Below are 137,357 nucleotides of genomic sequence, written 5' to 3'. Positions count from 1 at the left end.
GGCTGCTTGTGATTCTGCTTCTGCTGCTGCTGAGATTTTCGCTAATTTTGTAGTGATCAGAACACTTGTTCCCAAAGTGGTAAATTTACTTGCAAGCCCTGCTGAGACTGTGTAGTTCAAAACAGTATCTTTAGCTTTCAAAGCCACTTCTTCAACTATAAAAACAAAGGACAACTGAAGAAAAACCAATGCATCCTTTATTACTGTTGAGAAAGCTGCACAAATATTTGCAAAAATAAGGCACCAGGGCTGTGGCTTAGCAGTGGGCTTGCCCATGCTGGATTTATAGTTGGACTTAATAAAGGTCTCTTCCAATCTTATTAATTCTATGAGGTTGAAACTAGATGATTTTTATGGTCCTTTCAAAGCAAACTATTCTATGATTATTAGAAAAAAAATTCGAAAATTTCAATAACATGAGAAATAATTGATTAAAAAACCCCTTTTTCTTCTTAACATATTTTTCAAAAATAGTCCTCAAAATGGGGTAAGAATTCATAACACAGTGTTAAAGAAAGTAAATTTATTTCTGACATTTTCAGATGATCACAGCACAAGTGGATACAATCTACATGAGCCTGAGAACCCCTCAGGCCACCCACTACACACTATTCTGTGGAAATTGTGAGTGACTACTACATTTTGGATGAACTTCTTTATTTGGATGGATTTCTTTATTCACTGTTTATACTCCTCTGAGTAAAGTCTTTCTCTGAAGCCTGGAAAGCAGTCATGGATATGAAGCCAGTTAAGCTGATATCAGTAAAAGATACTGCTGAAAATGTTTATTGATAAAGGAAGATCCTGATGATTAAACAAGTGAGCCAGAAAACAAGGGCTGCTCTTAGGTACAGGACAGGGAAACACACTATAAACTGCAAGTTAAATGTTAAAACAGAAGTAAAATCTCTTTGGATTACTTCATGAATGACTATATAAAACACAAATCCTTTCATGAATTCACGTAGAGTCAAGTGATACTGATGCACTTGCACAAATTTTGCTTTTCCTTGGCACATAAATAGCTCTTCGTTACTTATTCAGCTTTTGTTCCCTGCCCTCAATACCATTTGATTTCAAGAAGAGATTCTACATCAAGAACAAAGAGGGTCTCTACCAGCCTTTGAAATGGAAATGTAGAAGTCTCAGTGTGAAATCGTAAAAGTCCTTGATATGCGATCTGCTTGACCCGCAGACTACATCTGAGAAGTGCTCATGTGAGGAACCCTGGTGCTATATACACTGCCATAAAACAGCTCACTTCTACCGCTGGTCTCTGCTGTAACAACTCACTATGTGTTTTAAAATAAGTGTTTTGCTCTGATGGGGTAGATATGTGTAAATTTATTATAAAACAGCCATCTGGGAATCGAGTATTTATTGTGTGTAATTATTCTGAATATTCATGAAATCTAGGTAAATACATTAAAGCAATAATATGCACTTAAAAATCTGTGAAACATCTTTTGGCTCCTTTATGAACTCCCGAGAGCAAGACTGATAGGAAAAAGCCTATTACGTCTCTTCTTCCTATAAATTTTCCTGAGGAAGGTTTATTCCCATAAAACTATGAGTGCTTGCCAGTGTTTTCAACCTAGGGATGAAAGAAAAGCAAATAAATATGAACAAAAATTATAACATTGCCTTTTTTTTTTTTTTTTCCTTGAAGATACTAAAGATATTCAGGAAAGAACATAGCAAGGATCTTAATGGATCAAATACATATAAGGGATCCTTACACCACAGGACTGATCAGTGTGGCCACACTGATGACCACCACAAACAAAACCTATTCAAAATCCTGTTTTAGCTCAGAAAGATGCTTTCCCTACACAGACTGAGCCATCAAGCAGCTTCATGCTCTCAAGACCAGATTGCCCCCCAGCAGTCACAGCAGGAAGCAATTAATGACTTCTCAGAAAATGAGGTGCCTCCAGACGTGGCAGTTGCTGACTTGGAGCTTCCAGGCTATTAGAGCAGGAGAGAAAGGCCTAAAACATAATTCAGCACCAGAAAACATTGTGTGTCTTTAAACCAAAAATCTTTGACTTAATTCCAAATGCTACGCTGAGACGTAATCTTTCTTTCTGTCCCTGTTAATTACTGGTTTTACGACGAGCTCACATTTCTAAGTAGCTCTGCAGACCAAGGTTGCAGAGAGATATTAGACACAATTTTCACATTGTGCCAAGAAGAATAACTGCTGCTGGGCAAGAAGCCCGAAGGGCTGTTTTGACATCCCAATCCTAACCAGGGTGTGAAGTTTCGGTGGCTAGATGGAAGTATAAGCTAACAACATAGCAAATTAGCCTCGAACACATTGCAGGACATAACATGTAAATTTTTACATTGCCCCTGCTCACATTTGCCCTACATCTAAATATAAAAGAAGCGATATACTTAAGAAAAAAAAGATAGACATAAACCCACAACAAAACGACAAAATAAAGTTTTTTTCTTTTTAATTTAAAAAGTTTTCTTATTTTTTAAAATATTGTGATGCTGAATAATTTAAAGTTAGAAAATCTACTTCACGCGAGACTGATGTTTTGAGCAAGGAGGGAGGCAGGAGCTCGGCCAGGGGAGCCCGGGGCCCGGCGGGACGGCCGCGCTTCCAGCAGCTCCCGCCAGGGGGCGGTGCGAGACAGGGCTGGCTCGGGGAGGGGGCACCAAGGAGGGTTGGGGGCAAAGGAAGGCCGTAGAGCGGTGGTGGTGGGGTTTTGTGTTGTTTTTGTTATTGTTTTGTTTTGTTCAAGACTGCAAGAATTGACTAAAAATTTTAAAACAAAAGTTTCTCTCAGATATCAGGAGTCTTGGTTCATCATAACCTTCTTAGCTCAGGAATGAATATCTTCTATCTGAGACCTAGAAACTAGTGGGTTCTGAGGATTTTACATCTGAAAGTAATTGTTCTTGAAATACATTTCAAAGTCTTTTATATTATGGTCTATAATATAAATTTGCCGTAACATTTTCAGCCTTTGACAGACTGATCAGCAATATTTTGTTTGGTTGTGTTTTTCCTCTAAAAGCTAAGATAGGTTGATAGAATGCTTGTTTGTCTGTCTTTCAGCATGGAATATCTGCAAAATCTGCAAAATCTGCTTTCAACCAAGAGAGTACATCTCAGAAAGTTACTCCTTGTTTTTAACTCGTGTATTAGGATTTCTGCATGTCAGAGAATCATAGAATCATAGAATCATAGAATCATAGAATCATAGAATCAGCTGTGCTGGAAGGGACCCTCAAGTCCAACTCCCAAACCTGCATAGGATACCCCAAGAGTCACACCATGTGCCTGAGAACATTGTCCAAACACTTCCTGAACTCTTTCAGGCTTGGTGCTGTGACCATGTCCCTGGGGAGCCTGTTCCAGTGCCCAACATTCGTAAAGAATATATGGGTAAAGAATAGTTTTCTAATACCCAACCTAAACCTTCCCTGACACAACTTGAATCTATTCTCCTTGCTCCTGTCACTGTCACCACAGAGATCAGTGCCTGCCCTTCCTCTTTCCCACATGAGGAAGTTGTAACTGCAGTGAGGTCTCCCCTCAGCCTACTCTTCAGCAGGCAGAGCAGACCAAGTGACCTCAGCTGCTCCTCATACAGCTACCCTCAAGGACGTTATTGAATAATTTAATCTCTTTTTTATTTTGTGGCACCCAAAACTGCTCACAGGGTTCAAGGTGAGGCCGCCTCAGTGCAGAGCAGAGCAGGACAATCCCATCCCTTGCCCAGCTGGTGATGCTGTGCCTGATGCACCCCAGGACACATTTGCCATTTACATGGTGCAATGATTTGGCTAGTACCCCAGGGTTTTCAATGTCTATTAGTAGAACTAATTAATTGTCATTAATTGTTTTCTTGGTTCTTTTCTGTCATTCATATCACTCTATTGAAATGTTCTGGTTCTTCTGGGAAAAACATGTTGCATTCTTTTGTCAATAAACATACAACACAGACATTTTTCATTAAAAGTGTAAGTCACTTGGACAGAAAGTGAGTGATTACTTGTAATTGATTTGGTCAATTCCTTCTGGGAAATATGATAGAGAAATTGTTTTAACAGCAATTTTAATTTCAGAGACTGTATGTCAAGTCTTTGTGTTTTTCTTTGGAGATTATTTTTACCTGCAGAAAAAAAGAGTACTTAGATCACTTGAGATCTAATTATCTCTAGAAGCTTTGAAATTCCTTTACAGTAAGTTAATAGAAAAAAAATCAACTGGTAATGATACTTGAAGACATATTCCAATCTGATGTCACTTCTAGAAAGGGCACTGAATGCATTTGGGAGAAAAATAAACAAAACAAGCTCTAAGTGAAATAACCTTAGGTAATATGTGGAGTCACCGGTGGATGTAAGCAGCAGGAGTTAAAACACGTCCTTATTGCTCTTTATAGGATAATCAAGGCACAGGAGGCACTCCACTTGTACAGTAGATACAAGTTAATGTTGCAGTAAATAAATTAACAAAAAGTCAAGAATTCCATAAAAAAGTTAAGACTTCCATTAGTCTTAAGTTGTTGTAGCAGTCATGTAATAATAAATTATAACCATAGTAATTAGAATATCTAATTAATTTAGACAATTCATTTGGATATTTACATTATATGTCCAGGCACAGTTTGATAATTACAAAAGTATCCATTGCTCAACACTATCCTTCTAAATATTTACATTAATGTATTTTAGGAATGTCTTGGGAATGCTCCTGTAACATGTAATTCCAGCTCTTCATTTCCAGCATGAGTTATTTGTAAACTACAGTTTGTGATAGCTATATTGATGGACCTCTTAAACCCACAAAGGACCTTCCAGAACCCGTGTTCTGCTTGCTCACCTCTAAAAAAAAAGAAATGCATACACCCATATTAATTTGTTTCTAATGTTTGATTTTCAGAAAAAAAATCACTGATAATAAGAATTATCCTGTATAACTGTCCTGAGGGAAGTGTAGAATACAGCATAAGATAGTAGACAAAACAGTGCAATCTAAACTCCAAAACAGTAATATAAATAGAAAAAAAGGATAGTAGTAAAGTTTGGGATTTTCTTGTTTGCCTGATTATTTGGTTTTGTGCAGAGAAGGTGAGAAAATACAGTAAGTGAAAACAAAAGATAGAAAAATGCTCTTGAATGAAGGAAAATATTTTCCAACTGCCAGGGAATGGAAACTTCCTTTTGTTCTCAGTCTTTGTATGGCCTGAGTTGTTCATAGCTAACTTGGACACAAAGTCTGAAAAGACAACAAGTTTGAAACAGCAAAACCATAGGTGAGAGGACATAATGAAAGCTACTTCCAGCTCCAAATCTTCTGATTTTGCATTTCAACAATTGGAGTCTTCTCCTTCATTGTACTGGGAAGACCTGACACATAGTTGTAGGAAAATGAAAGATGTCCTCTCCTTATGTCCTCTTTGAAGGCTTTGAAGATCAGTCTCAATGAAGTGATCAGTACAAAGAGATACCACGAAAGGCAGCAGTGATTTTTAAACATCAAATCACAGAAGATGGATCTATCCGGGAAAGAAACATAGCACACAGAGCTGAAAACTCCTTACTGAAAGCCATGCACTGCATGATGGATATGCACAAACTTATTCAATATTGCTACAGACATTTCTAATAAACTGCTATCTCTAGAAAATATATTTCAGAATTTCCAGTAACTGGAAGGAACTCTCAGCATGGAGTTGCTCTCAACAGTGGTGCACCCTTCAGAAGTGTAAGGGGTTTTTATGGAAGAAAAATGCATTCAGGTCTGTACAAAATATTAATGGTACAAAAGAGAAAGTGATGTGATTAATGCTTCAATATGGGTTATACTTCTATAACTGTAATCTGATTTGTTCTTGAAACAACCATATTGAGTCATTTGTTTTATTGTGACCATTACGCTGACATAGATTTTCAGTTTGCCTTTTCAGTTTGGGTTTTTGTTTGTTTGTCTTTTTACCTGGTTTTCTATTTGCTCTCATATTAAGCAGTGTACCCTGCTCAGTATTAATTTTTTTTTCTGTTAAAAGAATTCTCAAAATCAGATTTAGTACTGAAATAACCTGGACTTTAAATCGTGGCTCAGGGTGGAGCAAAGAATGGATAAATGTAGGAAGTGGAAATTATCTCAGGTTAAGGGCTTTATTTGAAAGATGATTTCTAAAAGTATCTTATTTATGTCAGACTTATTGTTTGGATACATTCAATAAGAAGTGTACCTCTATTATAAATTTTATGCAATGTTAAGAACTGCACATATGAAGTACTGCAACATTAGTGGTTTGCTACATCTTACTTTAACCCATTTGGTTGCCTTTTTTCACCAGATTTTGGAAACTATTCTCTTTTTATCAAGCAGGGTTATTGACACATAACACTTCTGGCAATGTATTAAAGGAAGACATCTATAAAAGAGGCTGAACTAAAAAACAGATTCAACTTTTATCAATGTAAAACTCCTGGGGTACTCATTGTATCTACCATATCTGGGATGGATAGCTAGCCTTAAAACGCAAAATTAGAAAAATCAAAATAATTTACATCTTTTAAGCAGATGCAAATTTTTATTTGGAGTTGAAAGGTGAATAAAATAACCATTTGGAGACTGTGATTACTAAATAGGGAATGATATTCCAGTCTGCAAGTCTCAGTGCCTCCTCCCAAAGCTGAAGGTCCACAAGTCCTCCAATTATCCTTGATCTAATTTCTTCTGAAGGTTAGCCCTTCCCATGCTCCAGGTTTTGAATCAGTAATTGCTTCCAAGGCTGAGCTTTTGCACAGGTGACTGCACTAGTGTGATTTGGGAAACAATCAACAGGTTCATATCTTATTCCCATATCTTAGTTCAAATTTTTTGAACCAACAGTTCAAATTTTTTCCCACTTTCTGAGATCAAAATTCCCATTTTGAGTTTTGAGCAGAGACAGGGTTTTTGCTAGCAGTGATTCTCTATGTGGTTCTAGGATCTGGTTGCCTTACCCTCAACTTTTGCTTCAGTTGTAAACACAAACACAGGCATATGAATTCCTGTCATGTGGTTTTCAAAATATCTTGGCTATTGAAGGATTAGCATTAATATCTGTTACATAATGTTCTTCCATCCAAAGCATAATTTGCCAAAAGACTTGAATTTTCCTTCTGTCTTGAACTGGCTGGTTTATGCATGTTTTCAATTTTGGGGTTTAATTACTAAAATTCTCAATATTTGAATTTGCTGAATTATTAAATAATGCTGCAGGGCAAAGTAGTTTTTTCATGATCTGTCCATTTAAAAACATGATGGCAATTTTATCAATGTTTTAAATAATTCATACTGACACCCAAATAGCTAGCTATTAATGTTAACAATTCTGTCACACTGAAGCAAGGATATTGATTGCTGTGTATTTGTCAGAATGCAGAACAAAATTATATGAAGCCATTTTTATACAAGGCACTTTCCCCTTCAGCAGGATTTTAGCTGCAGTTTTCTTCTAGTATTTATTTGAACAATGTAATAATCTGTTGCAGTGCAATTAAGAAGACAGATTGGATTGAACCCATATTTGGAAGGATAGGATATATCACTTTCTGATGCTGTAAAAATTCTGTTTAATGAGCACTGAAACTTGCAGCACTTACCTTTATACCTAAATTACTGTAACCAACTAAAATGCAATGTTTCCATACCTGTAGAATGTTCAGTATAATCAGAACATAACAAGTTGTGCTTTAGGATTTTCAGATTCCTACTGGTGTAGCTAAATGCACTCACAAATAAAAGCTTTACCTGTATCAAAGTAGCGGATTATGGAACTGGCAATAGTTTCAGATTTGTTAAAAGACAACACAGCTATTCAATAATTAAGAGTTGAGTCGATTACTCTCTTATTCTGAAAACAAATCTGTTATTTTAGTGTTCATTGTGCTCAGTAGAGGCAGGCTGTGGTCTGTGTGTGTGTACATAAGAGAAAGCAAGAGGAAGACTCGCTAAGCACAGAAATATTAAGGCCCACATGTTTTCAAAAGAGAGAAAACAGCACAAGATGGAAAATTGTCAGAAGCTGGGCAATATCAGTCTAGCAATGTCACCTGCCTGAGAGCCCAGGGTGCATGGTTTTAATGTTATAGTCAAAATGCTGCATACACTGCTGTCTCAATGATTGTTGTGGAGATGCAGCCAGTTCCATAAGCACCCTTCACCTTACAAATGATTTCAGTGAAATGAATAAGAACTTTCTGCCTAGGAACTCTCACAGAGTTACAATGGGATGACTTCCAAGACAAGAGACTGCTTTGCTGAGAAAGGCTGGCATCTCTGGGATGGAGAATGAATTGAGAGCAAAAAAGTGGGAAAAGCTGAGGGATAAGATAATATTTCTTTGCAAAAAATGGTTTCTTTATCTTTTTGATAATTTGTCATCATCAAGAGTATAAATTTCTATCTGGACACCAGGAATTTTAGTAAGGGGGAGCTGCACTGAAGGGGTCTGCCACTGAAGTACTATGGTTTTGTATCAGAGATATGCATCTGCTTGTCTGACACTTCCAGCCGCCATTAACCCTTCCTGCTGATCCACCACTTCTGGCAGATGCAGGACATGGATTTATTCGTATGGAATACCTCTTGTGGACCATCCTTGACACAGCTAAGGGACCTCAATGGAAGCATTACTGTGCCCAATTATCATGTACAAGTAGCTCATTGGTCCACAGTAACAATCAAATTTACCTCACTAAAACAGGGAATGAAATCTGTTTCTAACTTGTCACTACAATATTATAAAATTGTTTCTATTGACATATTCTAAAGCTCTGGCTCCATTTGTCTTTGAGAGGCTTGGAATTAAGTTCTATATTCCTCCTACGAAACTCACACCTTTTTGATGGGCTGTGAACTGGAGCTCTTCCTGGGGATGGGTACAGAATTCTTCAAGGTCACTTGAACTGTGCAGCTTTGAAATATGTTTTTGTAGTAGGAACCCAACAAGTATCACATTCTACCTTGTGCATTTTTATCTTAAAATATAACCACAGTCAGATGCTAATATGCCAAATATCCACACCTCTTTGTCCTGTCACGTATGAAAAAGTATTTTCCTGACATAGAAAACTAACTTTTTTTTTTTTCCTTTCTTTCTTTTTTTTTCTCCTTTCCTGGAAAACAAAAACTATGAGTTTTTTAACTTGAGTTTACCTGGGAAATTCAAAATTGTTAAGAATAGCTGATTCTAACAGAGATGTAACTTGGAGGAAAAAACTTGTATGACAGCAGAGGTCTTTGAAAAGCATGCTAAAATAGGAGACTGCTGGGGCTAAATTGATCCTCCCATCAGAAATCACAAGCCACTGTATTTTATTTGTAAAATAAAGATAAGGAATTGATTGTCTTTCATTTTCATTTGTTTAATTTCTGTGTTGACCACTCGGATCCCATACACATTAAGTGCCTAGGAGTTAAGGGGGATGAGTGTATTAGTGAAAAGCAAATAGACTGAACTAATACGGTAAACTTCAGTAACAGGTATGATTTCATACACAGGATGTAGAAGCCTGAACAGAAATTAGGTAGATGTTAAGGATAAAATCTAGTTGCATGAATTACACATGGTGAGACTGCCTATATTTACAGGTGACTAGGGCCATTTGGTGCACTTAGGATATTCATGGGACCGTGAGAAAGACAGAACAGAAATACAGGAGGTGCTCAGCCCTATGACAAGACTTTGCTTTAAGTTCAACTAAAGTCATTCCTACGTTAGTTGGCTTAAACCCAGCTTCAGTTTAAACTCACCTGAAAGTGTGCTTAAACTGAAGGATTGATTCAGCAGACTCAAACAAAAAACCTAGTGTCATTTGGGATGCCTTAGGGTATTTCAGATATGTGCATGTGTATGGCAGATGTGACGCAGGACAAACAAGGTGCATTCACTGTTCTGGAGCATCTGGATATCACACACACTGGGCCCAAGAACATCTCAAACTAATTGCAATTTATAGATAACTGAACTTGATGCTTATTGTCCCACAAAAGCTTTCAAAACAATTACCCACAATAATGTATTGTAATATAGCAAAAGGAAGCCACACTTAACCCAAGAATTTTCATACGAATTGCTCTACAATAATAACTGGATTTTGCTAACAGATGGATTATTTTCCCATTTTTTTTTTTTTACATTGCTCCAAATCATGTTCCCTTCAATTGCAGGGTACTTTACAATCCTCATTGGCAATGAAAACTCACAAATATCAAGTTAGATGGTTTTGCACTGCCCAGTTCTGCACATCAGGGTGCTTCACATATTCAACAGATCAACACTTGCCCGCACACCACTGCTATTCCACCAGATAGGGATGGAAACAACTTTATGAGATTCCTTTGAGTTCACAAAACTGTTTGTACTTCCATTCTCAGCACTGATGACGTAGAAATTAATGACCCATACACAGATAGAGCTGAAGCAAAGGCTGGCAGTTGCTGCAAGAGCCCCTCAACACTGGAGCACTTCTGTCACTTGCAGTCTGTCAGGGAAAAAGGGTAAGTGGTTACATTCCAAAGGAGGCCAGGCGGAAAAGAACTTTAGCATGAAGTCTTATGACTCCATGTCTTAACACAGACCTCACCTTAGCTAATTCAGTTTGTGTTTCCTTTGGGCTCCTGTTTATGTGGTTGGTAGTTATGGAGATTTTGAATGTCGTCTTAGCCAGATTTCCCATTATTTAGACTGTTATAAATGGAGCATGACTTACAATGGACTAACTTGGTGGTGTAAAATAAGCACAAACAGGGAGAGAAATCAAATAATTTTAGATTGCCTGCATGCCTTCTATCCATTTACCATTATGCCATTAAATCCCTCCTGATTTTGTTTTGTTTATTCATCTAGTTAGCAGCCTTGCAGTTAAAGAATTCATTTTTGCCTTGTTTGTTATCCTTAGGCTCTTGGAATAACCTAAAATAACTGACTTCAGTATTGTATAAACTAACTGGTTTATAATCCAGTTCCACTGAATAATTTTCCTTAATGTAAATACTTTAAACAAATTAAGTGTTCTTCCCTTATATGGTTTGAGATACACAGCTTTAAATTACTTCAGATTTATGCAGCAAGATACTTAACAGTAATGATACAAGAAGAATGCAAATCAGTGAGTTTTCAGAGTTAAAATAGGTAAATTAAAGAACTTTGAAGGCTGAGGAAAGTAATGGGAAAATATTAAATTGAAAAACATCAATACTAACAGTGTGACACGTTTGAGGAGAGATGCTAAGTGTATGCAAACATTTATAGGATAGAATATCTAATATGGAGAAAACTTTATGGCAGTGCCAAGCTGTAAAGCACAGGACAAAGTTTGTGAGTGTATGGAGACAAAGAATTCCTCACTTAAGGAATACAGTTACGGTGAAAGAAAAAAAAATCAGAAAGTTAAAAATTATAATCTCATTTTTTAGGAAACACAGCAAAACCTTAAATAGAAAAGATTCCATGTTTCATCTAAGAACCATACTGTTTTGTACTAACAAATATTAATCCATGCCACTCCCAACCTGTATTGCAGGAATCTCAAGGAAATAAATCAGTAAACCAAATCAAAAGAATCTCAGAATTTAAAAACCACACAGACTGAAAAAGAAAGATACCAAAAAAAAAAAAATGACAATGCTAAGGACTCTGTATTCCTTCAGGAACTTCTTTGTTGTTACTTCTTTGTTGTTTTTAGCTGAAAGATGACCAGATGCGATAATGAATTGGAGTATGAAACTATACTGAGAGTTATTTTCAAAATAGTAGCAGTGGGACTGGCTAAACAAAATGCAAATCTGATTATCTGAACTCTCACAAAGGTTGCTGTTTTAGCCACATCAAAAAGAAAACAAAAACAACACAAGCATGCACTAAAAAACTCTCTGGGAATATCTCATAGGGGAAAATTCCTTGACAGACTTTAGGACTGAGGTTCTGACCTTAAGAGTCAGCTTTCAAAGGGCTTTCAGCTTTGGCTGTAAATTGAGTAGGTTGCCTGCAGGCACAAACAGGATCTATGCTTGCAGATAAGATTTTGCAATGTTCTCAGATCACTGCTGGGTCAGTCACTTGCAGTAGATCTGCAGGAGAACATTAAGGATGCTTGTAGAGTTGCTATGACAAGTAATTTCCTTCTCTAATTCAAGCATTTCTGCAACAGACCATGCTAATCTATGCACAGTTTATCACATTAACATATTCAGGAATGTTCCACCCTCTGCATCCAGCAAGACACTGTTTCCATCAGCAAGAGCAGATGGCATTAAGCACCGAGTTTGTTCCATCAACAGGCTCACAGCTTTACACCACTGGGAAAGTAATATCATTATATATTTCTAATGCCAACTTTAATTTCATTGTGACTCTGTCTTCAACTTACCTCTTTCACTGTAGTTTCCCCAAACCTTTTTCTCTTTTTCTCTTGGTCTTTCATGCTGGTCCTTCTCTCTCTTTCTGCAAAAATCCTAGCTCCTACTCCAGACAAAAGTATCTACTCTGAGTCTGCAAGACTGTGCTTTCTGTCATCCTTATCCCAAGGGTTTATTTTCAAAAGTAGTTGAACTGGAAGAATGCAAACTCTTTATTCAGCTTTCTTAAACAGAATTTTCAAATTTCAATTTTCTGCTGTTATGGACAAGCACTACAAGATTAACTGGCACACTCACAGAACAGATGCCATTAGCTGGAGAGGAAGGGTGCACAAACAGAAGTTGGAATGCTTTATTCACAGAGGATATTCCTTCTTGTGATGCCAAAGTGGCTCTTTTAATTAGTTTTGGGAGGTTTCTCCCATCACCTAGCACTGATGCAAGAAGGTAGCCCGAGATTTTCTGCAATGGCTGGCAGTGATGTGTGCAAAGGAGACACAGGAGCTGTGTGGAACATGTATACACAGCATTTCCTGAAAAGCATGCCCCACCAAAGTTTCCTGAAATATGCTTAAACACCCAAAAATCAACTATCTTCTCTGAAAACCCTCATCTCCACCTTTCAACATCCTCACAGAGTGTCACTCTGAATAAGCACTTGGAAGGAGCTCTGAATGGCCATCCCCTTTCTCCTTCTAGTGGAACCTTCTTCCACACCCACTGGTTAGTCATGTCACTTACACAGTGATCAAAATTAACATAAGAACCCCAGTGTGTTTTGTTGCATTAAAGGAGCTGCCACTATCACTTTAAATCACCAAATTCAGGTGGTGTTTTGTTTCAAGCCTCCAGCAACCACTGCCAAATCCATGTGGCAGAAATAGTCTCTCAATCTAGCACGTATCTAGCCTTCCCTGCCCTTGATACAACTACTTCTTTCCTGCCACTCAACACAGATATTCTGTTTTCTTTGTATCCAGTCTTGTATTAAAATGCATCGAGAAATCACTGTGTAGGTATTAATTTTTTGTTCTCTTGTCCTCAAAAGACATGCTCAGGGTGCAGTGAGGGCTGAGTGCTCCTCAGTGTTATAACTGCACTAAACAATGCCAAAACTTCAGAATCAATAGGAAATCTTAGCTAGAAGCACAATGCAAAAATGTAGTGTAGAAAAGTGTAGAAAAGATCATCAAGTATTTCTGTTGGAGCAGACCAAATCATAACTACAGTATATGTACTTTTTTTTTTTTTTTATAACAAAGAAAAAGAATTTTTCATGTGTCATTTTATTAAACATAACATATCGAAATAAGCTAGTGTATGCTAGTGGTTTTTAAAGCAAACACACAACCCCATCAATTTTTCATGGTGGGTTTTTTCTTTTTTTTTTTTCTTTTTTTTTGGTTTAATTAGAATGGAAGCTGCAGTATGGGACAGAAATGTATCATCAGTAGACAGAGGGGAGGAAGAGGCTGCTGTGACTTTCACTAAATCTCAAAGACACAGCACACATAGATAGAACTGCTTTTGCTCTTGCTGGTAATCTCCTACTCAGTACATGCATAATCAGCATGGGTCTAATGACTTCCATTTGTAGCTAGATCAGTGGTCACAGGCACTGGCATACAGACTGTATGATGTTTCCTGTACTCTGCACTTTGTTAGGCAGAGCTCCTTACCAAAGGAGAAACACTCCAGCCCAGCTGGGCAGGCAGGGATCCTGTTCTGGTTTCCTGGGACCAGCTTCCTATTGCAGGCACCTTGCACCTAGACAGCACACAGGACTTAGGTTGTGAATTGCTTCATTTATCCTTGGAGTAAATAATAAAGTTCCACAGTTTAAAACTCGCATTGCTGACTCTGGGTTTTTCTCTGTGAAAAAATTAGCAAGGAAAGGATTCACTGTGCTCAGACGCATTGACTAAACTGAAATGCAGCTCAGCTAACACTACAGCACCATTTCCTCAGGTCCATCAGGCTTGCTAAGTGCTATCTGAAGGGCTGCTCAGGAGCACTGAGAGAAGAAGCCTTTACAACTACCTGGTCCCACTGAAAACAGTTGAAAAAGATTTTGTAATTAGGGAAAAGAAGGTAGGGATATGAATGAAATTAACTCTGACTTGTCCAGTAGTAACTTAGTAATTCTAAAGAATAAGAATTTCTCTCAGAATTATTCTCTACTCTCCCCTGCAACTCTGACTCAAACATTCATTAGCTAAATAACTGCTTTAGATTCAGTTTTTTGTCCTTAAGATCTAGGAAAATTAAGACTTTGTGGTTTTTTTGGCACATCCAACTTTGTACAGCCTAATTTAGTCTAATAATCTTCAAAGCACTTTGACTCTTAATTGACCACACAGTAAGCTATAATTTCATGAAAAATTGGTTTGATTTTCCTGACTGTTAAACCATTTTAAACCATTTTAAACCATTTTAAGAAACCTTCAGTAATGTAGTGAAAACAGGTCTATTGATTGACTTCCTGTAATACAAGTTATCAATTGTCACACATGGGGAGAGGGAAAAACAGAACAGGAAAGAAAAATACCTGATCAGGAGAAATACATCTAAGATTCAACAAGCAGAGTATCACTTTTACAAAGAACATCCATTCTTCAAATGACTGTAAAGAATTAATAAACGTTTTTTACATGCAGTTTCAGCTTCTTAAGCAGTTAGTCAGTGAGGTACCTTGCCACTATGCTGCAACCCTCTTGCTGCTTGGTGCCTGCAGACACATTTTTCTGTCTGATTTCATGCTTTTTTCTTCTCCCTCACTGCAGTAGACCACCAGACCACAACCACAGGCTCAATAGGGAAATGTTCCTGTGATGTGGTTTCTGAAATTTGTCTCAATTTTTCTTTTCTTGGCAAAGGCTTATTTATTTCCATGCTCTGCGCCAATCCTGTTCCCAGTAAACGATAGCTGTGTGAATACACTTGAGTGCTGAATTTGGCTTTTTGTGTTCAGCTGGTTTCACAATGACTTTGTCTGACTCAGCCCTCATTCTGGCAAATAAATTCAAATTCTAGTAAGTAGCATTCCCACTTAGCAAATAATTTTTATTAATAAACAGATTTACTCCTACTACTTTGATTTTGTTTTCTTTTCCTGTGACGTTTAAAATCCTCATTTTTAAGAACCCTTTAGAGTCTACACTAGTTTAAATTTTCAGATGTAAGTAACACTGTTCAACCTCAACAGAGTTCAGTCGTGCCTGGTGCCTACTGTACGCAATTTAAATAGTTACTTACATGATAAGAACAGTCTTTCAAAAGAAAAAAAGACAGTATAATTTCTAAACATATCCTTTACAGAATGCAGACACTGACAGTTTTACAAAGGCTATATGACAAAAATGCATGGGAGGTCCTTGCTGCAGCCTGCTACAGAAGCCTCAGTGCTGGGATCGGATGAGGTGCTCCTGTGATGTCAAATAGAAAAGGTCCCAAGGCAGATGCACTGGTGGAACTCCATTGCCACCGGCCTCCAGATAAACACCATCCTCTAACTGCTCTCTGTGCTTGGAGCCCAACCATCTGACTGCTTTTTAACCAACTGTCTGTCCAGCCATTCACAGTGTAATGACTCAACTTAGTTCCAAGAATTTTGAAGGAGACTCTGCTGGAAGCCTTGCTAAAGTCAAGGTAAATGACACCCACTGCTGTCAATTTGTTAAGGCATGATTGATCACTCTCTTTGTTGCTAATCACGTCCTTCTTCACCTGCCCCAAAATGTCCTTCAAGAGGACTTGCTCCATGATTTTCCCTGGGATGAGTGTCCTGGAGACTCGAAGTAGTAGAAATTGTTCCAACTTCTATGTAATATTGATTATATTGCATGTTCTTCTCTACTACTAGATGCATTTGAGATCTTCAGAGTGGATCCCACATTTAATTAAGCACTGAACTTCATTTTCAGTTGGTGTTTTCAAGAGCCCCATTCATTAAATTCTACTTCTTTCAGAAGATCTTTTGTCCTTCACAGCACAGTTTAAGGCTTAGTTTATAAAATCCTATCTAAACTGCTGAAGTCTATGAACACAGGTGAAGGAAGCTTTTTTTTGCCCCCCAGGAGATAAGTGATGACTATAATTAATTCATTTGAATTCAGTATAAAACAATGCCTTTATTTTCATTTATTGTTAGAATGATACATTTATTTGCACACTCTTAACTGCCAGTTAAAGAAATGTGAGTTATGGTCTGAAAACTTAAACAAAAAAAAATTAGAAAATACATTGCTTTCTGTATATGCCTGATCCTAGTATATTACTAAGATGTTTGAAAGCTGGTTTTGCAAAAAAGTTCACTTGACATTTCCAGATTCTGACTCAGAAAATACATTTTTTTTAGCATATTGCTTCTTGCTTTCTCCTATTATTTTTATCCTGTGATTGTAAACTGACAGGAAATGTTTTTTGTGTGTTTAGACAGCACCTGGACACTGCAGCCCTGGTGAGTGACTGAGGCTCCTGGCAACAGTGAAAAGGAAGGGATCTGTTACTTATCTCTAGTTGCTAAGTTCTGAGACACTTCTAGGTTATGTGTCACTTCTCAAAACAATTTTGCCATAGCTTTATTTTATTCCTTCCCTCCTCTGTACACATGTAGTTTAATATGATGAAATGGGGATTATAATTGCCTGGTTTGTCTGGGAGACAATTAACAAGAACTCAGCTTTTCTTCTCCCTGCTCCCACTCTGTACTTCAGAGAAACACACAAATTTTGGGGATTCTGCAGCAGATTTGGAGATAGATATAATTCCAGTCTGTATACTTTGGAATTGCATATTGATGCATTATTGATGCAATTTCTTTCCATTAGAAAGAATAACTGTTTTTTGCCTTGGCTTCTGAATCAGCCTGGGCAGAGTTTCACAGTCTGTGAATATTTCAGCTTGCTATCATAGTCTCCTTCTTGTGGTCCATGTGTGAAAGCCAATGGCACTATGGGGCATTTATATCTCAGCTGAAGCTTACCAGAATTTAACAGGACACAGAAGAATATAGTTCATCAACTATAAGTACTCTTCCTCTCAAAATCTTCCTGCAAATTATACTTATATAAATGAGTCTTGTAACAAAATTTGCAAGTATGTTAATAATGAAAATTGTATAAAAGCCAAGATTTAGTTGAATTTCAAGATAGTAAAAGGAACGTAACTCAACTACATCTCTGAAGACTAGCTGCAGAGGTATTAGCCAACAAAAATGAGGATGTTCTTTAAGAACTGTGTCCATTTTTCAACTCCACAATTCAAAAAAAGACATGCACAGACTAGAGAGTGTCCAAATGAGGGCCACAAAGATGATTCAGTTGCGGGGGAACTGACTTACAAGGAAAAGTAAGTAACTGAAGGAATTAGGCCTTTTCTCTAATGAGAAGACTTATGCGACTTCATCAGAACTTTCCAGTACTTAAAGGGCAGTTAAAAAGCAGACAGAAGGTCACTTCACAAGGACACACATGGCGAGGACAAGGGACAATGGGCTGAAGCTCTGTAAGGACAGGTAAGACATAATTTTTTCACAGTGAGAACAATCAGCCATGGGAACAATCTCCCAGTTATGTGAGAGTCTCCATCATTGTAGGTTTTTAAGATACCACTGGACAGGGTGCTAGATAATGTTATTAGTGCTCCCTTTCACATGGAAATTTGAACCAGATGAACTTCCTATCTTTTGCAACTTAAGCTGTTCTATGATCCATCTACTACTTTTTGTTAACATTTGGACATGCATTATTAATCAGTTGACTTTTGCTGGGGGTTTTTTGTTTGGTTGTGGGGGGGAGTGTTTTTTGAGGTTTTTTGTTAAGGTTTTTTTTTTTTTTTAAATTCAGGAATTCCATCCAAGCCTGAAATTTAGAAGCAGATGGGACAATTTACCATTTGCTTGCCTGAACATCACAACATCAGACATGTCTCCAAAATGCCTTATTATCTCCTTTGTCTCATCCTCTTTATAATTCTCCTGGATCCTAAATCCAATTTGATAAATTATTTGAGGTTTTGGTTGTGACATGAACAACTGTCTTCTGCCGTGGCTCCAATTCATAGTCAGCACTGAACAAATGGCTTATCTGTCTCACACTACAATTCTTTGGCTGTTTAAAATAGCAAAATTATAAGTGTTGCAGTGACCTCTTTTTTTTCCATGATGAAGGATCATGCTGACGTTTTTTAGTAAACGAAATTACTTTGAACATCTAAGTTGGCAGGGATAAGAAATTAGAAAAAAAATCTACAGTTGAGAAATCACAGTAAAATGAGAGGAAAGGATTATAAATAGCAACCAACAAAATGTAATTTGTGGTTCAGCTTGCATAGATTTTGTACTGTCTTCATCTGACGTAACTTTAAAGCACAAATCCAACACATAAACCCCAAGGATTTTAAATCACGTGAAATTCTAGTTATCAGAAAAAAATAAAATACTCCAGAGAATATTCCAATTTATTCCTAAACGCTGGAAAAATTGCATTTGAGGACAGAAGTAACTGTCAAAAAAAAAAAAAATACAGAGGAAAGATCTTGTGTCACTTAAGCCAAGAACTCATGAATAGTCAGGTATGCTTAGTTAGCATGTATGTGCCAAGAAGAAAATTAAGAGTTCCAAGATATGTGAAGTAATTTCTTCAGCAGCTCATTAAATGTGTTTATACATCATGCCCACCTTGTTATACAAATTTACCAGTCAAATATTAAAATTTGAACAGGACAATTTGGCTAATTGGTCAAGAATTTTTAAACTACTTTCAAGAAGTAGAAAAACATTACTAAATTAAGAAATTCAGTGAAAAGTAACAGAAATGGTCTGAAAGTTGAGGCTAATTACAAGGTACAATTAAAAGTGTTGAATACCTCAAACTTAGCAAAGGGTTGACTAAAGGGCAATGTAACCAATCACAGATATTTCTTTAAAAATGTTAACCTCAATATGATATGAATAAAGTAAAACTGGAAACAACTGGAAACTGGGTAGGTATCAGTAAAAATTAAGAATAAGAATTTTCTGTTTTTCTTTAGGAAAAATAAAGGAAATTGCATACCATAGGAATATTTGGTACATGAATCATCATTGTAAAAGTACAGATGTACTCTATGAATCAGTTGCCCACTTTCTTATTAAAAAAAAAAGGTGGGTTTTTTTTTTTTTTTTGTTTGGGTTTTTTTTTTTTTGTTTTTTTTTTGGTTTTTTTGGGTTTTTTTGTGGAAATGGAGCAAAAAAATCATATTGTGATCACTGAAAAAAGTACTATTACAATAGCTCAAGAAACAACTCAGAAAGAGTTTCTCACCACTGCTGTAGTTACCACTGACTATAACAGTGAACAAGTGTTTTGGAGAATGGGGTGAGCCATGGCATTCCCCTGGATTCCTGGATAAGGTTGCTACAGAAAGGAATTGTGACCAACACAGCCGCGGTCTCACGGCCAGTACTGAAACCTCCCTGAAATTATTGGAGTCCTTCTATGGACTTAATAGACTCTGACATTCTGCTATAGTGAAATGAACTCATGGCTAGCACCCAAAGTTCAAGAAAGCCCAGAGGACAAGATCCTGACCTTTCTATGCCTAACAAGGGGAAAGAAAAAAAAAAAAAAGGAAAAAAAAAAGGAAAAAAAAAAGGAAAAAAAAAAAAAGGAAAAAAAAAACCAGTAAGAGGAGAGGACAGGCAGGAGAACAGTGGAGGCTTAAAGGAGAATAGCAACTCTAGGCTATGTACCTCTTGGAGAAACTGATAGGGAAGGGAAGACAGATGATCAAAGAAAGCTGGGTCAAGGAAGAGGGAGGAAGGAGAACCTGGCACAGCAGAGGGAAATGAATAACACAGTTGGCAGCTCTTTCATGGAGCTCTCATTGGAGCTGCAAGGATTCAATGTGCTCCAAGCACCTCTTCTACTTTCCTATTCTTATTGCAAATTCCAACAAAATTGAAAGCAAAAAGCAAAGAAGACAAAGAGGAAAGCTGTTGCATTGGTGGCAAGAAGTATGCTAATTATGAGAAAAAGGGAGAATGCAAATCACAGACCAATAAAATACAGTTTCTTGCTTTCATAAGTTAACACTGAAGAGAAGGTTTTAGCTCAGAAAAACACCTGGTATTTAAAGTGAAAGACACATAATTCAAACAGATGAACAGCTATGGGCAGGGTAAAAATGGTCCTCTATTACTCGCAAGCATGCATGAAGGAGAATGGGTGGCCTTAGAAAAGGATTATGAGAAGAGATGGGGAAAAACCAGAACACTTACATCAGAAAACTGATGAAATCCATAATAACAATAAGCTTGCACTAAAAATATTTTGACCTAAGACTGCACTAAGGTTGCCTTAATTTTTTTGTCCTGGGAGATGGTGAGCAGACCTGCTTTAACTATTGATGAAGACACCGTTCCTCACACAGGCATGGGTCATGATCCAGATGGCAGGTGCTTCTCAGAGCTTTCACCAGCAGTGACTTGAATGGAAGGGTTTTTGCCTCTCTTCCCTTGCCAGCCAGTCCAAGCACTAATATTTATTTAAATGGGATAAACAGTAGAAACAATTTTTGGAAGAAATAGAAATTCAGTTTATTAGGACTATAGAAACGCAATGCCAGATATTTAAAAGTATAATCAAGCCACTTAAGTCCAGCCATAACATTTAGATTCTGTTTAATCCTAATGTATTTTTGTGACTGATTTTTGATGAATCAGCCTTTTAAAAATTTTTACATAAACTGTTCTTTCGATTTGTATGCAAATACTATCCTTTGTAAACCGAAATGTTAGCATATATTCCTACCACAGTTTACAAGTAGCCTAACTATTTACCCTTCAGATTGTTCCTAGATTTTTTGATGGCAAATAGCATCTAAAGAAAGGAAAATGCTACCTTTTGGTATACCACTACAGTAAACCCTTACAGATCACAAAAATTCCCTCTGTTAACATTCTTGCAAGAAGGCTAATCTGAACCTGATGGGTTAGTTCAATTTTGTTACCACTGTTTGCTTAACATATGCATTAAGAACAGTTTGGGAAATTACCTACATTACACATGAGATACTTCAAAGACTGCTGGAGTTTGTCAAAAGTCATGTCATCTTGCAATGTTCCTAGTTGACCAAAATGGTATTCTTACCTCCAAGTGAAGTGAGACACCTGATTAGCACTAATTCAAAACAGGCCACAAAACAATCTCTTAAAGACTTGCTGATCTCCCGTACCAAGTCTGTTGTAGAAAAAGGGAAAGAACCTTTCATTTTCTTATGTGCCCTATCTGCTACAGCAATGTGTGCTTAAACTTCTCAAGACTCTGCTTCTACCAACTGCCACAGAAGCTTCCACAGTTACATGTTTGCCCTTGTGCTGCAGGTATTTTCATCCCTGTCCAGTAAACTGCAAGGGGTCAAAAAAGTCAGAGAGGCTACAGAAAAAAAAAAGGTTAGTCAGAGTTAACAGGACAAAGTTTTGAGAGAATTATTTGGCATAGCTAGCTTTAAATATAGTGAAGGGTCAAAAAAATGGCCTGTTAGAGTGAAACATCTCTAATCTCACCTTTTAAGAGGAGCAGAGATTCGAACTTCATCTTGCATCACCTCAGATTTCCAAGAGATCATACCACACTCTACATTGTGGGTGACAGTGAAAGCTGTAATTTCAGTGAAATGTCAATAATGTTCATTCTGCATTTTGGTGCAGTCTATAATTACAAGCTCCTACAGGGGCTTTCAGGTATACTTAACTTCATTTATGTATTTCTCATAGTAAAGAATCACAAAACACTCCCTCTGAATAAAATAACCTGCTTAATATAAAGAAATATATAAAAACCCTCCAACAACACATTGCTACATTAGGCACGCACTGCAGGTCTAACTTCATGTCACACAATTTTTAGCTAATACATTCTATATAAACACTGTCAAATATCACATTTGAAAGGCAAACATACAGGATAAGGCATAACGAATTAATGTAACATAAAGACAAAGCAATATTTTATTTTTCTCATCAGCCAATTAAATCTTGCTCAAATAGGCACTATACATAGTTAGGATTTAAGAAGTGGGACATTTTGAAGAGTTCAGACAAAACCCTATACAATACTAAAATTTAGATGACAAACATAACAAGATTTACCTGGGGACACTTTTAGCTCATTCCCACATATGTTCTTTAAATGTACTTTGTCCCTTGGTGGTGCAGAAGCAAATTAACAACATGGAAAATCCACTAAGGAAAACAGAAGGTGTACATTAATTTCACACCTAATTATTAACTAATTTGCTCAGGCTCTGCCAGAATAATCAGCACTTGAACAGCTTCACTTGTTCCCAATGAGCCTCTGCAGTGCCTGTGTTTAGAATTCCAGGGGGGCACAGCTGTGGCAGGATGAATAGTAATTCTTGCAGGGAGCCTGAGCCTGGGCCTGGCCACTCTTTCCATGGGTCCTGCACCACATTCTTTATAATACCAGGAATGACTAGGTACGAGGGCAGCTAGATGTAATTTATTTCTGATAGCTGTGCTACACTAGGATAAACCTAAGTGGAGGATGATGCAGGTGAAGTAGCTCCATTTGTTTCGTGTTGCTGTAAAATCCTAACAGTATTAAGACAAAGTCTGTGTTATTCACACTGGAAAAATTATTCAGGACGAATGAATCTGCATGATGCATTATGAACCAAGGTGTTGGTGCTCTGATACAAACAATAGGTAGTGTTGGGAGAGCACAGGTTAAACTAACATTAAATAAAACACAAATCATCTTTGACAGACAGATGACATGAAAGGCTGGGAGGAATTTTTCTACATGATGCCTCTTTTGTAGATAAAACATCCAGATAGTACATGTAATCAGTTCCTTGTATGTTTGATCCAGATTGCCTTTCACTTCCTTCTGTATCCCATGCAGGTTTTAATTTGCTGCAACATCTGTCTGATAAAAAGTCTTTCATTTAAACAAAATAAGTGAAAGTTTGAAAAAAATATATATATAAAGATACAAACGTTCTACATCCTATCCTTATTATGTTATCCTAGGTAACAGAAATTGATATATAACCTGCCATTGAACTAGAAAAAGAGACACGTGAAAAATGGAAGACATTTAGGACCAGATTCAGAAGGTCTGAAGTTGAAAATTATGGTGCAGCCTCCTGTTTAGCACTGAAGACCCCAAATGCCTACACAGCTCTTTACACTTCAGTCTCACAGCACCCACTGACAGTATCTAACTCAGCACTAGAAACTGAGAACTCAAAACAAACCTGCTCCTAGGAGAATTTTTTTAGTGGCTGAGAAGCAGGCTAGGCTGAGCAGGGCTTTCCTTTTCTGCTGAAGATTTGTGAAGGAGGTTGTGATTTGGCAGAGGGAAAGAAAGCCAACAAGTGAAAACTTGACTATGAGGAGACACTTGGGTAGGAGTGAGTTGTGGGGCTGTCTCTATTGTCAGGACTGATTGTCCATTTTCTATTTAACAGTGACTGGACTTAATAAAAAGAAAAGTACTAACACTCCCACATCAGTACTTAACCACAATGCTACAGCCAAGCCTCATCACTGTGTAGGATTTTAATTTTAATGATTGCAAGATTTGTAATTTCTTTAGGAAAAGAATGCTTTCCTTCCCTTCTCAGTGGAGCTCACAGTATGGAAAGCTGAGAGAGGAAGGTTTACCTAAAAAATGCATTTTCAACGGTTCCTTTTGGCACTTAGGTCCTATTCTGAAATTAAGTCAACAAAATGAGAGCCATGCAGTATATTTCTGCAGAGGTCAGCTCATCTCACTAAGCTTAGGATCATATCATAGAACAATAGAAAATTTATTTAGTCTCTAGATTTACTCTCTTAGCTAAGTGTTTAGTATTTGATGGATAGGAATTAAGGTGTTGTGGTTAACATGCAAAAAAAATCTGCATGGGGTAAATATCAGAAAGAATAAATGGTTCTGGTCTGCAAAGTGAGATTCTTGGCATCCATTGCCTTCAGAAACAATTGAGAATGTGCAATAACATTCAGGAATAATCTTCAAGTAACCTCTGAGGCAAAGCATTACAAATATAAACTAATTTTAAAAGACAAGTGTAAAAACCATAAAATTCTAGCAGAACTTATTTACTGTTTTATACCAAGATCTATGCTTCCATAAAATTTTGTGAATTGCACCTAATTTACCATGGGTTATTTCTTGAATAAAATCTAGGAAGAGAGGGAATAATAATTTCCCTATAATTTTATATTATTTTCATCACAGTAGGTAATCTACCTGTAATAAAAATCCAGCAACTCTGTTTTGTAATACTATGTTTATTGTATTGAGTTATATGCAATATAACACACATCAATACCATATGGTGCATAAGCAGTAAAATACAGAGTATGAAACACAATGGCATTATAATTATTTAGTGCTATAAACACTATAAAGCACCAGAGTAGCTAGCAAAATTATTCTAAAAACTAAGCAGGAATGTATTTTTAAAGTGTTCTGAGAGTTTTGCCAAGAACTACTCATCTGGGAGTATATCCTCCTTCCTCCTCACAACTGAGGTTGAATCTTCCACTCGTGTATGTTAATAGATCCATCAGCATAAATTAAGTTAATCAACCTACAACAGCCTAGAGTTTACATCCACATGGATTCTTCCCTCCAGCTACTGCATTATTCTCTGACGCAAGCCCAGGAACCTCAGTTAAGCAAAAAAGAGTGCATCAAAAGGGAATCAGACCTTAAAATAGTAATTATCACCTTCTTAGTATACTTTGCATACTACAGGAGTGCTCTGAGGATTCCAAGCAGAATAATCAGTCTGTCATCAAATCACAACAAGATCACAAACCCCATTTGACAGATGACAAAGGGATGAAGATTACACTCAGCCTTATCAAAACAGAATACTCTTTCATTTGCTTTGACTGTAAAGCCAGGTTATGAAGTTCCAGCTCCATCAAGAGTTACTTTTACTCCAGGATCAGAGCTCTTTCCTCATCAGCAGCACTGACTTGCACACTGTAGATCTGGTATAGTAAACAAGGCCATTCACATGTCCAGAAAAACGATATCTTCTGAATCAAGAGACCTGAGTCTCATCTTGTGAATTCAAATAAACTTCTAACACAGGAGAGCAAGGACTCAGTGTATGTTCTAGCAGTTGCCCCAGACAGCTGCATAAGCACAATTGCCTAGATGGAGAATGTCGTTCCCTGGAAAAAAGAGTTGAAAAGATGAATTTTCTGAACTGAAGAGGAGAAGAGGGATCTGGACAGTCTGGATTCATGGACCAAGGCCAGTTGTCTGAGGTTCAACAAGGCCAAATGTAAAGCTGAGCCCTTAGGTCACAACAACCCGGCACTACAGACTGTATGATAAAATATGCATTACAAAATTTGTAACAGTCAGTGAGTAGGTGTATCAAGATATAGAAGTATTTGTCTTATTCCCCAGTGAAAGGAGTTTTACTGACATAATCATCTCTCTTTTGGAATTTCATTCACATCATGAGGGCACTAAAAAATACCTTTGAAAATATTGAGTATTCTTCTCATTATTTAGAGATTATTTTCATGTCAGAGAAATGTATTTTCAGATTTACAGAATCAAATTAATCCTAAACACTAAAATTCATTGAAATTATATTGAGATGAGGGTGGCATATTGATTTAAATAATGCAAAACCATAACACTTTTTTTTCAAAGAAATTACATTCATTAAATTAAGGAATGTGTGTAACTAATAAGATTCCATTGCACAATAGATTCTGTTACAGAACAATCTTAAAATAAATTTTTATTAAAAGACCATATTTTGTGTATGAAGGCATTCAGGATTGGTGTCCTTCTTCATCTATCTTTCGTTATTTAAGACACTGCATTTGTTCAGAGAATCTCCAAAAACTTTTCTGATATGTAAAATTCTGTTAGGATCACAGACATTATCTAAGCAAAATAAAAGAAAAACCAAGTGTTTTCTGGAATTTAAATAAACAGTGTGGTTACCAAGCAATGCTTTTACTATTTCTTTAAAACACCACTTTGAGGAGGAGGTCACTGTTTGCTAGGACACAAAATATTTGAAAAACAAAGCACACAGTTCATGTTGCTGAAACTACACAAAGGAATAAAGCATGGCAAAGGATGGGCCAAATTCTGTCTTCCTGAGCCTGTCTTAAGAAGAATACAACTTCAAATGAGCAGCAAAGAACACGATTTGCTTACTTTTCAGGCATTTTACAACATTCCAAAAATGAACAGAACAAAGTTATCTGTGCGTCACATCTGGCTAGATTAATCTGTACTTGTAGAAGAGACTCTTACAAGAAGACCATAACTTATATTAACAAGAGAATATAAAACAACAGCTTACATAGCAAATGTCTCCAGTATTTGGCTCCCTGCAAATACTAAGATTACAGGCAGCATTTGGTTGATGACGCAGGAAGGAAACTGTATTGTGTTTGACTCTGGGATTCAGAACTATAGCAGGATAAGCCATTGGGTAAGGAGAACAGTTTATCTGGACAGGTACAGTTTCCAGCAGACAAACGGGAAACAGGACAGAGAAGGTGTGGTGGCTCAACACTTAAACCAGAAGTAACAAAATCACTTCTGCGGACTTTGTCGTAATAATGGTGTAATAAAGGAAGTAATAGCAATGACACATTTTAGGGAAATCTAAGAGGGAGCAGAAATGTAAAGCAGAATAGCAGTCAGTGTCAGCAAAAGAATACTACATCAGCAGTGGTGGTGTGAATGAATTCTGAAATGGCAATGTGACAAGTGCAGGAATTAATGCTGATCTTGAGAGGAAATCTGAAGGAAGTTACTTTAGCAATATTTTATTAAGGATGCACATAAATCAAGCAATTATAAAAACATTCAACTTCAGGATACGAAAGTACTGTTTTGAGAGGTAGCACAAACAGTCATTGGTAAGGACAATTGTAAAGATGGACAATTCTAAGGCACAGGAATATTCATATGCAACTACTAGCAAGTAGCAAGGCTGTATTACAGGTCAATAGGTTCAAAAGCCAGACATTCACGGAACTCCTGAATATTGCTGCCACCTTCAGGAAACACATGATAAAAAAGGACTAAATTATTAATTAGAAAAGAAATGGAAAATAAAGTCAAGATCTATAATGCCACTAGGTTATGTTGTACTACTGTGAGATTAATTTTTATAATGGCATATAAAGATAATTCTATTATTCTCAATTTCCAATAAAGATCTGAGTCTGATGCTAAGAGATCTGCCTAAGGCAAATCAGAGCTAGTAACATATGCCCTTGGCTCCTTGAAGTTTCAACAAAAGAAAGTTGTGGATTGGAAAATTGTTTTATTGGCATTTGGATATTTATATTGTCATTGAAGCTTATTTTGTCTTTGATTCTTTGAGGTAGTTACTTAGCATTGCATTATAGATTTTATCACCTCAGTTCCAGTAGTTATTTTTAGTACTGCAAGCAGAGCATCTATTAAAAACTGCATCATAATATACAGATGGAAAAATCAGTACCTATATATTCACTAAGTTACATTTTTAATCAATAACATTCCTGATTGGTATTGGGCAGGCTGGTTCAGAGTTGGTGTTTTGCAATGTTATGTGAGAGTTCTATCGATTTCCTGCCAGTTTCTCACTTTTCACAAAAAAGACATCAGGAACAGCAAAGTAAGATCTTCAGTCTTTTTGAAATGTCAGCATAACTGAAGTTTCATCACCAAATAAGCAAACTGATCCTTTTTTTTTTTTTTTTTTTTTTTTTAAATTCCTGTAATCCTTTACATGCATCTTATACCAGCTTAGCTCTCAACAGGAATGTATAAAATCATCTGATGTAACTTTAGACCTGTCAGGACACTTTACATTTTTCCTCTTATGGAACTGATATAGATTCTGCTCACATGTGTTTTTAACATAAGACTTCTAAGTGAAACTGATGGCATAAGTGCTTCAGCCTACAACCCTCGTGACCATTTACCCACCAGTTCTTCAGTGTTTGTTGTAACGGAAACATCTATCCAGGGGTTAGTATTTCCCCAGAGTGCTCAGGGAGGAAAGGACAGATGGTCTCCAAACTAGAAAATTTCCTTTGGAGGTTATTTAAAAAGATTTTCCCATTGGTAGTAATATTTTAAGCAGTTTCCTTTTTGATATTTATGATTAGATTATGATATATTAATGTCTTAAAATACATTCATTGTTCCTCCGAATCTGGGAAACTGCCACAAATGTGATGTGAGAGGGCAACAAATGCCATAGCATTCATACAAGGATTGGTGAAGTGTCCTCATCTTTGATTTGGAGGCTCAAGAACTTAAGCTTAAGGAATGTTAGCATGCAGAAAGGTGCTGAAGACTTCTTGTGCTACCTCCAGAACCAGAATTCACACTTATTTCTTCTTTCCTAATTTATTTCTTCCTTTTCATATCTCAGTCCCAGTTTGGTAAACTCTGAAGTGAGGACATCTTGGCTCCTTCTGATCTTGATTCAACTCTGAAATGGGAGTTTAGAAAGTTTCTTTGGTTTGGTTAGGTTTTTCTTAGTCAAGTGGAGTTTGCCTTCCCTTTTAGTTCTTTGGTGTATACGCCTTTGAAAACTGTATCAGCCAAGGAAATGCTGATAAGCTGGAATTTCAATACAAACTGGCTGTGCTAAATTTCTTAATCAAATACTAAACACCAATTCCTACAGTAAATCCTACATACAGAGTTGGTGAAATTCTTAGCTAAAGAGTCTTGGAGAAAGTAACAGCTGTGCATCCACTACATAAAATCAAAATTTTCCAGACCTTTGTGTGTCATCCAGAAAAAGAGTGGTCTTGTGGGCAGTTACAGTCAAGGAAAAGAGAAAAGTCAGAAAGAGCAGAAAGTGGGGAGAGAGGTTATGTCCCTATTGTAATGACATGGGCACCAAAACAAGCCATTTCCACTACTACCACCAGCTGTAAAGATTCCTCTATTTTCCACAGTTTCCTTTTTTCTGATCTGCCACATTGAAGGCACTGCAGAAACATTTTAAATTTACAGAAATTTGGCATAAACTGATAATTCAAATTCTGGGACATGTTCAAGGTACAGAGAGAAAACCACACCAATTAAATTAAACCTCTCTAGAATACTTAAATAATTCACATTCCTATAATATTTCACAGTTTGAAACTGCTTACCTTATATGCTGCACATGCTAATAATTTGTGTATTTGTTGTTTCCTTTAAGTTCCTAAAATTATAGAAGTCAGCACTGGGACTTTCTAACAATGCTGAGATCTTATGAAGAGTTATTTGTATCTCATGCCTTCCTGAACCGCGGTTAGGAGACAGGCTTTCCTGTTTGTACAACCGAGAGAAAACATCTGGAATATTTCTACCAAGGAGAAGGAATTCCTAGAGTAGGAGAGAGTGGAATTTCACCAGTGTGAAATCCACATGAACAATTTCACAGTGTTTGCAACCTCTCTCAAGTAACAGACCTCCATCCGTGTAAACATACCGTACTTCAGAATAGTGTTGTTCACTCTGGAGTATCACCCTCGGAGGGTGTCTGCCTGGATGCATCCTAATAATCACACCAATGGCATCTGACGTCTGCCAGCTTTGCTCACAAGAAAAGGCTCCAGGTGCCAGTGGCTACAAAATGTAGCTAAAGAAGCTGAATGCAATACAGAAGGTGGGAGAGGGTAGAAAGGAATGGAAAGATTCAAGGAACACTGCAGGCATCATGAAGACATCTTTCTCCAATGCCACTACAAGTGTAAATTTTCTTATAAGGTGTTTTATAAGATAGAGAAGGCTTGTTAAAGTGGAGGCTCTTTCAGTAAGGACTAGGAATGCTGAACACAATGAACATTGATGTTTTTTCTAATCCTTATCAGCTATGAAACTGAGATGCTGTCACTTGAATCAGCGCTTGTGCAGTGATGAAGGAATTAGAAGTGTTGCACCACTGCACCTCTCACTTGGTCTGAGGACAGAAAAGAAGCAAACCTTTCTGTTGCCTGTGAAGGAAGAGCCTGGCATGTGTGTGGAATAAGCTTATGTCACATGTAGCCCATTCCAAACAGTGCACTTAGAAGATGGAGTGTGTGGACAAGCTAACAGGACTCTGGTCAGTTTACTGGAGCCCCTCTGCAAGCAGTAGTCAGCAGACAATTTTTCCAATTTTATTCTGTAGGTACCTGAGGGCACTGGTACACCCAAGCACTGAAGAGGTCACCGCTAAAGATATCACAGAAACTTTGTTGCAACAGATCAAAATCTGGTTTCTGAGAACCGGCAGTAAGAGAGGTTTGTGTTGCTCCTGAACCATTGCTTTTCAATAGAAATATTGCCGTTTACAAGCTTAATTCTACTCTGCAAGTGGATCCCCACAATTAAGTACAGCTCTGTCGACTGAAGGGGCTACAGGTCCTGTTACAGGAGCAAGTCCTCATGGAAGATTCGCGTTACATGGAAGTTTAACATTTAAGGGACAAATCATCATGGAAAATTAGCATCACCCATGATCAGAATCATTAGAAAAATGTAGGGGGAAAGGAAACGAATGCAACACCTTGCATGCAAGGACTGACAAACAGCCTTATGAGTGTTTACAGTAACCAAATTCTGGTTTATTATAGCTGACCTAATAGAAATTATTTCATATTAAACTACTTTTGCTGTTTTTGCATTATGCATTTATTTTCTGGAGAGCAAGAATACTATTTGATATTTTTGTAACATTTCCTTCATCACAGGAGAGAACGGAGAGTTAAAACAGGACTGAAAAATTTCTTGCTTTTCATCACTTTATTTACTGAGAAAAATTGCTCCCCTGCTGATGTAAATTGGGAATAACAGCATGACTTTGATTTCGGTGGGAAACCTGAGGATCACTACCGCGGGTGAACAGAGGGGAGCCTGAAGCCAGGGAGCGCTGGGCGTTCCCGGGCCCCGCCGGCGCCGCCCGTATCGCCAACCACACCCGCCGCTCCCCGGAGCCCTCACGGCCCCTCGCGGCAGCGCCGTCCCGCGCGGGCGGGGCGCGGGCAGCCCACGCGGCCTCTCGCGATGTTTCCAAGGCCCGGCGAGACTCGGCGGCGGCGGCGGCGCGGTTGCCAAGGGCCGCGGCCGCCCAAGGTGAATGGCGGCGGGGCGGGAGGCGCGGGGTGCGGGCAGGGAGCCGGCCTGGGAATGCGGGGCTCCCGGGGCGAGGGGAGCGCGGGGCGAGCGCATCCGAGGTGCCCGGGCAGAGCTCGCCCGCGCGGTCAGCGATAGCTGAAGGAAACAGCTGGGCAAGCGAAGCCTGTCCCGACGCTTGGGAGGAGAGCGGCTGCTCTCCTTGTGCGTGGCTTGTCGCAGGAATCCTCGTGGCTGCCCAGCGCCGGTGCGCAGCCCAAGGAAGGGCGGCAAAGCGCCAGCAGGGGCAGGGATTCTCGCAATGCTCGCGTTCTGGAGCTGCTCTCCTCGCCTCCCTGCCCAGGCGAAGGCTGCGTAAGGATAAATGCTGGCAACAGGCCGCTCGTGAACCGTTGCCTGAGTTGTGGGGCAGGATTTGCGCTTGGGATAGTGCCGGGACCTTTAAAAGACTGCCCAAACTGGGCTTCGGGTAAAGTTGTAGTTTAGGGAGAAAACGACCCTTTAAATGTTGCCTGGAAACTGAATGGGGGGCATACCTGCTGGGAAATGACCCCCAAAGCAACAGCCACGAAAACCACAAGCACAACAAGCCACAAACCTTTACGAATGAAATGTAAGATAGTTACAATAGATAGATATCTTTGTCAATGATTACATAAGTCAGGTAAAGACCTTTCAAGGCAAACTGGAGATGAAGCTGCAATATTCTCATGATTTCTCTCTATGAATAAACTGAGCAGGGCTTTGCACTGGCTACCAACCAGTATCTGGATACCTTGCACTTCTAAAAAAAAATGCCTAGTTATACCAAAATACTTCCCACCCTGCCAGGGGATTAGGATATTGTCTGATGTTTACATAGACTTGAAAGTGCATTGACTTTGATTAAGTACCTTGAGATTCTATAAGAAAAAGAGGGCTGCAAATCCATGAGTTAAGATTATTGCAAGGGATTTGGGGTGTTTTGTTTGTTTACTCTGAGTTTAGTTTAATGAAATTTCTAGTGAGATGATTGAGTCAATATTAAATAATGATACATCAAAGTAAAATGTTCAGCAGTTGTGCTACTTATCACAGAAAAGTGGTACCTTGATGAACTGTTACCTTTCATAGAAGAGAACTCTTCCAGCTGGTAAAAAAAAGCTATGCGGCTTTTTTTTCCCCTTTTTTTTATTTTTGTCTTTTTTCCTGGTTGATACCCTTTGATACTAAAATAGTAATTTACTGTATTTTCTCTATGAAGTGTGTGCGTACTGTTTATTCACAGATGCTTAGAGAGTCTTTAATTTTTAATTCATAAAAGTCAAATATCTCTAATTTTTCCACAAATTGACTAGATATATGTTATACCTATATTTTATATGTAATATAACATATATTACATATATGGAGTGTATATATTTTATATTTCTAGCCTATATTTAATATATAACATATAAAACTGCCACTGAGGTTTAGAAGTATTCCATGGCATATAAAGATTTTTAAGGTGTTGATTAACCAAAATCAAAAATGAGCTTGTATTTTTTTTGCAGCTCTTGAAAATTTAACTGATCATCTTTCTTCTGGACTTAACAGATATTTCCAGTTTCTCAGTGCTTCTTCTCCTCCCAGTTTTTCCCAGCAGTTTCCATTTAATTTGACTGGACTCTGTCAGGTCACTGCTGTTGATTAGCACAGGGCAATTAAACTATTCTGATAATTCCACCTGACCCTTGCAAAAGCAGACAGCACTTTCAGTCATGGGCACAGCAATAGCTCTGAGTAGAGGGACTCCAAAGTCAGAACTGGGTACTAATAGTGGGTGAGAAGCAGGTGAGAGACTATTTATAATGTTTTATTATCAAGCTACAGTCATTACATCTGTAAAACCTTCCCTCCTTTTTATGTTTTTAGCTTACCATGTGGTCTTGTGCCTCTTTGATGGGCAAGTACAAATAGGAATATTCAAGCTTTTCTTAATGTAGTATCTCCTTTAAGAATATTATGCTGTAACATCAGGGTGAAACTGATTTGATTGTTTTCAGTTTGTCTGAAAATAAACTCTATCAAATATTTCCTGTCTGTGATTGTGTCTTTTGATAGAAAATCCTGTTGATAACAGTAAAAAAGTGGAGATTTAAAGGATTTGTGCTTTTCTTAGTATCTTGAAGCAAAACAAAACTGTGAGAGTTTCTTATTCTTCTAATTGTTCTCTACAGATGTCTCACTTTACAAGTGAAGATGAAGCTCTATTACAGTCCATGCTTAGACAGTTACTGCAGAGTGTGAAGGAAAAAATCACTGGAGCCCCATCAGTAGAATGTGCAGAAGAAATTCTCTTGCATTTGGAGGAAACTGATGAGAATTTCCACAAGTAAAAATATTTTTTGCTATTTTTAGTCTTTTGAAGAAGTTGGTTTGTGTTAAACTGTATTATTCCTGGAAAATGTCTACACTTTTTATTGCTTTGTAAATATGTGTATATTTATACATATATAGATATTCCTATCACTAATTAACTCTCAGATGATGCTAATTTAAAGAATAAAATTAATGGTGCCATTTTCTTGGTTTGCTTTTTTTCCCATCCACTTTTGCTAATATATTTTTACTGTAGTAGTAATTCATGAGCTGTTTGTGAGAGAGGAGTTTAGAGAACTCTGATGCGTGTGCACGTGTAATGTACTAAATGCACACATGAAAAGGAGCTAGAAGAATTTGTCACTGAAGACTCTCAATATATTTGACACTTGCTAGACAACATAGTAGAGTTCCTTTTTCAGAGGGCCATTTGGCTACCATATTTGATTGTTCTCTCTGGCCTGTATGTCTATCTAGTCCAATTATTCCTTTAATTTATATTGTAAGTATAACAGAAATGTATCCCCATCACACTTCTGTTAAATCAGATTTGACAGTGTGACCTCCCTTACATGCAATCTAGATTTCGAGATCCCACACTCCTCTTTCCTTTCCATGATGCTATAACTTGATTATTTTTTTATAACATGGGAGATTTTTAGTACACGTTTTATGACAAGCCAAGAGAACATCAGGCTGAAATGACCTGAAGACATTTTAATAAGAAACAGAGCTCTGTGACCTGACTTCTTCTGAGAAAGCTGGTTCCCTAACAGTTTTTTCAGAAGTGGCACCATTTACATTTTCTTAAATTTACCTAGGTATTAGCATTCTTTTGTCAGTGGCAGGAGTTGGGTAAAAGTAAATAAGTGAAATACAACTAGGGTTTATCTGAAATGTCACTTTAATTTTAAAATCTTGATGCTTGCATGTGTTCTGAAGATTCTTTAAAAGGTATTTTAGCTCAGTTTTAGTTTTTGTTACAAATTGTGTTGGATTACCCTGTTGCTTGTACTCATGTGAATTTTGAGTAGTATGTTGCTGGGTAACAAGCATGAGAGTGAAAGCATTTAGTTGTAAACATGTCAAAGTTGAAAGACATGCAATTCTGAAAGAAAAACATTATTTAGAGAGGATATATGCAATAAAGCTCAAACAAAAAAAAAGTGAAATTATTTCTGTCATTTTTTTTCTGAGAACCTTAGAGAATACCCAGGGTGCGAGAGTAAAGTCTGTAAGTGGTTGAAGCATTTCGTGTATAGCTTTTCCTTTTGCAACAGTGAAACCTTGACATCTACTCTTGACTCTTTCTTGTATGTTAGAAAATTGATGATCTTAAAGATACTTTCTTTTCATGAGAACAGTTTTAATTTATATTTAATGAAAAATCAAGCCATCTTTAAATTCAGAACATGAGGATTCCTATCTGGTGCTGCAGTATTTCTGGAGGTATTCTTGTCTTGTTTGTGACCCACAGCAGTACAGACTGGTTTTCACGGAAATCAGAGAGGTCATATGGTCATTTATAAGTGAGGCCATAAAGAAACTTTCTCCTTGTCCATCCAGATTGCAAGCTCCAAAAGTGTGTGCTTTTGGACTGTCCAGTGCTCTAGTTCAGCTCACTGTTTTGAGCAGTACTGTTTCTGCTTCATGCTTATTTTGATGTAGTAGTTTTACCAGATTTTGAGGCCTTACTTTACCCTTTGTTCCCACTTTAATGTAGAAAAGACAGAAATGCAGGATCCTCAAAAAGCTAATAAAAAGGAAAATTGAATCAAGTGCAAAACTTCTGTGCAGTAGTAGACATCAGGATTTTAAACTATATAAGTAGCATGTTCTCTGTTACATTAGAGCTATTTTTAACACCACCCCAAGTGTGATTCCTTTGTAAATCCTACCAGATCAGTCTGATTGATTCTGCTTATGAAGAAGTATTACTGTCATAATTAAAACACAATAATTGTTACAAAACATGTCTAAGGTGGAAAAGTAACGCAGAAGATGAAGACTAGAACGTCAGACATAAAAGTAGTGGTGTGAATAGTAATGTGGTTACTGTATATTTCAGAGTGAAGGAGTCACTGCAAAAACCTATACCCTGGAACTGTTACCCTTATAAAACAAAGGGGAGACAGTTTCATGAAAGCTTTCATGCAGTGGAGAGTTGTGTGCAATTTCACACATGAAAACAGAAATAAACATATTTTGCATCTTTCTTGAGACTTATTTCTGTTACTTTCACCAAGAGCAAGAGTGGAAAAGTTGGGGAAAAGAAAAATACTGATGGAACCTGAGGTAGGCAGTCCAGTGAGGAAGTATCTATCATGATACAATTTTGTGTGTTTCGTTGGTTTTTGGGTTTTTTTTTTCCAAGTTTACATGATGTAGTTGCACATCTACTTTTGATATAAGGAAAATAAAATTATCTACTAAAAGCATCTACTGTTACTATAGGATTACTTTCTTGTGTGTTTCTGTTTGCCTTTCCCTGTACACAAATCACAGAACTAGCCAAAAAGAAAAGTTGATTTATTCTGAGCAGTAGTCTTTAGCAATTTCTATAACTAATATTAAGTTGGAGGGCCCAGGGAGAGTCGTAGTTTGAGATCTCCCTCTGATTATTCTATTCTTTTAGCAAGTGTCTATGGATATCTGATCATAAGACTGCAAAGCGGTGACTTCCTGAATTTGGTATGTTTGTGTAATCACAGACAGTTGTTTTGTCAGTTTGACTGAGATCTGTGTATTGTCATGACAGAATCTCACAGGCCATAGGTGTTCTCCTATGCTCTAATTTATAAACTATGTTTTCTGTGTATCTTCTAATTTTGTATGTATAATGCATAAATAATGTTACCAGACAGTTTATACTCTTAAGACATGTTCAGAGTGCTACAAGGAATGTTTCTTTTGGAATTTGAAATTTCTTATGATACTTTCTGATTTTGTCTACAAAACTTTAACCTTTTGTCTGAGTGGATTTTTACTTTTAGAAGAAGCACAAAGTAAAATTGTTCTATTTGCTGAACTAACTCTTGGTTTTATTTCTTCTGTTTGGTATTGTTTCTTCCTACAATATGCTGATAATGATCATATTGAAGAAAATCAAACTGTTACGTGTTGTTTTACACTCCTGAAGTTTGTTTCTGTGCAAGTCATAAACTCTTACCCCAGAGTTACAGATCTGCTGGGAGAGAAGATAGTGGTTGTTGATATAATGTTGAAAATGTTTCATGGTGAATTCAAGGAGGTATTACATTTTAATTCTGCATATTTCTTGTAGCTATGAGTTTGTGAAATACCTTAGACAATACATAAAAAATACTGTGGGACCTGTGATTGAAGAAGAAACAGAAAAATGTACCTCTGCTCAAAATCAGGGTGAAATATCTGGCTATGACACACTTGTCCAACATCTTACTAAGAAGGCCCGTGAATCAAAAGAGTGAGTATATACCTGTAATTCACATCTCTATTTCTTCTTTGTCTTAGTCTTCCTTTCACTTTTCCATCTAAACCAAGAACAATTCTGAACCTGTAACCAAAATCAGTTCCAAGAAATTCAGATAAAGCCATCCTACATTGCAATTTGTCATGCTTTGTCTCACCTTGGAATTAAGGTTGCGAACAATTGCATAAAAAAGATAGGTAGCAAATATGTGACATTTTTGAGGTATTTAGGATTTTAACATCAGTGGTCATTTTTACATGTTGCAAAATAAGAAAACAGGAAAATAGATGTTAAGATGACCATTTTTCAGATTTTGCTGTTCGTATAATTTTGTTTCAAGGATCAGGACCTTAGGGTTTTGTGCTCATTGAAGTTGGTAGAAGAAACTCCAATGAACTAAATAGGTATCTTATATCTTTAATTTGACATGTAGGAGGATATTAAAGCAGAATATGATTATTTGTGTCTTTGATGACTATAAAATAAATAATTGTAGCATAACGGTAAAAATAATTTAAAATAAAACATGAACATTTTACAATAGGATGCTTTTCTGCAGCGTTTTTTATTTTTAATTGTTTCCCTGTGGATATTATTTTTCAATTTATGGAAATTAGAAAAACCTGATTTTGTTGAAAGAAAATTATTTTGTGTGCATGACTTGTACTCAAGATCTTGAATCAGGATGATGTGTTCACTTCTACTGGTTCTGATCAAGGTTAATTGCAAAAGAAAAATTGGATGTTGAACTGCAAGAAACAAACAGTAACAAGAATGAGAACTGACCTGTTTTCTCAGGGACAGATCCTACTTTTTGGTTGACTGGCGTTGTTCTTTCTTAAGAACATCCCAAAATAGAATTATGATAGTGGTGTTTCATTGAATAGTTCTGGAAGGGAAAAAAAAAGGAGTTTTATTGTAGTTTTAAAATATCATTACCTGAAACCTGCAAAGTATGTATATGTTTTCTTGCTCAGTTTGGATTTAGATTTGACATTCATTAATTTCTATAAATTCAGTGTGTTCAAGTCCAGTTAGCATTATGTCATACTCAGTGATTCATGGTGTAGCAATTTCTTTTTCATTTTTTTACATAGTGATTTTATGTTCTTATATATTAAAATCATCTTTACTTTGAAGATACAGAGAAATGATACATGCCTTGAAGAATGTCATGATGGTTGTGGTAGAATCTTTGATTAACAAGTTTGAAGAAGATCGGATGCATGATAAGGAGCTGGCTAGTAAAGCAAAGAAAGAACGTCAGAGTGGCTGTTACACAGACAACTGTTCTGACAGTGACTCCTCCTTCAACCAAGTACAATATGTTTTCTCTCTATGTTATGAAATAAGCATGATACTGCAAAATTGTTAAACTTCTGGCAGTGGAGTGGCCTTTGAGAAAGATTAATTATTCTCATCTTTGTTATATCTTAACCCCAAATTATTTGCTTTTCTTTCAGTTTTAAGTACTAAGCTTATACTAGCTACTTTAGACATCATATGCTAGATGAGATCGATATGATACTCATATGCTCCAAAGTACCCGTCCAAATGTGGTATAGAAAGATAAAGATAAAATCAGTACATCATCTAACTTTGGTGATTTTACTTTAGAAGCCAAATAACATGCAGTTCATTTCCAGACTACTGTACTATGCTACATTTCTTGCTGAATAAATCATTATAAGGATTTTTTTAAGATACAGAAAACTTTGAAGTAAAAGAAAGAAAGTATGTCATAGTAATTTCATTACCTTAACTTTGGGCAAACAGCAGAAAGCCTTTGGAATGTTGACTTTATAGTAAAATTAGTATAAATGTTGAAGTCCTAATTATTAAAAGTAAATTAGGTATCAGAAAGACTGATGATTTTCATCTTCTGCTGTTCAGTTTAATAAAATATACTAATGATCATTTTATAATGTGTATTTTACAGAGTTATGCATTCATGAGTCAAGAACAATTACAGCTGCTTGCAGAAAGGCTTGACCCTAGTCAGCCCAAGGAAGTAAGTTCAAAAGCAGAATTGAAATGTTGACACAAATGAATGTTTATGGCGTATTGGAGAGCAGCCTGTATGTACATAAGAGTTCCTATGTACCTAAGTGGAAACTTGTCTTTGTTGGTTCATCTATCTTACCTGCAGTGCAGAAACTACTCTGCACTGCAATATTTCATTGTTTGTAACCATCTGGTTCAAAAACTAGTGTTGCAATAAATATCTGGTTTTTTTAGAAATGTATGTGCTATAAATTGGCATTTTTAGGTAAAAAAAAAAAAAGTTGTTCCATGATAAATGAAGTTTCTGAACATTATTTGTCCTATATACATATCCCTTGGCCTTCTTGGTAGCTTCTGTATGACCCTTTGAGTTACCTTTGTCAGAAGAGAGAGATGCCTGCAGATTTGCCAACAATCTGTTGCCAAATGGAAAATATAAATCCAAGTTAGGTTTGCTGTCGTGTCTGTGACAGTACTAATTTGTGTCTCTCACCAATAATCGGCACCAGCTGCTGGCATTTTTGAAGCTTGGGGAAATACCAGTTTGAGTGTGCTGTCTTGATAAGACTTGTTGGAGTTTGTCTGGCAGTTGAAGAAGGCATGGTAGGTAGGAGCTGGTACATTGTGATGGAGTTTTATTAGAAAAACAGGTAAAAAATTGGATGCTATTAAATGTTGTTAAAATGTCCTACAATTTCTTTCAGTAAGATGAAATAAATTGCTATAGATTACAGTTGTCTATAAATTGAAAAAAAAAAAAAGTTAGTTGAAATTATTTAGAATGCTGATGAAAATTCAGCAGTATAACATGTCTAATAACTGTATCTGCTTCTCCTAGTTGAGAGCTTTAGAGAGCTGTATTCCCTAAAAGAAAAATATTTGATTACAGGCAGAAAGTAGAACATAAACCTTGCATCCAGTATTGAAAAACCATGTAAAATGGTTTTATTGCTTCTTCAAATACACGCATTTTCCCCACTCAGTGATGTAGTGTTTTGTCTAACTAGCCATAAAAAATATAGCAGGAGATAAGTATTCGTTATTCCTTATCTGTTCTGCAGCCAGGTTCTGTTCCTTCCTGTCTTCCCTACCTCCCTATGACTTGTAAATTACATATTTCAGAGCTTGCTGTGAATGGATTTTTGGTGTTTATCTTTTTGACTACTCCAGGTTCGCCAGGAAGCTTTGCAGACGCTGTGCTTGGCTCCTGTGTCTGATATCCTGAGCTCTGAGAGCTGGCCAAGTCTGCGTAAGCATCTGACAATCTCTCTGGCAGATCCTGATGCAACATTCAGTGTAAGAGAATGTTTTGTGTCTAGTGATCAGATTTGTATCCAAAGAAAGGACTACCAAAGAGGTGTAAGAAGTTACATACATATTATAAGTAGTCCAGCAAGTTTCAAGACATTTTATTATTTGTCTGTGAATCACATAAACTGTTTTTTGAAGTAACAGAAATATAGGATTCCAGTAAATTTTGGTTTAAAGGACTGCAACAGGCTTTCAATAGGATTTTTAGACACCAAAGTACTCATTTCCACTTCTTTTAATGGCAGTGAAGATATTTTGTCGCGGTGCCGCTACTAAGCCCCTTGGCTTCACCCCGAGCCAGCCCAGGCACCGGAGCAAGCGGAACCCGAGCTGCCCCTCAGCGGAACGAAGGGGTCAGCCCTGTGGGTTCTTGTCCCTGGGAGAGGCCGGAACGGCAGTAGGATAACTGAAGCGACGCGCTAAGAGCGAGAAAGGAGGATCCAGCCAGCCAGACAGAGGAACCACAACTTTAATCCAACATAGCACTGTCCAGACCGAAGTGGAACCAGGCTGAACTGGAACTGGATCCCGAACAAAGAAATGCACCAGCTTATATGCTTTCGGGGTAGGGGAGGAGAAATGGGAGTCCCTCTTTGCGGCAACCAATGGAACCTTGACACTTGGGAGATAAGGGGAAGGGTTGCAAGCCTTGAACCAATTAGGGGATAGGGGAGGGATAACACAGTGGCGGGAAGAGGGGAAAAGGTAACATGTGACCAAGGGGAACTTATGAATTTCAATTAAGGGGGGGGTGTACAGAACATACAACATTGTGCAGAACATACAATATAGGACCCATCAGCCTTTCATCTTTCCCACATATCTAAATCCTTCCTACTTGGTAAACCACCCATATATCTTTCAACTTCTCTCTGCCTCAAAACCCTCTTTCCTATATCCTTCCTTCAACACCCTCTCCTTCTTCCTTAAGTCTCTCTCTTTAAATCCTCTCCCTCGTCTGTCCTTCTTTTCCTTGTCACAGTCCTTCACAGCACCTGCTTGTTCCTGCTTACACTGTCCCAACTTTCTTTGTGGAGTCCAACTGAGGTTTAACATACTGAAATGGGGAAAGTCCAACCATCCACACCACCACATCTCCCCCTTTTCTTTTATTTTTGACCCTGTGAGTTCTATCTCAGATATCCGAATTGAGGGGGGTCCACCAGGTGTTCAGAACGTGGGTATGATTCTGCAAACCACTGCTGTTGAGTAGGCCATTGTTCTCGAGGAAAGCTGCGCACTTCCTCCACGATGATTTCAAGCTGTTCAGCCTGCTCGTCCTCATCAACGAAGCTTTCTTCCTCCTCCCTGAACACTTCTGGGCCTACTTCAACGGCTACTCGGTGGACTTCAGCTTTGAGTGGTGATGTGGAGGAAGAAATCAAATTCTGCAACATCTTTTTCATTAGTCCAAGGCTGGCAATAGCAACAAAAAGCACAAAAACAATTAACAGAACAGTTCTAAGAATCGATCCCGTCCAACCCGAGATCCCCCATCCCTTGAACAAATTACTGAGCCAGTCCCCGTATTCTTGCTTGATGTCTCCTATCATGTTTTCCATTTGTTTGAGTGCCTCGCGAGTCCCCTTGGCCCTAGATGTCAAATTAAAGCAGCAGAGCCCCTCAAACTCCTCACACGAGTGACCGTGGAGGAGCAGGAGGTAGTCGATGGCTGCACGATTCTGGAGGGTTGCCTGCCTCGTAATTTCCTCATCTTTCAGGAGGTTTGATAGGGCCCTAGAAGTCAAACGGGATTGCTTAGCTACCCAACATTCCAAATGGCCTAATTCTCCGAGGGTCTTAGCAATGGCGACCCACGGCGCAAATACTGTGATTGCGATGCCTTTAGATCTGCTCCAATGGATAATTTCCTCATCGCAATCGTCTGCCAATTTTTTGAGAGAGTAGTCTTCTCTCTTCTTTCTAGAGTGTGCCAATAGATGTGCACCATTTGTAGAATTTCGTGTAACCCAATCCAAAATTTGTGATTTGTTGGGTGAAAACAATCCGAGGGTCCCAAAGGTGCACGGGCCTCCGGAGAGGTGAGAGGGGATACCTGCCCACGCGTGGTCTCCGCAAATCAAGAATGTTCCCCTAGGAAGCTGGCGGGGATGGGCAAAGACTTGGGCTGATTTTTGGGGAGGGATTGGAGGATAACTAAAGGACACAGCGTTGCACCAATGAGTATTAAAATGGGCTTTGGAGGAGACAAAATGACGGTGGTGACGCTGGACGTGGTCGTTGCGGATATGAAAACAAGATTCGGCTCTGGCGGAACCTAGAAGCTCCAGCTCCTGAGGCTCGTTTTCTAACTTTGGAAGACTTTTAATATAATTGTACCACGCGACGATGTAATGGGCATGCTTTAGGTTATGCTCCATTTTAGCAGCTTCTTGTCTAAGTTTTTGAGCATAACCTAGAAGCATCTTGGGCATCTCACGATCTTTAAATGGGATCCCCACGAGGCAGGATGCCATGGGATTCGCGGCACTCGCTTGGTTGAGACATATGTGGTCTTGGCCCAGTGATTTGGCCAAGACAGTCCAGACGTTCTGTTGTGGCTGGGGGACGAGCCACGCCTGGGCGATGGTCAGGAGACTGGCGAAGAGGACGGCTGAACTGATGGCAATCTTGGCGCTCATGGTTGGACGGATCTAAACAGAAACTCAGAAAAACAAATCGTTACAAAGTGGGAAATCACAGAAAAAGGGGTCCTCCCAGCCTTCTGACTGCTCCTCCTCTTCCTCTGAGTCACTGGACTCACGCCTTCTGCGGCGGAGAGCCGCGGAGGCGACTTGAGGCTTTTCGTTTTCTCGGACTTTTGTTTTTCTTTCGATATAAGGCTTTACCCATCTGGAGGGTATCCACTTCGGCCCAGCATCAGTGGAGACGCAGGCGTACCCGCGCCCCCACGTCAAAAGCGTCAGTGGACCCTCCACTTTCCCTGTTTCGGGAAACCTTACGGTCACCGGCGGATGCTGCTCACTCAGGTCCCAGTCGCGGTTGCTATTGAAATGCCGCACAACGGGCGGATCTGGTTTTTCATAAGAACAATTTAGGAAATTTAACACATAAAGTGCCCTTGCCAATCTGATTGATGGAGTTTCAACCTTCAGGACTGGTCTTTGCTGTTGAAGGACCCGTTTGACGTTCTGATGGGTCCTTTCAACAATGGCCTGACCCGTGGGGGAGTGAGGGATGCCCGTTTTATGCTCAACTCCCCATTGCTGCAGGAAATCTGCAAGCTCCCTGGAAGTATACGCAGGGCCATTATCTGTTTTAATTTCCTTGGGGATGCCCATGAAAGAGAAGGCCTGAATGAGGTGTTGGATGACGTGGGAGGCCTTCTCCCCTGCGTGTGCGGAGGCATAGACTACACCCGAGAAGGTATCAACGGACACATGCACGTACCGGAGCCTCCCGAACGCCGCCACATGGGTGACGTCGGTCTGCCAGATTTCACAACTTCCCAGCCCTCTGGGATTGACTCCGGCGTGCATGGTCGGCACGGAGTGGGATTGACACGATGGGCACGAAGCCACAATCGCCCTGGCCTGTTGCCGGGTGATACGAAATCGGCGGACCAGGGCTGGTGCATTCTGATGGAACAAAGCATGGCTGAGCTGTGCCTGTTGAAATATGTCAGGCAGTGGGGTCTTTGTCACAGGAGCAGCGAGAGCATCTGCTCTCCTGTTGCCCTCTGCAACAAACCCTGGCAAATCGGTGTGCGACCTTGTGTGCATCACGTAGAAGGGGTGCTCTCGGTGGGACACAAGCTTTATAAGTTTCGAGAGCTGCGCATAAAGCGCGTCGTTGGAAACCTGCTGTAATACTGCCTGATCAGCTCTGGACACTACCCCTGTAACATAGGCAGAGTCGGTAACTATGTTTAGTGGTCCGGGAAATCTCTCCAATGCCCTGACGACTGCGGCCAACTCAGCGACTTGAGGCGAACCCTCAACGATTTCAACATCACTGTCCCACTGCTGAGTTTCGGGATCCTCCCAGGTCATCACTGACCTGTGAGAAGCCCCGGACGCGTCTGTAAAAACGGTCAAGGCCTGGAGTGGTTTTGCACTTCGGACACTCCTCAATGCCAATTCAAAATTTCCATCCAGATTGAACAATTTGTGGGCCGGCCGATGAATTGAAATTTGGCCCGTAAAAGAGTCCAGAGCGAATTGTAGAGCTTCATTATTTTGAAGCAGAGTTTCCAACATGGGTTTGGTGATCTGGCCCGAGGATAATTTGATGGGGAGATGGATGCACTCAAAGTCACAACCGGCCAACTCGCAAAGGCGCGTACGTGCCTTGCGGATCAGCTCAGCCATGATTTCTTGTGGCCTCGTAAGTCTCTTGGGCCGGTGGTGGCTAAGAAAGACCCACTCTATGATCAGCAGTGGATCTCTCCCACCGTGGCCCTTGGTGTCATGCTGTGTGGTGTTCGAATCCCACTGAAAAATGACCCCAAAAAGATGCGGGAGCTTACCCAGCACCACGAACCGAAAGGGTAAGCCGGGGTCACATCTGTGCGCCTGGCGTGATGACAACGCCTGTTGTACCTTCTCCAGTGCTTTCCTTGCCTCCGCGGTGAGCGCCCTGGGAGAGCTAAGCTCATCTCCCCCCTTCAATAAATCGAAGAGGGGTGCTAGGTCCTCCGTGGAGAGACCCAGCCAGGGCCTCACCCAATTCAACTCTCCGCAGAGTCGATGGACATCCGCAAGGGTCCGGACTGATGTCCGGATAGCCAATTTTTGGGGAACAATGGTCCGCCGTCCGATTTCCAGCCCCAGGTATTTCCAGGGTGGCATCCGCTGAATCTTCTCTGCTTGCAGCTCAAACCCTGCAGCAACTAACAAATCTGTTACGCGTGTGAGGACTCTATCCAGTTCGCTTGTTGTTGGGGCGCAAATGAGGATATCATCCATGTAATGGTGGATGATAACCTCCTCCGCGGCTGCGCGCACAGGACGCAGCAAGGAAGAGACGTACAGCTGGCACATCACCGGGGAGTTCTTCATACCTTGGGGAAGAGCCCTCCAGTGATACCTCTTCCTTGGGGCCGCTCGGTTGATGGTAGGCACCGAGAAGGCAAAACGCGGTGCGTCATCCGGATGTAGGGGAATTTGGAAGAAGCAATCCTTCAGATCAATAACTGCCAGATTCCAATTTCGGGGCAGCATGGCAGGGGATGGCATTCCTGGTTGGAGGGATCCCATGTCCTCTATAACGTTATTAATTTGTCGAAGGTCGTGAAGGAGGCGCCAGCGCCTTCCGTCACTCTTTCGAATGACGAAGACGGGCGAGTTCCAGGGGGAATTCGTTTCCACGATATTACCCTTCTGTAACTGCTCCTCCACGAGCTCCTCGAGCGCCTTTAATTTCTCCTTGGATAGCGGCCACTGGTCAACCCACACTGGATTATCCGTTTTCCAATTCAGTTTGAGGATTGGGCGCTCCTCAGTGACCGCTAGGCAAAAAACCTGAGGGGGGTCTGGGATACTAATTGTGACCCCCCATTGGGACATGAGCTCCCTACCAAGCAGGGGCCGTTCATATTTGCAAACGAAAGGGCGCGTATATGCCAATTGCCCTTTCGGCCCCGTGAATTTCACCATGCGCGCTGATCTCTTAGCCGATTGAAAACCCCCTACTCCGGAGATATTCGCCGGCGCGTCCTCCAAGGCCCAATGTGACGGCCACTCCCGGGTGGGAATGACCGTGACATCCGCTCCTGTGTCAAAAAGAAGACCTTTATTAACGGACTCATCCCCAATGGACATCGTACATTGTATTATAGGTTTTTCTTCTGTGATCCGATGCACTGCGTTGACTGAAAGTGGCCTTTCCTCAGGGTAAACCTGATACTGATCTGGCCTGGTGTGTGGAATTGCCTGGGCCACTATTTGTCCCTTTGGGTGGAAAGCTGGGGGATGAGTGGAACGCAGCCAGACATTGAGGAACCTGGGGTCACCCTTATAGGTCCCCGGGTATACCTCAATGTCTTGCGGAGTGTATTTACAGTCCCCAACAACAATGAACTTACCTTTCCTTTGAAACGGCCAGTCCAGAAGGTCTTCGCAATCCACGCGAACTGGGTACCAGCTGGTATCTCTGAGGTGCGCACTGTGAGTGAGCCTCAACCTGTAAGGTTTACAAAATGGTGTTAACGTCAAGTCCGGGAAAGTTCCCTCCTGGGAAGGGTAAAGGAAATGCCAGTCCGAGATAGTTGTCTTGGTCCAGTGACCCCCGAAGGCGTTGACTGCCTTCTCTTCTGCACTGCCCACCCTGTTGGGGTCATCATGCCGGGTGGGCCCGCACTCCCCCCCTAGTTTTTTGAATTGTGTTGGGAGTCCTCCTGCTGCGGCCGAGGCTTTGCCAGCAAGTTATGCGGGCATTGGCTCACAAAATGCCCTTTTTCATGGCAGAGGTAGCACTCGACCCGTGCTCTAGTTGGGTTCGACGCTGCCGGCTTGCGGGCCTGTGGGCGACGAAGAGTCGCATCTTCCGCAGCATGCACCTGCCGAGTTCCCTGCTTGCTTGCGGTGGTCATATGTTGAAGCAGGAAAGGGACCTTTTGCTGGCAAACTTGCAGCATCACCTGTAGAGTCCGTGGGGGTTCTGGAGGGAGACTTAAAATCGCTTGTTTGCACACATTATTAGCATTAGCAAAAACAATCTCCTCCAAAATTCTCTTACGGGCGAGCCCGTCCGTTACTTGTATTTCTAAAGCCCTAGTCATCTTGTCCACGAAATCTACAAATGATTCTGTGTCCCCTTGCCTAATCTGGGTGAACGGCGGCAGGGGTGCACGAGGCTGCATCGTGAAAAAGGCTTTGCAGGCCAGGTCTCGCACCCTAGGCAAAACTGCTGGTGGAATGAGCAGTGCCTGAATTTGAGGGGACTCGAAGGAACCTTCTCCTCCCAGCAATTCAACAGTAAGGGGATTACCTCCCTCATCAATTGCTGGGAGTGGCAGGTGCGGCAGCTCTTCCCGCAGGGCTTGCCTAAATGCAGCAAGCCATAATTCAAATTCAGCCGGTGTCATCAGGCAAGAAAATAATTGCTTTAAGTCTGCAGGAAGGGTTGTCGCAGCTGCTAGGTCTGCCTGAAGGAGGCCGCGGAAGTACGGGCTCTCTCTCCCAAATTCTTTGTGCGCCTTACATAAATCTCGAATTATAGTTTGTGAAAATGGCTGCCAATTCGGTTTAGGGTCGCCACCCCCGCGAGCCCTTCGGTAGGTGACAGGCGCAGCTGAGAGATGCACTTCCTGGTTTCCATCGCTGTTGTCTTCCGGTTCCCTACCGTGGGAACCGGAAGAGGCAGCGTGGGAACTACCATTCCAAGATGGCCTCCTTCCGGGGTGGGGAGAAGTGCCTGGCTCCGCCCCTAGGGCGGGCCAGGGGGCAGGAGTGGGAGGAGTGTCAGCGTGGGAAAAGGGAGGGACCGAAGGCGGGGTTTGGGCGGCCACAAAGGGAGGAGACATCGGGTATGTGGGAGGAGCCATGGGTGGAGCAAGGGAGGGAACAGAGGGGGCGGGTGTGGGAGGGACCAAGGGGTAAAATGGGTTGGGCAGATAAAAGGGGTTGGGCGGGTATGAAGGGGTTGGGTCAAGGAAGGGATTGGATTTCGGGGGAGGGGGACGCGGGGGAGGGGTAGGAGAACGGCGCGAACGGGCGCCATCTTGTGTGTCGCAGGCGCCATCTTGTGGCTCCTGTGACGCAGCAAGATTAAATCTAACTTTTGGTCGACAACTTGGGGAGACAGGGGAAGGGCTGCGTCCCCGGGCCGCTTGTCCAGGGCGACCCGAGGATTCCTCAGCAGTCCGGACAAGACTGCTGAGGCTGGGGGACCGGGAGTTCTGGCGAGAGCCTGGGCTGGCAGACCTAGGGTCTGCGGCTCTCCTCAGAATTCCCTTCCGAGGAACACGGGGATTGGGAGAAGGGGAACGGGAAACTGGGGCGGGCGGTCGCGTTGGCTTTTCATGCAGGGGAGAGCTGTTAGCGATCGTTTTAAATTTGACAATCAAAAACATAAAATCTTGGGGACATTTATCCGAATTGGCCGCCTTTTTTTCGATCGCCTCCCAGTAACGGGGGTTCCTTACAAGCTCCTCAGACGTGTTACTGAACTGCACGGAAAGCCACCGCACCAGCCTTTTTAACGAACCGCGGGAGAACTGAACCTTGTTCTCCTCCAAAACTCTAACAAGAACATAATAAACTCCTTTCTGGGTGGTCGAAAGCGAGGCACCCATCTCGCCGGTGTTGAAAAACCACCCTCACCCAAGACCGGACCAACTAAATCTCAAACAGAAAACCGTAACTGCCGCAACTTAAAAACCGGGCAACCCTGCACTCGCTAAAGCCACCGATCCTCCCGGCGCGCGGCACACGCAACGTCCCCAAAAACCCGACTCTCCCCCAGCTCCGAGCCTCCCTCGAGAGCTGGCAGGAGCACTCGAACGAAACAAACCCGAACGAAAAGAACTAAAAACCGCCTGGGCACGACCAAACCGGGAGCGAAAACGAAAGCGTTAACCCCCCGGTCCTGCGCAGACTTCTCCTCGGAGCCCTCCCCCGTGGCTTGGAGAGGGGGTCCTGATCGCGTGCCCCCGACGGAGGGTACTTACCTGCGGTCTTGGGGAACCCTCAGCGCACAGAAGACTTCGCCGGGAGTGCTGCCGACGAAGCTGCCTCCTGGATCTGCGAGGAGCGCTCCTCCGAAGAGGCTGCTCGACTCGCAGCGGTGGGACCGCCCTGGATCTGAAACTCTTCGGTGCTCGCGCCTGGTGCAAGCACCGCCAATCCTCACGGGGACCACAAAGAGGGAAGACAAGAGCCTCCACGGAAACTCAAGGCTTCTCCTCAGGGTCCCATCTGGGGTGCCAGCCACCTGTCGCGGTGCCGCTACTAAGCCCCTTGGCTTCACCCCGAGCCAGCCCAGGCACCGGAGCAAGCGGAACCCGAGCTGCCCCTCAGCGGAACGAAGGGGTCAGCCCTGTGGGTTCTTGTCCCTGGGAGAGGCCGGAACGGCAGTAGGATAACTGAAGCGACGCGCTAAGAGCGAGAAAGGAGGATCCAGCCAGCCAGACAGAGGAACCACAACTTTAATCCAACATAGCACTGTCCAGACCGAAGTGGAACCAGGCTGAACTGGAACTGGATCCCGAACAAAGAAATGCACCAGCTTATATGCTTTCGGGGTAGGGGAGGAGAAATGGGAGTCCCTCTTTGCGGCAACCAATGGAACCTTGACACTTGGGAGATAAGGGGAAGGGTTGCAAGCCTTGAACCAATTAGGGGATAGGGGAGGGATAACACAGTGGCGGGAAGAGGGGAAAAGGTAACATGTGACCAAGGGGAACTTATGAATTTCAATTAAGGGGGGGGTGTACAGAACATACAACATTGTGCAGAACATACAATATAGGACCCATCAGCCTTTCATCTTTCCCACATATCTAAATCCTTCCTACTTGGTAAACCACCCATATATCTTTCAACTTCTCTCTGCCTCAAAACCCTCTTTCCTATATCCTTCCTTCAACACCCTCTCCTTCTTCCTTAAGTCTCTCTCTTTAAATCCTCTCCCTCGTCTGTCCTTCTTTTCCTTGTCACAGTCCTTCACAGCACCTGCTTGTTCCTGCTTACACTGTCCCAACTTTCTTTGTGGAGTCCAACTGAGGTTTAACATACTGAAATGGGGAAAGTCCAACCATCCACACCACCACAATATTTGAATTTCTTTTAGCAAAAACACACATTAAAAAATGGACAAAATTGCTCAGTAAAATGTCATGTTAATATTTCTTGCTCAAGTCAGGTTTATGCTCCATGGTGATGAGAAAATGATACATAGTAATATTACACAGGCAGTGATGAGGAAAAGAAGTGACAGCTACTTAAATGGCTTTTAGATTATTTATTATGTCACTTAAACTTCTTTACTTCTTCAAACTTTAGAGTGATTAACAAATAAATAGGAAAATTTCTCCAGCTGCTATCATATATTTCTGTTTCACCTGAGTTCTAAAATTTCTTTTAAAACAGTGATAATTACAAGTCACCGATTCTAATTGGAAAAGTAATGTTCCTTGGTCTACTTTGTAACTCAGTGAGGCTTTTCATTGGTGTTTTAGTTCAAGTATTTGAATAAAATCTCCTTTGAACTGTATGTTTCTGTGACCAGAAACTATATCTTTTATAAAAATATGCTTAACATTTGCACGGATGTCTAGATGAATAATATGTAATATTAAGAATAATGATATATTGATTATTTTGCAATTACAATACACAGTTAATGACTATTTAATAAATTGCTTGCTTTTTTCACCTTTAGGAGAAAATTCTTAGGTTCTATGCAAAAACCTTTTCTTCTTCTCCATTTAATATGACAAAAGAAGTCTATACAAGTTTAGGTATGTGCATTTAATTACATTTCAAACTTCATGGGTCATGTACATTTGAAAAGTTAAATTTTATAATGAAGACTGTATAAGAAAGTCTGTTTTGTCATTGTTTTTATGGAGGTGAAGTGGGTTTTGTTATTGGGTTTCTCTTTTGTTTTTTAGCAAGACACTTGGAGTTGTACTTTCTTTCTGGAGAATATTCTCTTCGTATTTCAGCTGGTCTGGATGTGTCTAACTCAGATGTAAATCGTTTACTTAAGAAGGTATAAATGAACTCTCTGTACCTTTTCTATCAGTACTGAAACATTATACATTATTTACTTTTAATTTTTAATAATTATGTTTTCAGGTTCGTCTTTTAAATGAGTACCAAAAGGAAGCACCGTCTTCCTGGATTCGACATCCAGAAAAGTATGTCACCTTCAAAACTCTGTAACTGTTTCTTAATTTAATAGTTACTGACAAAAAATAAGATGCATGTAATTTCAGCAAAAGATTGATTATAGGATGCAAATTGGCTGGTCAGTGACAGCAGGGGAAATAAACATACAGTGTGGGAAAAGTAAAATGGGGAAGTTGCATAGGAGTAGTCATATGAAGCTGCTTACTTAGGTTTTGGAGTGTTCTAAATACTTTTGAACAAAAATTAATTTGGATGCAAGTGTAGCAGGTGTACTATTTAGCACTTAAAAGGTGTAATAACTTAGGAGAATATAGATGCATATTAGTTTTATTCGTGGTATTACAAAGAAATAATGCCCATACAAGGTCAAATTAAAGATAATGCTGTTGGTATTTATGATTTATCTGAACAAGGTTTTATGAGAAGTTTGTTCTTGGGTATGACTGGTGGAAGGACTTCAGTGATTTTTTTTGTTTTCTCTCCATTTTTTCCCATTTGTGTCCTAAGGTACATGGAAGAAGTAGTGGAGAGTACCTTGTCACTTTTGTCGTTAAAACACAAGTCTAATCATCCTGCCTCTCCAGATTTCTTGAGTCCAATGCACTTCTTGGCTCTGTTGGATATCAAAGCAGTGTGGTTTAAGAAGTGGACGGTAAGCAAATAACCTGGAGCTCAACAACACATAACTTGTTCATGTCAGACATTAATTTTGAAAAGTTACAGTTCTGACATCACAGACCTATTGTGTCCTATACCTGTACCTGTACTGAGAGCTGTAATTAAGAAAGTGCAGAGGTTTTTTAGACTTCTGCATGCAAAATTTCAATATTCTCAATATTAGTCTCCACATCAATATCTGTTCAGTTACTTGATTTCATGAAATTTCTGAGTATTTTCTGTGCTTTGTATCTTCACTCCCTTTGGTAGACTTGACTGACTGCCATCAAAAGATGCAAGTCTTTTTTTGGAAGAAATAATGAGCATGACAGAACAGTTATATGTATTACACACTACACACAACTTGCCAACTTCAGTGGACATTACAGCTTTTTCCAGCCTACCATATATAAACTTACAATTTAGGATTTATGGCTATTTCAAAATGCGTGGCTTAGCATTTCAGTGTACCTATTGGTTTTGTGTTTTAACTAAGGGTTGTACTACACTTTTTTCTAATGGTGTAGTTTGGTTAGTCATAAATGCACTGCAAACAAAAGTCTCAGTTAAGTATAATACTGGCTTACTTGAGCTGGAGTTCAATACGGTGGTCATGTACTGTTTATGGGATCCCTAGTAGAACAGAATCAGAGATATTTTCTACTTTTTAGTTAAAAATGAGAACATTTCTTTGCAGTTGACATTACATCTTCTTTGTTATTCAAGCATGCGTATTACAGCAGAAGAGTGGTATTTAGGCTTCTGGAAAGGAAATATAAATCCTTGGTAAGTACATCTATTAATAGGCTTTATTGATTATATATTCAATAGTAGTCTGTAAATAAAATTTATTGATAGAACACAGGGTAATGGCTTGAAACTGAAAGAGGGTAGATTTAGATTAGATATTAGGAGGAACTTCTTTTTCTGTGAGGGTAGTCAGATATAGGAAAAGATTGTCCAGAGAAGTTGTGGATGCTCCTTCCCTGGAAGTGTTCAAGGCCAAGCTGGATGGGGGTGCAAGGGGTCCCTGCCCATGGCATTGTTTGGAACTCAATGATCTTTAAGGTCCCTTTCAGCCCAGGCCATTCTACAATTCTATGAATTACTGCGGCAAGTTTACTTGCAACTTAGTCTTTTTAGCTCATGGATGTTTGGACAATGTTTTTTCCTCTTTTTTGGAGCCATTGCATGTTCTTCAGCTAGATAAGCCTTTTGGATTTTTAATTTTTTTTTTCAATTTTTCTTTGCTTAAATGGATCATTGATAAATGCGAAGAAGCATGTATGGCCAGCTCTGAGTAATGGGAATTTGGATATTTTATTGTAGGTGTTCATTTAGGAATATCATTTATTAATTTGTTGTGCTTCATTCATATTTAGTATTATTTCCAAAAAAGCATAAAATGACAAATGGTGCATGATAAATACCATAAATATACTCTGCTACGTTAGCATTTTTGAGGAAAAGAGGCTAAACAACTGCCATTGTATTCTCTGAAGCATTAAAGGTTCAAAGCCACCAAGATAAATCAAATTGGGAAAATGGGCAGATCTCTTTACTGGGGTGGAATTGTCATTATAAGACCACTGTAGATGTGAGATCCATTCATATAAACAGGACTCGGCTATGTTTTATAAAATCTTGTTGTATAAATGAAAACAAATGTAAAATATATGGGACTGATAAAACCTTAAGATGGAGAAGAGGACACAGACAACTATAAGAGACTTTGTCTTTTCTATCTGTGTGCATAGAACAGGGCATAGAATAAAGCATGATGCATGCAACAAAGAGTTTACTACAGGAAATCCATGAGCAGGGTGGTCTAATCTAATTTATAAGCACAGGGTAAACATCAGATTAAGGTTGGGATTTTTTATTGTGTATATCTGTATATTTACACTTGTGACTAACTCTTGGCGGCTCTGAGCTGTAATAAATTTATTTTTCTCAGATCATAGGAAAACAGAAAAAATTAACTCTATCCCAGCTGAAGCAAGGACAATGTGTTTTGTGTTTCCTTGCTACAACCATGCTTATAGTTTTTAAACTTTTGTATACCTTTATTAGATTATAGTGCTATGAAAATAATACATTACCAAGAACAATGAAACCACTGACACCACCTGTCAACCAAACCTACAGTTTAGTAAGTGTATTCCAGACAAAGTTTTTTACACGTGGAAATTTACAGTCTTCCACAGTAATGACAATAGAGCATTCATAGATTGCTGTTGACTTCTCAAAACACTTCTATGTTCTCTGTACTCTTTTTCATAGACTGTCTTTATGTGTACAGAGCTGGTTGTGTGATAATTTAATAGTAATGGTGATATATTTTAATAGCCCTGTAAAATTTTGCTTCCTCTTGGTTAATCCATCCAAAGCACTGAAAAATGAAGTAATTGAAGTGGATGTTTAAGTTCCTGTGTTAAAGGACAGTTCTTGGATACAAGAGACAATGATTTTGCTGTGACAGATCAGGTACTTTATTATTTTGTGCTTTATTCCACAGATTAATGCAGCGGTCCAGCAATGTCTTGATTATTTTGAATCTTGCAAGGCGGCAGTTAATAAAAATTCCAAAGTGACTGACTTTTCCCAGCAGCACTGTAGTGAGTATTTTTGCATGCCTCACATTATTTGCAAATTCATCCACATTCGTTAGGTTTTTGTGCATGCTACCTCAAGAGGAAGACATTCTAGCTATTCTATTTCTTCCACAAATGTTTTGTGATTGTCTTTTAAGAGAAAACTAATAGCAGTGGTTCATTACTTAAGCTGTCTTTATATACAAAATGATCTGTTTGTGTTGCAGGAAGTAGCCAGGTACTGTAAAGTAAATGAGAAGCTTAAAATTCTATGTTTTTTGGCTTTGTTGTTGCAGGTGATTTGCAGAATTTTTCTTACACTGGACCAGAATTGCAGTACATCTATTTTGTTCATTCACTGTGCCTCTTAGGAAGATTGTTGATCTATCAGCAAGGCCAGAATCTCTTTCCAGTGCAGCTGAAAAATAAAAAAGGCAGGTAGAGAGTTGAGGAAAATGGAATATGTTGAGAAAAACTGTATCCATTCTTGATACATATTTGTATATTTTCACTGGAATATTGTGGACATTGAAGAGCAATACTTTGTTTACCAATTATGGGCTTGGAAGCTTTCATAAAGGTGTGTGTGTATGTATATATCTATATATGAGCATCTACACACAGTTTTTTATTCTTTAATGGATGTGGTTGAATGGATCACTTACGGCCTTTACTTTTAATATATTAATATATTAATATATTAATTTCATGTTGAAGGACAGTTGGATCAGTGCATAAGTGATTCAGTTTTTCTAGATGTGAGTAATGGCTTCTGTCAAACCATTTGATGTAATTGGTTGGAGGAGAGATGTCCAGGGACCAAAACTTTTTCAGATGTGAAAGAAAAAACAGTATTTCAAGCTAATTGCAAATTGAAAACAAGTGCTCTGAGTTTAATCTGTTAATTAACATAAAATAAAGCTAGGAGAACCTGTGGAACAGTGGTGTTAATAGGGACACAAGATATGAGGTAGAAAAGCTCATGGACAGCCAGAGCAATCTACTTGGTTCAGGCAAACAGAAATGTGTGAGGGCAGTTGCAGCATTCCATTGCTTTAGTGTCTCTATTAATTCAATGCAGAATTCCAAACATTACTGGATACTAGGTCTATGACTTGTCTTTTGTCCCTCTGGTTAGAGGATCAAGACTTGATGGATGCAGTGTAGAGCAGTTGTGAGTAGGAAATGTCTATTAATAAAGTGCTTTTGTCATTTATGCATTACCTGTGTAACACCAGTCCACCAGAGATCCAGGGATGGTGGTTGCTTTTTCTTTTCTGTAAAAGTGTAACAATCTTGCCATTTCTCTTCTTAATAGTGCCCTTCTCAGCTTTATAGATGGCAACTCTTTCCTCACAAATTGGCTGATTTATTAACATAATTACATTAAACTTGGAGCAGTTGTTCCCATCTTGCATTTAGTTACATCTGTTATTTTTGTCTCAGCCTCTCTCTTTTCCAGTTGTTTCACTTAATCCAAAAGTAAGGTAATGCTTTTTTCCACACCTTATATATTCAGTATTTTTGAATCTTGGCTGCCATTTGTTGCAGTGAAAGACATTGTAAAATTTCAAATGGCTCAATTGAGAACAAGATCAAATCCTATAAGCTGGTCATGAAATACCTTAGACTCCCAGGGACATGTATGTCCTTTGCTTTATCACTTGTACATAATTTATTTCTTCTATACAGCAAAGCATTTTTTACATATATTTAGAAAATCCATTTTTTTATTTGGAAAATTAAACTTAGTCTTTAATTTACAAAGTACTTTTTTTTTTCTAATAGATAGTGTATCCATAACTGATGTATTGGTATTATTTGCTCAACTTATTTACTACTCTCCAAGTTACCCAAAGACAGCTTTGGCAGCACATACAGGTAAATGCTTTTTTTCCTTATATGCTAATATATTTAGTTATAATGAGGCATATGATAGCTTCTTTTGCAGTTTTTAATTTGTATCTGTAATTAGTGCAGTTTTTTTCTTCACTTCCACCCTTATCATTTCTTCTTCCCTCTATGTTGAATCAGCATTTAACAAAATTATTGATAATTCAGAAGCAACTACATAAATCATATAGAGATATTTGTAAGTTAAAATATAAATGACTATTTCTTGTGTTCACCAGACAATTATTCCCCAGAAAGTCTTGTTATGGAGATTCTGCAAGTTTTTTGTGATCAAACAGGATGTGCTGCTGAGTGTTTGTATACGGACACGGTGATAGATGCCCTGCTTCATCCTGTTCAAAGTTTGCTGAGTGGCACTGAGGTTTGTAATAATTTTCCAAATTATTTTTACATGTATAAAATATTATACTTCTTCCATATTTTCTATGTAGAAGGTTTATTTGCTCACATAGTATGGTAGCTTCTGTGGTATTTTTACATTAACTATCGTAGTGTGCATTGAGTAGTTTAGTCTTTTACTAGGATTGGTGTGACATGGAAGTCTTGTGACTAATAGCAAAAATTATGCTGTAGTAAGACTGTTTTCTTGAGAGAAAACACAGTGCTTAATTTTTAATTGGTTTTTCTGATGTAATTTGGATATTTCTTGGATGAATATTTTCTCTACCTTCTTTTTGAAAGGCAACCTATTTTTATTTTGAAATTCAGTTGGCAACTTGTAAGTTAGGTTTTTTCAATAACTAGTAGAAGTAAAATATATAATTCTTCATGGGAAGCTACTATTTTCTGCATTGTTAAAGGAAAAAGGGTTTTATTGTAGAATTTTTTTTGTTAGTTTGTTTTTTCATATAAAAAATTCTGTAAGGATTATAAAAATATTGGGAATTAGTGCCCTTTGTGATGAAGATCTGTGTGATGACATTTGAACATAGGCTGTTAATTTACTGTGTTTAAGACATTAAGAAATCATCAGAAAGGTGACCTTCATGTTCTGCATACCTAAGACAGACTTGAAAAAAGAGCTTTCACAAAAGCATTGAATTTAAAGCTTTTATTTTTCCTCTCTTCCAAATAGGTATATATAAACTGTATTGAAACCACCTTACTTGATGTAGCTGATATTTTGGCAAGGATTGCTGCTTCAGAAGATGGTCTTTCTCTTCTTCTTTATGGAGAAAATGAAAAAAAATCCAAAGACAGGTAAGAGTGCATTAATGGATGGTATTAATGAGCACTTCAGTGAATTACATTGTTCTTATGAGATTCATTTGCTCATCTTTCATTTGTCTATAATGTGATACATTTGGGGTTTTTTGAGTAAAATATCTGATTATAAAGTATGAAGTGTTTTAATAAAATGTATGTGGGAGATATTTATGTGTAGAACCAGATGAAATGACAACGTAAAGAATATTTTTCTTCCTCTAATTCATGTGAGAGCTTTCCTTTCTCTGAATATAGTTCCATTATATTTGTAGTGTTACTTTTTCAGACCAAAGGCCTCTCTTCTTCAATTTTCTTTGTTTTTAGAATAAGTATTAAAACCAACCAAATTTATTGAAAGACTAAACTTAATGTAGCATTCACATTTCAATACATCTAGTAGAGATTGATCTTGTATAGGAAGCAGCCATGTGTAACACTGTACCTAACGTAGGATCACTGTGTTCCTGTGGGTGGAATATAGTTAGCTGATGCTAACACTTGTAACAGCAGTAAATCTGAGATGAGCCTTTGAAAATAGCTAAGCTGCAGGTCATGAAAGTATTTAGAATGTATGTCTAAGTGAAGAAATCTCAGAATTGTCTTTACAACTGGACTCCTATAAAACATAGAGTCTGTGTAGTTCCTGGTCCTGTGGGCTGTGTGGAAGGCAATGGATATATCTTTGCACTACATAGAACTATTTGACAAAGTGACATCACTTGCTGTATGTTTCTTTTCTTCTGACTGGTGTTACAAGTTAGAATATAGTTTGTCCCTCCATTGTGGGTCATAGTCTCTCTCCATTGTTGCTTTTCCCCTAACAAATTTAAATAAGTTTAGTCAGAGGATTTGTTTCAAAGCTTACTACAAAGCAAAATTTTAAATGTATTATTTTATTTCTAGTCCTCCAGCTGCTCATGTACTCGTTCAGTTCACAAAGAAACTTCTTCATGATGACATTCCTCTTTTATCTGAATCTGAGCTTATGCCAGTTGTTAAAGGAGCTTTCATTTTTGTATGTCGTCAAATGTACAGAACTTCTGAAGGCCTACAGATGCTAATTCCTTATGGCTTGCATGAAACTATTGCAGAGGCCTGGAGAAAGGTAAATCTTACTTTTGGACTGGGAAGAATCTTACTGTGAGAGGTTCAGCTTGTGTAATAGTTGTTCTTATAGGTTAATTATTTTTAAGCAGTTAAGTAGTACTTGAAAATGTTGTAAAATTGAAGTTCTACTTGCAGCTTTTTCTTCTGAATGTGAGCCTAGCAAAAGTTTAATTTGGGATTTCTCTGCCTAAGATTAAAACAGGAACTCTTGATTCATTGATCGACTTGTCATTCATTGCCCTTGATGGTAGAAGTCACTTGATGACCACTGACCACCACAGGTCTTGCCTTCACTCTTGGTTTGGGATATTTTGAAAGAAAGTACTCCTGAGATGTGCTGTTAATAATTTTTAGTTAAACTGGTTTGTGTCAAGTGGGAGATATGGAGAAAAAAAGCAGATTGCAATTATTTGTTAAATTCTGAGGTGATACTGAAGTATTCCCAAGAGACCATAGTAAGAAGTGCCAGGCAGGAGTTTTTGTCTTACCTGTGTACATGGATTTGTTAGGAAGTTTAGACTCTGTACTTCAACTTCAGTTGTGCGTTGTAAAAAATTACTTAAGATGGAGAAATGATGGCAGGTCTTGCAAATGCAGTTTTCAGAAAGTTCACAGGGAAGAAAATTCCAACATTTGCATCATTAAAATAACATTGGCAGAATTTAGATAAAGGTAGCAAACAAATCTTCAAGTCTGGCTTCCAGCTTAACTAAAAGCATGTTTTAACTGTAGGTATTAAGACTCATAGTTGAAAACCAAAGTCTAGCTGTCTTATTCACTTTACACTGAGAAATGGGACTGTCTTTCTATAATCTTAGAAAGGGATTAGATCAAGCTGGAACAAAGAATGGACTAAAAGATTAAATCTGTTTTTTATGGAGGCAAGGAAGTGGGAGGGAAAATGAATGCAAGAGAAAAAGAATGAAACAGGTATTCTTCCTCCTTCTTGTATGCCTCTACTGTATGCTTTTATTATGATGAGGTATTTTAAAAAAACTCTCACAATGTAAACTGAGGCAGGAAATACCAGAAGGGTAGAACATGAATAGAAGACTCTTAAATCACCAGTTTGTGGATGTTTCTCACTGTTGCATACATTAATATTGCCATGAAGGCATACATTGTCTTGAAAATAAAATATATTATTACTTAAAATTGTAATTATATCACAGTGAATTCTGTTTCTCATCAAGGAATGTTGGTTTTGAAACTTACGTTCTTCCTTGCATTGAAAACTTGATGATTTTTATTTAATTAAGGAGCTTAGTTTACTTGATTCATGCTCTAATTTATGTAACTCAGCGATCTTCTTTCTGATGCTTTCCTATTGTGTAACTCTTCAGTCTTTCTCAGGCTAGCCTGTTGCTCTATTTAATGTTTAGCACAGGTATTTTGATGGGCATTTCCAGTTATTTCCTCTGAAAAACCACGGCATTTACTGTACGAAGGACTTCTTTCCACATTACAATCCCTTATTGTGGTATGGAACATAATTTAGACAAACTGTCTTGACACGTACAAGATAAGTAGACTGAATGTGTTGAATAAAAACAAAGTTTACCCTACAAAATGCTATTTTTTCACTTCACTTTGGTAGTCAAATATAAACTGAAGCAGAATTGAAATATTCTTGACTTCAAGAATCAAAAAGTTATTACGGGAAGGTCAACTCCATCATTTTACTACTTTTAAAAATATTTTCTGTAATTTTTCAATTTTAAAACCCCTGAAGTTTATAAAATATCTTGCCGTTTATAGTGTAGTGAAAACAGTGGACTATGGTGGATTCTCTCCAAGCAGTAGTGTCAGTTTTTTAATGGCTGGACTGGTAATTTGTTTCCTTTTCTTTTACGTGTCTCCTGGATCTTTAAGATTGATGGAGAAAGAAATTCTTTTTCTTCTTGCAGATTCTGATGAAATTCTGAGACAGAGTTTATAAATGATAATAAAAGGGAACAACAGATTCAGTACTATTGACTAGTTTATTAGAACTAGTTATTATTTTGTTGATTTTTGTACATCACATTTATAAGGCAGTAAATTAGTAACTGCTCACGTCTGTTTCAATGATGCAATTTTCTTTTTATCCCAGAAACATAAAAATTATTAATTATTAATAAATAATTAATTTTAAATGTGCAGTCTTTCATGCCAGTTATTTTCAAATAGAATTTAAATGATCAAATATAAATATATATATTTATACTCTATAGCTCTACATATTAGAGTCTCTAACTCTAATGACATTCATACCAATATAGATAAATTGATATGATTTATAAATAAAATTAAAAGTGACAGAATTAAGTTTCCAGAGGCTGTTTTTCCATTTTTTGTGACAGAAATGGAGTAAAGAGTTGTGTTACAATTTTTCCTTGTTTTCCTTTTTTTCTTTTAAATGTCAGTTTTTTAGTTTGGGAGTCTCCAGTTGGAAAACCAAGAAGTTTCTTTAAGAATTCAAATAAAAAAAATAAAATGTACTAGCTTTAAAATTGTTTATACCCAAGGAAGAAGTAAAAAATAAGCTTTTTTGGGCTAAAAACAATGTAGTGGAATAGTGTATTCTGTGCCAAAGACTAGATTACAACTTGATCAGTGTGTTTTTTTTCTTTTGTATATAACAAGAATGAACAAGATCTGGAGTTTAAAAGTGGTGTAAATAAAGATTAAGGAGGTGTTTATTTATTTTCATTTTACAGACAAGTTTGCTGTCAGAAAGAGTACCTACTCCTGTAACTGATGCAGACTCCACTTCATCAATAGGTCAAGAACCAAAAACCAGGTAACTTGGTACTTAATTTATGCACGTGTATAAATGTGAACACACACTGCTGCTTTAACCACAACTGAAACATCTTGTAACCCCATGTCTTTTTGTAGTTTGATTCCAGCTGGCAACTAAGTACTGCACAGCCATTTGCATCCCAATGGCATGGAGTGGAGAATCAGGAAAAAAAAATATGGGTTGAGACACAAACAGATTGAAACAAAGCAAAATATAGTAAAACTAATAATAGTAATAATATCATTATTAGTAATGAAAAGGAGACAGAGAAGTAACACACAAGAGAAACAAGTGACACACAACTTAATTGCTCATCACTCTTTGACCGATGCCCAGCTCATCCTGTAACAGTGATTTTTGGCCAACTTTCAGGCCAACTCCCTGCAGTTTATATAATAAGCATGACTTCTCTTGCTGTGGAATATCCCCTTGGCCAGTTTGGCTCAGCTCTCCTGGCTGTGCTCTCTCATGGTTTCTTGTGTACCTGCTCACTTGCATAGCATGGAAAACTGGAAAGTTCTTGTCTTTCATAAGCACTATTTGGCAACAACTGAAATATCAGTGTGTTACCAACATTATTCTCATCCTAAATCTAGAAAACATCACTTTACTGGCTACTTAGAAGAAAATGCACTTTATCCCAGCCAAACCTAGGACAGTCTTTTTGCCAAAAGGACAGTGGTAGATAAAGAAACTATCCTAGCATAGGTCTCAGTAGAGCTATAAAACTCTTCCTGACCTTTGGGAACTGTCTTGGCTTAGACAGTGGTGTCTGATTTATGTAAAATTGACTTATAGTTGATTCTCTCTGACTAAAGAATTTTGTTCAAGGAAAATGTGAATTAGCAAGCACAGAACAAAACAACTGTCTGTTTATCTTATGCATTTGATGTGGTGCTAATTTAAAATGCTGTTCTGCTGAATCATATTTACATTTTCAAAATATTATGTAGCAAGATTGGCAGCATTTTAGCTGAAAACCTAATACCAAGTGAAAGGTGTACTTCATTTTATACTGAAACTTAATTTCCATTTATAGAAGTTTGTATTCATTAAGATGAGAAATACACAAGTATTTGGGAGCCTGAAGATTCAAGGCGATGTTGCTTTTTCATCTACTGCTCTTAGTATGTGAAGCTATTGTGTAAATATAGAACCTTTCTTCATAATTCTGTACCAATTTCTTGCAGGAGCCTTTAGCTCCTCAAATGTGAGTTCCTCACAGTGTTTTTATATTGTTGAGAAATTCTGTGCCTGTTTTGCCAACACGTAACTGCCATGTTAATATCTTAAGACTGTACAGAGTCAGACTGTAAGTCATACATATGTTTAAGGGTAGCATAGGTCTTTTGGGTTCCCTTTTACATCATCTCTCTCTTCTATGTTTCTACCCAACCTTCGTTTTTGCCATGCTGAATTTGAATGCAGTCTAGTATATTATTTTTTTCCCAAATGTTTTTTTTAATCTAATATAAACTTATAAATTAGGCATAGAGACCAGTGAGTAGAGTACTGTTGTTTTCCAAAGTTAGGAATTGCACTTTTTCTTTTTTCCCATCATTTTTTTACATGTCGTTTTTAATTACTATTTTGTTACTCTTGCAGTTTGTTATGGGAAGAGACTTTGTTAGATGCCTTGCTAAATTTTTCTACCACACCCAAAGGACTATTTCTGCTTCACAGTACAGGTGCCATGAATGACTGTGTGAACTTTATGTTTAACCGTTTATCAAAAAAAATCCAGGTAAACATTGCAGAGTCTATAGTTTACTTTTTACTGTGAATTTTGAAATGCTAGAAAAAATATTTTTTTTCTACTAAGTGCACATTTTTAGACAATGTTGGTAGGTCATATTAAAATCCAAATATGCTAGACAAAGCTTGACATATAAACAGAAAATCAGATAATATGCATTTTTAGGACAAAAAAATAACAAAGGCATCCTACTGAATGTGTACAAAACATTATAGTAATAATGGTTTTGTTTGCTCATATTGCATGTCTCAACCGCAGTATTTTGTGTTTAAATTTTTATGAGATACTTGATAAAGGTGTTTGGTTAGGAATCTGACCCTGATAAGTCTGTAGAGAATAATATCTATGAACTGTTCAAGTCTAAACATAAAGTAGATTAAATTCTGTAAACAAGTGTAAGAAAGTTCAGTATTTAAGAGATCATATGAGAGCTGCATCCTTCTGAATAACTAACACTACACTTTTATATATCTTATCAACAGGTAAATGAATATGAAGACTTTGGTAATAGAATCATGGTTACCCAAATGGCAACAACACCAAGGGCTGCAGTAGCTCTGCAGAGTTCAGGTAAATTGAAGAATGATGTCATTATGAATAATTACATGCTGTTGTCTTGCATTTTGGAAAAAGACAGTGAGAAAGATGTTAAAAAAAGATCAACTGTGTAAAGTAATTACACAGTATTAACAAAAACTCCTAAATGTTTGTTAATTTCTTCTTGATGGAAATTAATTCTCTTCAGCTTCCAAGTAATTCATTAACTCTGATGCAGCATTTTAGAGTGTTTTTTTAATTTCCTTCTGATATTGTACAAAATCTTTACTTCACTAGTTTGGATTTCCAGAAATTTCCTGCATGTGTGTGAAGACATTTGTACTGTTTAAAAATGTTTGCAGGTGCTTCTTATTGATCTGCAGATCAGAATTAATAACTGTTGATGTCTGTGATTTGTATGTACATTTCCATGGTTAATGAGTGCTCAAAGGGTGAGGAACTGCAAGGGCCCAAATGTCAGTGGTGCAGTTACACATTAGTGAGATCTAAATAAGATTGTGCTACAAGAAGAATTTGTCAATTCAAACGGAGTCCCTTCAGTGTCAATCTCACTGTTACCATATCATCAACAGTCCAGGTCACCATTACATTAAAACTAGAATATCATCAATAAAACAAAGGTAATGTCTCTAAGTTGCTAAGAATTTCCATGAGGTACAAAAGTTGCAAATCATCTCTCTGAGTATCTAGAAGTGGCTGGTGTTGACTGAAAGACTGTCAGAAAGGCAGGCAAATTCTGCCAGTCAAGGAAACTGATTAGTTTCTTAGTTACTATTTATGCCTCTGGGATATTTCACAAAGCAGGGAGCAGATATACTGAGGAGTTGCCCATCTGTCCTGTTGTAAGGTTTTCAGCCAAATTGCTTCTTATGGCCATTTTATGCCCTTTGGCATCAGAGACAAATGATACACCAAAAATAAGCAGCATTGATTTTCAACCCTTACATTTCAAGATTTCAGAGTTAGATGGCTCTTTCCTCTTTTATTTAAATATTTAAAATTTTAAATTTTAACAATTTAAATTCAGCTAGTAGTGCTTCTCTTAAAGTTGGGAGATTTTTTAGTCCTTTTCACTGTGGTATATTTTAATTTATTTATTAGTTATAGTGAATCTGTATTTTTAGAACCTCAGAGACAATTGCAGTTAACTTTTAAAAAAAGGTCAGAAGCTCATTTACATAGAAGATATATAAATGTAATTCTACTCTAGTGCAATAGTCCCTGGAAACTATTTCTGCAGATTGTAGACAGAACATAAGCAGACTGCTCCAGAAAGGTAGTTTAGATTAAAGTATTGAGAATAGCAGGGATAGTAACCCTAAGGCAATCTGTGTTGTGAAATTTGGGCCTTGAGTATAGAGAATTTTGGGAATCTTGGTTAGAATTGTGGTGTAAAATATTTCTAATATGAAACTCATGATTAGAACAAAAATTTGTTTCAGGCTTTATAAAGGCACTCGTAACTGAATTATGGGCTCTTTTGGAGTGTGGAAAAGATGATTTGAGAATAACCCAACCCAAATCTACTCCAATTGACCCTATTGACCAAAGTTGTCAGAAGGTGAGAAATTATTTAATCTTATGTTTTTGCATGGAAAGAAACAGTGCTGTGGTTCAAATAGGATGACACATACCTTTCTGTAAATTTTTATTACAACTATACCTGCTTCTTTGCACATGTGTCAAAATTGGTGTAATAAATGACTAAATGACAACTGATAAAGGATTCTTGTGTTGCATGGCAGTTTACAATGCAATATGAATAATTAACAATGAAATAATAACAATCATGACAAAACTAAGTCTTAAATGCTGGCCATCAGTTTATGTCCAGATTACTGTAACAAAATCAGGCAGAGTGATGTGCTTTAGCATATTCTTTGTCTCTAGATTTTAGAATTATGTGGTAATGAAATACTGTAATTTTCAAAATTGCTTGTACAATTTGATAGATAATAGCTATTTCATGCCCTTTTAGATTAGATGCATGCCTACCAGGGTATGCAGTCTTATTTTGGGAAGGTCTATTTATGTTAAGTTCAACTTCTAAAGGATAAGAAAAAAGTTAATGTAAATGGCAAATAATTGCTAACACTTACTTGGTTGCACTTAACTGATTAGTATTCCCTGTTGTCCCTCCTTTCTTTCTCTAGTCTTTTTTGGTTCTGGTAAACGTGCTCACTTACCCAGCAGTTTTTGAGCTCTTGAGTAAACGAGATATACCAAATAAACCCATGTACTCATTCCGTGAAGTACCCACAGATATAATCGTAAGTATTTTAAAAAGAAAAATAATTCTGTGAAGACATTTTTTCCTGAGCAAATGTTATTGTTATAAAAGCAGAAGGTTTTTTCTTATTGAAAGACTTTGAATTTTTCTGCATTTTGTATTATATACAGCATGAGGGCAGTATATGCACATATCACTTTATATTAACCTAAATTTTCATTTTGAAATCTTAAGGGTTACTTTAATTTGTTTTAGAATTGTGATTTTCCACAGAAAAAAAGTAACATAAATATGCACTTTTGAATGTGCATACAGTTACATATAGGAAAATGTTGGAAAATATGTATACTTGTATTTTATACAGCATTGCTTTATCACACTATTTGTGGATTTAAAAAGAATAAAAGGAAAAAAACTAAAACAAAATGAAGACACAAAAGTCCCATACCTCAGGCTATTTTTTTAATTGGACACATGATTCTCACAAAGGAAAAAATCAGTAATTGGAAAGCTACTGATTAAGACAAACTTCAGAAAAATAGCTTCACCATTTCTGTATTTAGTATTATTTTATGTTCAATCATTCTACTGCAGTCAGTTACAGCTTTTTTCTCATCTACAAAGCACAGACAAATAATTTGTAATCTTGTGTGGAAGTTAAAATCAGATTTTTTTTTCTAATGAGTTAGCACTTTATATTGCTGTTATGTTGAAGTGTTTGTTTAGCACAGGCTCTGGATTGGTGATATTTTAAGTTGTTTAGACAGAGTTTATCATAATAGTGTATGTTATGTTTGGAAGGGATTTTGAGTCCTTTTTTATACAACACTGTTTTGATGATTTCAGAGGAAATTGCATGATAATTTTCATTTTTCCAGTCTACTCAATGACAGTGTGTTCATTGATGAATAGCTTTGTTCAGCTATCAAGTTTTTTAAGGAACTGGGAGTGAGGAAGATAGATGTATGCTGAAGATGATAAGTATTGGAGAGCATTCAAATTGTGGTAGATATCAAGAATGACTTTTGTACCTTTTGAAAGCCAGTGTTATTTTAGCTTTTGAGGCACTTGAGTAATTTTATGAAATTTTCTAGGTTTCAAGAAATGCCAATACTGATATAATTGTTCAAAGTTCCCTGAGGAGATAAAGATGTTTTGGCTGAGGCTTGTCTCGCTTAACTGCTGTGCAGCAGTGTGTTTTGTAAGCCTAGTCATCCAAGATACAGCTGGCTATGTAAAATAGGCCTCCAAGATTATGTAGGTAACAGAAAGGAAACAGATCCTCTAATGTTAACTTAGTGTATAATGGCTGAATCTAAGTACTCAGAAAACTTCTGAAGTTAAGAAGAGATATAGGTTTGTTTTAACCATGGTTTTGGGCAGTGATTGCAGGAAGCAAAAGAGAAAAGATTTTGACCAGATATAACTACAGGAAGCAAAGTAAAAGCAACTTCTGTGCTACTAGAAGATTTGATTGTAAGACCTAACTACTATGTGTGCCTTACTTTTTCTCTATATTTGAGTTCTGTCACATTGACACGGAATGTGACTTGCTTATTATGCTAAACTATATTTGCTAATACACAGAACTTAATTTTTTTTGTTTATCCTTTATTTGTTGAATACCCAGGATTTAAACATTACCTCCTTTGTATTTTTATCTGACTAGATGTATCATTGACTGAACAGATTATCAGTTGAGCTTTTACGACTTTTAACTGTAGACTAATTAGGTTTTTATTTGTGCCCTTAGGAAATTTTTTCTTAATACATGCAAGATTTCTCTTGCATGTAAAATTATTTTGGAAAATGGAAAACATAACTGAGGGTTCTTCTGCCTGCCTCCATCTTTGAGGTTTCTGCTTTATATATGTTCAGGGGAATCTAGTTTGGAAGGTACCCTCTAGACCTGTAGCTTTGAAAAACATTAGAACAGGTGATTTTATTCAGTGATTCTGGAGAATCTTAGATGCTTTGTCTTAGTTATTTAAAGTAGATGGCATCTGACCTGTAATATTGAAGCTATGCTCTATAGCTGAGCAGTGCAGATCTATCCACATATTTTTTAGATGTAATCCTGTGTTAGACCTTGTTCATTATCTTCCTTTCTAAAATCCCAAATCAGAGCTTAGTCTCCTTTCTCAGTAGTCCTCTCACTGTGCCTGCTCTTTGTACTCTTTTGCAGCTCCAAGCTTTGATTTATAAATGAGAAGAGGTTGATGCCAGAGAAATATCCCTTAGCATTTAACTCTTTGTATGTACAAATATCTAAAAGATCTTAAATCTCTAAAAAATCAATTGCTTGCATTATCAATTTTATAAACAGCCTTGAGGTCCAAGCTGAGTTTTTTAATTGATAATTTTATTGTAAATATACTATGTGGAAAAAGCTGTCTCCCCCACCTCCCCAGAAATCTAATAGGAAAAATATGCTTTCGCTGTATTTTAAGTAAGAATACATTCTGTGAAGACAGTGTACTTTGAAAAGTTCTAGACTTTTTTTTCTGCTATTGTGAGTTTTACTCATGATTTTTACTTCTCTCTGTTGAAAACCAGAGCTTTTGTTGATTTCATTAAAGTATGGGTCTTAACTTTCCTTTCATATCTTATTGAAAGGACTCATTGATCTAATTAGGTGAATAATAACTCCCCCTTCTGTCTCTGAAATTGTACTTCTATAATGTGTAGAAAATAAAAATTTGTATTTAATCAAGATTAAATAAAGCTCATAAGGATATTGTAATCTTTTTCTTCTGACCATTGCACAGTAGTCTGTCTCTGACACATAACATCTCTGAATGTTTTTGTTCATTACGTGTTTTTTTAATGAAATACTTTCTTCAGAAGCAGTTTGCATATGCAGTAAGCCAGAGGGGAAAATAATTAGCTTGGCTTTGGGGAAGAAGTAGGAAGCAGCCACAAGTCATTGTCTGTTACATGAGATGCTCCAAGATGCAAGTTGTAAGCCTCAACATCTGAGCCAAGCCTTCCTAAGCTGAGACTAAATGGTTGTGTCTTGAAGCATGTAGTACTAACCAGAGTAAGAAAGGGTTATTATACTAAAGGAGTTGTTGTTCTCTTCATTAAAAGACATGTACACACTTCAAACATACAAAAAACATTTTAACTTTTTTTTGTGGTTTAATACTAAAGGAGAACTAGGAGAGTTGATACGCAAGGATCTTTTTGTATGTTTATATTTTTTATTAATTTTTTTCCTAACCTTCTGCCACTTTTGCCTTCATTTTTGCCATTGACTTTTGTGTTGGAAAACACCTCCTGTTACAGAAATAAATTCAGTGTGTGTTTTAATAATAGCTTTCATTCGATAATAAATATCCCAATGAAACTACAATGTGCATAAATTATAAAAGCATACATGATTTTTTTACATTTCACTTCCTTTGACAGGATATCATTGACAGGCTTATAATTTTGAACTCAGAAGCTAAAATTCATTCTTTATTCAATTATGAACAATCCCATATATTTGGTCTGAGGTAAGATGCATGTTTTTTATTCTCTGGTCACATTAACTAAAAAGGATATAATATGCTTGGATGTGTTATTTCTGACAAGATAACATTGTTTGGGTTTTATTATGTATGAAGGTGAAATTCCCCCCTTTTTTACATAAGAAGATTAAATGAAAAATGGCCTACAAAATGAGAACAGTAATGAATCTAATCTTATTATCTGTAAAAGGATATATTGTAATATGAGAAGCAGTGATAGAAATTGCATGTTATTTTGCCTTCTTGACTGTAAAAAACAAGTTGAACATCCACTGTACACCAAAATAAATTATTTTTAGGGTGTTTATGTCAGTTTGGCTTATGTAGTCTCCCTGTACTTAAAATTGTTTTTTAAGTATTTGTTTAATTATCACCTATTTCACAAAAACTTAGTTTGAGTAGTGTAGCATTTGATTCCAAATATTTCTAGAACCTGAAGCTTCTTAAAAGATGCTCACACTGTTATGCTCATGTATTGTAATACTCAGTGTTTTATAATTCTAACATGGAAGATAGTTTCTGCATTTTATTTTTTTTTCCAACGATGAATATATAAATCCTTGAATTCATATTTTTGTTAGGAACTTATTTTAGACAGTTGAAATAAAAATCTATTGGACTGTACTTCATAATATGGAAAACTTTGATAGCCTTGCTTGAGCAAGATATAGCCCAACTGATTAAATCCTGAAACATTAGCTTTTTGCAGCCATATTTGTACTTTAATATCACAGTAAAATTATTTCATACTGTATATGAATAACCATAAGATACAGTGTAATTTGTTGATAAGGATGAGCATAAAGGAGATGAACAGTGACAGAGTTTGGAGTTGGGAGATAAATTATTCTGACATACAAATCAGAAGTTGTAAATCCCACTTAGGAGAAAATCACTAGTTTATATAGGAATGAGAAGTCTTAAGATGAAATTTGTAAAATAAAATATTGTTCTTCATTTAGAATTAGACTGAATCCATAGAAAACTTGACAGAACTTCCATTGATTTAATTAGGATCAAGAGAAAATTAAATGTTTTACAGTTTAAAATAAAGTGTGATTGGGCACTGGAACAGGCTCCCCAGGGAAGTGATCAAAGCACCAAGCCTGACAAGAGTTCAAAAAAGCTTTTGGACAACACTCTCAGGCACATAGATCCTGATGGGTCCCTTCTAAGTCAGGATTTACAGTATTAAGACTTATTTAGAGTATTAAGACTTGCAAGTGACTGTGGCTATATTACCTAACATGAGAGGTACACAGTTCATTTTAAAGTTCCATGACCTTTCCTGTCAGTGCTACTGACAGCAGACATCCATGTTCTGTAAAATAGACCTTGCCTTGTGTAGTTGTTTTGCTCCTTGACCAAATTCCATCACGAGTTTTAAGTTCAGCAGGAGTTGGATCAAATAACATCAGATGCTTAACAGATCTGAAAATGTGGAAATTAGAGCAAAAGATCTACATTTCTCTTTGCTGTCATGTAGAAATTAAATATTTAGGTGTTTGTGGTAATTGCAGCATTGACAAACAGTATGATTTTGTGAAGCTTTTTTCTAGAAACATTTCTGCTAGACTTAATACCAGTAGTCCAGCCAAACCCACATTCTTTTAATTGTTCACAGATCTGTGCAGCCATACATTATATTTATAACTGCAGCCCACTCAGAGCTGAGTGCTGAACTTCAGATCTGTTTAACTTACAGGTTATGGTGTAAGGTCCTGCTTTTGTTGTTCAAAACAGTTACACATTTACTTAGTTAATTGTTAAACAACTTCTGCTGTTTAGAACTACACTTCCTTTGTGTGTATACTGAGCTTTAGTGTCTTAAATTATTTTGCTTATTAGCTGTGTAATTGCATATAAAACATAAAATACGCAAGTATTTCCACAGTCTGTTTAATCCAAAATGCACAGGTGTATATATTTATGTTTGCAGTGTTATTATTGCATTCGCTGGTGGAGCGTTTTCTTCATTGTGAATAAGTATGAATTCTGAGTTATAATTTTGAAGGACAGTCTGGTAGGGGCTCTGCTCTCAGCTTCCCTTTTCAAGCTTATTGGCTCTGTAAAGTGGTGTGCATGCAGTAGAAATCCAGGGGAAAACATAGAGAAGCTAGATATGGTGCATAGGCAATGTGTCTTAGTCTTTAAAGAATACTCCCTATGGTGCATTCATATAATTTAGGGTTTGTGTGGTCAAGGGTCAAATACTCAGTTCCACCGCAGGCTGTAGCTAATTTCAAATCTGTGGTACCTTTGGTTTTCTGGTTGTTATTATTTGGTTTTGTTAGGGGATTTTGTTTGTTTAGAGTTTTTGTTTGGTTTGATTTTTGTTTGGTTGGTTTTTGTTTTAAGTTTTTGGAAGTTTCTTGGCCTAGGATGGTTCTTCAGTAGTTTCAGAGACAGTAATCTGGTATTCCAGTAATTGCATCTATTGTGTGTTTCTGTGACAAGATTTATTCACTTGAAGGAGGTCCTTTTAAGCTAACTGGGTAAAAAAAATGTTATTATCATTATTACTATTATTTATTAAAGGGAAATCTTAAGAAAGAAGTTGGAGATAGGAATAGAAACATCTAAGTATATAAACAGTTCCTAATTTGTGTATAGAATGATTTTCAAACTGTCAGTTCAGCTTTCAGCTTCAAAGCAGATTCAAAGCACTTATTTAGAATTAAGGAGTCTCCCAGTTGGCCAAAATTGGTTGATAAAAGAACACTGAAGGCTGTCTAAGGCACTCTTTTGTACAGGCTGAAAATCTGGATGCACAGGAACTAATACAGAAATTCTCAGTGGTCTTTCTGTTGTAGAAGGTTGTGAACTTGCCATCAGAGCACAAATCCTACAGACAGGAAATTCAGAGCAGTAATTAAAGCAATATTTTTTTAATGTACTGAACACAGAGTATTTTCATAACTTAATGATCAGCTTTATTTCTCTGATACAAGTGTACCCATCAATCTAATTTTAAAAGATATTGCATATGAGAAATAAGTTTTCTTCAAATGTGGCACTGGAAGTCTTCATCACCTCCCTTTTAAGGCCAAGCTCTTGAATCTCTAACTTATGTTAATATAGGAATCTTTCAGAATTATGATTTTATGTATTATCAACACAATTTGTATAATATTTCAGTACAGTAAATGCATTCATGGGTTTTGAGTTTTTACAGCCTGCCAAGAAAATATATGCATAATATATATATGTTCAAAGTCTTTGCCTGAAGCATTATTCGGGCATTTACATGTTGCTGTTCTTTCTATTCAGAAAGTAAGTTTTCTGTGAATGTTAGTGACACGGTTTTGTTAGCTGGATTAAAGTGTGGCAGAGTAAAAATTTCTACCTTTGATAATCAGGTTCCTGTCTCTAAACATTATCAATACCTCAAAATAAATTCAAAGATACTCAATTATTGTTGGCTTGAGTGAAAAACAGAAGGAGAAACAACATTACTGGAATATGCATAGACTGTGGGCAGTGGGAGGGGATAACAGTTGGTTTACAGGCAGCTTTGCAAAAATTCACTTTACTTAATAGAGTACTTTTGTAACACACTGTTCCTGGAATCTCTTTTTTATGCATATATGATAATGTGGCAGTAAGGGGTATTTGAGTACTTTAAAGAGGAAAACTAGACCTTTTCTTTCTTTGGCTATCTTATTTTTTCCCCAGTGGTTTATTTTGACCATAAATCAATAAAACTCCTAAATACTGTGAAGTCAAAAGATCTTTTGTATGTATGTACATTCTGAATCAGAATAACCTTTGTTAGCCCTGCACTTCACTGAGGTGCCTCCTGCTAGCGAGCATCAAGAGACAAGGAGAGCACTCTGTTAAAGGGTTTGGCCTTCTGCAGGGAAATACCTGGAAAATTCTGAGCGTAAACCCTTTTCCTTCAGATAGGCAAACTGTGACTGTTTAATTTTAAAGACACAATGTGTTTGCCTATCATTAGATATCTGAAGATAACCCATTTTGTAGAAGTGTAATTTGAACTGCAATGAAAAATAGATTTATTTTAGGCTTCTCTAAGGCAAGGCTGAAAACCCAGAATTTATTACAATGCTCTGTGTGAATAAATGCATTTCTGTTTCTGTGGAATTATAGAAAATTGTAAATATTAGTCTAAGTCATATGCTCATCTGTATCAGCCTCAGGATTGTAAAGCTACTGTCTGCTGCAAATGGAAAAAGAATATTGGCTTGTTATTTTCAGGTTTGTGTAATAAAGATTTTGACATTGTTAGGTCACATTTTCTTTGTCGTAAAAATTATCATGGTAAATATGGTTTTTTTATTTATGTTTTCTTGCTTACCAAATGAGTGCAGAAAATTATAAAAATGCATTTATCTATTTCTGTTGCCCTAAAAAACTAGAAGAGAAAGATTTAGGAAATAAAATTTAAATGGCTTATATTATACTGACATCAAAATCAATCAATGTGTTGAAATTTGCCTTAAAGCAGTACATATCTGTCAAAATTTCATCTGGAACACTCCAATGAAATGCAGGTGAATGAATTAAATGAAACAAAATATGATAGGCAAAATATAACTTTGTGAGTTTAGGAAATACAAATAATAAACACCCCAGTGTTATTTTCCATTACTTTTGTCAACTGCATTGTAAACACATCCCTTATATAATTGCATTTTAATAGTGAGGTAGCCTTAGCTTATGAAATAGATCATTCCTTAATTGTACTTGCATTATACGTATTGTTAATTAAGAGAATGTGTGATTCTAATGCAACACAATGCTGTTTATATTAAGCCTCTCTTTTCCTTTCTTTTTATCAAAAAGCATTAGGAGTAGAAGAATCCAAAAGTAGAAGGGGACAGGGTCTGGATTAGCAGTGAATAATGATGCCGATTTGCAACAAGATTATGTGATAATGTTTCCACATTATCTGTGATCATGTAGTTACACAGTTAATTTGTTTTTTTTCTGATTTATACGTTAATAGAAGTTTGTTAGGTTTATTAATTTAAAATAAATAATTATTTAGAAAATAGGGACAGTAGATTCTGTGATCAGATGTCGCTTGTTGGTTGACTTTTTCTTTATTTAACTAAGGGAAATTAAAACCATTCACTTTTGAGTCCTCTAGGCTGGCAAGTGATGCTCATGAAAAGCCTTTTTGTTTAGCTAGGGAAACTTTTTATCATTAACAACCACAGTACATGTGATTTGTAGGTACATTGGGTAGCTGAAGTGGCATTGGTGATCTTTTGAAAATCTCCTTATGTGGAAAACATTGTAAGGAATACATTAATCCCTGAGTTTTCTTTCTGAGAGAAAAATGACTGCCCTGGTCAGTGGCTTCCAGCACCCCAGGCCAATAGTGTAAGTTCTATATCCAGAAACTCATATTAAAAAAAAAAAAAAATGCACTGCCCTCAGTGGAACAATTCGAAGCCTCAATCCTTTAGCTAGACCCAGTGCAGTGGTGTCCTCTATCTGCTCATTGCAAATGTCTTTTGTTCAGTTTGCAGAGGCAGTGTGCAAAGCTTTGCTTGGCTGAAGCTTCCAAATGCCCTTTGTGTTCCAGCACTGACTGAGTGGCTTTTGACTTCTTTAGAGTTTTTTGCTACCCATTGCCTTTGTCTACTGATCTGGCACTGGACAATTGCCATTCACTGTTTGAATCCACATTCTTGTTGAAATTTAGGCTCTTACTCAAAGCATAATAAAGAATAAATCAAATTGCTAATGTAAGCTCTGGTGTTAAATGTTTTGAGGCTGTCCTTCATGATTATGACACTGAAATGGTTTAATGCAAGTTTGGCTTTGGATTTCACTTTTGTTGTACACACTCATTTAGTGAAAAGTAGGTCTTGGTACTGTAGAGAGGTTCCAGTGCTTGTTTTACTGCTCTTCAGTTTTTAAATATTTATTTCTGAGAGATAAAAAGAAAAACCACCTTGCTTTGTCTCACAGCTGAGCTCTCTACAGATATCATGCTATATATTTTGCACTGGCCTGATTCAGCCATGCGTATATCTGCAGAAGGCAGTAGCTACAAGCCAAAAGAAAAACTTTTACTAAAGACCAGTTTAGTCCTCTATTTCAGCATCATGTCACTGTCTATAGCAGAGATGTAAGCATTTTGTGTTTAGTTGGCCATTTTATGCTGCATGCAGACATCTATAATTGAGATTGTAGTATAGTTTACTTTGGATGAGCTGCTTTCTTTTCTCTATATGACAGAAATTTCATGCTGCTTATAACACAAAATTTTATCTTGTTTCACTGGACTACGTACGGACTGGGGTTAAGTTTTTTAATAGCACTGCAGGTGGGTGCTGCGTTTTGAATTTGGGACTAAAAGAGTATTGGTACCAGCATGTTTCCACCGAGACTGTGCAAGCAACTGCTCAGCAATAGGGCTTCCTTTTTTATCAATATTACCCAGCAAGTAGGCTAGGAATATGCAAGAGATTGGGAATGAAAACAACTGGGACAGCTGACCTGAACTGACCGGAGGAATATTTTACACCACATAGCATCTCTTTCAGCAATAAAAACTGAGGGGCTTGGAGGTTGTTCTTGCAGGTCTCATTGGTCAGAGACTGGCCAGGCACTGGTGGGAAGGGAGTGAGCAGCAGGGAGGGTGCTTAGTTGCTGACTGGTGTCAACCCACCACAGACTGTTACAGCTGCTGAGTTCAGGAATAGTATCTTGCATCTGTCAGCACCAACTGAGCATTAGCAGATACACCTGAAGTGAGGACAGAACATCAGAGTGGCTTTGGAAAGAACATACATTATGAAAGTAAAGAAGAATAATGTTATGGTGGTGTAGTGGGAACTGGAGAAAAATAGAATTGGGTTTACCATAATAAAAGTCTTCTTTAAGAGAAACGTGGTTTGACGTTGGGAAAAAGAACAAAAGACATACTGTTTTGTGTTCTTAAAAGGAACTCATAGAAAAAATATTGAGATGGTAATAAGCTATCTTCATAATATGTATTTTTAGCAACTCAGAGTAAATCATGGGCAGTTTAATTATATTATTTTCAGGCAAAAAGATTTAGAGAGACAAAATAAAAAATAGCCAAATGTATTTATTAGCTGATTTATATCCCACAAAGGACCTTTTGTTCTGTCATAATTAAAGAAGTCATTATGATTCCACAGACCAAAAGCAAGAAGAAATCCTGTGGAGCGAAATACTAGTTAGAATGCTTTCTTTTAGATTAGTGAATTCTACAGTGAAGTATTAGTTGTGACATTGTAGTTGAAGGCTAGAATTCAGGGAGCACCTTTCAAGAAAGACTGTTAGGGCAGGAAATGCAGAATTCAGAACAAAATTATTTGTAGCCTATTTTCACAACTATGATATGTATTTTGATATTTCTGGATTTCTTTAAAATTTCTCTTCTATAAAAGACTGCCTTCAGATAATATTTTATATGCATTTCAGTCTGTTCCTGGGTGTATGGTATATCTTATTAGATTGTAGAATTATATAATCAGAATTAAAAGGCAGATGGATGAATGTGTAGTACAACAGCTCTGCTCAAAGTGGATTCAACTGCAGAGCATTACACAAGGCTGTGTCCAATCTAGTTTAGAATTTTGTTAAGGCTGGTGATCCTGCAGCATCTCTGGGCAATTTGTTCCACTGTTTTACCACCATCACAGTATATTGAAATGGAATTTCTTGTCTTTCAATTCATGCCCATTGCATCTAGTCCTTTCACTGGGTATCACTGAGAAGAATCTAACTCAGTTTTCAAACCTTTGTGTTTGGTACTTATACACACCGACAGGATCTCCCCTGAGGATCCTGTTCTCCAGGCTGAGCAGTCACAGCTCTTTCAGTTTTTCTCTGTGTCAGATGGCCTAAGCCTTAATCATCTTCTTGGCCTTTTTCTGGATCTGCTGCAGTGGATCCATATCATGCAGTTACTGGGGACCCCAGAACTAGACCCAGCACTCCAGGTATGACTTTACCTGAAGAACCAATAGAGGGGGAGGATCACCTCCCTCAGTGACTTTTTGGCAGCACTCTTCATTACACAGCCCAGGATGGTGTTGGCCCTCAAGGGCATGTTTCTGGCTCATGTTCAACCTGTTGGCCATCAGGATCCCCAGGTCCTTATCTGCAAAGCTGCTTTCTGACCAATTGGTCCCCAGCCTGTACTGTTGCATTGGGTTCTTCCCAGGTACAAGAACTTCATGGAAGTGTATCTTCCAATTTTCAGCTGTGTTCAGGTTGCGAATTCTGTGTTCTCCTTTCCAAAGAAAATTTTAAAACGTATCTCAAAAAGATATGCTTTGATCTTACTGTGTTAGATCTGTGAAGGTTTTATACATGCTCCATAAGCATGTACTTCTTATAGATGAGATATTGAGATGGGTAGTCTGATCCAATTCTTATGTTCCAAATGCAATTAAAAACAACAATAACAAAAAAACCTCCCTAGCTGTATTCTAGCATGGTTACAAATATACACACTGTAAAATGCGTTGGTTTTTTTTTTTATTGTAAACTTTAGTCTATACATTTATGATTTTGGAAGGTAATCAATGGAATATTACATTTAACCAAATAACCTGTATTTCAGTAATAGCATTTTTATATGTATTCTTCCAAATAAGTGAAAATTTCATTTGAATGCCCAAGCAGCTGCTCACACTACATCTTGTATATTTCATAATTTATTCTACTACTATTCTAGCTACCTAAATTTATTTATTCATGGTTGGTTGGTCTTTGTTTTTTTGTTTGTTTGTTTGTTTGTTTTGTTTTGTTTTGTTTTGTTTTTTTGATTCTGCCTTGCCTACCAGAGGAGATGTTATAAAGCATTCTCAGCTACTAGTCTTCTACCAAGTGGTTTTTAACTGCTGGTAACAGGTCTTTGCCATTTAGTGTACTTAACAGAAAAAGTTATCCATCTTCATAATGGTTTCAGTGCTCTTTTCTGATTTTCTGCTTCTAAATAACAATAAAAATTACAGTTTCTTTCTCCTTCTTTCTCTCATTTCTTCTTCTGAGAACAAATTGATGTCAAAAAATAGTTAATGTAGAAGAAATAATGCTGAAGTGTAGTGAAACTGAACAGATTAAATTGTTTAAAAAACAACAGGAAAAAAACTGAGACAGTCTCATCTTGGCTGTTTAATCCTTGGCCACAGCTGTATAAATTTGCAGGTGTTAAATTATTGAGAGAATGGCTTATGAATTTCTACTATTGTCTGTAGAAACATATTGGGAATCACAGGGAAGAAAATAAACTTTGACTAACAGACTATGAATTTAAACCAGTGTATTTTGTAGTTCCTGTCAAATCTTGTGTGAGTGCAAAATATCATGCTGATCAGCCTTAATTTATGTCGCATTTTATGAGTGTGTTAAAACAGGAAATAAAATCAGTAATGTTTAGTTTCATCATTTTCCTTGAACTGGAAGCCCTTAATGAAATTATTTTGTTGTGGTCTTAGAGTGAATAGATTAGTTTAAAAAAAGCAATATGATTTGGATTGCATTACTTCAGATTTATATGAAAATATATTGGAGTACCTACCTTGCTAATTTGCCCCAAAGTTATGAAAGAAAATTGTATATAATGTACTGTCTTGTGCATTTGTTGTTATTATTAGTTTCATTTACTGTTTGCTTTTCTCTGAAAAAACCCCATCCTAGAGGATTTGTTGGTTATGTTACATGTTAAATCTTTTATTGCTTTTGAAGAGTGTTAAATTTGATTATACACAAGGGCTTAAATGCCTCTTTTCTAAAGGAAAGGTATTTTTTACCTCCTTGCCTTCCTCTACCTTCAGACAATCTAATTCTGAGATGCTTTACCAGCCTATTATTGTATAATTTCCTTAGATTCTATGTGGAATGTCTTACTAAGCCTGCATTATTTTTGTTACACTATGATGTAAACTCAAAAGCAGACTGAGCTGACCAGTAGGTATTTTCTCTGGTTATTCAGTAAACACAAAAAAATCTGTTGGGTGCCATTCCCTGTTTGCTTAAGGTTGTGCCACTTGAGTGCTTAAAAAGAATATAAAAGAGTGTTCCTGACCTTGTTGTGTCTGGGTTTTTTTCAGACACTTCAAGTGATTTTTTCTGTTGTTTTTTTCTTCCCCTCCCTTTCCATTGCAAGATCTCATAAACATGTTAATCCTTATCTTTCTGTTCGTTGTTGGAGTCCTGACTGATGTGCTGTCATTTCAATGTGTCCTTCTGCAGGCTGTTAAATGTGCTATGCTGTGAGCTCAATACCCTTTTACTCTTGGAGACTCAGTATAAAGTGTCACAAGTTTTACTAACTGCTCAGGAGGAAAATGTCACAGAACCTTCAGAAGGACCTAGGTAAGAAGAGGTTGATGTAAATGTTATTTTAGCTATCAAACTCTTCTGAGAACAAATGCATGAATGCCTTAGTAGCTTTAACCATACAAATGCTTTCACTTAAGCTGGCTTCTAATGTCCATAAGTTTCCTTACATGCAGGTTCATCAGCAGCTTTAAATTATGAAAAGATACAATAGCCTTCTCTCTCATCCATGTTCACCCCAAAAGTATAAGAAATAAAAAGCTGTTATTTTTCTACTTTTTAGTTGTATTACTCTTAAGTTGTTTCTTAAACAAAAAGTGTTTAAAACTTGTGGATGTTAGTATGCCTTTTAATTTTGCATTTCTTAATGTTATGTATTTAATATAATATCAGGGTATTGTTTTATGTTCATAAATTAAAGGTGTCATCAGTACTTTGGGTTTTTTTGGGGGAGTGTTGTTGTTATTGTTTGGTTTGTAGCTTTGTCAACACTCCAACTTCTGTCACTTTGCACTGCTGTCTTCTAAATGAAATTACACAGCGAAAAGGGAAAAAGGGTTTTTGAGACAGAAGTGTACAGTCGTTTAGTTACTGACATTTTTTTCTTTCTCATGGCATGCTGAGTTTTAAGTATTTTCCTCTTAATGATTGTTATATGGGACCGTGACAAAGGTAAGTCAAACAATGTGGGTGAAGATGAAACCTGCTATTTCTCTACTAAGACAAAACTTTTATTAAGAAACTTGGTGAATAAAAACTGGATTTTACTGCTTTCAAAAATCTTGTACTTTGGGCTACACGGTGACTTCAGACAGCAAGTTGGCTGTGTTTCAAATAATGAATAACTCTGCTTATTTGTGGCAGCAGAAGTACACTGATAGGCCAAATAAGGAGCAAATTTTGATGGTCCATTAACTGTCAATGCCCTAATTATATCATTTCTGTGTGACATAACAAAACTTAACAGATTTTCTACTCTTTTGAGTCTACTAAATGCTCAAATGTTTCTTATCAGTAGTAGGTAGGGAAGCACAAATTTAGAACAATGCTTGGAGACATCTGAAAATGCATCTGTTTATTTATGCCTTTGCATATTCCAGGTTGTGTTTTAACTCCAGTATGTTTCTCAAAATATTCTTGCTTATTAAAGTTTTCTGAATTAAACAGTCAGTAAATCGAGGCAGTTCTAATTTTTTTAACATTTATAAGTTTGCTGTGTTGTGTTTTTTCCCCCAGGGTTTTTATAATTGATGGCCTTTCAGTGGAGAGAAACCATATTCTTGTAAGGATAAATCTGATTGGAGGACCACAGGAAAGGATTTTGCCTTTGAGAGAATTAGATAAGGTTAGCACCTAAAGTTTGCCAGTTTCTCTTTCTGTAATTTCTGTCTCCATTAACTGAGCATTTTTGCTGATAATTTGGCATGTGAAAAATTATTTAAGAAATACCAGGTCACTACTTAGCTTTATGAAGTGTTAACACTTTAAAAAAGTGATCCACTGAGAAAATTCATTGCTCCCACAATCTGGGGATTGCCATGTCTCTGGGACATACTGCATTAGATGACATGTTTATTTTGCTCCATTTTAATGTTACTCTTAAGCGATTACAATCCGTTTGTGGGGTTTTTTGAATGTATATTTCTGTGTTTTCTTTACTTTTTCCATTTATCTTAATTTTATTTGATATTTTTTCCATGCTTGGGTTTTCATATGCAGTATCTAATACCTAGAGCTTTCATCGATGGTGTAACAATGGAGTGTTTGTTAAGCAACTTCTTTAAATGTTCTGCTTCTCACTGGCTGTCAGTCTCGTTAAGATGAAATGCAGATTACTGTCAGCACAACAAAGACACCTAAATCAGTGTGTAAAGTTGGAAATACAGTTTAGTAGGCTGTTTGGGTTTTTTTTATAATTTTTATGAAACTTGCAATTTTCTTTGTGGTTGAAAAAAGGAACTATAAAATCAAAACTGTCAGTGGTATATACACCATAAAATTATATTCTCAAGTGGGTTTTTTTGTGGTTTTTATCCTTTTTTAATTATGGCACATCTCATTGGAAGCTGTAGTATCAAGCATAATTTTGGTGCATAGGAGGTAATTCTGGGAACTGTACCTTTATGTGTTAATCGAGAAAAAACTATTAATTTTTCTGCTAAATTATTTCTGGTCCTGTTTCTAGGGAAGCAATCTATATCCTTGGCCAATGTTTTCATCGTTCCCTGTGCCAAAGTGCTATCTTGCAGAAACTCCTATGAAAGCTGAATTCAGACAAGGTACATAGAAAGCATGCAAGTAGTATAGATTTCATGCAGGCATCTCAGTCAATTTTAAAAATTCCTTTTTCCTTCCTCCCTGCCCTCTGCTCCCCACCCTCTCATCCCACAGATTATAGTCTCATTAAGTACTTTAGGTTATTTCAGTGTTGGCTGCAATTGTAGCTAAATAAGTTGGTTTGGTTTTGCTTGTCTGGCTTTGTGCAACTGTCAATCTGCAAAGCTCTGTTTGGTAATCTAATTCTTATGCAAACTTCAAGATTAACCTCCTGGCTCATCTCTGGTGGGTGACTCATAAGGTACATTTATATCATCTCTCTAGTAACTGAAGCAAGACAGTTTGCTTAAACTGCAGAGTTTTTTGTACACTATTTTCGTGATTCACATCCTTGTGTTTACAGAGCTTGGTGATGTGTGAAATAGACAGCGTTTAGGATAGTTGGTTTCCACACTGAACATCAATTTGGAATGTGAGCAGACTGAAGAATCCTTTGAAGAACTACCTAGGCAGAGCAGTTTAATTCACACAGAGAAACTATTTTAAGGTTTTAGTTTGCGTAGACAATGCAAAAGAATCTGGTGAATGGTTTGATAAATAAATAATTCATTGTATTTGTTCAAATTTACTATGTCCCTGAGATGAATTTATTAGAAATTATTTGTGGATTTCCTTAGCAGAGACAGATTTACAAAAGTGATAGAAATTTTACATTTACTCTAGACTACAAAATAGTCTGTTCATATATATCTGGGGGAAAAAAAATTAAAACGTGATTTTCTGCTCTGACCAGAGGAAAGGCCATATAGTTATAAAAGAGGGGAATTTTCTGTACCTTAGCTTCTTTAATGCTATTCCAGGCTTCCCAAGGCAAGTTTCATAAGACAGCAATCAGATAATGTTAAAGTGGGTGTCTTCAAGGAGGCAGTAGTATGGGTTTCCAACTCTTAGGTTGGAAAAACATATTGTATTGTTATTATTATTAATATTCTCAGAATATGTTCAAAAGATCCCTCTGTTCTCTTGTTCAGAATAATTCTGTTGCTCTTCACTACCCAGTGGGATAATGAAATAGATGTTACAGTTGTCATTTTTGTGGATGAGAGCCAACTAGGAAAACTTGGATAAAACTTGGGTTAACAGTAAATTTGCTGAAATGAAGTTTCAAAAGTTTGCAAATGAGTTTGAAGAAGAATTGAAAGCAAAGAAATATTTTAATTTGGAGTGGCATTTTTGATGTTAAAGATAACTGAAGTAAAAGATTGTTATAACTGCAAAATTTGGTAGTGGAGTCAAAATATTTTGTGTTTGTTGTTCGAAAATAAAAGGGAAGTAAACCATTAAAAGTGTTGTTTTCACTACTAGATTAAAAAAAACCCAAAAACACTGAACTGTGAATATATGATTTACCAGACTGAAGCTTTCAGGATGTGTAAGTTATTTTGAAAGAAAGCATTAGAATAAATAGATCAAAAATTAAAATAATGAAATTCATAAATTGCTGTTGTACTGCTTGCAAAAAAAGAAATCAACAGAATGAATAGAAAGTGGAGAATATCTGAACTGTATTTTTAAGCAGTATAATATTGTCGGAGTCCATGTTTCCATGGCATAGCAGTGACAGAAGTTTTCTTTCATAAGAGAGTTTAAAAATATGATTAGAAGATGGACCTATGAGTTACATTCATACAAGATCTTACAACTTCTTTGTTGTGAATATTTAGAATTCATGTTGTGTGCTACTCAGATTGCTTGGAGTTTAGAAAAATACTTGTTAAATTTTCATTCTGCTTTAGTGGAAGGAAATGGACAGGGTTCAACACAGACTTGACTGGCAAGAGTTGTGCAGCCATGGTGTGAGTGGGAATGCAGGGCTGCTTCACTGTAGCTGTTGACAAGGATCAAAGGCCAGCACAATGTCTCTGGTTCTCTGAACCTATGTGTGTTCAGATGTCATGCTGTGGTGCCTCATTATGTAACCTGGGAGGTCTTATTCTGTCCTCTTATTTTGAGTGTTTCTATGACATGAATAATTAAGACTAGTAGATTCTTAATACTGTTAATGTGTAATTTCTTTGGCTGAAAAAGCTATAACTGTAGGTTTTATTCTGTCTGTCCTGACTCTTATTTGTGTCCTCTTTTATTGCTCAAGAGACATGGACACCTCAAGAGAAACTTACCTTTTCTTTGTACTTTGAAAATGTATCTTATATCCATCACATAATTGTGATGGTAGATGCAAAAACATAGCCGGAGTTGGTTTTTTAATATATTTATATAATAGATATTGGAGATGGCCAATGAGAGTTTAAAAAAAATAAATATTTACAGATGTGCTCTTGAGTAGAATACTGCTAATACTTCTGCTTCTAGCCCTCCCTCAGATGGAATTGAATGACAGATGCCATAACAGGACATTTTGGAACTAGTGTGGCCAAACTGAGGTCAGGGAAAAGGAAGCTTCATTTCCAGATCTCTGGACTTCATTTATCCTGTGACTGTATCTGGTATAATGGAAACCATGGATAAAACTGAAAGTAGCTTGTGTGGGGTTACTTTAAAGGACTTGTTCACACTGAATTTTCTATCATGAAAACCCAAGAAGTGGGTAGGAGTTTTACTCTATAAATTCTTTTGAAGGACAGTGCTAAACATCCAACACTGACACCTTATGGTTCAGTTTGGGGTGCAAAGGGAGAACTAATGAGCTGTAAGAAAAAGCAGAGCAGTGGTTAATTCTGATAGTGTATGGAACATGTTTCCTAGCACTAAGGTCTGAAGGCTGTATGTACCAGAACTATTTTTTAACACTCTTGCTTTTATTCTGTGCTATCACAGTGATTACAGACACTGGCAAATGGATATTTTGACTCATTGAATAAAAATGGACTATATTGTAGTTTATGTTGGTAAATTTAGTATCTGCATTGGAGTAGTAGAGTCTCTTCCATTTCCTGACAACACTTTGAGTAAGCAGACACCCAAAAAATATATTTGTATTTGAGGAAAACTTGTAGTGTGTCAGTGTTTACAAATATCTGTCCTGGTTTTGCAGATGTTAGGTATTTGTCTGCGTGGTATATGGGTCTGCAGGAAAGGATTTATGGAAAAATAAATTTGGTTGATTGTATATTAATATGCTGTAATCATTTCAGCCAGTAGTTAGAGTCTGAAAACTATTGGATAGCAGTATATTAATGATTCACTTCTGTCAAAGATTGTAGTGAAACTTCGAATGATTTAGGTGGATCGTTATTTATATGTGGAAATTAATTATGCCATTTCTACCTGTTTACACTGCAGCAAGATACCCTGTTGCTTTTCTTGTTTCAATTGTTATTTCATTAAGGTAATTTGAGGAAGAACTATTAAGTGGTTTTCAAAGAGTGATATAGTCTTTTTATATTCAGGATACAACTGTGAAAAGATTTTTTTTTAACTTGTAATATTAACAATAGTGTAGATTATTAAAAGTTAAACTCTTTAGAAGGCTATTAAACTGTAATATTCCCTCTTCTATTTGCACAGAATATGTTTTTCTTTTCTAGTCCTAGCTCTGCAGTTACGACAGTTGGTAATGACTGTGGCTGAAGAATATTGTCCATAAAGCTTCTGCAATGATGCATTCATTGCTTAGCATTTCCCTAAACTTGGATTTAATTAACCATTCATTAATCTTACTTTCTTCTGAACTTATACAGTCCAGAATTGATACCAAAAAATCTGTGGTTGTTTCTTATCAATTATTTTGATAATTTATCTCAGCCACTATTCCCTGAGTTCTTTGCTTTATACTGCTGACTTGAATGGCACTTGCTGCCATATTTCAGGTTTAGTTTCATTGAGGGTTTCTTGTTTGGTTGGGTTTTGTTTGCTTGTTTGTTTAGTTTGTTTTTATTTTCTAAATCTGATTTCAGCCTTTTTTTTTAATATCTGGTATTAGCAGTCTCTTTAACTTTTTTTCCTAAACTTTCTCTGTCAAAGAATCAGCCATGTTATCTTTCCTGTTATCCCTTATAATGTCACATAAATGCCTTTATCATCCACGCTTCTTTGACTTGTCATCTTTTTTATATTTATCTTGGTATTTGTATATGAGTATGTTGCCTTTTGCTTTTAAGACCACTCAAAAAAAGATGAAAGAGTAGTAAGGTCTGTGAGAAATGCACATTAGGTTTCCTAAATTATATATCTCTATGTGGATTTGTTTCTCTGTACTAATCAAATAAATTAGTCAGGTTACTCATCTCTCAGTTTAGATTTTGAGTAAGATATGCATGGATTTACAGATCTTAGCTATTAATCACAGAAAAACACTTTTGCCACAAAGCACAGTCAGATGAGAAGGGGCTTGTTGCATTTCTTACGTTTTCTAAAACATTGATGAATTTTTCTTGGTCTTACTTGCTTTAGGAGAGCTAAACAAGCTAGCTGAAGCATTATTTGGAGAATTGTAAAGCAGCATCTTTTAGAAAAGGGAGATCAATTCAAACTTACTATTATGATGTAGTGGTTCGGATTTCATATATGCATGTAAGTGTAGCTTATTTATAGTGCAATTTCAGGGCATCATAAACTAGTAAATGTGGGTTTGTTGTTTTTTTTTTTTTTCATGGTATTACACAGAGCAACCAATACTAGCACAAAGTAAGTACAAATAAGGTATGAGATGGTGAAATATAAGCTCACATGAAGAAGAGAGCAGGAGTTCAGCAGATTAATTAAATTGACATCGTCTTCTTTTCAATCATGACCATATTTAAAAGCTTGCTAGCATCAGTAGAGAAAGGTCTTAGTCATTTTCTTCCTCGTATTTTCTCTTCTTTCTATTTTTTTCTCCATCCACTGTTCCACCACCCTCTATCTTCTATGTCATTCAGCAGGTCTAGTATTTTTTTCAGGAAAAAAAAATTCAAGTAATTAATTTAGGATAATTAGTGAACTAATTTAGTGACAAACCAGAAAAGAGAAGAAATAAAAGCAGGGCTTCTGTTTCTTGGTGATGGTGTGTTTAGAATACCTCTAGTGGTAGTGATGGTGTGATAGCCTGCCCTGAATAACACATAATATGTATAGCTCAGAATTGTGTTGTTGCTTAAGTTTCAGCTACAAGGTAATACTGTTGGGCAAGTTGTGCTACTAAATTGTGAAAGTGAGCTGGCATTTTTTTGATATAATGAGTTTTTGTAAGCAATTGTCATTCCAAAAACACTCAAGGTTCTGTCTTTTTTTCATTTTTGTACTGTGATGACCTACTGTCAGATAGTCCACATTTAATGACAAGTTAAGGGAAGCAAGTGGTTTATCTGGAAGAAAAAAAGCTGCAGTAAGTTTCCACAATATGATACCATTTACAGTTTGTAATGGATATATTAAATACATGACTGCACCACAGTATCTTGGTTGCATGGGTCTCTGGTACATTGACTGATTAAATCTCAGCTTGTAGTCTCTGATCCTTGTCTGCCAAACTGAATTACTACAATCCTTGAGGAAGTAAAATAACTGTTTAAATTGTATTGAAGAGTGTTTCTTTGCAGTTCTAGGATTTTCTTCAATACTCACGTGTTTCAGAAATAATAAAAAAGGACAGGGAAAGAAATAGAAATCATACTGGTAATACTGTAAGAGTTAAATCCTTCTGCAGATTAAATTTTCATAAGTGAAACTGTTCTAAGCATCACTGCATGTTATTTGGGAAGATACTGAGAACTTATTTGTTTGAGGATAACAAAGAAATTTCAGGGTGATTAATTTGGGGTCATTAATGATAATAATTAAGTTACTATAATAAGATTGTTTTGAAATGTTATGTATTGTATAATAAATTCCAATGACACGGATACAATCTACTAATTAGAAGTCATTAAGGTCTTGAGCTTAAAATAAATTACATGCAAAATCATAATTGTGTTGAAAATATTCTAATAATCTCAAAAGAATAAGATTGTTTTGGAAAGAGTGTTTATAAAGAAGTAAAACTAACTGCAAGTATTCTAAATACCCATAGACTAGCTCAAATGAGTGTTATTGACACTTGTCCTGGTTTAGGGCAAATTTTGGGAGGAAACTTCCAAAGGGCTCCCTCTAGAAAGCAGATTCAAGCTGCTCATCCCCCACCAAAAAGAAAAAGCTTTTCTTTTTTGAGAAAAGTGGAAAAAACTTGTTTATTTAATAAGCAAAGTACTCATAAACATCAAAAAAGAATAATATTAAACAATGAAACCTCTTGCTGCTCTGAAGAGATGGCAAATTCAGAGAGAGAGGGGTGGGGTGTAGCTCAGCTTGCTCAGTCTCTTATCAGTCCTCCTGCACCAGAAAATGCCACATCTTGGGTCCAGCGGGACACAGGTGCGAGCTTCCATTGTTTTTCTGTGTTTGCAGTCCAGAGCAGGCTGATCAGTTCCATGAAAAGGAAAAGCCACATTCTGGGGAACTGGTCTGCCTCAGCTAGCTAAAAACTAACTAAAAGCAAAGGGGAGCTCTCTCCCCCTGTCCGTGATGCAGATAACACAGTCCATGAGAGGGAATGTGGAGGAGTGAGAGCAGTTTTTGCAAACAACTCCTGCGCTTCTTCTTCCTGCTTCGCTCTCGGAAGTCTTGAAGGTGCAGAACTTAATATCCAGCATAAACACAACAGACAATTGGGGATACAAGCATCATAAAGTCACCCTAGGACAATGCTTTAATGACAAGTTACCTTTCATGGCAGCATTCATTTCTATAGTGTCCAAAATGTAGAAACAGAAACAAGGAGATCTTGCATGGTATGAGGAATGTTCACCCTAGTGAATACTTAGTGTAAGTGGTAATCCTTTCATATGATAGGGACTGCATGGTCAGACAGCAGAGGGATTGTACACAGCTGGAGCAAACACATGTGCATTTGCCATGTCTCAGATACTATCTTTATTTTTCCCCTCAAGATGGCCAGAAAGTATTTCATAGCACCATCAAGTACTCTGGGAGCTAAGTTACCTGGTAGTTGCCAAGAGCCCTGGCAGTCAGGAGGGCCAGCTATGTCCTGGGGACAGCAAGCACAGCATTGTCAGCTGGGCAAGGAGGGGATTGTCCTGCTCTGCTCTGCATTGCAGTGACCTCACCTCGAGTCCTGGGGGCACTTTTGGGCACCAAAACATAAAAAAAATTAACCTCTTAGAGTGTCCAAAAGAGGGCAGCAAGGATGGTGAAGGTGTGGAGGGGAAACCTTAGGTGGAATGGCTGAGGTCACTTGGTTTGTTCAACCTCGAGATTAGGAGGTTGAACCTCACTGTGGTCATCAGCATCCTCACGAGGGGAAGCAGAGAGGCAGGCACTGATCTTTTCACACTTGTGATCAATGGCAGGACTTGAGAAAATGGTATAATGCTAAGTCAGGGGACGTTTAGATTAGTTATCAGGAAAATACTATTCATCCAGAGGGTGGTTGGGTATTGGTACAGGCTTCCCAGGGAAATGGTCACAGCAACAAGCCTTTATGAATTCAAGAAGGGTTTGGACAACACTCTCAGGCACATGGTGTGACTTTTGGAGTGCCCTGCCTAGGACCAGGAGTTGAACTCAATGATCTTGATAGGTCCTTTCCAACTCAGCTTATTCTGTGATTGTATAATAGAAAAGCAAAAGCCATGCACACATTTGAAGCAAAATAAGGAATTAATTCACTGCATCCTGGTGGCAGGCAGGTGTTCAGCCATCTGCAGGAGAGCAGGACCCCATCCCCTGTAATGGTTTCTTAGGGAGATAAATGCAATCACAAGAATCAGTTAGGTTTGAAAAGAGCTCAGATGTCACTTGAGTCCAGCCGTTGAACACCGCCATGTCAAATGTCATCATGTCAACATCACTCAGAATGTTCCTCCCTTTCCTCTTTATTTCCCCCGTTTTATATACTGAGCATATCATATGGTGTAAAATACCCCTTTGGTCAGTTTGGGTCATCTGTCCCAGCTTTGTCTTAGGAAAAGGCATGTTTATGTAGTATTTCCTTATGAGGGCTGCCAAAAATATATGTGGCTATGGAGTTGGGGGATGTGATCTTTGATGTCCCTTTCACCTCAAACTATTTTGTCAGTGTATGATCATTATAGAATAACACTGATTTTTCATTTCTTCTAGATAAAGATCTTGACAAGCTCTTGAAGTTCTTAAAAAGTCCAGACAAGCCAACTGGGTGGGCAGAAATTTGTAGAAAACAGTTCTGCAAAGTCATGAAAACCAGACCAGATAGCATCAGTGGACCAAGTGAGTATGACTCAAGAAGTTTAACAAAGAAAGCAGGTGAAAGACCACTAGTATTTTCACTGAGGAGTATGTTATCTATACAAGTAGTCCATAATTTTGTGTTGATTATGAAAACTATTTCAATGGGATTTTCCCAAGAAAACAAGGGTTTTGTTTTATGTCCTATTTTTCTCTTTACAACTGCTATCCTTCTATGCCGTCAGTGAAATCTGACAGAGAAAGAGGGCTCAAATACAAGTCTTTGTTCCAGATCTCCAAAGGGTCCATTATTGAGGTACTGAGAAAATGAAAGCCTGAAAGAAAAGAGACATTTCTCAGAGATTAGTGAATGAGTTACCATGGGTTCGGAAATTATATTAATGGGCAATTTCAGTAAAAAAAGTCAGAATTAAGCCATACTAAACATCAAAGAACATGTTAATTCAGGTTTTTCTTAATTTTCATATGCATTTCTAATGAACAGTGTGATCATGTAGGAGCATTGCTATAGTTAAAAAACCAAAAGCAGCCAAATCAAATACACAGATCATCCATATTACATAAATCAGCAGAGGTAAGACATAATAATTCCCTTTTGATGTCATATAAGCTTGTGTAGCCATAAAGAAGCAAGATGTTCTCAGAAATTGCTGGCTTCCATTCCCATGGGAATTCTGATTATGGTCAGATGGTCAGTGTGTAGTCTAGCTTCTTGTTTACAAGTGTCTAAGGTTTTCCTTTATATTATTTAGATAAGTAGATAATACAGCTGGCTGTTGCAAAGCTCTTCAGATGTTCTGTATCTGCTTGGAGATATTTCAGAAGAAATAAAATATCTGCAGCTCTGTGGTTTGAGACCGCATTATGTTCACTGAATCCATTTTACAAGAGACAGCTGTTCTGCTGTGTATCTTTTGCAGCATGCAAAGCTCTCCCAAATTTCAGAGGAGTGAGAGACTTCAGTCCAGATGCCCAGGAATCAAAGCTTTCTCTATTTTTACAGATGGAGCAATCACCATGGTTTACAGAACAAAGATGCACAGTTGTGCTTTCTGTATTGGGCCCATTCTAAGGGAGACTGACATTAGCAGGAGTCAAACCAGAATATAATGAGCAAAGACTACATTAGATTCAAGGACTGTATAGTGTAATGTGTGTTGATTTGTTTAAAATATTCTGTGGCCTGGTGTCAGGATTACCAGATGCTGAATCTATAGAACCTGCTTGAACTCCATCAAAAAATTCTTGAACAAACTATACAGTATCAATATCTCTAATTCACCCTTCCCATGTTGATTGCTCTCCTATCGACTTGGTCAATACTTTTGTGCTAAATGGTAATGCAGTGCTTTTGGGATGTCCTTAGACTGGTGTTTTCTCTGCTAAAGCATCACCTCTGACTGTAGCTTTTAAGTAATTTCTGTGCTCAAACATCAAGAAGGCTTTATTGAACTGCTAAAAGGAGATACTTTCCTCAGGCTTGCTTGTCTTTTAATGCGTCAGGACTGAAAGTCTGGGATTTTTCTTGATCTCCTAAAAGCAAAACATATTGTAGACAACCATCCCCTACAATCTGTTGTTCTAAGTACAATAAACTGAATGACAAAGACATTCTTCCAGTCATTCCTTCCACTAAGGTGCCACAGATTTGTGGGTGTATAGCTCCTTGTTTTCTTTGGGTTGTTTATCAGCTAGAGAACCATGGGGAGAGCCTTTGGTCAGGTTATGTCTTGGCTTCATTTGGACTACTCTTTCAAGGACTTGTGGCCTCCCTGAAGTGTCTTTAGTACATCTAAATGTCTTTAGTACATTTCTGTGTATTGACATCTAAGCTTTGGCAGAAAAAGAAGCAGGCAAATCAACTCCTCTGAACAATAGCTTAGATTTATGTAGAAATTATTCCTCCATGTGAATCTAGGCTTAGCATAGTGCATGTTCAAATACTTCACATGACTGAGAGGTGGCTTGTGGTTTTGGGTTTTTTTCTCTTGAGCCAGAATCTTATTTTGACTATTTTAGCCATGCCTTTTTCAATTATATCCTCCTTTTTGTCCTTCAGGTATGGCAGAAGGCATTTCTGTTGTTTTCCATTCCAGCAACTTCTTTTCCCATCTGCTCCCAGTGAATGTTGTATCAGCAACTGACTTCTGGGCAGATTCAACATCCTTATTCCTCTCCCCTTTTAGGAGACTGTAAACCCAAAGCAAAATAAATTAAGGGTGTTGTAGAGATCATATCAATTATATGCTAACATTCTTCCCTTCATAATGAGATATTCCATCCCCAAATCCTATTCTTCTCAAGCTATTCATAAGTGATGTGGATAAGGCGAGTAAATTCAGCTAAGATTATTTATTCCATAGACTCTTTCAGATTTTCCATCACCTATCTCCCTGAGGATCTGGATTTAGATCTCCGGCATTCTTTAGGGCCTATTAATTTACTTCCAAATAGTTTTTTCTTAATAAAAACCAACCAATCAAGAAAAGAAAAGATAGCAGCTCTTGAACTTGCACATGAGAACTTACTGTAAAACACAGGAATTCTCTTCAGCTTTTATAAGTGAATTGTTTGATGGAAGCAGAGTGGTTACAGTCAACACAGTGTTGTGGAATCCTTAAATATTTTGTGAGCTCTGCATCATCTGACATAGCTCTATCAAAACCTGTCGACAAAACATACAATGAGCCTTTGAGGCAGTGTCATTGTTTGTGATGTATGTCTGCTGCAGCCTTTAGCAATTGCAGCAAAAAGTTAAAACTAACTGCATTACTTTCCCCATAGGATAAAGAACCCATGACTGTTGTGTGCTGTAGTACTGTTTTTAGTTCAGGACAACAAAATGCTGATACTGTATTTCCAACAGAAGTTTTCAGAATAGTACAAAATAGATGATTACCTTTTTATGTCCTTGATTTTCCAAGGAAGCTTGTGTCAGAATTCAAGTGGAACAGTGGGTCGTTATATTATGCAGAAAAAACAATTGCAGATCAGAAATTCTTTCTTCTGTCCCCTATATCAGTTTGGAGCCACTGTAAGCAGTGTGAGTGCATGCAAATGTGTGTGCAGGTGTCTACAGATTTGGTTTGGATTTGAAAGACTGTTTTTTCCATTAATAAAGAAAATACTTGTGTATTGATATAACATATGCAATATTCATCTCTAATGGAAGCACTGCCAGAATTTTTATTATCTTGTTTTCTTCTTTTCAAAAAAATGTAGGTTGTTCATTTGTCATTTCAATGTACAGTAATTCAAAGTCCTCCTTGTTGTTGCCACCAATAATGGAATTGCTAACTCTGTTTTTCATATACATATTAAACTGAAGTATGGTTGATGGAGTTGAAAATTTCTGGCACTACTCTTGCAAAAAAGTAATCTGTCCAAGATTTTCATTCTTGAATTTCTAGCCTCTAACAGGAGTCACAGAATCAGCTGAGTTGGAAGGGACCCTCAAGGATAATTGAGTCCACCTCCTGGCCCTGAGAGTCACCTTGTGCCTGAGAGCAGAACTGCTGTTTAAAGAATCCTTTGTATTTTCTTTTAAACTCCTCTGAAACATCTGGATCATAGAATATGATCCAATAACACTAATTATATTAGAGGGTTTTAAAAAGTCTGATGCTTTTTGCATTTTTTGACCTTTTTGCTTTAAAACTTTCAGAGTAGGAATTAGGTTAGTTAAAACAGTTTTAACCACGTGCTTTTTTTAAAGCAGTGTTCTTATGCAGTTTTGAAGCTGTTTCAGTTACCTTCCTTTTGTACACTACTTATTCAAGGAAAAAGAAAATCCTGCAGGAATGTAGGTGTTTTATGAGCATACTGTAGTAATTTAAGAAACTTAAAAACATTTCCATTTATTTTGTATATGATAACACACACCTAAAATAAAATTCTCTTTAGTTTCTGTATAAGAATTAAATTTCCATGAGATGATTGCTAGGCTCTTAAAAACTTCAATATTAATACAGCCAAGCTACCATATTTTAAGAAAATCAACATTTTCACTGTGTTGGTAGGCCACATAAACTTTACCTGAAAATTTGGGCTTTTACATCAATACTGACTGTACGGTACAGTGAACCTGCCTAAATGTCTTTTGTCTAGTTTTCCAGTTAAGTGAGGAATCACTGAACTAGTTTTCTGCAGTAGTGTCCAAATGGCAGCAGAATTATTTAGTATTAAAAGACAAAAATTAAAATAGCTGCTCGTCATTTCAAATAGACATTCATTTGGAAAAGGCAGTGTCCTGTGAAAACCCTCTATTTATGTATTAACCACGTGTGTTTTGAGACACATTTTTGTGTGTCTTCGTCTCTCAAACTTGATTAAAATATTTTCAAAGATCCTGATAGGCACTTAGATACTTTCAAATGCTGGAAATCAATTTTGTGCTTGAGTTTTGAAATGTTGCTTAGCAGTTGAACTTTCACTTCTCCTATTAACTCAAGCACTGAATTGAAGTATTCACCTGCCAGGTCAAGCATGTCAATGCCTTACAACAAAAAGGGAAGAAATCTACAATGTCCCAACTTGGTTTTAAATTTTCTGAATTATGAGATATTTTAGTCTTAACATAGTTCCCATTTATTAATATAGTATGGCATATTTCAATAATCACCATACTAATAGTCATACAGTAAATATATAGCTAGTTATAAATTTAAAGTCTAATTTCTGCTTTTTGCTGTCTACAGTTTCAGGAATAGACAAGCATTTGCTTATTTTACACAAATATTTCTTATATTGTTTGTGGGCCAAATTCCATTAAGCATATTAGTGAGGATTAGTGAGTTTGTATAGTCTTCAAAAAAGAATAAATTGATACTCTTCTGTAAAGTAAATTGCCTTTTTTAGCCCCCATGTGTTTTATTAACCATGATTAATGCTATGTTATATTTAATAGCAGTTTCTTTCCACTATAAGAGTGTATAAGAATATAAATTACTCATGTAGGTTTTTAGTTTTAATTTAGTAGTCCTTTGCAATGCAAAATTAATTTTCTAACTGTTGGACTTGGAACTTTAATGGTAAATTCATGTTTAGCTGTTGTAGTGAAACATCTTTAGCATTACCAAAACGCAACCTTTTAAAAACTTTTTTTAGACTCATTCAGTTTAAATTAATTTCTGTAAGTGTTTTAGGCAATTAATCAGGACAAAAATGTGATTTAATGTCTGTGTATGTTAGCTTAAAATAATTGGAAGAAAAATTAATTGTCTTTATTATATCTTTTTCTTCACTGTTTTTTCTGACATAACAAGCATCAGACTGTGGGTGGAGGTTCTGTCTTTCTCCTCCTTCCCATTCCCGAAAGAGCTTTCACTGCTCTTTAACTGCTTGTGTCAGTTTTCCTGTCATCATGGCTAGCTCAAGAGGTTTCTAGCTTTCATCATTGCCACCTCCAGCATGTGTTGTTGCTCTGCCTCACTTGTGCTGCTGCAGCTGCTCCTGCCACTGTCTGCTTAAAGGGTGTAGTGATACTGGGTGTTCTTTATGGTCTCTTCCAACCCACACTGTTCTATCTTTCTGTGAACTAATCAGTTTAAAACCATCAAACCCACCTGGGCAGCGGGTGCTTGGAGTCATGTGCAAGAATGAGGGAACAGAGTTGAAGCTTCATTGCTATTAACTGGAAGTGCTGCCAAGGAAATAGTGACATGGTCTTTAAACAGGAAATCCCATAGGTAACAGCAGTTGTTACTCTCTAAACACGCTCCCTTGCTTTGCATTCTTGTGAGGAAAAAGTATCAGTATGCCTATCTGTATGCTTTATATCCTATTGATGGAGCCAACAGCAGCTCTTTTAGGGTAGCGTTAACTTATTAAAAAATTCATTGTTGATATCCTAAATTCCTAATACGGTTTACCTCATATGAGCCTCCTCCATGCAGTTTGGGTAGAAGCTTCCTCGTCTCCTTTGTTTAAACTTGTATGTTGTGATGTGTTCAGTTGCCATAGCCTCAGACTTGTAGAACTGAGGAATCGTGAACAGTTTGGATAATTATTTGTCACTGAGAGGTCTTGCTAACTTCCTGGCTAACATCCTATCAAGGTGGGAGATAAGATTTCCTCCACAGTGAAGAGATGTCAGCATCGGACTTAGCTGTGCAGTATCTGCAGACTCAGGGTTCCACAGCAAGAACTGAAGAAGAACATTATGGTCATCATTAAATACAGAATTTCCCAAATGAAATACTCCTATTGCATAAATTTAAGTTGATAATTTTTATATTGTGATGGCATAGCTGATTTTATATTGAGGTTTTTTTGGAAACAGCCCTTAAACTTCATGTGCTTTTGTTAGCATAATTTTGGGTTGATGTCAGCTTTTTCTTCTCTGTGAGTTGTTTGGTTTATTTGGGGTTCTTGATTGGTTGGTTTTGTGGTTTGTTTATTGTTTTTCTTTCTTGGAATGGAAAGGAATGTCTCCATACACAGACAAATGCGTTAGGATATTATAGTTTAATTATAGTTAATTTTCATTTCATATTGAGACTGTGTAACAAATTCTGAAGTAATCCTTGGAGGATATAAAGATAATATGAGATTCTCTTTCTGTTTACACTGAATATATTCTCAGTAAAGCTATTAACATTTAATTTAAGTTAGGAATGGTCTTAGGAATGTAAAAGTGCGATACATTTTTTGAGTTGTTCCCCCATAAAAATATGAATAAATATGCAGGAGTTTAAATAGCTTTACTTTCCCACCTATTTTCATTTAGTTAGATGATGTAGTTCCATATTTTGTTTGTTGCGTCTGATGTTTTAAGGGTTTTTTGCTTTTTGCAGTTTTGGCAGAATTAATTGAAAAGTTCGTGTCACATCTTTCGGAAAGCAGAACAGATTGTTATTTCAGCACGGGAAGCTATAAAGGTCAGTCTCCTAATAATTTACTGCCATGAAGCCTCTTCCTATTTAGATTGGCTTTCTTTTAAATGTATCTGCATCAGTTTGAGGGTTGTTTAAAATGTTCTTTAACAGCTCAGAAATCCATTACTTCACTGGTGGGAAATACCTCACTTTGGAGCAGAAGCTGATCTGCCCAAGTGAATAGAACAGATGATTATTAGTGATAGGCTTTCACATTTGTGTGTATAATGGAAAGATGCAGAACAGGTGAGCTTGTGATTCAGAGTATTTGTTGACACCTGTTATGGATGATTTGCAAAGCTGGTGGCATAAATATTTAAGATGGTGATGTAAGATTAAGCAATCTGGCTCACCTTTTGGAAGCTCCACAAAGGTATACACTTTAATACATATCTTTTAATACAATATAAAGAACTGTTATTGTTGTCAGAGTAATCTGAGTGTTAGTTTTGTAAAGATGTCATGCTTACAACATAAAGAATAAAGGAAGAATGATAAAGTTGATTTATTCTGAGTGTAAAGTAATATGTTGTAATACTTTGAAGCACTGGTAAAATTAGATGATTTAGAAGCAATGTTAATATCTGCTGGAAAATGCACTTTCATGCTTCATTGCTTGTTCACGACCCTTCTCTTGGGTTGTAGGTCAGCCATTTAGAGTACTTATTCTGTTATTAACTGTGGAGAATCAAGCCTGCTTTGGGGAGAGTCTGTTATTTATACTGATATTTTACTCTCCTGTCCATAGGATGCAAATATAGTATCCTTTGAGACTTGGGGCTTGCCTTTAAAGTTTTAAAGCGTAAAACCCCTTGAGAAATTTTAGAAGCTGTCTTTCTTTTTATGTAGTGGCCTTTACCTCCCAAAAGCTTGCTAACAGGATATCCTTAATTTCATTTGAGAATCTGTCTCTTTTCTCTATAAAGAGAGTTGTTAATGGGACAGTTATTTCTATCACAATTTTATTTTTTCTTAAAAGGTCCTGGAAGTGTTTTGTCTTGTCCTGTATTTTTTTCAACTTTTCATGAGGTATAATGAGCAATAAAATAATTCCATTGACTCACAAGGCTTGCTAATTACATATTTCTGAGGCTTCCTAATTCAAATAATAATTTTGGTTGTTCCTTTAAAAGCTCAAACTGAAAGAACTAACTAGAGGGAGAACAAAAGTCTGAGTGTGCATTCTTCAAATGGATGCCCAGCAAAGGCAGCAATTCTACTCTTCCTTAATTATGACAGCTAAGTGCTTCCATCCAATGTGAAAGATCTCTAAAGAGAAGCAGTAGGTCTTACTCCATTCACTTAGTCATCAAGTGATTATTCATTACTTCTAATCCACTCCTCTCAACCTTTTAGTCAAAGCTGTGATTTAAAATATATTCAGGACGGTTGAACGTAGATTTTCTATTTAATTGATTTCACCATGAACCACTGATTAGATGGAGGTGGCATCAACACTGCATTAATTATCTAAAATTTAATGTCAACTTTGAAGAAAGACCAAGTTTGAAAATCCTGTGACAATTGCATATATTCAATTAATTATCTAGAATGAAAAATCCAAAAGAATAGATACAGAAACAAATGTAACATAGTGAAAAACTCAGTTCTTGGGAGTTTTTTGAGCCTTAATAATTTTCTTTTAATGATAAACCTAGTCTGTCTAATATTTCTTTGTGTACTTTCTGAATGAGGAGATTTTTTTGGGTCTTATACAGGCACTATTGGACATTAATTCTGGATAAGTTTTCCTGTTCAGTTATCAAATAAAGCCTCTAACATTTAAAGTCTTGTCTAATGAAGAGTTTCCATGTGCAAATGCTTTTGATATTCCATGTGCTTTAATGAAGATAAGCTTGGAAGTGGGAGAATAAGAAGTCTTCTCAACGATAGTCAATAATATGGTGGTAAGAGGTAGGCAAAGGACTGGTAGTACCTTACTGAGTTCTTTCCCTGTCAGCAACAAGATTATTACAGATTTCTTTCATGAAGAGTTCTCCAGCCAAGGAAAAAGTGTTGCTCAGGCAAACAGCAAGTTTTAATAAAGGTTTCTTTTACATTTTATAGAAAAATACTTATTAAAAGTTCATAGCACCTTTTTCAGACAGGTACATCAATAACCAGGGAAGTTCGTTTAGGCCAATAAACTCATGCTGATTGACATGAAGCAAAAGTCTGGCTCTAGAACTGAATCTGTGATCATATTCTAATTCTACCCTGAAACAATAAAAGAGTATGATATTAAGAATTGGTCATGTAGTGAAATTTATGTTCATTTTGGGTTCTTTTTTACATCATAAAATAAACAGTATGGCCTTCCTATGAAGGGAGGATAATGCGCTTTGAGAACCCAGATATGCATTATGCTTCCTATGTTTGTACCAAAGGGACAACAAAACATAGACCTTATTTGTTTAAAATTAGATTTTTCACTGATTGAGTAACGATTGGTCAGATTTCTGTGCATTTCCCAAGGTTTTCTGGTAGTCTTTATGAAGCATTGCAATTTCTCCAAGGAGAATTATTCAATGCCATGTTATTTCACAGTATCTTTTTCATATATTCCTGTAAGACCCATCTTACCTAAATCCTAAAACTAGTTACAGTAGAGATGTTTTTTTGTATGAGGTAAAGCTAATGAGTTGTTAGACTGTAACAACTTTCTCGCTCCACATCTACCTAAGCCAACATGAACTTGGCAGTTCTATGTATCCACCATTCTACTAAATAAATTTGGGTCTGAGGAACTGAAAAACAATTTGTAATAGTTGTTTAATTTCAATGAAGAAAAGTCACATTTTTCATGAAAGTGAATTCAGTATAGCACATAGATATTCAGCATTTATCATGTTTACTGAAATGAGAATTTGATTATCTTAAAAAAAATGACAGCTTTGTAAACCTGTAGCTAGTTGTAATTAGAATAACACAGTGATCCATCTGCTGCGGAACCCCTCAGGATTTCAGTCTCTTATAAAATTTGCAAATATGAAAAAATTAAATTAGATTGGGTTGTTACCATTTTTAAGATAAGAGAGAAGGAAAAAATATCTGATTAAACACTATGCAGTTGCAATGTTCAATTATAAACAGTAACACGAATCTTACATGAAGTTTACTTTCTGCTCGCAGCAATGGTACTGCTGTGATGTTCATTCAGATGACTGAATCTATGGATATGTTAATGTTCTCTGTCTGTCCCCTTTCCTAGAATTAATAGTTTCTAGTTTGCTTTTATTTTTTATTTCTCCTTTATAAACCCTACAACTTTGAAAACCAAATCACTGGTGTCTAGCTGTAATAGATAATAAAATGGCAAGAAACTGAAATTTGCTGTAGTAGTAAAATATCATGCATCATATATTAGGGATACAAAGTTCCTAAAATAGCTTCTTGCTCTTTCTGTTAGCAAATTCCAGTTCAGTGTAACAGAAATCCTTGTGAAAATGTCATTGTTTTCTCGAGGTTTCGACAAACCCATTTATCAGAGAAGTGCAAAGTCATCTAATGTGTTAGTGTCTGTGCTTCTTAATTGATCTCCACGATGTGTTGCAGACTCCTCAAACTCGGGACTGCTGCAAAATTTTGTGATTAGCAGGAAGCTCTGCTTTTGCAGATGACTTTGCTGTCAAATCCTCTGTTTCCACTGGACTTTGTCTCTGAAACAGCTCTGCTGTGTACTGCCAAAGGGTCAGAACCTCAGGGATTTCAGGTCTTGGCCATAAAACTCAAATGTCATGGCATATTCCTTTTCCTAGATGAGCCTTAGTTCTCTGACTGAACAGAATCTCATAGGAGCTTTCTGCCATTTAATGAGCTCTTAATCTTTGAAGGGTCAGGTGGGTTGGGTAACAAACTGAGAAATTTTAAAAACACCAGTGGGAAGGTATCAGTATAGAGCTGTTCAGAAGGAGCCGCAATTGAGAAATTCAGGATTACAACCTGAAATTGGGTTGAAAGGTAAGGAGAAGGAAGGGAATTCTTCCATTCTTAATGCATCATTTAATAAATGCACATTTTCAAACTCTCCGCCATTTTGAAGATGCTGTTATCAGAAAGCATTTTACCCATTGCCAACTCAGGTAACTGAACTGAAAATATGGTTCATTCTTAATGCAGCTGTTGCCAAAAAGCTTGAGTATTTGTGATGATCATTACATAATGAAGTTCTAGATATGAATATTTTGGTCTTGTATTGTTATGAAAAGAGTACTGATAACATAACAGATACTTTCAGTAGTCAAGGTAGAATTGCACCTGAGATGACCTCTGAGTAGACATCAACACTCTCCAGCAGTTACTCTTGGATCTTGTTCACATTGTCTCCATTCCCAGTTCAAATCCAACAAAAGTAATACTTTTCTTTGAAAAAAGATTTTTTTTTTATAGACAATTCTAACAAGGAATATGAGGTCAGTCTGTCAGAAATGTTCTAGGTGAGTCACCTGGTGAAGGAGGTGACATCATGAAGAAACAGTAGCAAAATGGCGGCACAGAATACGGAGAGAAACTTGTAAATTTTGCTCTGCCACAAGTCCAAATAATGTTTAAAATAGAAAACTTTTGTAGGAACATCAGAATGAGAAAGGATAGTTACTGACAAAGCATAAAGATTAATATTGACTGCTTGGATATCTGCCAATGGACTGGGTCAGTGTTTAGGTACCTGTTGGAAAGTAAGTGAAGGCCTGCTGTTTTTTAAGAAAAATAATAAATCATGGGAAAAAAATCATGATTTCCACAATTTCAGTTTGTATTGACAAAGCCGTGGACTAGAAATCTGATAGCAGATTTAAAATTTAAAATACTTCTAAGTATTTTAAAGCATTTGTGGGAATTATGCAGGTGGCTCTGGCTATCATGGTATTCTCAGCTGTTTGCAGAATCTTTACTTAAATATTTTCTTTGAATCAAAAGTCGTTTTCATCCGTAGAAAGACACCTAATCTTTCACTGAAGTTAAAATTTAGCATCCGTTAGCAAATTCCAAAGATTATTTTTATAGACATAAAACCATTTGGCCTGAGCACCAGGAAGTGAAAGAGCTAAACCAATAATGTGAGTGACGGCTTTAGTAATATTCTTTACTTAAGGCAGAAGGGAAGCCAGTGGTGTCTTTGACGTAACAGTACTTTAAACAGGGAAATAAATGAAATATTATCCAAAAACCATACAAGTTACATGAAATACGGTGTAAAGCTGTTTCAGCATGGTATCCTGTCATTTCAGGTCAAATGCAATGTAGCCCATTTTCTGACGTAAACACATATAAGCTTTGGCGTGGTAAGAGGGAAAATGAATAAGAAAGCAATCTTTCATATAAATTGTAAAGTTAACTGAAGTGTAGGCTGATCAGAAAGAATGCCACAGGACTATGCATGGCAGTTAACTCAGGTTGGAGTGTTTATATCTATAGACTGAATTTAATAATCATACATAGTTGCCTTTGGAAATCATGCCTCATGAGAGTCTTTTTCTGCTCCTGAATGCTACAAACATTTTGAAAAGTTCTGCGCATTGAGGTACTTTCTAAGAATTTTCTGAAGCTGTAAATCAGCTTCCAATATCCTTCAAGTCACTAGTTTAATTTTGGCTTCTGTTTTACAGTGTTTCTCATTTTTAAAGATAGAAGAGTGAAATATCTGTTCAACATAGCTTTTTTTGCTTTAAGATAAAATAAATAAAAAGGAAGCTGCCAGAGTACATTGTTCATTCCATTTAATAACAGCCAGAGTGCTGTATCATATTATTAATTCACAGTTCAGAGAGGTGGTCTGGCCTTTGAGGATGAATGGCATTTTTATTTAGAGAACTGATTTTTCTCCACGCCTTTTTGTTATGAAACCTTTTGTGTTTCAAGACAGTTATATCAGTGTATTGAAAAATATTTGTCAAAAAGTTTTGTATAAAATGAGCTCAGTGCATTGGATCAGATGTATGGGCATCATCACAATAGTACAGGCACAACAAGCAAGCTTTTTGTCCATGGATTGCAATATGCAGTATTTAAATATTCCACTTGTTTTTCATAGCATTTTTCTAAGTTCAACGGAGCATTTAAGGTTTCTAGGTCCAGTTTTTAATCAGTGGGAAATAGTCTTCTGTGTATTCTAAATGACTTTACAGTGTTCTTAGGCCCCGTCTTCCCAGTTTAAGTGATAAACAAAAGAGAAAAGAAAAACTTTTGACCCAGGACAATAAAGCACATTTTGTGGATTAGCAGAGTACAGAACTGTGATTATGTCAAATCCAGTGGTGTCTGAAAGCAAGGGCATTTGCCTTGATAAGGTACTATGTGATAGAGAATTATTATTCAATCCAGACTTCAGGTTAATTTTATCTTCCTGCACAATACAGAGGAAAATATCAGAAGGAAGTGTGGTGGGAAAAAAAGCCCTTTTCAGCCCCTAAGAAAATGTTACAAGAGAGAGGAAAACTCCATGAAAATCAGTGAAGTCAGCTGTGTTCTTTTAATGTTAATGGACGATAAGCATTCAGTACTTGCTATGAACTGTTACAGAAGGGACCTTGGCTCACACTGGGGGTTGTGATACAGCTTCTCCTCATTACACCCTTGCTGGGCTGGGATATCTGCAGTGCCACCCACAATAGCATCCACCTCAAAATGGAAGCAGGACCTCAATGCAGCTTAGAGATCATTGTTCTCCTTGCCCTCTGCTGCCATTAAACATGGTGATGTTAGGAATGAATTAGTCATTAGCCATAGCAAACTCATTCAAATTCCCCCTATTTTCTAGGATGCATTTATGCCTCTTGCCTTCCCACTTGCACACACAAACGTGAAAATTAGTTGAATTAGTATGGCAATTGCAGCTTAAGTGAACAGGTAACTTGAAATAGGAGCTGAAAAAGTTATGAACATTTCAGTTATCTTTGTGGGATTTTAACTGAAATGACCTGTGAATTTATATGTATTCTTCCAAAGATTGCACTGCTGGTATGCTATACAAAAGATTTCTAACTTCTGTTCACTGGATTGCAAAAAAACCTCACTGATATGAATTTACTGTTTCAGTCCCATCAGATAAGGGAATAAGATCATTTTACTCAAAGCACAGTTAATTTTGTTATGTATAAATATATTGTCAAAGGTACAAAGTTAACTTCTCACGTGCGTAACACTTAAATTATTGTTGTTTGTGAAAGTTATAAAACAGAGTGGGGGTTTTGCCGTTTTTATTCTTGACATACTTCCTCTGCTGAATTTTACTGCTTCATTGTTGTGTGTAATTTTGCTGTATTATTTTCTTCATAAAAAATTTAACCTACCTCTTCTTTGGTGGATGGGGGTTTGGTTGGTTGGTTGTTTTGGGGTTTGTTTGTTTGAGTTTTTGGTTGGGTTTTTTTTGGTGGGGGTTTTTGGTGTATTTTTGTTGGTTTTTTTTCCCTTTGAATCCTTTCCTCCCTGAACTTGTAACTATTTCATCTTTAATACCTTAGTCCCTGTTTGTGTGCCGGGAACACAGAGTGTTTACCTACATGAATAGCCAGGGAATCCTTCATCCTTGGATTTCTCTGTCTGTCTGAGGATATAGAAAAAATACATAAGAAGTTACTGTGTGATCTACTTAGTTAGATTTTTACATTTATCATTTACATGAAGATACTTTAAGTTCTGCTGCCATGTCTGTTATTTACATTTTTAACAAAAGGGTCAGGGTAATAAAGGTTTTCATTTGTTTCATTTCTTGCTGTTTTTAAATAGCACTGTCAAAGAAGTATATTAAAAGTTTATTCCCTCAGCTTTGCAACACTTAATATTATTAGACTAGAATTTTTATCTGTGATATAGTTATATTAGATGATAAAATGAACCTGATAGGGAAAATGCCCATTTAAAATTTAATTTAGAATTTAAAAGTTTGAAGAAAAGCTACAGCAGTGGTTGCTTTAATACATTATTTATAATTTTTTCTAGCTTGGATTTTTAATTTAAACAACTTCAGGAAATAGAGTATATTTTACTGTATGAAAAAATGCATGTAAATACAGGATTTAACTATTTTTTAAATCCATCAGTATGTAAGTTTTGTGTGATTCATATCAAAAGAGATTTTTCATTAATAAAGTTGCTATTACAGCTAGGAAATTTTAAGACCTCTGAAATGGAAGAAAGTGGATCCCAAAAGGCTGCCTTGGCTGATTTCTAGGCCATAAAGGATAAAGTTCTGCTAAGATAGGATGCTGAAAAAGATGTCGCTTGCTGTAAAGCTAATGATAACCGTCACGATAACCATACTAACCATGAAGATTTTTTTATAAAGAGGGTGATCTTCATTTGGAAAAACATCTATGAAGAATTCGGATTCTTTACGAATCCTTTCCAAACACTACCAAAATAATTTTGAATAGGAGGCAGTTCTCCAGAATTGGTATTCATACTCAGAAAGAGCTTTGCATTAGCTTTCAGTTCAAATCATATTTCTTATAATACTTTATTTAATTTATTTTCTTTTGTTTTAGCCATGGATGCAGATGTGAAGAAAGAAAACCTTTCATCTGTGCAGCAGCTTGGTGTTGAAATGACAGTCAGGTACATGGTATTAAAATATTTCCCTAGAGTATTTCTAGGATTTGTTTGATTTTCATGGAATGACTTAAATAATCCTTAATCCATCAACTCATTGCTTATGCCATTTAAATCTAAGATAAACTTTAAGAAAATGAATTCTAACTGGAATTGAAAAAGGTATTAGTACATAATTAAATTATCTTTACAGTTTAGGTATGTTATTATCCTCTATTTTTGTAATGACTAATTGTAACGTGCTGGTAAGATTTACCATAAAATTGTATTATCCTGAATTATGTGTCTTTTTTTTCCCTCACATTGCATCTCTAAATGGTTCTGTTTAGCTAAGCTTAGTTATATGCCACCTAAACATTTTGTTTGGCTCGTAATTTGCAGAGTTGTGATGATGGAAAAGCTTAGATGTCTGTACTTCCACAGATTGCTATCTTTAGCATTAATGTTTGAATTCTGATTATAATAATTACACGTATAATAATTATCTCTAATTCTAAATATTGTACGTGAAGAAACTGAGTTGTGTGTGCTAAACTACTTGCTGGTCCCCAACACAATCTCTAAAACTAAACTAAAGGGAATTTGAGTGAGGATTTGTAACAGTAGCCTGCAGATGTTTGCTGTGTATCCTTTCTAGGTAGAGCATAGAAGGTTTTATTTAATCATTTATGTGTGTATCTACAGCATAGTTTTAATGATGAACAATTTCATGACAGTTTAACTTTTAAATAAAAGTTTATTAAGTATGAGTTCTTCCTTTTTAAGAATTTAAAAATATTTAAGAGAAGGATTTTTTTAACTTTTTTGAAATAGATATGGAAAATACTTAAACTTGCTAAAAGAAGATGCTGAAAATGGGCTATGTTTTGTGTTAATGAATTGTGAGGAGTTTCTGAAACAACAGCAAAGAACTGTGGTATCTTCACTTTGTATCCTTTCCTGATGGTGTAAGTTATACAGCCTAAAAATTTCAGTGGAATTTGAGCTCCTAGTCTGTACTTTTAATAGAGGTGCAGGTGAGTAATATTTATGGAAAGATTTTTGTTTTTAAAGAGCACTTTTACTGTGAAATTTTATTTAGTTAAATGCATTCCCAGTGCACTCAAGAAAATGTTCACCCTTTTGTTCCCATACTTTGTCAGAAGTGCAAATCTTATTCACTTTTGTCATCAACTGTTTTGGAGTGGGATCACATTCTTGAATGTGATAAAGAGCGTGCAGCAATTCACCTCTGAACATTAATGAGTATTTGTGGTACTCCTACAATACCAACGCTGTTAATGATACTGCCCATGTAGTGATATGTGTGATAAGTAGATGTAGTCTGATCAACAGGAGTGGTTATACTTGGAACTTCTTGTAAAATAAAATTAAAACAAATAGCAGCTTTTTCACAAGTTTTGCTATATTCTTTTCTGTTAGATTTGCGTACCACTATTAAATTATACTTCAGGTGTATTAGTCAGAATGTGCCAAATCTCATTTTTAAGGCTTGTCTTTTACTTTTTTCTGTTGATAATTTTAACTCCTGTTTTATTCCTCCACTGTTCTCCTTTCTTGCGTTTTATAAGCACACTCATTTTGGTACAGGTTTTTTTTTTACATTTATTTGCTTTTTATTTACTTTTATTGATTTAGCTTGACTACTTATGGACTGAACAAAAACTAGTATATGGGAGAAAACTGCTTAAATAGTTTCTATTGATTCCATTTGAGAGACAACTGTGCCTCGATGCTGCCTTCTGTTCAGCTCTGTTGCCCTTGGCCATGTCTAACAGCCCAGCTCCTGGCTCTGGGTGTGTGGGCCTGGAGAGGAGGAGAGCTCTGGTTGCTGCAGGAGAGTGAGGAGATCTCTGCCCAAGTTCCTTAACCTTCCCATTCAGGCTGCTTGCAGGAGCACTATGCTGGTTATGACTGGTTTGCATCTTCCATCTTCCTCATAATGTCAGGAGACAGGGAGAAGACACTGAGGTTTCTTCAGCAATTTTCATGTCTTCTTGTTTCAGCATTTCTCTGGCTACCAAGACTGCATTTATCCGTAAGCATTTATAACCTCTTTCTTTCTGAAAGGCTCCTTTGAAAATTTACAGATGAGACTTTATTAATCTCCTTAGTTTGTTTTTTCCCTTGTTTTTTTTTTTTGGTTTGGTGTTGGTTTTTTTTTTTGGTTTGGTGTTGTTTTTTTTTTTTTTCTAATGCATTATATTTTCCTTAAAGGCCCCCTAGCTAAATACATGACCCTGAAAAATTTATGGAAAAATGTAGATCTGATATTTGTTCAAATTTTTGTTTAAAAGGAAAGAAGTAGCAGGTGGACTGATAGTGAAGAAAATGTTAATGACTTTTAAAGCTGGCAGTAAAACAAACTTTGTTAGTGGCAATAAATTCTATGTGAAGGCTGTGATACTGCTGAATGACCTTTTGTTTTTTAATTATTAGAGTCCAGTAAAAAAGCAAGTCTATTCATGTGATTTTTTTGTGATTTTTTTAGTGACAGTTTGGAAATTTACTTAATACATTTGAGTATATTTACTGAATTTTAAAATTTATTGCTGCACAAATACTTTATGATTGACAATTTTAAATTGTCAGTATTCTGGACTGAGGTTGCAATATAGGAAGCATTATTTCTTTCATTATGGTTGTTCACAGCTATTTAAAATAAAAGCCTTTGTACATTGCCATGTTGTCTTGAATGTTTTGAACATAAACTCTAAACTGAAGTCTTTACCAGAGAGCTCTGGGGTAGAAGAGGCACAGATCAGGTTCTGTACTTCTTCTGCATGGAGACTTGTGTAGCAATACCAAGTGATCTGTCTTATGTGTGGTACATTCAGCACTGAGTTTGGCCTGAGGTTGTTCCAGCATAATGAAATTTGTGCTGAAATTTACTCCATTGTGTGTTAAAAACCACTGGTGCCAAGGATTCATTAAATGGAATTCAGCATTGATATACAGACCCTTCCATGATCCTTCTGTTGCTTTTGCTTCACATAACAGAATTTCACTCACACCCTCCACACACACTGCAAAGATATGTGCACACAAAAAACAACTTCAAATATTGAGGAAGTTCTACTCCACCACTAAATGGAGGGAAAAAATCCAGCAGAAATCAGTCTTTTTTTCCCTTCTGTTCTCCTGTTTAAAATACAACAACAGTTTCTCCATCCCTGTTTTGACAATTCAAGCCTGTATACAAATAAGGAACAAGACTGCTCGTGTACAGTAACAATCAGGATATATTTATTGAAACTTTTCTTTAGTTACCTACATGTTTTTCTTGATGGAAGTACAACCTATTTTGTCTATCCTGTTTCGTGTCTCTAAAAGAATCAGAATTACTTATCTTACGTATAAAAGTGTATATTTTTATATATTGTTCTCAACAAGGCATTAATAGTCTGTAGTCTGTAATCCTTTTCCTCAATTTTGTTGTTGTTGATGATGTTGTTGTTGTTGTTAACCAGATGCACCTGCCTGTTACAACAGTGGAATATGGCATCCATCCAGTCTATTTTTGCAGTGCTCACCACGTTGAAATGTTGCTGAAAGCTGAGTTACCCCTTGTCTGGTCAGCCTTCCACATGTCTGATTTCACCCCATCCCAGGTAACTGATTAACTGTATTAAAGTATCATCAACCTAATTACTTTAATCTACAAAATCAAGAACACTGAGGAACTACTGGCCATTTTTTTCTAAATGGCAATTGTGTGGTGGTTATAAAACTGAGTGTAAGAGATAAGAACACATAGTGACTTAGAGCATCTGAAAATAGAAAGTAACTGACTCATAGAATAATACCAATGTACCAGAGCTGATGACCTTTTATTATATGTTCACGCAGAAAAATTGCTAAAAATAATATATACTAAATCCTCACATTTAGCATTTAAATAGAATACCTTATTCCCTGGAATAATTATCTAAATTTTCCATAGGAGAGAAATGGGTAATTTGCAGTAGTTATATACTAGGAAGCAGTTCTTGTGATATTAGAGAAAAATTAATTTTATAAGAGCTACTCTTAACTATTACAATCAGGTAACACATTATTCTTTTATATTAAAGAGATATGACAACAAAAGAATAATTATCTGCAACACCAGCTTTCATTTTGCTTACAAACAATTGTTTGGTGGTATGGAAAGCTATGGATGAAGCACTGTTTGTAAAGGTGTCAATCATGATAAAGGGTAAAGAGCTGCCTTTGAGCAGTGAGTTAGATTGTCCGTGCAAAGGACATCTCACCAGAGTGAGGAAGCATATTGCTGTGCCAAGGCAAGAAAAATACTTTTCATCTTATACCTTCAAAATTCTTTTTGCTGTGGGATTTGCAGCTGAAGAGACTTTTAATGGGGCCAGATGCCAGTGTGATACAAACATTGCTTAAAGTAGTCAGCTTAGGGTTTGGTTTTTGAGGAGAGAGGAGTAGCAGAAGAAGGAATTTATCTCAACATAGGAATTAGGTGCTTGTAATAAGGTTCCTGGTTTTGAATGAGGAAAACACATGGGGAGAGTCACTCCTTCAGCTATTCTTGTACAAGTTACACTATTTTTTTAATTGTGTGCACTTAGTAATTGACCAAAGACTGTTCTAAACTGCTAACAAGGATTTTTTTCATTTATTTAACAAGTTACTGAAATGCCACTCGTGGGTGGCACTGTATCTTCTGTGTGATTTTGCAGTTCTACTGCAGCATTAAAAACAAATGCTGAACTGTGGAAACAGTTCCGATGTATTTAAGTTGTTGTGTGCCTCAATAAATACCTCAAAACAGATTTATTGCCAGACTATGGTTGTTGTCAACTAATTAGAATCGTGGTAATTCTGCTGCATGTTTTTAAACACTTTTAGGAATGATTAGCAGAGGATTTGTGGTCTAGAACCAAATTAGATGTGCATTATATCTGTTAATACCTTGTAATTTAGAACAGGGCAAAGGAGTCACTGTGTTCATACTCACGTCATGAAATGAAATGTGTCTTAAGGGAGGGCCAAACATTCATTTATAATGCAGAGAACTACTTTAATTGAAAGGAAAACTCACGTTGAACATGCCTTCATCATTGTCATTACCCTTTAGGCCACATTAAAATGAAATCTTGAAAAAAAATAACTTTTGCTTTCATTGGACTTTGAGTCTCAACCTCAGGAGGTGCTAGAGTATACTTTTACAAGTGAGATGCATGGATACAGGGTGTTATGTTTAGTCAAACTCACTAGGAGTCTATTCAGAGGCTGTGCATTAAAAAATGATGAATCTTGTACTTCTACTTAAGCTTCTTTTGTACTTTATCCCTTTTATTTTCACAACTGAAGTAATGTTATGGGAAAAGGTTCTGTAGTATAAAAAAAGAGATAAAGCTGATCAATTATGACTGAATGTATAGAATGATTTAATTGTATATAATTTCATTGTCATCTAGATCTGTCTGCAATGGATAACACAGTGTTTCTGGAATTACATGGACTGGAGTGAGATCTGTCACTACATTGCCATATGTATTTTCCTTGGTCCTGATTATCAAATATATATCTGCATTTCTGTGTTCAGACACCTACAGCAAGACATCCTGAAGCACACAGAAGCCCGAGATCTTCAGGTTTTTCTGAAAGTAAGAGTTTCTTAATTTTTAAATTGCTGAGGAAAAGTAAAGCTATGAATACTGAGAATATATACATTACTTAATCTGAAATTCTTACTGATTTTCACTTAGTCATTTTACATGAGTGAAATAATACTTTAATTTTATTTGTACACTGGCAGGAAATTGTGTATCAAATTTTACAGAAAATAGCTTTCCTGCATTTTGTACTGAGCAATTTCCTTCATGAGCAAAGAAAATAGGCACATTAAGTCGTGAGAGCATTTGATTCAGTTCTCTGTATGTGGGCTCAATCCCACTGAACAAGGTGCTCTCCAGAAAGGTGGGCTTGCACAGTGGTATCTTGCTGAAGCTTGTAGAGGTGTGGCACGAAGCTGAACAAGCTGGTGGTTTGAAGAAATGCCAATTATTATACAACGAGCCTTGCAATTTCATATTCTTTCCCAATTATAAATTATGTTTGGGTTTAGGGTTTTTTGCAGGGTAGTGCATAGCTCTAGCTGCAGTCATAATTCAATTCAGTATCTTATTCTTCTTCACAGGGACATTTTTTTCTTTTTCTCTAGTCTTTTTTCACCTGTCAAAATTATTTGGAGACCTAGATATCTACATTTTAGTCTGTCCTAAGAATAATAGTTTTCTGATTGGTTCGCATCCAACTTACATATTCTCAAATATGGAAAAATATCTCAACGCAGCTTCCTTGAAAATATTTGGTAACAGTCTAATAAATGTATTGGGTTTTTCTCTCTGTTTTTGGACAACATGTCTTAAAAACTGTATCTTGATGGCATTATTAGATAGAGTATGTAAAATATAGAAGAGAGAATTTGTATGTTGCCTCCTGCAGTATAAACAGACTAAAGGTTTGGCATGCTACTGTTAAATTAACGAGAAAAGAATGTAAATTAATGCAGTACTGGAATACCTGCAATTTATTGAGTGACCACTGCAGGAAGAAAGAGAGCTTAGTTAACTTGTATGTTAGCTTGTACTCCTGCTATTGATAAATCTCAACTAATTGAAACAAAAAAAAAATTGAACTGTAGAATGGTTTGGGTTGGAAGGAACCTTAAACAGCATCAGGTTCCAGGCCATCTTCCACTACACCATTGAACCTGGCCTTGATCACTTCCCAGAGTGTTCCACAACTTCTTTTCAGTGCCTCACCATTCTCACAGTAAAGCTCTTCCTCATACCTAATCTAAATGTACCCTCTTTGAGTCTGAAGCCATCCCCCCTTGTCCTGTCACTACATGCCATTTAGTTTCAGATATATGTGTGTGTGTGTATAGATAGATAGATAGAATTTAAATTCCACCATAGTCAGCCTTCTCACAGTGCATGAGGAGCAACTTGGAATGTAATATCTTACTTTTGCTTTGTTCTGTGTGGAGGAGAAGAAATATAGACTCTTGAATTCCTGTTCAAATGCCAAAATGCAGTTTTCCAAGCCTGAGTAGATGTTCTCAGGAGAATTCCACTTAGCAGAGATTTACAGTTAACACACCAGAGGTACAGCTGATGTCCACAGAGACTGGCTCCAGAGAGTTTTTTACAGCACATGCTGCCAACAGTGGTAATAATGATTAGTAGATGATGAGTACACAACAGCAACAAATTAACCCTTTTTACCTAACCATTCTTCAGGATCCTGTGTTCTGTGGTGCATGCTCCTTATCCCTCCATTATAGTAGCCATGAGAGGGAACATTATCTGTTCGTTTCTGTTTCCTGAGGGCACTTTGTTTTACTCTGTGTTTTGGAATTAGTAAGAATTATTCACTTGTAATGGTGCAGAACAGTTTATTCTGTTTTTATTTAAGCACTTTATATAGATAGTCTTCTATAATTGATTTTAAAAAATGCACATTTACTGGTTTTCTTTAGAATGGAGCTGGATATAAAAGCCACACTTATAAACTTATGCCATGAGCCAGTGTAGAAATCTTCTTTCAAAAGAATATTTTAGTATCTGGCTTTCCCTTCTTAAAGCTTACTTTGTTTTTCTTAAAAATCTTCAGTGAAATATTCTCCAAAAATGAGGTACACAGTGTCCACGTGAAATAAAATTCTCTGATGCCAAATGTGTAATTAGAAAAAAAAACCAACTGTCTGTAAGCAGGTATTGCCAGAAGTGTATTTCTAAATAAAACATAATAAAATCTATTTTAAATAGCCAGGCTCTGACAATCAGAACAAAAAGAGCTATCTTTAGAAGCTTGGAATTCATTAAATTTGAGATTTACTTTTTTTTTTCTAGATAATAAATGCTTTCTGTGTGTATTTGTGCAGGAAGAAGCACTGCATGGATTTCGAGTGAGTGATTATTTAGACTACATGGAAAGCTTGGAGGAGATCTACAGACCAATGCTGCTGAAAGACATGAGGACCATAAGAGCACAGAATACGTAGATGAAGCAAACAAGCCCTTTCTTTTATAATTTTGATTACATCCTTTAAAAGGATGATGATTGATTGATTGATTTATACATCAGTCTCACCTAAAATCAGCCAGGCTGTTGGAATGTACATACTGTAAAATAAATAAGAGGCGTTTTCAGAATATAGTTTTTCAATAAGTCATAACCTACTTCTGATAACCAGATTTTCCCAGGCAGGTTCTGTGCTCATTTTCAGTTAGCAGAAGGCAGCTTCAGAAGCCACCTGTAAGATGCTGAAGTGTCTTCTTTACAGAGCCTTGAACCTGTTCTCAACTCAGTGTCTCTTTGTCATCTCCATGTAGCACCATCCTAAAGCCTTCATATTTTGCTCGGGTCTGACAAAGGGATTTTTTTTTAATATTTAGAAACAACTGCTATTTTATATTCATGGGCATGAAAAGTCAACAAATGAAAACCAAATTCTCTGTTCTAACTTTGTGGATAATGTTGAGAAAATGGGATGTTCGAATACATGCAGTGAAAAGATTTCATATTCCTGTCTTAAAAAAAAATAAATTATGTAATAAAGCATTATTAGCCTTTGTTCTGAATGAAACTACAATCTTTAAAAATTATTATTTGGCTAAAGACTGGAAGATACTATGTTTTTTCAACACATGCAATAACATTTTCTTTACAGAATGTCCAGAATCTCAAAATACTTTGGTTAGAAATTAATGATACAGTAAGTGTTTTGGAAGTCCAATGTTGAATTGAGATTTATCCAGTATTGTTACCATATTCCTGGGAGACAAACTAAACATTACTACAAAGTTTCTGAAAAACGAGTTTGCTAGATAAAATGGATGTATATACATGAGTTGAGCACATATTCAAATTCAAATTATAAAACACATTAGAACCTACAGTGAAATTTCTGAAATTATATGCAACCTAAGAGTGAACATGGACAAAGGTTTTGCCACTAATTTCTACTTTCCTGACTGTGCATTTCATAGGTTCACAAGTTTAGCTTTTTTTCCTGTCTAGCAAAGATATGTTTTAAATATTTTTGCACTTTTGTGAACTGTGTTAGCTCACCCACATGAATAAAAGAGGCTGGCAAGTATGAGGAAGGAATTATGACAAGAACTGATAGAACCAAGTGTTTGCCTGACACTGAGGCCAGTGAATGTTACAACTTGCATGATATCTATTCTTTTAACCTTAATGGCAGTTTCTCTTTTCTTAAATAACCTTATTTTGGCACATAAACCAAGAAACAACAAATAACTAAAATCCAACTAGTGAATAGCACTCCAACACTAATATATACGTGTTTCTAGACAGACCATGGTTGCTTAAATATCCATTGTGAAATAAGTCATCAGTTCCTTTGGCAGCAGCAGAAATTTTTCAGGAAAATAGGCCCTTGTGATAGGCATATGAGTACCCAGGAACTCTTGCCATATAAATAGCTGTCATTTTGCATTCCTTGTCCCCCAATAAAGAAGAGAGAGGTACTGCAGAGCTGACCCTTAATATTAACAACTGTCATCACTATTGCACCAGATTAATCCAAAGAGATCCAGTACACAATAACCAGAAAGAAAAGTCAAATAGTAGAAAGCAAACAGCCTGACTACCAAGCAATGCTACTGATAAAAGCAATTTTTGCATTGCTTTCAGCAATTGAATCAACTGCAGTTTTCCCATCTGCAAAACAGCTACATTTTCATACAGTCTGTAAATGCTGAGATGATTGCTTAGAGAGCATCCATAAAACAGTTAATGCATGAAAATTTTATGTAAATGCTAAATCTTAATACCTGGTAATCATTTAAAATTCTGTTGCGCCCTATGACAAAAACAGGACATTGACACCTTTTACAAGTAAATTGAAATAAAGCTTGAAGTGATTGGGAAACCAATGGCATCTTCTTTAGATCAATGACAATCTGAAAACAAATGACCATTTTAACAACAGACACCTGAAGACGTGCTCATATTCTACATTACCTCCAGGCTGAAGACTCCCTTATCCAGTTTTGCTGGTTTATATATAAATTTCTCCATTCAGCTCCCTATTTTCTTTCAGGGAGCTATTCTACTGAGATGTAGACAGTTTCTATCTCAAAAGCTATTTGTATTTTTCTGGTTTCCTCTTCGTGCCGTTTCTTCCTTGCTTTCCATCGTTACTGTATTTACCTCAGTCAGGCTTTTTCTCTCTGTTATTTTCAGCTGTCTCATTGTTCTGAATCCCCAGTGACAGCCCAAGCACTAAAGAATAAGAAGTATTTCCTTGCTTGTACCTAAAATGTGTAACTAAACTTGATTTAAAATAAACATAATGGTGCAAAACCCCCAAAATAAGACACTAAATAAATTCCCGACTTGGAAAAACTGAGAAGCCAGTTGTAGGAAGACATGTCTCTCCCAAATATACTGTCAGCTCTCCTGACCCAGGCTCCTGCTGGAGGCAACTCAGCACTGCTGCCTCTACCTGTCTGTCATATTCCCCGACCATCATCTGGGATGCCATACTGTGTTATTTCTAAAAGATACGCAGTTTCCAAATTACCTCCTTTAGTCTCTGCAGCATGTGTCGGCCTTTTGGGATTAAAAACAGTAATATCCAAATATACTTTTCACCTCTTCATGTCTGCCCAGTTGCCTTTTGCCAAATTTTTTCATTTCTGAAAACTTCGAGTACCTTTCTAAAAAAAAAAAAAAAGTTTACGGGTTTTTTTTTTTTTTGAAAAATTACAGTTCTGCAGGTGAAAACAGTTTCTCCATTACTATATATAATGTTCATGCAACAGGAGAAATAATGAAAGCAACTAGAAACTTTAAAACAAAATATTTTAGATGTGGTAGGAAAAAAAATAAATCAATGGTAAATAGCTGCACTCAAAACTGTAGGTGTGACTGTTCTAATATGTCCATCTCAACACTAGGACAACAGGTAAAAATTCCCAGCTTTTCTAAACCATTCTGTGTTGTCTTAAAGTACATTTTAGCTAATCCATAGCAATTGTCTATAGGTTCAAGATTAAATGGTAATTGCAACATATATTTTCCCATTCAAATTATAATATCTACGTATAGAAATATTGGACTAGAACTGAAGATTAAGTTTTACCTAGTCTGAGCAGATAAAAGTTAAAAACTTGTTTGAAATGTAACAGTATATTTGTGACAGGAGAACTAATTATCATTTATTTCCCAGGAGGAAGTCATTTTGAGAGCTGCAGTGTTTGTACTGTTTCTGCAAATCTGTGGACTATATTTATGACATTTCTTCTGGAATTTCGTTTATTAAATGATCATACATAAGTAGACAGAGATGTGACTCTTCCAAGCTAGATTACTCAAGGTAGTCGCCAGTAATTTAAAATGACATTTCCATATATGCAGTCCTTTTAGAGTTCATTTTTATTAAACAACTAAGCTAAAGGGGAACAATTCTTTACATTTCAGATCATGAATAAAGTGCTAGTTTTATTACTTCACCTAGCAAGAACTGATTCAAAAAGTTTTATATAATCAGCAGTGTATCAGGGAAAACACATCTTTCCTGTTCCTCTGATACCAAAACACCAGTAAATAAAAAATCCCCACAGCTCCAGAGCATAATGTCGGTTCATTCTGTTTCATCACAAAAACCAAAAGGCCTTAAAGCATAATATACAGAGCAGTGGAGCATAGGGAGGTTTCAACATGGTTTGAAAAATTAGTTTAGATGGTGTTAAATCAGGAACTGACACCTGACTAATATTTCACAAGGTCAGCTTCCTGTTCAGAAATAGAACGAGGCAAGGAGAAGACACGAAATTCACTTAAAATGATGAATGAGGAAAGCAGATTTTTTGAGTAGGTTTTTAAGGAAACAAACACCACAGGAATAAAAACTCCAAGGGAAATTAACCATTTAAAAGAAATTAGTGTTTACTCTCTCAAAAGATTTCATCTGCTCTTGGTATTTTCTCTGCTCTTACTCAAAGCCTGTCACAGAATTAGATTCATCCATGTTGTAGGAATAAAGTCCTTTAAAATCTGACTCAGCTTTTAAAATGCTGCTTAGTTTTAATACAGGCATTCACAAGTACAACAATCCCACTAAACTTTCCTCAAAATTTTTGGTGGTTTAGATATGGTAATTTTTTTTTGAGCTACGCACTGCCAGACAATTTTCACTTAGAAGGCAAATTAAAAGTGTTTTTTTTCAGATCAACCTTTTCTTGATTTCTAAAACCCACTGTTGTGAACAATGCCATAATGTGTATACTGTCACAATTTCTGTTATGGATTTTCTAGGTAAAGATTTCTACTCCAAGAACTTATTCCCCATGTTGATTCAGGATTGTGTTTGGTTATAGTGCCCTTTTTCCTCTAGCTCTAAATCAGCAGAGGAAAGCCTCATGTTAGAAAATAGGAAACCAAAGTTTGGAACAAATGCAGTTTTGGCACAGAATTCCTTCTGAGGGAAATTATAGACTCGTTAAGCCAGTTAGACCATCTGTCTAAATCACTTTGGAGTATTTCAGGTATTTGTAGGAAATTAATTTTGTACAGAATTTGGAAGTGATAGGAAACCATGGTCTCTAGATATCCCAACCTTTTCACACTCCCATGAAAATTAAATTTGATGAATTTTCAGCCAAGTCATTGGAGCCATGCACCTTTCTCCCTCAGAGAAACTAATTTTATATCCTGAATAATTGCCTTGACCTTCAACATGCAGTAGACTTGAAGCTTCCAGAACATCCTGAACTGAAGGAGTGGGAGAATATCAGTGTAGTGTTTAACAACTATTGTTCTGTTTTTAGCTTGCAACACTGCTGCAGCTACTACCAGGGCTATTCTCAGTGCCCTGTTTCACACAGCTATGGACTAACATGCAATACTAACATGCTATGCTGAGGAAAACAGGGATATTTTCCACCCCGAATCAACTAGCCTATCTTCTGTGGAGAATCATAATGGGACAGTTTGCCTCAACAGAATTTTGACAACAGATTTCATAAAATATTTTTCAAAAGCACAGTAATTCTTTTTAAATCCTTTTAAATGTCTCTCATAAAAAAAGTAGTCCCCCTCTCCATCAGCACTGGGCCCCCAAATTACAAGGGATTAATTAAAATAAAATACTCATTACAGAAAAATGGTAATAACTCCTGGAACATGCTGTTTCAGGCAGCTAGAACAACAAGCTGCTACCTTCTGTAATCTCTTCCTCTGCGGTAAGTACTCTCACTGCTTGCCCCACTCTGATTCTTACCAGATCCTTCCACTAGCTGGTTTACATAATTAAAACAGCAGAAAGACAATCTTATTTTGTGAGGGTTGTTTTCTAGATGCTCAGGTGGGGTGTAGGAGCCCCATCAGGGTTGCAAGGTGAACCTGTAACATGCCTGAGAGTGTGTACACAAAAAAATGTCTCCTCCACTTGTGTCAGAAGCACTTAAACTCATTTGTTACAGTACAGAAGATGAAAGTTGGAAAAATCCCAAAGTAAGAATAGTTTGTTTCTCCCAACATGTACTTATTTCTACTGTAAATTTCAGCCACTGAAGGAGTTTGAAAGATTTAAAGAAATTCATAAACATTATTTATGGTACCTCATGTTCTGGATTGTGAGCAGCCAGTTTGACTTGATTTTGAAGAGCAGAGGAGGTAAATGTCAGAACTGGTCTTCCAAATGACCCTTTCAAAAGATAAAGATGGGCCAGAAACTTGAAAAAACCCCTAGTGTTATCTCTGATTCTAGCTAAGTCTTCTGGTTTAGGGCAAATTTAGGGCAGAAATCTTCAAAGGGGTCCCTCTAAAAAGCAGATTCAAGCACCTCTCCCCCCACCAGCTTTCAGCAACAAAAATCTCCTTTGAGAAAAGTGGGGAAAAAAAGTTCATTTAATAAGCAAAGTACTCACAAACATGGAAAGATGAATAATATTAAACAATAGAACCTCTCACTGTTCTGAAGAGATGGCAAATTCAGAGAGAGAGGGGTGGGGTGTAGCTCAGCTTGCTCAGTCTCTTTTCAGTCCCTCCTGTGCTGCAAAATGCCATGTCCCAGGCTCCGGTGTTTTTCTGGGTTCTCAGTCCAGAGCAGGCTGATCAGTTCCAAGAAAAAGAAAAGCCACAGTCTGGGGAACTTCTCTGCCTCAGCTAGGTAAAAACTAACTAAAACCAAAGGAGAGCTCTCTCACACACTATCGATGAGAGAGAGAGCTGAAGCTCTTATATCCATATTTTTGAATACAGTTGCCTCAGACATTTGACTCTTTCTCCTTCACTCCCCCTTCTCTCTCAGATCTGGTTTTAAAGGTACAAAACTTATTTCTGGGCTAAACAGACAAATGGAGATACAACTCAGCATCATAAAATCACCCCAGGACACTAAAAAAACAAGCTCAACACCTACAACCAAACAAAAGGTTTTTCTTTGGGAAAAATCTGCATCAGCAGATTTTCTTTGGCCCATAGCTTCTATTTCAGCTTGCTGATTGGACTCTCCTTTTCCTCCACTATATACCACAGCTGCCAGTGTCTATCCCTAAGGTTCTTGTATACCTCTGTCACCTACAAATTTTAAAAAAACAGCAAAGTTACACAACAATTGCAGTAGCAGAAGAAAACAAAACTCATCTTAGGGATACTTAGAGGTACAAACTCTAAAGGGGTTCTTGAAGCATTGCTTGCAATTTCCAGGTTGATGACAATACAGTCAACTTGGATTGATTTTGGCCTCTCATAATGTAGTTTTTGATCAGCCAAGTTTTGCTTCTCTCCAGCCTCTCTGACATGAGCCACAGCCTCTTCACACAAAGGTTTGTTCAACTTGCTACTTTCAAAGTTGCAGCAGGTCCTAACAGAAATCTGTCTGGAAGCTTGTCATAAATTGAATACTCTGAGTATTACTTAAAAGTATGAGCAGTATGGAGAACTCTACATACATGTCTTCAAATCTTTTGCCAGGAAAGTGTTGTGCTTAGTTCTTCATTTCACACCCCTCTTCATAGGCAATGACATGCAAATCAAGTTCTCCGTCCTGCAGATCCACAACTGTAGAACATGGAGAAGAATGGTTTGTCCTTTCTCCATCTTAGCTCATGCAAGATCTTCAGGAAAGAGCCTTCCCCTTAGTATTTGTACCAGCAGTTTCTGTTGCAATTTCAAAAATTCTCAGGACATGGGATAGAATGTATGAAGAATTCCTTGAAAGGCAGTAGCAATCTCATGGTTTGTATTTATGAAAAAGTCATTTACAAAAAAATGTGCTGTTCACGAAGACCAAGAGACTTAACTACACTTTATCACTGTAGCAAAATATTCAACTCTGACATGTAGTAAAGGCCAATGTTGACACATTTTTGTTTTATTTAATCCTGATGGCAATTTCACTAAGATTATATTATTTACAAATTCTACCTCAAAAGTTTCATCTTTGACTAGAGAAAGCAGTGCTAACGCTTACTAAATCTTATTCACAAAAAAGGTAAATTAAGGAACTTAGGCTAGATGTGATGGGTAAGTTAATATGTAGCTTTAGACATACGTAATCTGCCTGAAGAAATTAAAGCTTTGTGTGTTCTGCTTGCAAAGAAAATTTTAGCATCATAAGCTCAGTGCACAAGGCAAAGCACTCAGTTTAAAACTACTGCTTGGAAAAGTACATACTTTTCTCTGTTGGCCTCAAACTAACATTATATTGAGTTGCACCATTACCTATACAAAGAACAGTATTGGGATTTTTTGTTAGAAATATCTTACTTTTATTAACTCCAGAACAACTGACCTAATAAGATCCCAGTTTTTGCCCTGATAGAGCTGAATGTTAGGTGAATTTTCTAGCTGGGCATCGACATGTAGACTGAGAGGTCATAAATTTCAGCAGAACTTTAAACAGACTTACTTTGATCATTTGTGTGGTGAGTGTGCAGTTTGATAGATTGCAATTATTATCAGTTAAAAGTTCAATTCTTTCCACGAAGTAATCAGCCAACAAAGATTAGCTCATTATGCAAATACAGGCAGTGATCACTGTGTGCACAGTGGTGTAGCAAAGATGCTGCACTGGCAGCAAGCTACTTAAGGTACAGAGAGAAACCAGAGCTTAAAACAGTAAATGTAATAATAAAAAACAATTAGAAGGAGCGTAAAGATTAGGCCTGAGACTAAGAAATTAGAAAAGAAATAACTATCAAATTAGTATGCCAGCATGGAGCTGAAAGCAAGGCCCTTCATAAAGTAATCAGAGCACAACAGAGACCATCTGAATTTAAAATTGCAGTTTCGATGGATATGAAAGCATCATCTGCCTGCAACAACAATCAGTCCCTAGGGGTACATGAGCTCTTATGAGCTCTTACCCATGAGCTCTTACTCTACTGTAGAATAGTGTTTCCTGTGCAATGCCTTGACAGATTTTTTTTTTTTTTTTTTAATTGTACCAGCATATTGATTGATTTGAGGCAGCTCTTTTGAAGTGTCTTAAAGTAAAAGTTCTCTATAAACACATGCCCAGTATTTGGAAAACCCTCCTTGCCTTACCCAAGATCAAGGTCTTCCTGCCCTCCCAGGCTGGCTGTTCTGAAAGTGGTGGCAACTATACTAAGAGCAAACTTTCAGGCAAGAGTGACCAACTTAGAACTAGCATGTCTTTTCCCATCTCCATGTCAGCCTAACCAGTTCAGATCTCACCCGAAAACGGCAAACTCTGAACACCTTCTTATAAAATGGAAGTGCTCAAATAATTCCAAGTTTTTCAACCATAAAAAAAAAATCTACTGGAAGTCCCAACTCCACACATTTGCTTAGATATAGTTATTCCAGTAGCACTACAACAAATAGTAATTATTGGAAACTAGCTCAAAGAAACAGACTGGTTTCAAAGTTTGGGGCACCACTCAACAGCTGGCATCCACCAATTCCTTGTGTAGGCATTCAAATTGCCCTGTGTACTGAGATCTTTCTGAAGTTACTCTTTATCTCTTCAGAAGGATCAAAGTCTTTAAAAATTATGTTTGGATGTTTCACTGCCAACCATGGGTATCTGCTGTAATAATTTACTCAGTTTTTCTTTACAGTATATTGGTCATTCAGTCAGTTCAAATATACATCACTGCTACATTACCATTCAATACCTAGCTGCAAATTGTTCACTGCTTTACAATGTGATCTTCTTCAGGCTTTATCCACAAACCACCAATAATCCATATCTCAATTGCTTTTTGCAAAGCAGGAAGCAATAATGGATTTTAATTAGCCACATACAGTAGGAAAGCATTCATTCAGGAGACTGATTTCTTTCTCACTCTCTTCAAATTATGACTAACCCCATATCATCCTACAAGAGCTATTCATTTCTTTGTGAAGAGAGAATGCTCTAAAAGAAAATCTGTTCTGAAATGCAGCAATGCAGCACTTCACCTGGTCTGGAAATGAAAGGTACAGAAGCTCTTAAGGAGCAAAGGCTGTTCATCAAAGAGAAGGAGTTCAGACTGGAGAAAAAATTAGCTAACAAAAATGTAGGGATTAAGCACATGCAGAGTTTGGCAGAAAACACATTCCTTACTGTTAGACTGAAAATGAAACACAAGTATTAGAACCTGATATAGATGAGAAGTTTGCAAAAGAGGAATTACAGAGGAATTAATAACAAAATATTTTGGTTTCTCAAGTTTCCAAGTAAACACCAAAAGTTAATTGGAGAAGGAAGAAGTAAAAGAAAAATAAAAAAAATCCTCAAACCACTACAAATTTAAAAATGGTGCCAGATAGTGAACTTCTGCTGCTTATCTTCTAACATGACTTAGAGTTCCAGTTCCACACAGCTGTCTAATGCCAGTAGGAAAAATGTATTTATAACTTATAATCTTAATGAAATTATGATACAGGCCACTTCCCATAACAACAAAAGAATTAAGACCCAAAATACTTAAGAGTATTTTGGCTAGTCTGTCTTTGATATTTCAAGATTCATGGCTGTTCTCTGATCTAACTCAGCCTGTGAAACTTCAGGCAGGGAGACCTCCAAAACAAAATCAAACTCTAAAATTTACACCTGGCTCTTCTATAATTCCTAGATCTATACCATATTATACCTAAATCTTGGGTATAATCTCAGCCTGCCTGCCTGTGCACCAAAGAGGTCAGTAAAAGAAATTTACAACATCTACTACTGCTACATGTATTACATTTCTAAAGAAACACTAAGGATCTGTTATTTCACAACCTAAGGCCTCTGTATTTACTAGGAACACTTTTTCAACTTCACCTCTTTTTGTGTACTGTTTGTGCACACGACAGTGATCCTTATTTGTACTGCTTCAATTTACCTCGAGTCCAGTTTGCCCATGACACCAGAACTGCAGCAGGCTCACGAATGGCTGTGGATTAAAGCAGTAGAGATTAATGAGTTACTAGACAGAGTTCTCCAACATGAGCACCCCAAATTATATCAGCACTTAGAAAAACACTTATTTGAGTAGCATTTCTCTTCATTCTCTTTCATGGAAAGCCAGCTGGGAGCACACCAGGCCGCGGGCTGTGAGGCCCAGTTTGTCCACGGCTCCATGATGGCATGGGCCACTTCCAACATGGGTTCAACCTGCTGAGTTCCCAGCGGATCATTTGAAGCACACAAGCCTTTAGGTTTTTTGCTATAATGTCTTTCTGAACCTTTGCCAAAAAGCGAGTTTGGTATTTTTCATTCAAAGCTAATATTTTAAAAATCAAAAGAGCAGCAAAGCAGGTGCTCCAGCAGCCTAGTTTGGGAACCACACCAAGAACAAAGCAGTAAGAATATTTTGGCCATCCTTTCCAGGTACCTAGAAAAATTATTACTACAGGTTTTTTTTCTTTCGTTTTTTCTCCTCTCTTCTATAGCATATGCTAAAAAAATCTTATTTTCTCTTTTTTTTTCTTGTGTTCCTCCCAACATCCCTTTTGTGCCAGAGTGAAAGAGTGGCAAGTTGATAGTCTGGCAGCTAGCCAATGTCAACCTCACACAATCTGGTTTCTTCTGATATTCTTAATGACCTGTTTTCTGCACTTTAAGAGGAAATCAAATATGTTGTCTCCAATTCTTACAGCTTCTTTGCTTTTCTTCCACATAGAAAATGAACAACTATTATTGGTATTTTCCACATTTTGCAACAGTGGAATAAATAATGTAACTCTTTGGGTTTTCTTGCCATTTTTTTTAAACAGATAACATTTACCTCACTCCCATCCTCTTAGATGTTACTTTCCCAGTATACTGATGAATGGTGTCATGCAACTTTCACCATTTTCACAGCATCATCAATAGCATAGTTCAGCTTAAGGCATTTAAGAATTCAGCTATGGAAAATCTCATTTATTCTAATCCACTTGAAAGGATAAACCAAACTGTAATGCGTGATCAACTGAACAGATAGCAGGATTTGCTACAGTGGCTGTACTAAGAGGGCATTATTTCCAAATGCAGAGAGAAAAATATGTCTATGACAGTGAACACATACGTAAATTCTGAAGCCCTTCCCAAAGTCCTGTTGCATTCATGTCTAATATCCAGTTTTCAAAGACATATAACCAAAGAAATTGATCAAAACATAATCAAACAAACCTTAATCAAATACCTGGGTAGAATTTTCTTTAGTGATGATACTTGTATGTACATCAGTACAGCAGAGGACATCACACTGATCGATTCTGCATGCTCTTTTCTGAAGTATAGAAACAGTTAACTCAGCAACTTGTCTTGCAGACTTGCAAAAACAATCCAAAGACGCCCGTATAATAAGTTATAGTCAATTTTCACAGGCTGATGCACGATTCTATTTATGATTAAGCTACCTGAACCCTGCATACAGTACTTGGCAAAAGAATTAGCAGACATTTGCTGATTTTCCTTACCATTTTTCAACACTGTTCAGGATACACACCTAGGTTCCACTACTGCCTCTTCAGTCAGCACAGATAAGCCAAACAACGTTTCTTATTACACCCTAAAACAAGTTTCTCTCCAAATTGCATCAATAAGTACTCATTTGTGCTTATGGTCTTAGGGCCCCTCATGGTCCTGTACCTATACTTTCAAGACTTTTACTACCATCCCAGGATTGTCATTTGACTTCCTTAATGGTTCTAAATTATCTTTGTCCTGAGGTGCAAACTCAGCAGACCTTATTTCTGACTGGTACACACATTTATTAGAGGGCAGCTGAAAATTTGTTCTTTATAGCCATGTTTCACTAAGAGAACCTATTAGTAGAAAGCATGCATTTATTATCCTTTATTTTATCATGGAAAAAAACATATTCCCAAAGATAAAAACTTTCTTGGCCCATGAATAGTTAATGACTTTCAGCAACATTTGATGTTCTTGACGAAAAAAGCACTTGGAAAGGAGATGTGCCATTGGTATTTCTGTTTCACAAAACACCCAGCAAAGCACCCTGTCCTTTTCTTGACCCAAAAGGTTTTCATTATATTTCCTCTCCCCTCTCCAGCTGAGGGGAGGAGTTATAAACACATTTTCATGGGCTTGGTATCCAACTGGGGTTAACCCAATCATACTGGTCTGGAAAAAAAGAGAATTATCTTAAAAATATTGTCTCATTGGACACCAGTTATTCTGTTTTAAAGTTGTTTTACTAGTGCAAACCCTTCTGTCTTAAGCAAAGCAAAATGGCTACACCACAGCAGACCTGAACGCTGTCTACAAACAGCCCCAGAGGAGCCATCACCACCACCCAGTGCCATAAACCAGAGACTGCAGTTCAGGAGGATTCTTTCTCTGTTGATGCATCATGCCAGGTATTGAAACAAGACTGAGTAGAAGCAAATTGAACTATATGCCAGCATGGGGTGAATTTTAATGAGAACAGAAGCTCCTTTTGCATCAGCAATATGCCCGGTAAATTTTCTCTTTTCCCGTGTATATCAGAGCAGTAGACAAACATCTCCAGTTATATTCTTTAATAGAAACAAATAGCATCCTATTTTGGACCTCATAAGGAGTCTACCGTCATTAAGCACTTCATTTCTTCTTCCCCCTTAAAAAAAGAAAATTCAGAAAATTTTGATTCCTCCCCTTTTGATTTTGCTTTCCCTTCCCCACTGTCCCCACAGAAATTGCAAATGAGTGGGATGTGCATCCTCTGGAACAGATCCTACCCAAGCTCATCACCCTTCCAGCACCATCACCTGAGCCATGACTGCAAGCTAGAGGCAGATGAACTGGCACTGGTGAGAGGCTGAGGTGTATCAACCAGCCAGACATGCTTTCAGTACCTACTGCCAGAACGGAGCTTGCAGTAACTTAAGAGTTAATTTTAAGTTCACACTGGTCTCTGTTGAACACAGGGTAATTTTGCTATCTACTTCAATAGTCTCGATAGCACACTTCTTGTGCTTCCATCTTTATTTGTATGTATTTGGCGGCATATTTTTCACATGGTCAGCTGTACTTGCTATGGGTAAAGCACTGAGAAAATTACAAAAAGCAAAAATTATCTTACTGTTATCACCTTGCTGTTTTAGCAGCATGCTAAGAGGTACACATGTAAATAGATTACAGACTGAATTACAAAGTTCTAACATTTAATTTTGCTTCAAAATATCCAAGCAACCTTTACTAATTGCATTGAAGGTTACGAAAATGATATCCCTTAAATTAACAATGGATTGCTACCAACATTTTTCCACCTTTCCAAGAAAAGCAAAGCAGTTGTTCCAAAAGATTTAATTAAAGGTGCATTAAGCCATAAGCATCAGAAAGAAATACTTGAGCTGTTAACATTCCAGTTCCACTTTAATGGTACTGGCTTTAGCAGCAGGTCAGTAACAAATTCATATTTTTCATTACAAGTAAATTATAAAGAAACCCAGCCACTCATTACTTCCTTCCTTCCTTCCTTCCTTAGAACAATTTTCTTTTACTCTATATGTGTGTCACTGTTTGGTCTCTCTATCCTGCTGTGCTGTCTGCAATGAGTAGCTCTAACTCTAAATTGTGAGCCAGACAGTAACACGCCACACCTACACCTGGGGCAAGGTCAGCTCTGCCAGCAGTTGGATTTCTGAAGGTCCCAGATGATTTGCTCATTCCAAGCTTTTTAATGCCATCCTACCTAAGTTTTTTAACACACCATGACGTGGCATAAAATGGTCCATTTTTTCCATGAAGATGCCTGTTAATCTAATAGCAGCTGTGAGAAAGAAGGGAGACTTTGTGAGCAGGTATCAATTTTGTGTGTGTGGTGCATCAGGGAAAACTGACATTTGGTTCCTGTTGATCAAGAATTGATTGCTCTTCAGCTCATAGAGAGTGACTTGGTGTCTGAGCCTCTTTGAGGTATTTAGGATCATCCTCTGGGCTCTCAGAAATAACAGAAACATAATCCCTTCTAAGAAAGAGACAGCCACCATCAGAAGTTCATACTTCGAGAAAGGAGGGAAATAGAATATGTCCATTTTGCCTGGCACTGTGGTCTTGAGCAATAGCTTTCTCTGATAGTCAGTGAGACATTTCTTACAGAATGCCATTGCTGATGAATTGATGCAAAACTAACACAGACAGCTAAAAAGGCAGACAAGGAAAACAAGGAACTGTTCATGTTGCTTTCCCTGTCTGTGTAAGAACTGATGCTTCTATTCATTTACAAGGTATCCCTTATTTGCTGTCAACATAACTGACACTCATTTGATCACCCTCCTGGATCCTGACTCAGAATCAAATTGGTCTTTACCAAATATGTAGGGAGGTTACATTTCTGCAAATAGAAGAAACAATTCGTGATCAGTGCATGCAGAAATCATTATAATACATGGGTGGATAAAGATATCAAAAATTTAAAAATTTTCCACCCTCCTCAATTCTAACAGAAGTTGCAAGGCAAAAATTCTATACGTTTTTTGTATTTTAAGAAGAATGAGAAATCATACCTTTTTTCATTATTGTTAATTTCTTATTTATTTTTGATAATATTGAAGCTTATTTATGGTTTCATGTTTATCTCATTGGAAGAGCTGATTCCGTGCAAACCTATAAAAGACTCCCAGACACTTAAAATTTTTTTATGAATCACTGTTTAAGGATCTAACTTTCAAAGCTGAGACATTTCCTGACTTTTCAGCAATGCTCACATCACTTATGCAAAAGTGATATTCCACAGTAACACAGCATTAAAAGGAGACTGTGGGTTTCAAATGTTAGATTGTACTCTTAAAAACTAGTCAGAGATATAAACAGACCTAATGAAAAAAGGCCCTAGCCAATGCTTCTTCCAAGAAACTGTGAAGATTTCCACATACCTCATGTGATCCTGTAACTTTTGTGACCTCTAACTAAAATATATACAACTGTTTCTCTTCCACATTTTGTTATTTATTTCTGCATATATCTCAACTAACAGTGTTGATCCCCTCACTATTCATTCAGCAGAGATAGGAGAGTAAGATGTGTATAAGATCCTGTCAAAGACCTATACTGGAGAAATATTTCCTCTATTTTTTTTCTTTCCTTACTCTAGCTTCAGTAAAATCAAAATAAACCCTAAAACCTGAGCCTACTGGGTATCCTAGAGTCCATTTAAAAGGCTTCCCTGAGGCTGTTTAAGTTGTTGCTTCCTGCTGTAGGCATTAAAGTATGAGGCTACATCAAGATCTCTTTTTAGCAAATATTACTATACTAAAACTTCTCATACTTCCTCAGATAAGTATGAAAAAAAAGAAGAAGAAAAAAAAGAAACTTTTGGTTAGTTGATCTCCAAGTATCACAACTTTTCATAAAGCAGAAAGCTCAAAGTTCCATTTCAAGAGAGCCTTTTGGGACAATGTAATTTCTATTCTACAGCAGCACACAGAGAATGATGTGTCTACGCTGTCTCCTGGCAGCGCTGATTATACTACATCTTTTAAACCTGTTATCAGCTCAGACTGAATACTGATGCTTTTCTGTACAGGCTGGCACAAGCTGATGAGAAAATCACCTTTTCCAGACTTTTATTCAACTCACAGGTATTTTCTAGTGCATTGAGCTCTCACTGTCCCCCCCAGGGGCACACTTGGGGGCAGAATATTTGTAGCAGATAGGTCTAAGTGCAACTCCTCCTCACAGTTCCCTCACGCACTGCAGTACCTGCAGGTTGGGTATGTACAAACTCTTACGGATGCCACCTTTGTGTGAGAAAGATCTTTCCTGAAAGAAGCAATATATGGTACTGCACTGCAAAAAATTCCCATTTTGTCTGCCTGTTAGGGCCAAATATCTTACCTCTTATACCTTTATACCGTTGTCTTCCCATCTCGTCCTCCCTCCAAAATCAATCCTACAATGATTTACAGTTGCAGAGGATATTTTCTCCTTCTTATAACTCCATTTTTCCTTCCAGAAGAAATGAGAAAGCTCCCAGCAGGATGAATGGAATATTAAACCTGAGCAGAGACAATGCTCTCCTGACAAAGTGGTCAGTACTTCATCAAAATATCTGCCAACTACAGAAATTAACCCATATAAGGCTATGCTATTAAGACTGCAAAATGAGGGTTAAATTTGAACAGTGGTTTTAGCAATAAGAAATGTGAAAATACACAAACAAGTATATGTCATGGTACTATAACAAAAAAATGTGAAGCCTTAGGTAAAAAAAATACAAAGCAAACCAGGTATTTCATCTGCCTTCCCCTGAAACAGATATAGGGAGTCCCTGGCTATCATAATGCAGGAGTGAGTAAAAGCAGAAGTGCTAGGTAAAAGCTGAAATAGACTGTAACTTGAAAAACACCAAGAATAGATATTTTAAAAGCCCATTAAGAAGATTAGACTATTCAAAATATCCTGAAGCGCTGCTCTGCACCTTTGGAAAAGTTCAGACACATTTTGGTGTGTGAAATGAGTAGCAAAAAGAGTAAAGGGCTTATCTTTTCTGTTCTTAGCCTCACCACAAGCTTTGTTAGTAAAAGCCTAGTCTCCCTTCTAGAATCACAAATTGAATTCAGCTGAAAAGATGTAATGCATTTGGCCTCCAGTTCCCTTACACTCAATAAATGGACACTTCAGCTGCTATGAAAATTGTTTCAGGCTACATCTAGAAAGCATAGCCCATACCACAAATGACATTTCATTATAAAAGCAAGTGATTTTCTCCAATTTTTAGGGGAAGGAATGTCATGACTTCAGACTTATGTGACATTTCTGATTTAGCTAACAATAGCACTATAAACCCAGATGTTGCTACCTTTGCAAGGAAGTGAAGCTGACTTATTCATTGCTTCTGGTTTCCTTTGGAACTGATAGTCCACCTCAGGATGTGCAATGATCAGATCTGCAAGAAATTAATCTTACTAGGCTGAGTAAAGATGGCACAGACTGTTTAGTTCTCACCACTTCCAAAATCCTTCTTCCCTGCTGGGTCTTCAGTCAGAAACAAAGTGAGCAACTTTCTTTTATTTGAAGTACAGTTAAAAGTTTTTCACACTGGAATGAAAACTAGCCAAATCTTTTCATTTGGAAGCTAAATTAAATTATGATAGAGCAATGCTAGATGAAATTAAATGATGGTAGAGACTTCTGACTGTCACTAAATTTGTGACCTACCAGGCCTACAATGACTCCGTATATGGCCAGACACATATTGCGTACAAAAATGTGACAATGTCCTTGCTAAGATGAAACCCTCAATACTGGGTATAAAATAAATCCACCTCCACAGAGAACTTCATCTGCAACCACCTTTTTTATTGCTCTAGTTGAGTAATAAATACATCAATCAAAGAATATGGTTTTGTCCTCTTTAGTCACTGACAAATGGACTGTTATCATCCGTATGGACAAAATGTGGCATATGAGGACAAATCTCCTGTGTTAGCATTGCTTGTCACTGTGCTCTGCACAGTGATTACATATGGATTACCATCCACAAAGCTCCCCCTCTATTCCGTGTTGATAGCAAAGAGACGGACTATGATGCACGTGGCCAACAAGCCATGTAGTAAGAACAGATGTACTTACTGCCACCCAAGATCTAAATAGCAGATATGACATCAAACACCTTGGCAGCAGGCATTTGCTCAGGGAAAATGCACTGCTTCTGGACATCCAGGCAACCCTTTACTTGTGGCCTTACTGCTCTGTGAGGATCCTTCCTTGTTTCTGCCCCAAAACCCAAACCACTGCATAGTCACAGAGCCATGCAACTCCAGCTAGCGATGCACAGAGCACAGTCTTACCTTCAAAATTGACAGAGAGATGGATGGATTCTTCTGAGAGAATTAGAATGTAAGTGTTCAGGCATTCCTAAAAAGCATAAATCCTCTGAATAAACCTAGCTGGAGGTAAATTGAGGATTAAGAGACCTTTTGTGGTATGGATTAAAGTACTTGTAAGAAAACAGCTTTTACAGAAAAGCCACAAATCTTCAAGCTAAACAAGTGATTTGTGATTAAGTACTTGACCATAACAAAGGACACACACCTCACCCAACTATCCAACCTTGCTCTATTTGGTCTATGAATCTTTACATAAGCCTCAAGCACTAAAGTCTTGTTGTGCTTCTTGATGGCCATATTTAATTGCCTGCCGTAAGAAAACTGAAAAGCAGAAGGTATTCCATGTTATGGAAACACCTCTGCTGGACTCTGGCTTTCTTTTGTAGTTTACTTGTTCCTGCGACTTTAATAGGCTACTTAGTTTCAGAAATCCCAATTGCTAGGTAATTCTGTAATGCAATTGATTTACCTTTTAATTTGCTTCATATTAAAATAAACACCAAATTGATTTGGTTTCTTGGGTCTATCACTAAAGTGGATTTTTTTTTTCTTATTGTTGAGTTTTTACTCTTTCTTTTTCTCCTCTTTCTCTAAGAGCAAAAATATTCTTACTTCTTTATTAAACCAAGTTTTCAGTGTGTTGCATTGTGGCCTTTTAACTTCACTGATAGATCCTTGCTCTTGCAGAGTCTGTTCTAGCACAGGAGGGAACCAAGAGTTTACAGTGGACTGATAAACTACCACGACTCAGAATCTCATTTCTAAATGAATTTTGCAAAAGCAACCTGGTTTTTTGTTCATTTTGTCAAATTTATTTATAAATACATGAACTTACAAGAGGAGAACTTCAACATGCAATTGTTAAATGTAATAGCATAAAATGAAAATACTTGCCCTAACTGAAATCCTTTTTTTAACCCAAACAAGATCAGAATTTTGCTTTAGAAGAACACTCATCTTACACTTTTTTTTCCTATTCCTACTCATGCATCAGAAAGGTTGGCCTACACTCCTAGGTTTGTTCTTTTTATTTTCATTTTTGTTTTTTCAAAACGGTTTTCTTCCATTAAAAGAAAACTTTTACATGAATGATCAGTGGTTTTAATTAGTCATAGGATTCCTGCTATGCCAAACATCGTGTTTGGTTGTTCTAAAAGACAAAACTATCACCTTCTTCCTTATCACCTTCACAATGAAGCAAAATGCCCCACTGGATACATATTTTTTATGATTTCATCTACCTCTTATGAGATGACAAACCTTCCCACTGATACACCTATCTCTATGATCCCTGGGGACAATAAGGTCTGTATGTGTGAACAGACCCAATAGATAAAAGAATATATTCATCAATCTTGCATCATGGTGACACTGATAGAAGTTACTTAATGGCTACAGTTAGCCCACTTCTCCTGCCCATGACAGAAGGCTAACAATCTTCTGCCTTATAAGACAGCAATGATACTAAACTAATGTAAACACTTTTCAGATAAGTACAAAGATATAATCTCCAGAAAAAAAGAAAAAAGTTATTATTTGACATGTCAGATGACAGTATGTATTTGTTTTGGAAAAAAAAAATCCCAGCAGCTTACCAGAAAAAGGCATTTTATGTAGTGTAGTCAAGGTTTTCTTTTGACAAAACCTTCTGAAGTAAATATTCCTCCCTAAGATTTTGGTCTGTTAAAATACATATTGAAATTCTCACTAGAACATTTCCTGCACCAAAGGAGTAATAGCTAATATTTTACCTTTTTAAGTAAAAAAGAGTTGACACTTTCCCCATTTGCAAGAGATGGAAAATAGCTGAATAGCTAGTTGGATTGAAGAAATAAAACATGAGTATTTTCTAATATTTACTTAGTACAGGATTGGTCTTTCTGTACAGTGGCTCCAGAGTTATATTCTACTGTAAAAGGTAAGTGCAAGGCTTTAGCACAAACCATACTACCTGTATTCAAATGAAATATAAATTACTGTGTTCTGATTCATTCTGTATTTTTGCATAGTTACTGGGAAAGGCCTGAAAGAGAAGGTAATAGGAAAGTCATAACCTTTCTTTTGTATTCAAATGGTATCCCACATAGATTACAGGTTCCCTTTTTAGTGTTCATGACTTTCCAACCTACAAAACTGAATTAGATCTGAAATTCTTTGAAGGCACATCAAGGTCTCTGCAGGATCCAATCAGATTATTTCCCAACCATTATTGTATGAACTCACTCTGTCATGTTTTGTGAGTAGTATGTTAACTAATTCCCATTTCTTTCATCTCTAAGATCCCTAATAAAAAAATCTTACTAACATTCAGTACTCCTGAGCTTCAGGACATAGAAATCATTTATACAGTACATGCTTTATTTTAAAGGCTTTATTTCCATGTCATTTAGATGAACATCTGCATACTAATATTTTTTGTATTTCCAACCCAAGAAAGGTCACAACATACATGTTCAGCCAGTTTCTGTGCGTTCATGAAGAGTTTTAAAGCTCTACACAATTTTCACTTGTTTAATTAAAATATGTAGAGGAGGGAAAAGTAACAAAAATGTCTTCATGAAAAATCCAAACAACAAAAAACAAACCAAAAAAAGAGGTCAACCTATAATACCTTCTGAAAAGCAAGTACATCATCTCTATCTATACTTAAAAACCTGAGAGATTCAAAAAGGCAGATTTTTCTTTTCCCCCTATAAGACTGGTTCTCATTTACTGCAGTGGGAGGCTCTAGTGTGGTGCACATGAGTGTTTCCTGATCTGGGGGAATGCCAGGGGAGCAGAGACACCTGCCAGGAGCTCACAGCTGGTGCCACAGTAGCAAATGAGACCTGGGTGAGGTTAGAAGCCATGTGAATCAAGCACCTCAACCCTTTAAAAGAAGTCCTTGTGGACTGCCCATAGCCAGGGTGTGATGTGCTGGGCATGGAATGACACCTTGAGCAGAAAGGGGCACAGGAAGGGCACTGAGGCCCAGGCAGCTGAACCCAGGACCACTGTTACCCACTGAGCAGAGAGCCACTGCCTCACCAAGCTCTGCACCCACCATGACTGCCCAGACTGTGCTCCAGTGGGATCACACTATCATCCAGGTTTATATTGGATATTATGAAAAAATTATTTATCAAAAGGGTCATCAAGTTGCACAGGGAAGTGGTGAGGTCACCATTCCTCGACGTATTTAAATATGCATAGATGTGGCACTTAGGGACATTGATTAGTGATAGGCTTAAGGATTTTAGGTTAACAGTTGGACTCAATGATCTGAAAGGTCTTTTCCAACCTAAATGATTTTATTCTTTGTAACTTATTGAAATGCAACATTTCTCAACAGCTAATAAATTATCTTTGATACTATTCTCTGCACTCAGATTTTGCTGGTTAAGGTGTAAATCTTCAGGGATGAGGGTAGAGTAGTTCCATATATCAGTTCAAATCTGCATAGCCTGTACTGAAATCTCTTCCAAGGACCTGTAAAAACACAGTTCATTGTAACATCCAAGCATTTTTCACAGTCCCTGAATTTATAGACCATTGGCTGCATAAACAGTGTCCAATCTTTTGCTGACTTTCCAGAGGAATAGCTACAGAATGTTTTATTTTAGCTGGGCCTGGATTTGGATTTTCTCAGCACCAGTGAGTGTTACTGAACTTTAAGCCCTGCTCAGGACTAGCTCAGAATATTCCTGCACTGCATTGGGCCAGAGCCAGTGAGCTCTCTCTTCCTCTTCTACTGTCCTGTAGAAACCTCTGTTTTACCTGAGCCAACTTTTGGGACAAGGTTCCCACCTTGAAATACCAAGTATCAAGGAATGGCTTTGAGAACACAGCCTAGACAGTGCTGAATCCCCAGCTATGTGAAGCCAATAAGCACATAAAAAAGCATGTCTGATGTGCACTTTGAGATCTAGCTCCTTCACAAACATAAATGCTATTACCTCAGCTGGTATTCCTCTGGATGGGAAGACGTGGGGGCCGCTGCAAGAGACTCAAGACAGAAAACATAAAACACTATTTTACAACATCTGCAAAGCCACAAATGTCTGCTACCAGATTCAATTACAGTAATCATCCTGAAACACCCTGTACTGGAAAAATTAAACACACCATCTCTCCTGTTCAAGTGAGGCAGGGAAGAGAGATATGCTGCTGTCACCGTGCCTTGTTGTCTACCCAGCCTTTTCAGAAGTAATTTATCAAGAGCATTTTATGTGTCCTAGGATAAGGGCCAAGAACTATGAATGTCAGTGTCTACTGACAAAGTAGATAATGCAATACCTTTTATTGGGCCAACAAATTAAATATTATGCTTTAGCTTTCAGGTCAAAAAAGCTCTGTCTTTTGGATGCTGTCAGTATTTCCAGAGTATGGCATTTAAATGAGGCAACTGATTTAAGGCATTTGAGCTGCCCAACATCAATCCCATCTGAGGGCTACATCAAAAGGGAAAGCCTTCCTTTTGATGGAAGGAGAAAAAGACAGGCAAGGTGTCTGTAGGCCCTATTTCCTGTTTTAGAGAACCTGTCCTGATATCTCTAACCTAAAATTATTCTACGCTTTTATTCAAAAGTGTTACACAGCCTGTGTAAAAATTGTCAAAATAAGATTTAGATATGGAGATACACAAGGAGAAATTACACTGCCTAATTAATTTGAAAGTGAACAGGAAACAGGAAAAAGGAACAGAAGATTCTTAGAACATCTTCCAATGAAACTGGGAAACACTGAGAGAAACAAAGTAGAAACAGAAAGAAGCATTAAAGCCCATTTTAATTTAATATGAACTAAGCTAGCTAGAGAAAAGCTGAAAAAAAAAATCAGCAGAAAAAACAAAAAGACAAAAACTCCTGTGGGCCTACTGCCCTGACCTAAGCCATTAGTTGTCTGAGTAACATGACAAATTCCTTATACATAACTACTTTTCTTGGTGAAGGTTTATTAAAGATCAGATCATATTGTCAGTAAAGATTCAAGGATGGGAAATGGAAGAGTAAAATTTTAAATTTCCAAAATAGTGTTAAAACTATCTTGCTTGCTGCCTTTGATTGAAATTTTGAAAACTATAATCATCACAAGTATAGATGAAGTTTTCATCTGTCTTGTTCAGATGAGTAATATAAAATGTTAAATTAACTTCTGAAATT

General features: G+C 37.0%; 1 protein-coding gene across 4 annotated transcripts; it reads left to right on the top strand.

Annotated features, from left to right (window-relative positions):
* The first annotated feature begins 31,377 nt into the window (after positions 1-31,377).
* On the top strand, positions 31,378-114,574 carry TBC1D32 (TBC1 domain family member 32). Of its 4 annotated transcripts, none has more exons than XM_063389892.1 (34): positions 31,378-31,497; positions 33,699-33,853; positions 37,124-37,285; positions 38,432-38,609; positions 39,231-39,302; positions 40,466-40,591; positions 50,951-51,029; positions 51,183-51,283; positions 51,370-51,431; positions 51,931-52,075; positions 52,807-52,866; positions 54,599-54,698; positions 54,971-55,108; positions 56,463-56,555; positions 56,807-56,949; positions 57,664-57,788; positions 58,698-58,899; positions 61,601-61,683; positions 63,292-63,430; positions 63,925-64,012; positions 65,443-65,561; positions 66,154-66,270; positions 69,642-69,730; positions 79,955-80,077; positions 81,278-81,386; positions 82,227-82,320; positions 90,437-90,562; positions 97,336-97,419; positions 105,900-105,969; positions 106,777-106,892; positions 107,847-108,001; positions 109,434-109,574; positions 111,396-111,584; positions 113,870-114,574. In XM_063389892.1, exons 1-34 carry the CDS (start codon positions 31,429-31,431, stop codon positions 113,987-113,989), a joined length of 3,972 nt encoding a protein of 1,323 aa, XP_063245962.1. In that variant the 5' UTR covers positions 31,378-31,428; the 3' UTR covers positions 113,990-114,574. The 4 variants fall into 4 exon arrangements, with proteins under 4 accessions (XP_063245962.1, XP_063245966.1, XP_063245965.1 ...); XM_063389895.1 differs by lacking the exon at positions 31,378-31,497 and adding an exon at positions 31,505-31,851; XM_063389894.1 differs by lacking the exon at positions 31,378-31,497 and adding an exon at positions 31,505-32,110.
* The last annotated feature ends 22,783 nt before the right edge of the window (positions 114,575-137,357 follow it).

The sequence above is a fragment of the Prinia subflava genome, chromosome 2, assembly GCF_021018805.1.
Source record: "Prinia subflava isolate CZ2003 ecotype Zambia chromosome 2, Cam_Psub_1.2, whole genome shotgun sequence".
Taxonomy (NCBI): domain Eukaryota; kingdom Metazoa; phylum Chordata; class Aves; order Passeriformes; family Cisticolidae; genus Prinia; species Prinia subflava.
Note: the sequence above shows the minus strand (reverse complement) of the source record. Positions and strands in the feature narration are given on the sequence as shown.

What these genes read in the sequence shown, in the direction of transcription:
- TBC1D32 (XM_063389892.1), top strand. Translation starts at nt 31,429, where the DNA reads ATGTTTCCAAGGCCCGGCGAGACTCGGCGGCGGCGGCGGCGCGGTTGC. An exon ending in ATCCTGATGCAACATTCAGT is followed by an intron (nt 40,592 to 50,950) that starts GTAAGAGAATGT and finishes TTTCACCTTTAG; the next exon opens with GAGAAAATTCTTAGGTTCTA. An exon ending in ATCTTCAGGTTTTTCTGAAA is followed by an intron (nt 111,585 to 113,869) that starts GTAAGAGTTTCT and finishes GTATTTGTGCAG; the next exon opens with GAAGAAGCACTGCATGGATT.